The 144,179-nt window shown below is 38.6% G+C and overlaps 1 protein-coding gene and 1 long non-coding RNA gene across 3 annotated transcripts; one reads left to right on the plus strand and one right to left on the minus strand.

The window, feature by feature from the left end:
- Positions 1-7,211: 7,211 nt before the first annotated feature.
- trabd2a (TraB domain containing 2A) lies at positions 7,212-73,891 on the plus strand. The gene is made up of 7 exons (XM_044333920.1): positions 7,212-7,899; positions 9,165-9,725; positions 36,399-36,545; positions 37,309-37,483; positions 63,818-63,908; positions 67,556-67,828; positions 72,145-73,891. The coding sequence occupies exons 1-7, from the start codon at positions 7,795-7,797 to the stop codon at positions 72,344-72,346; spliced, it is 1,554 nt and encodes a 517-aa protein (XP_044189855.1). The 5' UTR covers positions 7,212-7,794; the 3' UTR covers positions 72,347-73,891.
- A 20,308-nt stretch (positions 73,892-94,199) lies between these two features.
- On the minus strand, positions 94,200-97,160 carry LOC122968837. 2 transcript variants are annotated; one of them, XR_006398900.1, is made up of 4 exons: positions 97,041-97,160; positions 96,660-96,815; positions 96,296-96,410; positions 94,200-94,245 (listed from the first exon to the last, which is right to left on the minus strand). It is a non-coding gene; the product is annotated as an uncharacterized LOC122968837 (long non-coding RNA). The 2 variants fall into 2 exon arrangements; XR_006398899.1 differs by lacking the exon at positions 94,200-94,245 and having other exon boundaries at positions 96,113-96,410.
- Positions 97,161-144,179: the final 47,019 nt, after the last annotated feature.

Below are 144,179 nucleotides of genomic sequence, written 5' to 3' on the forward strand. Positions count from 1 at the left end.
CAAAGCATTAAGACACTTTTGCTAATTATCAACTTTGCTTTATTGTAATCATTATGATGAAAGTATTAACCTAACATTTCAGAGGAATGTATAGTTTAAAATCTGCCTTGGTATTTTAAAAGATTAGCATTATCCCCATTATCTAATAATCATAAAAAGATCCTATTTTTATTCTGTATTTAGTCATTTTACTGTTTGACTCTTAATTTTTTTTTTTTTCTTGGGCGAAATGACAATTGTTACATAGAAAATGTCATATTCATTTAGAGCAACCAGATGACCCGCTGTGCTTATCATCACTAGTGCAAAGTTTGAAATTGCACACAACACCATCACAGCATACTCCTTACCAAAACTAAATTGCACATAATAGAAAACAGTTTATTATTATTATCTGGAATGTCCTTGGACACAAATCAATGAAATCCTAATAAAAAAGAGTAACAGGAAAGGGGTGCTGGGATGTTGGTAATTAAGGACGTGAGCTGGGATCAGTATACGTGGTATGTGTGTCTGACCACAGATCCGCCAGGACACCCTGGATTCCAGTAAATGCTTTTTACCACGGACACCATCTTTTGCTTTGATGCTGTGACTAACGGCGTAGTCACACAACCACTTCCATCACAACTAAACGTGCAGTCATGCCTTTTTCTGGTCTGTGTGTCATTTGCCGTTAATGTCATGTTTGTTTTTGAAATCGGAAACTTGAGATGTTTATAAGAACCATGATAATTGAATGTGTTGTGAATATCCAAAACAACAATCATGCGGTTTGTGTCGCCGCTAAAACTAGAGGGTCAGTGTTTCGAACATGTTGAAGTTGAGTTATCTAGAAGGCTTGTTTGCTTGTGTTGGGAAGTCATAGATTAGAATAGATGGAATTACTGTAAACGGCACAAAACACACCATTTAGAACATTAGTTTAGTCATGTCAAATTATAATTTTACACAAAGAAAATCAATGTGGTTTACATATTTCTCTGTAAAACCAGTAAAGCCATTGCAAAGTCAATAGAAGTCACATCTCCTTTCAATGAAGGCATGTGGGGTTTTTTTTCTAATAAATATAGAAATCTTCCAGAAACTTTTGTGAAATGTTAGTAAATGGCTCCAATGAATGCTGTTAAAATACCTTTTGAAATCCATATCAAGATTTTATAACCACCACAATGTCTGTAACTCCTCACCCCACTCACAAACAGGGAATTTAAGGACATAGTAATGTTTTTTTAGTTGTTTTCAGTGTTATGTTCTCCTCGCCTTTGCACCTTGACATTGTGGTATGATGATGATGATGGTTGATGACAGAATCAGAGGAAAACAAATCACTGTTTACTGAGATTACATGGAGAAGATTTGTCTGTATGACACATTCTTTACAATGTAGCTCAGTGTGGTTTCCATGAACATGTTTTGGTTGCGAGAGATGACGCAAACTTCCTTCAGTGCGAAGCTACTTGATAAATCACCTTCATCATGAGACATCAGACACAGATGTTTTGTTCTTGTTAGTTAGCATTTTCTTGTGCATATTTTAGTAATAATGTAAATTGTCAGCAAGCACTTTTTGTCTTTTTGTTAAGCCCTATGTTTACAGGAAATATACAATTTTAATTATTAATGTCTGTCCACGTATGACAATGGATAAGTCCACTGAGGTGAGAGATTCCAGGGAGATAGAAGAGTATCAGTGATCACCGGAAACCCACATACAGTCACTGTTTGGAGAATGGACTTACAGCAGTTCAGTCAGCTAATATTCAGTGAACAGAGCAGCTTCCACTTCTTGTTTTATGTCTCTTTTTCTGGTCCAGACTGCTCTTTTTTGAGTGGAATAAAATCAAGTAGGCCCTTACATTACATATGACCTGTACATTACATGTGACCATATGATCTCTGCTGATCAAACTCTGGCCAGACATCTTACTTAAAGCAATGCCTGATTTTGCATATCAGTGGAACCATTTCTGTGTGTCTGCCTCCATTTAAAAAAACTCTTTACAATGACACTTGTGACACTTGAGACTCTGACTCATTAAATGATGCCAAACTTACTTGAGTCTCAGGCTAAATATAGATACGTTTTCAAGTGACCATGCATGGTTTGTCTTGATGAGACAAAGTTAATGCATTTTGCTTTTTAGTTTGAGAGCTCAGATAGTCTTTGTGTGCTATGGACTTTCTTAATTTATCCTTTAAAATGAATGCTGTAGAAACATGACAAGGTCATTTTAGCAGACATGCCTGGTCGGTGGGAATGAAGACAGTTGCTTTGATGATATCAAAGTTGTGAGTGTATTCTAGGTGAAGGTGCATTCTGCTTGAACCAGGGAAGACGAGACTGAGCTCAGGACCTGCGTCCAAGGACATTAAAGTAGGGAAAAGATGTCTGAAGACATCTAAGAAATTCTCAGTCTCTCAGTCTGCTTTTTTAGTCTGCTTTGAACCAAGAGAAGCAGTGATCCTGCTCACTAAGGTTATTTAAGGGCAGCTAGGGCCTTTTATAATATATGCCGGAAACACAAGCGAAAAAAATGTTGAATTTCCCAAATGACACTTTGAATTAAAGCCACTATGTGTGACTCTGACTTTGGTTAGTCCTTCTTCACATACAGACTCGAAAAGAAGAGCTTGACATATTGGGAAATACGCCAGTTCCCTTCCCTTCCCTTTCTTGCTGAGAGTTAGATGAGAAGATTGATAACACTGTCATATTTGTTTGTTAAATATGAAGCTACAGCCAGCAGAAAGTTATCTTAGCATAACATAACGGAGCGGTGGTATGAATCCTCTCATCTAACAATAAAAAAAAAAATCCAAACAAAATAAACAACTCCTGCTCCTGTTACTACTGCACTGCTACTACTCCCACTGCTACTACTAACACTAATAATACTAAGCAAAATACCACTACTACTAACAATAATAATATAAGGATAACAAAGGCAACAGGAGCAATAAAAATAATAAGGATAAATGTGCACATATCATAGATGAGCATATTTTGTACAACTTTTGACAAACTTTTTGATCTCACAATTTTAGTTTTCTTGGCTTGGCCTCATGTGGAGGAAATATCTCACTTCCAAACCAACGTTGACCTCAACCTCCTCTACCAGCTCACACACACGCACAGGCTATACCAGTGCCAGGTCTTTTCAATCAGAGTTTAATGTGCTGTGAAGGAAGTAGACCATGGTTGATATGACTGACCATCTGTAAATGGACTGAGTCAAACGTTACTGGAAGGCTTACACAGTTGGCCGTATGCTTCTCTTCTCTTCTCTTCAATAAAAAAATCTGGATGTGCTTTTTAACCATCAAATATTTGTCACTATTTCCTTGCGTATTATCCCAAAACCAGACAGAGACAGACAGACAGACAGACAGAGAGTGCTGTATGGGTCACCTGACAGGATCAAATACATCCACCACCCAGTCTTTATAAAATGAAACATATGTGGGTCATTTCCATATTGTGAAATCCTTTTGAAGATTTCTCTACAGAGACAGAATCAGATGTTTGCTCGGGGTCTCTCAGAAGACAACAGTGCTGTTTGATCTTCACAAACAGAGCCACTTTAAAGTGGAAATGTAGAGTAGTATCAGTATTGACAGGGATCACTGAGGTCCATAACAGGCTTCAAACAGACTCCCTCTCATTAAATCAGAGAATTGCATTAAAATTGGGAGTATAGGTTACAGATCACTCTTGTTTTCAGTTGTTACATTTACAAAATAACTAATCCTATGAAAAATCTTTTGAATTTTTGCACGACAAGAATTACTGAGTTACCTTTGTACAAACTTTGTAACCACACATGCTGCTGTGCCATATGGTTTTAAGTTAAAGTGACATTGCGCCTCCTGCAGCATGAGCCAGCACTCTTGGGTGTTGTGGATTCTTGACTATCCAAGGATTCGTGACCCCCAGATTTCCTCCTGACCCCACGTTTAGTTTTAGTGAAGAGCTGAAATATGTGGTTTCAATTTGCTGCCATGAAGGACAATAAATGATGAAAAAAAACAGCAGTTAGCAGGTTTTTACCTCCGACATGTGACAGTGCACAGAGCTAGAGAAGATGATGTATGTTGGATAAGTATTTATATAGAACAGCCTCTGTGGGCTGAGTGGGGGGGAGGGGGGGGGGAGGGTGGGGGGATAATGGAAATAAAGAACAGGTGTGTGTGTGTGTGGCTGCGCACAGATGCCCCTCTACAAATCACACACTTATGAGCCTTTTTAGACATTAAAGAGGAAGCAGCTGCAGGTGTTCTACTTTTTTTTCACAGATGCACAACATGAACAAATACATGCACATCACAGTATTTTTTTCGCCTTTTTCATTGTGATCTGGCAGCAGTTTGGATGAATTACTTTCAGACAGCAGTGATTTCAAACAGGCTGTATATGGATGATTGACATTTTCTCCATTACTCAGACATGATTGGACAAATGCACCATTTTCTCCTGTCGCTGCTCTTTGCATCGGATTTTGGAAATGAAACATCTCTCCCGAACTATCCATCACAAGTTGAATTTGTTTAAAGTAAAAAGCCGGCTGTGCATTTTCTGCATCATTTCACATCTACATGCAAGCTTTTAATAGTTTTGAAGATTTGAGAGTTTGAAGAGGCAACAAGAAACATATAAACTGTTGCTGATTAGTACAGCACATGTCTGACTGAGCAAATTGAATTCTAAACTGGATTTTTCCAGATGTATAACTTGTAGTGAGATCTATTCAGTGGGAAGAGCTGATCACAGCAGCTGCTGTTGAAAAGAGTCTGATACTATATGATGGTATATTGCTTTAAAATGTTCTCCTGGCATCTCATTTAAAGAATAGCCTTGTTAAAACACATGATCGTATCTCATATTACCACATACTGTATACATTTGTTGTGTCCCCTGTAAGCAGATGTTCCTCGCCTTTCTTCCAACATAAGTATGAAATAGAGACCAGAGAAGAGGGTCAAGAAGTTGAATTTGAATGACAATATTTTAGGAAAGATTTTTTTTTTTTTTTTTATTCCTATGTGGCTGAACCAGGCGCCTATGCAGGCTCAGGCCTTAAAAGACATTCACTGAAGCAGATCAGCCAGTTCTGAAGTCTTTGGATCAGTGGATGTTGGAGAGAAATCACTGTATCTGCGGTCTGTATCTGCGTCTCCCCATCACTGCTTCTTTTCTGTCTTTTCTCTCCTTGTCTGTGTTTCGTCCTCGCAACCTCCATCCTCACCCTCATCGTTCTGCCTCCTCTCTTTGTATTATATAAAATGTGAAAAAAAGGGCTCTGAATATAGAAGTAGCAGGTTTAAAGTTTGGACAAAACAGAAAAGAGAGGTGAAGAGCAGCACAGGTGGCAAACATAAGTTTCTCCACTAGGAGGAGCTTTAAGAGGCCTCTGTAAAGCTGGGTTACACTACAATCATGTCTTTGTTACACTATATAGACAGAAACATAGATTGGTCCATAAACAGCGCATATATGTAAAGCCTATTTACCCACCTATATACTTCAATACGTACATTTAAGTGTGTATTTAGCTGCATTTAATTTTCCAGTTTCTGTTGTCATTTCCATTTTAAACTGGGTAAACGTCAGCAGAAAGATTGAAGTCCCAGCCGCGTCGAACCAAAACTGTCAATTATTGATCTCATTATCGCAATCGAGACTGCTGAAACCACTACATACGTGTCTGCAACAACAGCGACCAACAACATACAGCCCTAAAGCCGCACTTCACGTAAACAACACGTTTTGTATTTACTCAGACGTCTGACAACATCAACATGTGTCCTCTGCCCCCGTGTGAACCAGCAGTTTGACGGTTCGGAGCATAGAGTCAGAGCGCATAGATCGGCCTCCAGATGTCCAAAAGATCCCACCTGAACTGTGTGAGTACAATCCAAAACCTGCAACTATACGTTCACTTATTCACGTTTTTTTTTTTTTTTTTTATTTTTAAATCTGCTCTCACTGCTCGTGTAAGAGCAGGAATCACAGAATAGCACAATAATGCTGTAATCAGGATGAATTTCATAGGGATTCCCATTTTATGAGCTCTCTGATAAAGAAACGACCACAGTAGTGCAAGTTTCACAAGAAACGTTTTTGATTGATTATACTGGTGAAAATACAGAAAAATACAAAACAAGATGTATGATTAAAAACAAAGGATCATACGGTATATCATTAATATAAATAGGCTTCATTTTCCTCTTCTAAGATAAACACTTCCCCTTAAAAATACTACTAATGTCAGAACTCACTCAACAAAATCTTTCACTTAAGTATTAGTTTTTGGTCATTTTTAATAGTAAATTACCACCAAAACACCCTTTATATTTTCATTTGTAGGGAAGTTTTATCAGGCTATGGTCACCTGACTTTATAGCTTCCTTATAGATTTCTGGGGATCATCAGGTAATGGAGTCATTTATGGAGTAACAGGTGCTGTTTATCTGCGATTCTTCATGAAAGTTTGAGTGTTCTATGGTTTCCATGTCTGTGCTCTGATGTGGCGCAGAGTGAAGCGCTGTTATTGCGGGTTTTCTCATGTTAATGCCTTCAGTTTGTAAGGCATTAACTAGCAGGGCACGGTAATCTATCCACGGGATCTCCACTGGCACCCTCGATTGCCCGTATAGGCCTCCTGTAGGGTGACAACAAGGGAGCTCATCAGTCTGAAACAAAATAAATAAAGTTGAACTTAATATGAATTAAGCTACAGGGCTACAAATGTTTCTCTATCGGGATAAAATGTTGATCAAGTTATTATCATTTTATGTGTTTATCCTTCCAGTTACTGCAGGCTTTCTCACCTTCAGTTCATTGACATGAATGATGTGAATGGAGACTTTACGCGTCGCGGGCGGGGTGATGTTTAATCAGATTACTGCTGTGTGTGTGTGTGTGTGTGTGTGTGTGTGTGTGTGTGTGTGTGTGAGAGAGAGAGAGAGAGAGAGAGAGCTAGGGGGGGAGGGAGGGGTATGCAGGCAACCTAGGGGGTAGGTATGGAGTTGCACGAGAGATGCTCACGCGCACACGTCAAAGAGAGAGAGAGAGAGAGAGAGAGAGAGAGAGATAGAGAGAGAGAGAGAGAGAGAGAGAGAGAGAGAGAGAGAGAGAGAGAGAGAGAGAGAGAGAGAGAGCAGCAAATACAAACAGTGAAAACTTGGCAGACAGAGAGCGCAGTGTGCAGAGAAGTTCAGGTTTTAAGACTTGTCCCTGAAAAGTGCAACTGGTCGGTGCAGTTTGCTCATTCACAACATCTTCACCAACCGAACAACTTTCATGAACAGTCCTCATTTTTTTTTTTTACTCTATTTTGGCTTCAGGTGTGTGAACGCAGCGTGGACCTGTTGGTTCAATTCTGAAACCTTCTAACTTTTGGAATTAACTTCTCAATAAAACCATCGCGAAGGAGGCAATGCAGAGGAGGAGGAGGAGGAGGAGGAGTGGAGAAAGAAGTTTGACCAACAGTGAGATGACGATGTGACCCCGTGTAAACTCCAGTGACCACCTCTCTCTCTCTCCCTCTCTCTCAAACACACGTGAAGCAACAGCAGCAGCAGCAGCAGCAGCAGCACTGCGTCCATGTCCCGGCGCAAGCCAGCATGACTCTGTCCGACGGTCTGTCGGATACTTGTCAGCTCATTTTACGCGACCGCATGGAGCCGGAGCTGTGGAAGTAGGACTTGATCCATGCTTTTCTGGGGTATAGTTGGCTGCAACACGCTGTGAAGCAAACACAGGCTACCGCGCACACTTTGGAGAGAGCTACGATGCGGGGCACTTTGGGCGCATTCATTCAGTCCTGTCTGATCCTGCTGGTCCGAGCAGATCAGTGGAGGATGAGGGACTCCGCCAACTGCGATCTACACAAGAAAGTAAGTCATTATGAAACGAATAATAAGGAGAAATTCTACTGGCTGTTGATATATGTTTCAAATCACACTTATATCCACTTTAATGTCTTATCTGGACACTTCAAAGCTGCAACATGAGACCTTTTGCAGTTTTTCATGTAAAGTTCACTTTTTCTCAATGTGAAGTTATACTTAAATATCTTTTAACATGTTTCCAAATTGTGTTCACCTATAATGAAGTGTGAATATGGCAAAATCAACTCTTGCCTAAAGCAGAAAACCCTATTTCCTTAGATCAATTAACTTATTTGTGCAGGACTGCATGTATCATAGGTTTTTCTTAAATGTACTATTAATCTTCCAATGAATTTTTGATTGTATTATTAATTGATTGATGATCCGGACTGGAATGTGAAAGAAATTGTGAAAAATGTCCATCACAAGTCCTCAGAGCCCAAAGTGACATTTTCCTATTGGTTGTTTTTTTTTAGACCAATAGTATAAAACCCAAACATTTTCTGTCTACACTGATATAAAATGGAAATTGAGAGTATGCACATTAGAGAAGCCGGGACCAGGGATTTTCTGTCAGAAAACGTATTGATTAACCAAAGAGTCGTTTCAGCACTATTTTGTGTATTGACTTGTATTGACTGCAACATGCAAGTCCTTGCATATACATTTACTGTACATACAGCTGCGTGCACTGGGGAAAAAACAATAATTTAACATTTATTCAGTCTTTTTCAATTCTGTTTTTTTTAAATTAATGATATTTCTTAACCTCTCTTTTATTGATTACCTTTCGATCTCTCTTCGACATCAGTCATGTCCTTTGCCCTCCTGTTTGTGCTGGATCAGGTCCGATCCAGCACAAACAGGAGGGCAGAGCGTTCTGGGCAACAATCAACAGTCTGACAATCACTGACATGTGTATTGTTTGTTTGGCACTTGGGTCCTAAGTGGCCTGTTAATAAGTCATTATCAGTCTGTTAGCAGTCTTTCTAATAAACAGCCTCTTGCAGACAAGATAAGTGTCAGACAGGCCCAGTGTTGGTTTAATGTGATGGCATGAAACAGCTTCTAATTTTTTTGTAAATTCCAGATTCTCGAATGTGTGTTTCTATGTTTTATTTCTATGTTTTATCGTTACTATTATTGTAAATTAAATATCCTTGTTTGGTTGACATTTTTCACTATTTTCTGACATCTACAAAGCCGTCAGAAGAATGATTGACAAATAATCAATACTGAAAAACTAATCTTACCGCCTTTTTTCCCCCCAGCAAACTGACTTGAATTCTTTCCTGTGGACGATCAAAAGGGACCCTCCCTCATATTTCTATGGCACAATCCACGTTCCCTACACACGTGTTTGGGACTTTATCCCTGAAAACTCCAAGCAGGCATTCCAGGAGAGCAACATCGTCTACTTTGAGCTGGACCTGACGGACCCGTACACCATCTCAGCCCTGACCAGCTGCCAGCTGCTTCCTCAGGGCGAGAACCTGCAGGATGTCCTACCCAGAGACATCTATCGGAGGCTTAAAAGACACCTCGAGTATGTGAAACTCATGATGCCCTCTTGGATGACCCCAGATCAGAGGGGAAAGGGACTCTATGCGGACTATCTCTTCAATGCCATTGCCGGGAACTGGGAGAGGAAGCGGCCCGTTTGGGTGATGTTGATGGTTAATTCGTTAACTGAGGCAGATATTAAGACCCGAGGGGTGCCGGTGCTGGACCTGTACCTGGCCCAGGAGGCGGAAAGGATGAGGAAGAGGACGGGGGCTGTTGAGAAGGTGGAGGAGCAGTGCCATCCACTGAACGGGCTCAACTTCTCCCAGGTGAGTTTGAAACCACACTGGTGGGCACCCATCGCACCCTCTCAGCAATGTTTGCAATGGTCTCACCTTTCTAAAAGCAGCAAAATCATCAGTTTGCTCAATGTAACACACTTATTGTCAGGTATAATGAACAGTGTTCCTTCGAGGGCTGACCCGAATGCTTTGTAGCTTTGTTCGATGGTATTCGAACGGCAAAATCAGTTTTCAAATATTTGTATATATACAGTATATGTACAGTTGTAGGCAGCAACACATTGGTGAGAACAGAAAAGCAGGTGTGTGCCATGGAGACCTTGCGGAAGGAGCAGCGGCTTCAGTGCAAGCTGGACTCAGACCAACAAAACCCTGATAGCATAAGAGACACCGAGGCGGCCAGCGGGGTGGAGAGGAGGAGAAGGCACCTGCACCGTGACTCGATCTCCCCCCGCTGCCTCCGTCGTCTCTCTCCCTCTCTATCTTCGCTTTCCTCACCCCTTGTTCCTATTGGACCACCTCCGCCACTTAAGATGCACTCACACAAACGCGACCATGTGAGTGTAGTATATAGTGTAAGGCTGTATTCAGCACCCATGTTAACAGGTTAGAGCAGCCACACAGCAGCTTGCGTGAGCAGTGCGGCTTGAGCTCCCCGACCCCCCACCGCCTATCCAGCATGGCTTCGAATAAATTTGAATACTTGCTGTTGAAGCCATTAAGACCAAAAAAAGGTATTCGAAACAGCCCTAGTTCCCTCTAGGGTCAAGATGAGTTTGACTTTTTAGAGGAGTTTAGGGCAACATATAAAGGCAGTGAATACTGTGAGGCTGCAGTACCCTCATATATATTTGAATGAGACAACTGTTACTGCAGCAGGGATGCCAACGCAGAGGGCTCCAACAAAAAAAAAGCAGCGTAAAACAATTGAACCTGTCTCAACTTTTGGCACAGCGTAATAGGATGTCATCTGGCAAGACACTGTGTTGACCTATTAAATACGTGTTGCGCACATTCCTGGTATGCATTACCTTGTAACATGAATGACGTAATTTGACAGTTACATTAGATAAAATAATTGCAGCTGTGATAACTTTCCTTTCTCCTCAAAATACCTCAAAACTTCTGTGTAGTGTTTTAATGTCTGATAAGCGTTCATACTCACTAGACTTCCTGTGTAACACGCCCTCACCAACACAGCCCCTTCCATTGCTTCAATGCAGGCTTTTTCCAGTCTGAACTGCCACAAACACCACAGACAATGTCAAGATTCAAATCATTGCAGGTTAACTCGCAGCTTCGCATCAGAATATACTTCTGTTCTATTTCATATTGTTGATGCACATCAATGGCTCAGAAGCAATTTTATTGCATATCCAGTGTGTACTATTTGTATCAAATGTGTTGTGTAGCATACACAACGCAGCTGATGTATTTTCCCCCTTAGATATTTTAGTCTTTTTAGGTTTGTGTCAATACATTTGATGTGCTGTGCTGAAAAGCCCTGACATCTCATACCTCACATTGCACTTCAGCTCAAAAGAGAGATGGGTAACATAAATGACAAAGACCAGATGTTTAGATTCAGATTTATCAACCTTTTTTCAGAGGCCTCTAATTTTCTCTTTTCCTCTTTTTCTCATAACTTAGTTGAGTGGAGGAAGGTGTGGTGTTAATCAGCTGTGCAAACATTCAGCCGTGCTCCACCACGTCCTTTGTTATTAAAGAAAAATGGATCCTAATGACTCAAGTCTGAAATTACCAGAAAAAGGAACCTTGTTCCCCAAACCAGCACACACACACTTAAGTTTCCTTGTCTGTCTGTCTTTCTGTCTGTGCCCCTTGGTGACCTTTTCAGCATTATAAACATCTCTCAAAGGCAGCAGTCACTATGAAATCATGTTACGTATTATTGAGGAATTCCTGCTAATGCTGGTCGGGAGCTAAGGGGATTACACTTGACCATTTACTCTAACACCCAGAAGCTTAAAGTGTTGTTATTTTAAAGCGGGCCTTCAGACTATAATTCTTTGCCCAAACCACCCAGCAGCACTTTTATCAGCATTCTTCCTCCTAGGTTGTAGATATGAGATGTCAACAATCATGGTTTTTGTAACTTTTTTGCATAGTTAATCAAATAGAAATGAATTTCCCATGGAAATGTTTATTTCTTTGTAAACACATGGAGTATAAGTAAGACTTCAAAATCACTTAGAGTGAAGATTGTTCTTCTGACTGAGATGAGATGATGAAATTTAGCTTGTGTTACAAACACATCTAGTGAAGATGCATTTTCACAAGATAAGCAGTGAAGTCATTATTTCACATATCCTCTTGCACTTTTCTCATTTGTTGCAACTATTCCTTGTGTTATTTGAAATCAGTTTGAGTGTTTTGGATGAAACTGTTGTCACCAGAAAAAAATGACAGCATCAGCTATTTGTTGACCTTTTTCTGACAAGTGTCCTCTTGTGGATGTGCACGAAATGTCTGTTCACTCACAGAGGAAAAGGCAGATGTAGCGTGCTGTTGTTATACTGCACCAAAACCTCAGTTTCCTTTTAAAGCTGGATTTGTACCCAATGCAAGGGGTTAACGGGAGTCCGGACGTAGATACTTACAGTGTTGGTTTTGATTTTTAGTTCAGAGTCCATTGATTGCACCTCCAGCTGTATTGTACACGATTGGGCCATATTGTGGTTTAATTATATTCCTCTCAGTAATTGTTTCACTTCACTTTGTGATATAGAGTAACAATGGGCTACACATGTACTTAAATAACTGCTGGTAACTTGTATTTCACAATTAGACTACTTCTTTTTATTCACCGTGATACAGAGCCTTAGTCTTTCTTCCACTTCTTCAACTATGTCTTCACTATCAACAATCTCCACTGGTGTCAGAAACCTGTAAAAGAAGACACAAGCTATAATAATCATGAATGTCATCTTTCTCAAATGTTTTTTTATACAAACAAGTTATTTATTTTCTCATTAAGGCATGACGGTGTCTTGTTATGGATATAACAGAAAGAAACTGGGTGGCTGAAATTGGGGACTATAAACAGGACTATAAAGAGAGAAAACCTCCATCATCGCAGTTCATTGAATTAAGTCCACAAAGCCTTCAGAAGGCCCAACAATGAATTCTGGTGTCCCAGAAACAACCCCTACCCTGACACAGCACCAACACAGCACACAGTTTGGCACTCCATAATTTCCACACTCAGTTTCAATCTAATCAACAGCAGTTTGATGGACGCCTCAGCCCTGCTGGCAGCCCGCTTAATATTTCAGTAAACATTTTTTCTTTGCAGTTTTGCCGTGTAGTTGAAAAGGGCAATTCCATTTAAAGCCTTTTAGCTCAACTCAACTGTAAGATGTCCAGATAGGGTGTGATGAGTGAGATACACTCCTGGTGAAACAATACTTGACTGAAAGCACTGTTTTATCAGGCTACAACTAGAGAGCCATATTTACAGCCTGTAATAGTCTCTGTAATGTTTTCACTGGCCATTTACATCTAGCGTGAAACAGACCCCAAAGGAAACGACAGGCGAATGGAAAATAAAATGTGTATCGAGTAGAATTTGAAAGTGATCGCTAGTTAAATGTCATGCCTTTGTGGAAGGATTACACGGAAAGACATCCTACCTGCTCACCTACTTTCAATAGTTCAGATGTTGATGCACGGTTAAAATACAAATAGATTTTTAGCAGATGAAGTAATGTTAGGTTTTTAGCCAGAGTTCTGCTTCAGTGAAATTTCATCACCAACCCTTTTGTACAGCTGACTGATTGGATGCACCACTGCTCTTCGTTTCTGATTTTCACACTTGAAAATCACGGTGGCTGGGAATTGTACTGAAATCTTTAGTTCCAGTACTGTTGGGCTTCACTGATTTTCAGTGGAATCAAATGTAATTATGCTCAAAAACTGAGCTCCTGAATTGTCGGCAGGTTTCGAGAATTTGTTATCAGTGGTGTTGTGTCTAAGATGTTAGATTGTTAGAAATCGGTTACCAGAAGTGGTAAGCCACATTGCGACACGCTGCCCTTATCAATTGCTGCAAAGCAAATGTGACTGATCAGTCAATCACCTGCTGAACTGAATCAGACAGACCCTGGTTATCAATGTAGTTACTACATGACAGTTTAAACGACTCACTCATTAAATAAGTGGCCTTTGCTCTTCTGTTAAAAGCAGAGGTGCTGCTTATTGCAAGCTAAAATCCTGCTGGAAAACCTGCTGGTGTCTGTTAGAGTCTTTCTCTCTTCGTCTAGTCTTAGAGAGTAAATTAGCTTATTACATTTAAAAAGTTAGGAGCTTTTTTAAAATCTCATCATACATGTGATGTGTCTATTTTCGAGTCTGTCTGCCAATATAAATTAAGCCCATTGAGCTCATTATTTTTAAACCACAATGAATTATACGTTCTTTACTCAGATCTCTAATCTGGCTAAGCATGACTGCTCTTATTCTTGCACGGTGCCCCTCGTCTTTTGAAGAGCGGGCTCAGCCTAGCCCATTACACTAAGTGAGCTTGTTGAGGACAACAATAGCCGTATGAAGGCCGGCTTTCTCTGTCACTGTTGTTGGAAATCCACGGGACATTCCACACCTCAGTGGAGCAGACCTGCTAATGAAAGTGTTGTTTCTTTCCTCCCATCACTGGGAGTAATGGTGCATGGAGAGGTGATGAATGCAGGTCTCAGTCTACGTCTATGAGAACAGCGAAGGAATGTTTGAAACCCATTTGGTTCATTCATGACCAGGAGGGACTGGAACACGCAGAGTTGAGATGCAGACTGAGATCAGTGGAAGAGCCATTAAGGAGGGAAGGCGTGACTCGGTCTCCATTAAAGTTATCATGACGTTACCTCTGTCTGACAACCTTCTCACTTCAGCTCCGGTGCTTTCTTTTCACTTGAACTGATGAGCTACATCTCTGGATCTGCTCGGTTTCATGAGGCAAGGTCTGATGAAATCCAAACAAAACCAACTTTTATAAGCTGAGAGTAATGCAAGAAGTTGAGAGTCTGAGGTTTCATTCACACCTGCGGCGCACACATTTAATGGAGCTATTGAGTTCTCGTTACATTTTCAATTCACATTGCTTCTCATCTGAGAGTTATTTAACTAACCAAAACCAAACATAACTTCTGCCCAATGTGAAACTAATCGTAAACTGTTCTACAGCTGCAGCTAAAGATTAATTTCACTGTTGATTAATCTGCCAATAATTTTCTTGATTAATGGATTAATCATTATGTCTGTAAAATGTTAGAAAAATGTCCATTATAATTTCCCAGAGTGAGAAGTGACCTCTGTCATGTCTTGTTTTGTCTGATGAACAGTCCACAACCCAAAGATATTCAATTTACTGTCATATATGACAAAGAAAAGGATTAAATCATCACATTTGAGGAGGTGGAACCAGCAAATATTTGAGATTATTGCTTAAAAATGACCAAAACTTTATTTTATTTAGTTATTTTATTTGTAAGGGACCATGTACAGTATTAAACATAAATTTTTATTTGATGTACTGGACCAGAGTTAGCTTATAGCTAATATTCATCTGCAGGCACAATTACAAGTCACAATTAAAACATATGCACAATAACAGTTCAAAACAAAAAACAAACATGGATTATTTAATGATGAAATAGTTGGCGATTAATTTTCTCTCAATAGACTAATCAAAGTTGCAGCTCTAAACTGTTCTTACTAGCGTTGGCGCTTTTAACACACATATCTTTCTATCTGACTGTAATTTAGACATTTTTAGAAAAATGCGCATATCAGGCTCAAATCTTACTTTTACATCTGATATTGCCTGTGTCTTGCTTACATCACCTTACATAACACATTTCAGGGTTTGGGATTACAAGGGTTAGTCACGGTTTTTCCAACATTGTCTTGACCCCTGGGTCAAGAAATATTTTCTGCACGCAGGGAGCGAAGTCTGTTCTCAATTACGTCAAAAAAAGCAAAGCTCTCTTGGTTATTGGGTATGTACTTCAACACTGAAGTTTGTCCTTGAATCAGCAGATTTGTGGGAAAATGTCTTGCACCATCAGTCAGACCTTAGAGGTCACAAACGAACAGAAGGCTCACTCTGTACAGAAATCCATCAGACAGGACAGACGCTGTCACAAAGTGTAAGCATCTCAAAACTCCCACACGCTGTGTTGTCCCAAATGTAAAGACTGTGAAGTGTGTTGGTTATGTAAATTCTATGAAAAGTGCAGCTCGACTTTGCGGACAGTACAATGACTGTCCTTATTTCGCAGCACCCGGCATGGGCAGCGCTTTGGGCAAGCTGCCACTGATTTCCGCAGTTTGCCCTCAGAGGAAAATCTGTCTCTGTAATGAGATTAGATGGCAAAATGAGAACGATGATGATAGTGATGAAAAAGATGTGTGTGTGTGTGTGTGCATGTGCTTTCTTCTTAGGTTGATTAGGATAATTTTAAAAAAAAACCCTGAATGGGGAAGTAGTAGTTTGGTTAGTGTGTGTGTGTGTGTGTTTGTGTGTGTGTGGGAGAGAGAGATCATATGCTGGCATGATGACAGTATTACACAGCAATACACCGGCAGCAAATCTGATTAAATCTCATTTGTCTCACTGGAAAGAACCACAAACTATCCGTTCCATTGATTCTGTGATCATCAGAGCAGAATGGCCCGCAGTGATGAAATGTACACTCATATAGGTACACACAGCCAAAAAACTGACAAGAGCGGCAATAAATCTTAACCTGCCTTTAAATTTATTAAGCTCATTTAGGTATTTTTAAGTGGAACTTTAATGCTCTGCCAGATAATTGTGTCGGCATAAATAATATTAATTTGCTATTTAGACAAATGATGAATCATGTGGACATTTTCAAATAACCGATGAAACAGTTATTCAAAGTACATGTCATCATATGAGATATTAACAGGAAACATGTGGTGTAATTCGTTCAAAGCAAGAAAAATTAGATGTTTTTGCAGTAAGATAGATCAAAATATCTTGACATACACTTCTTCTTCTTCTTCTTGTAAGATAAACACACCTGCTAAGCTGCTGACTTTTTGTGCAGATGCATATTTATTCTCACTGAAGTGATTTGTATTATTGCGTTTCTGGCCAGCTGACATGCAGTTGCACTATTTACTAGTTTATAACGATCCATAACTTAAAAGGCATGTTTGTTTCATATGTGGTTTGATTTTTTTTTTTCATCCTCAAATCATTTGCAATTCATATTTTTACTTCACTCTACTTTGATCAAAGGAAGTAAACTTTCCATGTCTAATTACAACGTGCTGTGTATTTTTCCAGTGTGTATTTGTTCATATAATTGCTCATATCTGTTTATTATTGTTTATGTCTGGGTGTGCATGAATGTTTGTGTGCACATGTTTGCGAGAGTTCATGTTTGTGTATGAATGAGCGTTTGAATATGTGTATGTATATTTTTATGTGTGTATATAGTTTTACGGTTAAATTTCCAACATGTCTTCACAGCTTCCTTTTAGTCCCTCTGGTTTCATTTCACACTGAGGTGCTTGATTTCCTCTTCACTGTTGACCAAACAGTCGCATATTAGATGTCTGGCATTTCCTCAGACATTATCTGTCCATCTGTCTGGATACATGACACCGGAGACAGAGATGCAGAGCTCCTCTCACTTTCAAACCCCCTTTTTCCAAAAGCGTCATAGATAGAAATTCAAGCGTAAAGTCTGTCAACAAGTCATCATGAAGAAAAGCTACTGAACTAAGAAGCCCTGGAGTTCATCAGTCTGATTTGTTTGCTGCACTGAACACTGATAAATATAAACACAGATGTTAGACAAACAGATTTTATTCAAACTGCGTAATCACTGTATTTTTATGCTCATACTGAACCAAAAAACAACTCAGCCTGAGAGGCAGGAGACAGGAAGGAATTCAGTTCGACAAGCAGAGAACATTGATACTATCATGTCTTGTTTCGGTTATTAGTTTTTGCATCTGGCCACACTTGTGGCTGATCTGTAAGTGCTGTGTGACTTGTTTTAGGTGTGTAAAAACAGAGAAGGCGTTTGTAGGCATTTCAGTGTGTTCTCTGACATTCAGAAAAATGCATTCACAGTTTAAGGTTTCTGAATTAATCCAAAACCAAACAAGGACACAGAAATGAGAGAAACTATTTTAAGTGTGTTCAGTGTTTTTTTTTTTTTTAAATTCCTTAAACACTTGCCTTTTTGTGTTAAACTTTACTTACTACAGAGAGTGTTTTGCCTTTATAAAACACTACAAAGTTCCATCGAAAATGTCTACATAGAACTACTAAACACTTTTTGTGAGCAAATCCCCCTCTTTTGCTTTCACATCAAGGTAGAATAATTTTACAAATTTGATTTTCCATTCCTGCGTAAGCCCTTCCATTTGCATCGTTTTGTATTTCAGGTATATTTGATTGAAAGCTGATCAGATATCAGCTGGGTGGTGCCAATTCTGTGCCAAGAAAAAGATCCTAGATCCTTGAAAGAATATACAGTAATAGACTCCAGTAGAGAAGAGTCTGACTCCTGGAGACTGCTGCAGGCTCTTCCTGGTTGTGTAACGCCGGCTTCTGCAGCTCAAATAAGGATTTAATAGCTTGTTTCTCTGACTTAACACCGGGTCATGAAAGCTTGTGCTGGCTGAGGAGCCTCATATTACCATCATCGCTGTGCACCTTACAAATGTTTGATACTTCAAAATAAAATGCAGTATTTACTTTGAAAGCTTTAAAACTTACGGTCAGATCCTGATGAGATACACATTGGTCTGCTTTGTTGCCTATATACTTGATGAATAAATTCACAATAGTATTTCACCTGAAGACGGAGTGCCTTAGATTTTCTTCCATGGTTGTCTGCACTACTTAAGGACAACAATCAAGCAAGACTTCCTGGATCTTGTTTTTTTTTTTTTTTTGCTTTTATGTTTATTACTATAAATGCCCAGTGTGTTAAAACAAATTAGTTCTGATTACACAAAATACAAGTCACAGGAATGCTTCAGTTGGCAAAATGGTCCTAGTTAACACTACACTTGAACACAGTAAAATACAATTAATCAACAACTCCATCTCCATCAAGGATTAATGCATAATAACCCAAATGAGACAAGTAAAAAGCTTTCTGAATGTAATTACAGATAAGGTAACAGATATCTCTGCCACTGCTTATTTTAGCAGGCGATTTTCCATCCACTGTTCCAACATCTGATTGTGAAAAGGACAAACAGCTCATGGAGAAACGCTGAAACACATTTGTGATTCTGCTATCTTGCAGTGTGCCGCCACCTTAATTTAAGTAAGAAAAGCTCAGCATCTACAGATGTACTTAACACTCACTAACAGGGACCTTCCCATATTTAAAGCTAATGTAAGTTATACGTAACAGCCATTAGAGTCATTACAATGCTAATTTCAATTTGTTTGGCGCCTATAATTCCCTCTATTGTTGTGTAAGTTAAGATTTTTGCAGGCTGAATGTGGCCGAGACTGCAGGGTCATTGTTATTACAAAGCTACGACCAATCGGCTCCGAATTAGCATGTGACTGATAAAAATGAAGGAATGTCATACATGCTCTGTTTGGCTGATTATATTTATTCCAGCGTATTGAAAAAAAAATACTACTTGAATTTGCAGACGTAAGCTACAATATACAGTAGTAAAAAAACAAGAGTAGTTCATTATGAGGTCAAGCTACTGTTTCTATTTCAGGTTGGCAGATGTCTCCTGTTACATTAAAACACTGCAGATTTCAGTTAAACCTCCATTCAAACACCTTGAGTAAGCTTAACATTGTTTTAACATGTCTTAACCCAGAAGGCTCGCTTCAAAATGACATGATATGAAAGTGAGACTACGCTACTACAATCACATGACATATTTACTATTGAGGGGACCCCTGTGAGCAGGGGAAGCTGCATTAAATCTGTTATTGCGACCTGACTGCTCAACACATTACCACAAAGTTTCCGCACCAGCAATTTATTGTGATAATGTTCAAAAGGGAACTCTGTGGATACATGCTAGCAAAACAGGGTAGTAAGTCGACATAATAGCAAGCAAGAAGAGACTGATGATCCTCTTAACATGTGGATACATATCAGCAGTGAACAGCTTTATTCCATCGTTCACAGTCTGATGTTAAATCAATCAGATGACTGTGACCTCATTGTCTGAGGCACAGTGACCCCTGAGCAGGCATGCAGTAGAGGGTAAAATCACTCTAACATACTTGTCTCTGCATATCATCAACTTCTAATTCCTAAAATAGAAAATTACACACCTGGAGCAAAGCAGACAAAGCAGTTATAAGATTCACTTGTATATTCTAAATAGTATCAAACTAAAGGCAAGTTGGCTTTACTTATGTAGCACCTTTTAAAACTTTAAATGAGGCAAAGAAATGCGTTACAATGACATTCAAAGACAATAAGCAATGAACACCAAATTATCAATTAAATAGAATTTAAAAAATACATAAAATACAAATATACAAAAATGAAGTAAAAATTGAAAGTGAAAGAATCCTACAGTTTTAAACAGAAAGCTCAAAATGCCAAAAAAAATGGCAGATTAAGATGCTTTTTATGATCGAGGTTTCGTTTTCAAATGAACATTAGCCTCTCACAGTTTGACATGAAGTCTTATAAATTGCTCTTGGTATGCTTAGACTCTCTCTATACTGGCCAGGTTTGTTGCTGGTCTGGATGAAATCCAGCTTCTCCAGCACTTGTAGAAATGAGCCAAACCTGGCTGGACTTCAGCCGAGCAATACAAGGCCAAAGCTGTCCACAGGCTCCAGCACAGAGGATTAATAGTTCTGCTACCTAGTGTCACCTGGAACTTGTGGAAAGGTTTTGTGCAGCTTTGTAGTTTGGAAATTAATTTCTATTTGTGATTGCAAAAAGGAGAGATTATACAGTGTCTTTTCTCCTATTTTCTTTGGGGTAACCTTGCTTTTGCATAGAAATGTTGATTTAAAGTGTGCAGAATATAACCTGAAAGACTTTCTGGATTTAGTTTTAATTTAATTAAATTAATTACATTTGAATAAGTCAGAAGGACCAGTTTTTGAGCTAACCTGACTGTAAATCCACTTGTGTCTTTCTGGCTGCACTCCACATTTTTAGTGGCTTTAGTGGAATGTTACAGGTGAGCACCACACAGGAGGGTTGTGTGAGACTTTGCTGTTCTCCACAGATGTTTTGACCAGACTGACACTCAGACGGCCAAATATCTTGACGGTGTTACATATCTTCACATGTACTAGGAATATAATGAATAGTTGACTTAAACATCAACAGGAATTTCTTCCAGCTGGGTGATGTTTTTCAACCAACACTGCAAAGTTGCCCTCTAACATTCATGTCATTGCTTGTCTGTAACCTGTCAAGTTAGTGTTTACTGTCTTAATGACAACAGGTTGGTTGTCACACTGTATAGCAGCCTTTAGAAATTGGATAAAAAGTCAAATTTAATGTACTGCAGAGGCAGATGGAGATCATTTTGAGACATTGTAATGCCAACACTTAAAGGTACCTTTTCCAGTTTTCTTTTAAACAAAAAAGTTTACATTCAGTGTTTCTCACTAAAACTCATTGTGTGTATCCTTGAGATCTAACAAACATGGCGGATACATTTCATTTGACATAAAACATGTAAAGCCACTTTTTTGAATATTTTAACTCGTGTGATGTGTGATGCAGTTTGCTAGCTTGCAGTCCACCCTTGTTTGCACATTGTTACGCTTCTTTGTGCATTAAGAACTGCAGGATGGGAAGTTTAGGGGTTTTTTTGGTACCGTAACTGCCTGTCTGGTATTGTAGTTGTCTGTTTGTTTGTCTGATGATTGCTGTATGGCACATGATGAATTTCTGAAAGAACTAATAAGTACCTAATATAAATGATATTAATATACTAGTGGTCAAAAATTCCACATAATACCTTTACCTAAATGAACAACATGTCTTTCGACCATGTCTGAAGGCAAAAGTGTTTATAGCGCATCTGAATGGTCACACTAGAAAGCTTGCTGTCATTGAGGGGCGAGACGCTACAATTATTCAAAAGGGGATAACGTTGCACGCTTTCAGACAATCTGTCTTCGAAGGCATGTTTTGTTACGTTAAGTGTTGGATTGTCGGTTTTGGAAAGTTTCAAAAAATATTGCAACCCCCCCAATTCAGACTAAGAACTTTTCTCAAAGGGTCTTGTGAGGTGTCTTGTACGCAGAATTGGTTGTCTACCACTAAGATATATAATGATAATTTTTACTGAATTGGACATTTTCAGGCTGATGTTGTGTTGTCTCTTCCTATCATAAATGAAATAATCGATCCGTATTTATTTCTTAATGGACTAACAAATCACTGACATCAGCTGTTGCCTCCTTTTCTTCCCCAAAAGGAAAGTAGAGCTGAGTGAAAATGAAAATTGATCTTTTCTTGTACTTTAGTGAATGAGAACAGAGATACTTCCTATTGAGAGTAAACCGGTTTTTGCCATCTTTTATAACAGCATTAAATTGGTGGTTTTAGTGTTGCATGGTCTACACACTGTTTCCCTCCAGCGTGTGAGAAAACGGTGTTGCAGTTAGCCAGCCTTAACAGCCTGAACTAGCTTCTAGATAAGATCTTTTCACTGGAACACATTTCATTTTGATTAATAGTTGTTGCGTCTTGGATGACTGACAGATATTGGTCTCAACACAATTGGAAATGTGATGGTCCGCTGCTCTGACTTGTTTTGCATCCGTAAAGGAGAGAGACAAAGAGATGTTGCATAAAGCTGCGGTGTGCGGTTGTGTGTTCGTGTAGTTCTGTCTGCATGTCTGTCTATATCTGGAACTATACCTGCAAGTTCCCTATGAAGCAAATAATGTTTCTGACATGTATGGGAGACATTTTTATTTCTCTGCAGTCAAATGATCATGACTTTGGGCATATTTGTTGCAATATGTCACATTAGTATAATCCTTGTGGTACTTGAATCAGTATCAACAGTGATAAAAGTGATAATAGGGCGTCATTGCTGCATGGCCTGCATATATCTGTCTCTCGCATTCAAGCTGAAGCACACACACACACACATAGATAATCACAGAGGTGTATGTAAGCTATTATATGCATACGTGCTTTTAAGCATTTGTGCATACGTCCACATACGTTAGGCCAACATGCGCATAAACACGTGTATCGGATTCCTCCCACCCAGAGTGAGCTCCACACGGTGGATGAAAGTTTCGGGTTGTTTCTACCCAAAGACTGTTTGTGTTTTGGGGGTTTGTCTGCCTGCGGTAGCTGAGATCATAAAACCTGTTAGAGCTTAACAACAACACCACTGTTTGGTCAGCTCATTTCACTTCCCGTGGGTCTTTCTCCTCCATGTTTTGGCCATTTTATACAAGTTTTTACAACCTTGGTGTTATTTTTATAGTTTTGGCCATCATTATGGATATTATAACTATTTATTCAACAGATACAAGGTCACAGAGACTCTGAGTAATGCAGTTTTACCATGAGGCATTGCAAACATGAACCAAATGTGTCTTTAGTAAGTGCAATTCCAAATGTTGCAAAAAAAGTAGATCCTATCACGTTTAACGCTTATCAGCAAAAATGTGTTTTTCAAAAATACTTCAGATATGAAATCTGTTTAGGTTCTTAAAAATACTTTACAGCTGGATTCCTACATTGTGATCTTAAATGCAAACCACTCCCTGTCCCCATATCTTTCAGCGGGTCACTCGTTGCTTCTCTTCCCACGGCACATCTTCCCCCCCGATCTTGACTCAGTGGAAATCTTTTTTTAGTACAGTCTCTTATTGTTTATGTAGCTTTGACAGTTGTTATTTTGGTTGTAACCTCACATGACGGGAGTGGGTTTATACGTATACCACGCTCAGTGAATGGGGAGGGACAGAAATCTGGACCCTCAACACATCTAGCATGTTTGGATGTTTTTCATATTTCGTTGGTTGTTTATAAGTCTGTGGTTGTGATGCTGTGGGTCGTGGCAGACGTCAGCACAACAACAACAACCACCGCTCTCTTTCCTCTGTCTCGCTCTCTCTCTCTCTCTCTCTCTCTCTTTCCTCTTTCCGTCTATGCACCTATGCTTATTGATCACTTTTTTCCCTTCCTTACAAACATGCTTCTTTCTTTCCCTCTTTTTATCTCTTTCAGTGTCTCCTTCATTGATCAGTCTTTCACCACAAACTGAGACAGTTCTCAGATGGTTTGGACACCAGTTCCTAATTTTCCATTACAAAGACACACTCTGTCTGCATGTGTGAAGTTTAGCGTTTGTATTGGTGATGGCATTAAAGGTTGAGGTTGAGCATATTGTGCTTTGAGTCATTATTTTTGTCTACTACAAAGGCATTGATGCAAGGGTTTACATACATATTAATGTGAGCGTGCATGGCTGTGTGCATGGCGTGTGTGCGCGGCCTGTTCAGTTTAGTTTGCCAGCGGCGCTTTGGTTGGGAGTCGGGGCCAGTGGTTTAAGGGAATTGCAGATAGTCGTAAATAGCGCAGTGTGGGTTTTTCATTCCTGCTGTCTCTCCCTATCTGACTTCGGCAGAGACAAAAGTTGGAGATTTATTTCTGGCACTGCTGTCTGCTGTTTTTGTTGTCCTGTGTTGAGAACATGTTGTCTTAACAAAAATCATCTCGTGTAGCGGGAGATTTGGTGTCTTTCAGCCCGAAGGCTGTTTCCTTAAAAACTGATTGAAAACAGGTCTTCAAGAAACTGTATTTCTATTTTCAGAACACCTGTGTTTACTCATTAATTGTTTTTTCTTCTCATTTAAATTGATAAAATCTCAAATTGAAGCTATTTAGAGCATGGAATGTTAATCAAATGAATATCATGAATGATAAACCACCAATCAATATGCATTCGGTGTTTTAATTCATGAAATTCAAGCTTCCAAATAGACTTTCAATGTGTATCCATTTGCTGAGATCACAATTTGATCATTGGCATCATTGTAATGTAATTCAGAAAACCTTTGACAAGTCTTTTTTACATTTGTTTGGTGGGGCATTTACAAAGTTAGACAATATTAGAGTCAATCAGCAGATTATTTATTGGTAACTGTTTTGATAATCAATTTTAAAATACATTTTTAAGAGAGAAAGCCAAATATTGAATAGTTCAAGCTTCTAAATTGTGAGAATTTGCTGCTTTTCTTTGTCTTATGTGACGGTAAATTGAATATCTTTAGCTTTTGCAGTGTTGGTTGAACGTCTAAAGACACCACCTTGGGCTGTAGGTAATTGTGAAATTCTGACATTTCATGGATCAAACAATTAATTGATTAATAAAGAAAATAATCAGCAAATTATTTGATAATAAAAAGTTGTTAGTTGCAGCCCTAGACAGTATGCTAACATACAATACCATACCTTGACAAAACCTCAACTGTTTGCAGGACTTTGTGTCTTTTGTATTGCTGCTCTGGACAATTGTAGCAAATATTTTTCTCCAGCTAAATAAAATTAAAGCTACATAAAAGTAACAAACTGCTGATTTGGGAAAATAGAGACTGTCCTCTCAAGAAAAATGAGTGTATCAGTCATTTCAGTAAATACCCCAAAACAGCAAAACCCCCTCCAGTTCTAGTTCTGTTAATTTCTCATTTCTTACCGAAAGTCAATGTGGGATACTTTTGACCGAAACCACGGTTGCTCCCTAAGCTTAATCCTAACCATAACCTTAACAAAGAAGTAATTTTAACTCAAACCACAATATTTTCCCAACCATAACCAAGTCATAATTGTGCCTAAATATAACCAAATCTTAACAATAGCTGTTTAAAATCAGTAAACAGATTTATTTTTGGAACAGCTGTCAGATCAGAAGACACTTATATGCATGCACCAACAATGTTTCGTATTGTTTTGGAAAAAATGTTGGACAAAAAAAACCCCTAACAACTCATCAAGTAAAACAAAAAAAATATTATGCATTTACCTCATCCTGATCATTATCATAACAGGAAGAATCACAGCATTATACTACTGTAAGTTTTTTGTCCTTTACAATATTTAAAATGAGGGTAAGGGTTTTAGTAATGCTGTTTATGTGACCTTAGTAATGAAGCGGTCAGTGTAGGAAATCCATTAGTGACCTTTAAAATCTTGAAGAGGTGGAGAGGTCAAACTGTCTGACCTCACACCAGAAGTTACGTGTATACATGTGTGTGTCTCTGCTTTGCCCTCTCCTGAAATATGAAGCCTACTAAAAGAGTTCAAGAGATGAATACATGTTTTATTGCCTGATACTGGCAACTGAGGGACTGAAATACGGCCTCAAAATACTTTATTTTATTTTTATGTGTTTGGAAGCGTGTGTGAGAAAGAGAGTTATAATAGAAACTGATGTGTCAATAAACTGAGAGAAGAGGTAAACATACAGTAAGATGATACTGGTACAGAGATTTATCTGCTCCATTAACTAATAGTGACACTCGAAACCAGTTTTCAGGTGATCTTTTGGTGTCTTACAGTGAAGCGGTGTGAACACTTCGATCTCAGCATGGTGCACACTACTGAGATCGAAGCCGTTTGTTTTGGTTGCAACGTGGCTGCTTTTTTCCATGTGCAAATTTGGCAAATCTTGATACAATTTTCTCCCCTGTTTGCATGATAACACACACACACAATGCGAGTGCTCGCAGCTGTATCGGTTTGAGTACCGGCATGAAACAGCTGGGCGGTGTTGTTTTTGACTCGTGCTGTCCTGAAGATTAACAGCGTTCCTTCAGTCAACAGACAGTCGAAGAGATTGATGGCTGTTTTCCTGGTGGCTCGCTGTGTTTTCAAGACCCTCGTGTTGTTTCTGAGTGGACTGATGGGCTGGCTGGCTGGCTGCTGTGTGGGGTTTTGTATGAGCGTGTGTGTGTGTGTGTGTACAAGAGAGAGAAAGGAAGAATGATAGGTAGAAAAACAAAGGCAGGGAAAGTCTGTGAATGACAGGTGCCACCACTGTGTGTGTGTTCCCAATTGTTTGCATACTTATAAAGATCATTTAGCCTTTTTCTTAATTTAGCAAAAATGCAAAAAAAAAAAATGCTGTTTTCAGCTTCTCAAATGTGATAATTTCATGCTTTTTGGGTTTTGGACTGTTGTACAGACAAAACAAAACATCTGAAGCTGTCACTTTTGTCATTTTTTCATTCTTTTCTGACATTTTATAGACCGAACAATTAATCGATTAATGAAGAACGTCATTGGCAGATCAGTCAATAATGAAAATAATTGTTAGTTGCAGTCCTACACACTTATAAGGTCAAACTATAATATGAAGTTAAAAGTTGACTACATCATGATTAGTGCTGCAATTAATCTGTCAATTACTTTTCTTTAATCAATGAATTAGTCTATAAAATGTCAGAAAACAATCCCCGAGCCCAAGGTGGCATCTTCAAATTGCTTGTTTTGTCTGACCAACAATCTAAAACTACAGACATTCAATTTACAATTATATAAAGCCAAGAAAAACAACAAATCATCACATTAGAGAAGCTGGAAATTTGTCATTTTTGCTAGATTAATGATGATTAATCAATTATCAGAATTGTTGGCAGTTCATTTTTTTGTGAACTGACTATTCATAGACTATAACCGACCCTTTATTTTATGGATTAATTCTTTCAATTTTCATTCATTTGTCATCAGTAATGGTGTGAAAATTTGGTGTGTGTGTGTGCGTGTGTGTGTCTTTTTAACAAGGGTGTGTTGGTTGGGACTCATGTACAGCTTGTTCAGGGTGTAGTGAGGCAGGATAGAGTGGGGGGTTTGAGAAGTTGACATTTCAATCACCACAATCCCCAGTACGCACACACATTAATACACACACACACACACACACACCCACACACACACATACACACACTAACACAGACCTCCAGCCATTTGGTTTGAGGCTGATTCCCTTTGACAGCCTAAATATTTGGCTGCGTCCGGGCACCAAGGTAAATGCACCCCGCAAGAATGTTTTTACAGGGCAAGAGAGAGAGAGAGAGAGAGAGAGAGAGAGAGAGAGAGAGAGAGAGAGGGAGAGAGAGAGAGAGAGAGAGAGACGGGGTGGGAGAGGAGAGAGAGGTTTTGGACGGAGATGAAGAGAGAGAACACACAGAAACAAAGTAGCAGAACTGTATTCACGGCTTCATATAAATGTGGTTTGTGTGTTTGCCGCCGGGCTCAGAGCAGTCAGTGTGATCTACGTTGATCAAATGTTCACTTTCATTTAAGAGAAAGGGGGTCACACTCTACAGCGAGGACACTGAGCGTGATTTTTTACAAAGAAAACAAAATCAGTGTAGCGCTGACTATAAGCTGATTAATCCATTAGTTGATAACAAATCTGGTAATTAAATAATCTTTTAACTTTGACTTTATGGTCTCCAAAAGGGAAATTTGTCCTACAGCAGGTGAAATGTAAAATACCCATAGATTGACATCAGATAAGGGTTAAAAATAATGATTAATTTCATTATTGATTAATCTGTTGATATTTACTTAATTCATCGATTAATCGTTTCGTCTATAAAACATCAGAAAACAATAAAAAATGACAATCACAACATCCTAGAGCACAAAGTGACATCATCCAATGTCTTGTTTTGTCCAGAACAGTCCAAAACCTCAAAACATTTAATTTACAATAATGTAAGACCAAGAAAAGCAGAAAATTCTCAATTCTTAGAACCCAGAACCATCAAATGATGGTGTTTTTGCTTGAAATATTACTTAAGTGATAAATTGATTATTACAATTGTCACCGATTAATTTCCTGTTGAAAAAAAAGATAAGCTGATACATAATGATCAGTTTGATTGGATGACGAGGGATAACTTGGCCTTTTAAAAGTCATTTATCAAGTGAAAAATGCCAAACATTCACTGGTTTTAGCTTAAATGAGAAGATGTGTTACATTTCTCTTATTTATCATTGCAAGTTGATTATCTTTAGGTTTTTAAACGGTCCAAAAAGCAATTCTGGGACATTACTGTGAGCTCTGGGATGTGGTAATACTGTCCTCTGACATTTTATAGATGAAAAGACTAATTGAATAATCTGAATAATAAGAAAAGTAGTCGGCTGAGTAATCAATGGAAATAATAAAATTAGTTGCAGCTCTACATCAGTGCCATGTCTGTTTCAGAATAAACCCTAATTTAAATATTTCCTGTCTAATGAAAACCATTTTTTTCATGCTCATTTTGAAGAAAAAGAAAGTCTCTGTATGCACACAGACTTCAGCTGTCTGGCTCTGTGAGAGATTTGTTCATGTCAACATTCATTGATTGAACTGTTCTAGATCAAAAGGAATAGGATATACTGTATCAATTATATCAGAGGATGGATTTTCTTTTTCAAAAAGAGGAGGGAAAAACAATTTTTGGTCATCATTATATTCAATGATGTAGTCATGGGGATTTTTCTCTGTGTGACTTGGCGAGGAAATCACCCTCTTTCTTTATTTCTTTTTCTCTCTTTCTGTTTCTCTCCCGTGTATGAAATCTAGGCCCCGTATTTCCTTTTCTTTTGTCTCATATTGGAAAATTAATAAAGCTATCTTCAAAGGTCCACTTTGAGCTCTGCAGAGGCAGCAGTAATCCACGATGATGAAGCATTTAAACACACACACACACACACACATGCTAACGTATATATGGAAGGACGCATACATGTACATACAGACACACAGAGAAAAGGCCTAATCTTGTACAGGTGTATACACACTTACATGCACGAAAAACACACACACGCAGCGAGGAGGTCATTAGTGACCCGAGGAATGCAGGGGTCAAATCTTAAAAGACCTGGCTGATAGAGGGGATGTATAGGATCAAAGGAGAGAGGGAGAAAGGGAGGGAGAGATGGATGGAAGGAGGGATCGGAGGAGAGGGAGGGAGGGAATGTACAGGATCAAAGGGGAGAGGAAGGGAGGGATGAATGATAGGAGAGAGTGAGAGTGGAGGTTTAGGCAAAAGGGGGAGGAAAGTAAAAGAAAATCCGCTCAGGGAGTTGGAAGGAGGGAACGGAGGAGCGAAAAGGGGGAGACGGGGGAGGAAAAAAAAAAGAGTTAGATGAGGCAGGATAGAGGGACAAAGTGTAGAAACAATACAGATAACTCAAACTGACAGGTGTGTGTGTGTCTGTGTTTAAATGGTGGGTTTTCAGCCAGAAAGTGAAAGCTCACTTGTGCAGTGGTGAAAGATTTATGTGTGTGTGTCCATGTGAATGGGGAGTGTCAGTGAATACCTGCTGAATGAAACTACTTTTAGCATACTTTTTTGTACACCCATTAGATACTCAAGTCATTTCTTTACAAATGTATTTAGATTAAAGGAAAAATGTCCACAATTAGCAACATTTTTTATCACCAAAAGTAAAATTCCTGCATCGCAGTGTGGAAAAAAAATGTTCACTGAAGATAAACAACTAAGAGCTAAAAAAGCCAAGGTTCTTCTGCTTCAGTTATATTAAGAGAGTATTAAACCAGAAATGTTTTTTGAATTTCAAATACCCACCAGCTGCAGGTTTCAAAGGTGGCTCTTAAAATTTTGGAGCTTACTTCTTTGCGGGGATGGCTTCTGTTGGCAGCTTGGATTCATAGCAGTTCCAATGGATCCAATGTTAACTCAGAATTGGCCAAAAATAGTGTCCAAATCTTCAAATCTTATTAACAGAACAATGATTTCCAAAATGACAACTAGCGCACTTTCTAGAGGGCCTGAATTTAACGATTGAGACCATAATGATTGATAATGACTATAAAGAAAAGTGATTGAGTTAGTATTTCCAGAGGGAAGTTTATGCTTTTTGAATGGAGTCAATTGGCGCCAGGGATTTTTTGGAGCCACCGTCTAGTGGCCATCTGTGGCATTGCACTTTAAGGTACCTGCGCATTGGCTTCGGCCTCAAGCTGTGGTAGCTGCTGCTTAGAAATAGCATATATAGCACATAATGATTTACTGGCGAAGTGAAGATTATTTGGAACAAAGTGAATATACAGTTAAATGATGGAGAAGTGGATCATTCCGCTGGAAATGTTTGAGAAGGGCTGCTGTTTTAATTCATTTTAATGACTGCAAATCCAAGCTGATTACGGCGGCTGTCCTTCAGTTTTCAGTGAAATATTCAGTCAAGAAATAGAAGAACACAAATTCGATTGAGGGTCTCAATGCAGTAAACCAGAAATTACCATTAGCCTTCGCTAGCGGGTTTAGCATTAATGGTCTCAATAAAATTACCATCTTATACCTACTTGTCTGACCAACTGGAGCGTATGCTATTAACCACATCTGTCAAAAACATCTATCCATCCCACCACAATCCATACCAGATGGTGTCAGTAAAACATACAACTAAAAGAGAAGGAAAAGGATGAAGAAATTAAAGCATTTTGCAGTGGTTTATAATCTCAGGGTGAATGGCAAACTGTAGGAAAATGGTGCGTGAAATTCTGTTTTCAAATTTCTATGGGTATGTGTGGACACAGCCAAAGCTGCTGAATAGGAAACAAGTGAAAGTGATACCTTTTGAAGTCAAACATTGACGAGGAAGAGAGTTGACTTTTATTGGCCTCTGAGAAAAAGCTATGTAAAAGCCTCTTTTTGAATTCATTACATTTTTGTGCACTCATTCAATATTTACCGGATCCTGTGTTTGTTATAGTCAGCCTAAAGTCTTACACTAAATCAGGTGTGTATCTGTATCTGCTCCCTTTATGTGAAAACTTTGCCTCACCTTTCCTGGAAGATAAAACTAAGGACAGGTTACTGTTACTGTAAAAGAAAACAATGCAGTCAGATGACCAGGTGTCGGTGTGTAAACGTAGGATTACCTGAGGACGACACTTCTGATAAAGAAATCTCAGAGTCACTGCTCTGTAAAATCGGGGCTGTGCTTTTGCGCTCCTGATAGGACCGACTAACATTTCACTGATAACATCACTCAAAAGTAACTCAGAATCTCTATCTCTGTCTATTTCTGTCTGCCTTCATCTCTCTTCTCCTCCTCTTGAGATTCCACCGATAGCGTCGGCACTGACAGTCCATTTCTCTTCCGTGTTTCTATTGATTCGACTCTCTTGTTTCTTTCTCCACTCATTTCTGGTTAAAAATCATAGACTATTCTCCTCTCTGTCTCTTGCCTCTCTCTCTCTCTCTCTGTGTTTATGTGTGTGTGTGTGTGTATGAGAGAGAGTATTACTCTGATAACATCACAGAGTCAGGAGGAAACAGAGGAGCTGTTGGAAGTCTTTATTTGTACTTGGGAGATGGCCAAGGCTCATTCAGTTGGCTGCAAGTGCTGTGTGCGTGTGTGTATGTGTGTGTGTGTGTGTGTGTGTGTGTGTGTGTGTGTGTGGTGTGGGGGGGGGCAGTGTGTGTGTGTGTGTGTGGCTGTGTGTCTCTGAGCACATGGTTTGTCAACATTGTGGACAAGCTACTTTTGAAACACTTGTTTCAACCCAGAGACATGCTTTTCTGCTCACACACACAATCAGTCAGAAAAAAAAAAACAATGAAGAAAACACACATAAGCAGAATAGTCATTGCATGCAGGCACACACATGCTGCTCTTTAGCTTGTTATTAAAACTGAATTGGAGATTGAGTTATTGAACTATCCAGTGCCAGCATTTGAAATCAGAATAACTTCAATTAGCCAGAGGCTTTGCCATACAAGGAGTTTATCATGGTGTTTACATGCTGTTCACATTACACCAGATTCAGTGTGACAGGACCTCACATAGAGTTTAACAGCTGTAGTTCACACTATACATTTATATACAGAACAAATGTGTTAATGACACACTGTTGCTTAAATACCTCAGGTTATCTTATCTTTACTTGTTATGTTTATGATGATTATGGTGGCAGTGTTAAGGTTGAAATACACCGAATTGAAATTGAAGTATAGCACTGCAAGCTGCTAGCTGTTGTGCTGTCATCATGTCCTGCTGTTGAAAGTGCTCTTTCTCCTCACTGGAGCTGTCAGATTTAAAGCAAAGTAATTTGAATGAATTTGAACTCAAACATGAATAGCTAAAAAAAAATTCATCCCTGTTATGCCGGGATCAGACTACACAATAAAGGTCCGACCTGACAGACGAGGGGCGTCGGGAACGGAAAAGATTGTCAGATGTGACGGTTGCTTGTTTCATCCTGTGAAGTTTGTCATAGTGGGAGACAACAGATGCCTCACGATGTCCTGATCAAAAGACTAGCATGTTTGACAGCTCCTACAAAGTGTTCTGTGACACTGAAAGCACAAGAGAGCACAGAACACTTTCATGCACACAACTGTAAACATTGCAAAGTGAAAGAGGAATGACGTTATTAGTGCTGCCTTCTTCTCGATCACCTATGTATCTCCTGCAGGTTGTGAAAGACAGCAAGCAGTGATTGGGTAAACGTGTGTTCTCCTATATCTCTCAGCCAAGTCATGGCAAGAATTTATGCCTCAATTATCACCTAATCTGACACAGTGACCACCTTGAAAGACAAACATATTGCATAATTCAATCCTGACATTAGCCAGTTAATAAAGTCTTTAGTGGTGGCTCCCAAAATTATACTTTAACACATACTTCCCAGATGCTGTGGTGTTATGATTATCTGTTTCACACAGTTCACTATTTTTTTCTTTTGCATTACTGTGGTTGTTATGTAGGGTGTGTATATAGTGCTTTACTGGAACTGTGTGAAACAGGTTGAAATTTCTCACTTCTAATGATGCCACTGCTGGCAGGTTGACAGTTGGCTCCAGTGCTTGCAGTTTTTCCACTCAATTTGAAACAAAATTACTGCCATCTTTCCTTGTAATTACAGTTCTCAACAGACTAATGATTTTTATGACTGTTGGAAAGCGATCCACCATTTCATAAATGCAATTAATGTAACCACTCCTCAAAGATGCTCCGCTAAGCAAGCTTGCCACTTTTCTTGCAAATCCTAAGCCAAGCCAACACACTCCGGAGCGAGAGTTTTTTCAGCCGAGACCGCTGAACACTCCAAATCTCCACATGTGGGAATCTGAGTGTGATGATATTTGCTCTGGATGCACACACCCACCCCACTCCATCTCAACAAGAGGGAACATTTCCATGACAAAGGACAATTATTGACTTTCATTGGCTCAGCTTGCTTTGATATCAGCAAGGGGTGTGTCTGCGTGTCTGTGTGTGCATGCTGGAGGGGGCGGGATAGGGGGCAGCAGTGGAGGAGAAGAAGAAACAGGGGGACCTGATGAAAGGAGCCGAGTGGGAAAATGCACCCACTGACCCACAGTGCACTAACAGAAGAGGAGGATCACAGCAGAGAGAAAGAAATCATTCGTTAAGGTTTTCTTTCTTCCACTTCTTCCCTCTGCTTCTGTTTTCTGTATCTTTCCTCACTTTCTCGTTTGTGTTTTCCTCCTGTCTATCTCTTTCCTCCCCTAAACCTCCCCCCTTTTTTAAAAACTCTCTTTCTTTTTATCTGGCTATGACTGATCCTCCCCTCTACCCCCCCGCCCTCCTCCTCTCCCTCCTTCTCCCTTCACAGCCATAATTTAAGGGGCTGAAAGGCACGGCGAGCGGAGAAAGAGGAGAAGAGAGAGCTGAGAAAAAGGGGAGACCCTGCAGATGAGGGCCTTCCTTCACGGACGTGGCACAGATGTGAGGGTGTTTTTGTGAAATGAGTCGGGGAGGGGCGGCGATAGGCTAATTTGCGTGGCATAAAGACGGGGCCCTTTTCATATGCAGAGCGCCACTTTGATGCGCGGCCGATGAAAGCTGGAGAGAGCGCAAAGGAGAGGAGAAGAGAGGGTGACGGAGGGGTTCTTTGTCCCCTGACAAGAAGGCATCTGCTCCACGCTGCCCTCCTCTCCTCCTCTCCTCTGCTATACCGAGGCTCCCACAATGGGCCAGCCGAGAGGGAAAAGTGTCATCAGAGCACCTTAGAAAACAGAACATGAAAACAGCCGCTTGGGTTGGCCTGATTGGCGTACGGGTATGCATATCAATAAAGAATTAATTTGACACAAGACCTAGAAGGGAGTACGAGTGAACACACACACACATAGACAAATGCGCACACAGATGCACACTGAATTGTTAAAACATGCAGACATACTTTAGGCAGATTTACATAGTTCCACAGCTGACAAAACACATCTTCACTTCGATGGATTGGTCCTGCTGAGAAACAAATAAACCATACAAACTTTTTGCAGTGTGAGTGTGAGTTGTGCATGTGTTTGTGTCATGTGCTGAGAGGTGAGTGGCAGTGTTTCCATGTGTGCATGTCTTAGTCTCACTGTGCGCGCAGACCCTAGGACCCTCAGAGTGTGTGTGTTTATGTGTATTTCTGTGTGCATGTATGCATATGTGTGTCCTCGCGGTGCTGATCATAGGCGGCAGGCTCACCAGGGCCCTCTCACCAAACACTGGCCAATTTCACGCTCGCACAAAAGCTGAATCTCTGCAGCACAGCCGAGAGGCTTTGGCAGGAAAAACCTCAAACTGTCTCCTTTGCTTTAATAGTTAGCTCAGTAAATCTAAATCATTTTAACTACATTTTGGAGTTTTTATCCAAATCACATCTGTATTTCTCTCTCTCAAAAAGCTGTAATGAAAAGATATAATGAAATCAAAATGATCAAAGATGTATCTTTGTGTGAATTTTCCAGCAATTTAAATATTCTTGCTTAATCCTAATGTATCAGTTTTTGTGTGTTTACTGCTAGCAGCATGGCTCTAGGGATGGTGATGCCAATCTTTCAGGTTGTTGGCACTGAAATATCACAGCCCTGTCATGGATCCCCATGAAATTTTGTGCAGACATTCATGCTTCCTAGTGCATAAATCCTTATGACTGTGATCCTCAGACTTTTCATCTAGCGCCACCAGCAGGTCAAACATTTCACTTCACTTAAATATTTCCACATCTACTGGATGGATTGGCAAGATCTGGCGCTGATATTCATGGTTCCCAGACGATGTATCCCAATGACTTTGATTATCTCCAGACTTTTCATGCAGCGCCAACATGAGGCTCATAGTTGTGGTTTTGAGCGATATGTGTTGACTATTGAATGGATTACCATGAAATTTGTTGCAGACGTCCATGGTCCCCTCAGGGAAGCCAGTGAAACTAATGACATTCCCATCAGCCTCAGCTGTGGTTTGTGTTTAGTGTTGTTAGTACGCTAATATTTGTCAAGATGCTGAACTTGGTATACATTATACCCGCTAAACATCAGCATGCAAGCATTGTCATTGTGAGCAAGTTAGCATGCTGAGGTTAGCATTTAGCTGTGGCTTTAAGCTAATTGATGACTCAACTTTCCACTACTTCTGGTGCTGCAGCCTATTTTTATCCACCCACATTCTTGTTTGCTGTCACTTAATGTCACAGCCTTCATTTATAACTTCTCATCAGACCTGGAAATATGAGCAACATAACTTCCTTGAAATTGAGTGAACATGTTCATATTTTACAGTTTTAAGTAGTGACAAATGTAGATCTGAATGTGTAATCATGAGCAAACACTTGTTGAATCAGTATGAGTATGATGTTTAGGTGGCCAGAGAGCATATGGGTGTTCCATCAGGGTAAAAAACTGGTCAATAATGGGTCATCATTTTTTCATTCCAGGTGATCTTTGCCCTGAACCAGACGTTGTTACAGCAGGAGTCTTTAAGGGCAGGAAGCCTACAGGTCCCATACACGACTGAAGACCTCATCAGACACTACAACTGTGGAGATCTCAACTCCATCATCTTCAATCATGACACCTCACAGGTCAGTCCCTCCAAATGTCTGATGGTCTTGTCTTGTCTTGTCTTGTCTTGTCTTGTCTTGTCTTATCTTATCTTATCTTATCTTATCTTATCTTACGTAGCAGTAGACTTAAACTACTTTCCTACTAGTTAATAAGCCAAGAGTCATTTTGACCCCTTGACCTTTTGGAGTGTCCCAGTGACACGACCCTTGACCCTTTACGTTCACCCTTACCCCTCTGACGGACCTTCCATCCCCCACCTACCCCCCACCCCCCAAGTGCTTTATACTATTCCCAATTTGGCTCTTTTGTTTTCCCTCTGCTCATTTCTTCTTCATCATTTGCCTGTTTTTCCCAGTTTGGGGTTCTATTAATCTCAGTGCCCTAATACACCCTATACCTCCATTTTCTCTACCCAAGGTTCTCTCTTCCCTCTAAATTCTTCCTTCTATGTCCATCTCTCTTACTTGCATCTACCTTCTCAAGCTCTTTGCTTCCCATATCTGCCTCTTGATATTTTTCTGCCTAGCAATCCCTGGGAACCTGCATTAGTCCAAACATTTCGTCTTTTGACATTTTTAAAATGTGTTTCATTGTAATTTGCATAAAATTGCATAAAATTGCATTGCATTAAATTTGTGCAAATTTTGAGTAGTTAGAATTTATGTTTTTTTTTCTGTACAACCGAAATGAAAGCTTTTCAAAAGACAAATCAGATGAAATCTCCCCTACCTTTTCTCCTCAACACCTTTTGTGGCTCGACCGTCACCTTTTCAACTCTAGGTCCCAAACTTCAATAATGTGACATTGCCACCCAGTGAGCAGGTGACCGCCCAGGAAATAGATAGCTACTTCCGACAGGAACTGATCTACAAGAGGAATGAAAGGATGGGCAAGAGGGTCAAGGCCCTGCTAGAAGAACACCCTGATAAGAGCTTCTTCTTCGCCTTTGGAGCAGGTTGGTGTTCTATGATTGGTATAAACGATTAATCAATAAAGAAGGTATGGAATAAAAGGATATAATTTATCTGTCCATTTGCAAAGTTGGTGTTGGTTAACTTTGCTGGTGTCAATATGTTGTGTCTTCCCTTCTTTTTATAGTCTTTCAGCTACCCGTCATGTGCAAACTATAACATTTTTTGCCTACTGCTACACCAGGTCAAAATTCAGTCAAAAATATACTCGGATTTCCCAATTTTCAATTTAATGTGTCTGTGACACTTAAGCATCAACTCCACAGTTGCTAGTGTTTCGAGATAAAATGTCAGACAAAAAGATAACATTTAGGTCTTTACTAGTCTCTGCTCACTCAGATTACTCAAATTACTTTTATCCGTACAACAAAATGAATTAAATTCCTCTCTTTGTTAGCAGAGCACTTCAGCAAAGAAGTCTGTGCAGCTTAACAAACTCATGTAGAGAGAGTGAAAACAAAGACAACTTAAGAAAGTGGGGATAGAAATCCCAGCTGAACAGAGAAGTGCAACTCACTGATTAGCTTCCTCTTTCTAATCTGCAAGTCTGTACAGATCCTTTCAGATATATACATTTAGGAAATTTACATGTAGCTGTTATGAAGCTGCTGTTAGATCAGGACTGTAATATAGATTGCACTGAATCCAGGTAACCTGGTGTTGAAATCCAGGTCTGCAACTGATAAGTGGCCTAGCAGACTAAACCACTGATCTACAGCTGATGGTCTTTATCAGTTTAGGGCCCAAATAAAACAGAGTTGTGTTGGGTCTCTCTCTAAAGCGGATGCTCAATAAAACATCCCTTTATCAGTTCAGGACCGACCAGAAACTGGCACATGGCCTGTTTGAATTCCTTCACAGTTTTAGAAATGTCAGTTTAATACTTTGAATTCCTCTGTAACTATGCGGCAACCTCATAAGTGCACCCCCAGCCCCCACCCCCATTAAGAGACATGATTTAAAACAGGGAGGATAAGGAGAAAAGATCAGCAGAGCAGATCCGTCAACAAACACTTAACCATGGATGCCTCTGTGTATGTATTCATGTTTCTTGGCTGGGCGATGTATATCTAAGGTAGACAGCCTTTGTCCTGTTGGAGTTTGTTTGGCCTCTGGTTGTTCATTCAAAGCATTGTTCACACCTAATAAAGAAGAAGAGGCCGTATTGTAATCATTTACACAGGCAGGTTTTTGGTCTCGATAAAGTGAAATGCTCATTTTTTTTATATCACTGTCATGCCAAACAACTTTCCACCTGAGACACCATCATGCATACAAAACCAAAAGAAAATTATCAACCATAACACTACAAATTGACATTCCAGAAACGTGTTTATGTGCAAAAAAAAAAAATAATGGAAATGCTACAAGCATAATGTGTAAATGACATCTGCAAGTTAATTACAATTTCTCTGAATAAGTAGTTTTGGTAATTATTGCCAAATGTCTAAAACTTTATTTTATTTTGTTTCTAGCAGTTTCTAGTACCTGTATCAGGAAACAGGCATTCAATAAGAAATTATTTTACAAAAGAACATGTACAGAAATCCAGTATTTTTCATTCATTCATTTATTTGTATTAATGTGTTGTAAATATTTTTATTGACTTACTCTCATACTCATACTCTCATACTTAAACACTTTACACTACAAAATTACAAAGTGGAGTGCTTCATTTGATGCAATATATAAAAGATACAAAATAGTAAAATTTGTAGTTCATCACAAAAATTCAGAACCTCAGACTGAAATATGTTAACTTTTAAATTTACTAAGTGGATTTATATTCACTGAAACCATAAAAGCCTTGACAAAGTGTATATTTTTACAGAGAAGGGAATTTAAAGGTATACTATGCAGGATTTCTCGGTTGGTGTTTGTAAACACAATATTCAAAGTTGGCCCCTCCTCCCTGACTCGACCAGAAGGGGGGAGAGAGAGAGAGAGCAGCAGCGGTCAAGCGAACTAGAGAGTGAATGAAGAGAGTGAGCAGCACTGGCGAGAAGAAGCCATGAATCAGATAAATAAGATGTTATTTTCTGATTGTTTCACAGCAGTTATGTTCTTAAGTACAAATAAACACACCTACACATCCGCACAACCATGCAGAAAGTCGCCACATTGCCGGATTTTGTGTGAATACAGAGCTTCATCCTGTCCGCTGTGGCCTCTCTGCTCTGTGTGTGTGTAGCTCAGCCGCACCCTCAGTCAAGCAGACACACAAACCCGCAGCTCTTTATACATCCATGACACAGAGACAGAGAGCAGAGTGGAGCAGAGGAGAGAGACAGAGACAGCAATGTAACCTGGTTGGTACGCTACGAGTCCCGACCATACCTGTGTGCTGTTATTGGCTGGGGGCTACACACCTACTACCCAAAGGTTGACACCCAGAAACTTCCCGAACACAGGAAAATAAAAAAGAAAATAAGAGAGTACAGGCAGAGGGCAGAGTGTCTGTAGATAAATACACTGCCACACACTTCTAGTGAGTCATAAGTGATGGTTGAGAGGGATTATTTTTGTATAGTCTATACATTGTTTTTTTTAGGAAAATCCTGCATAGTATGCCTTTCACACTTCGGAAAGATTTTGTTCATAATGGTGCATATATGGAGGAGAGAGGATCAAATTTTAGTGACATCAATTTCATAGTCAGATTTTCCTTAGGATGACATTATCAGAAATGGCTGCAGCCAAAGTATCTTTGGTCCTTTTGCAGCAGAAAAGCAGCAAGCTTTGAAACAAGAAAGGGGGAGAGAGGCCTTCACAGTCTGTTGGTTTCTAAGCTGGCAGGAAACAGCTGAGGAAAAGCAGACACACACACACACATGCACACACTCACACACTGAAGCCCTAACAAGGCGTACATTTCACGACAAGTCCCTAAGGAGGTGCCTTTACAAGGGCTTGGTCTAAAAAGGTGTGTGCGTGTGTGTGTGTGTGTGTGTGTGTGTGTGAGAGCTGGTGAGTGAAAGTGATATGTCCAATCAGCCCAGAAGCACTACTCTTAGACATACGGAGGGCAGGTTGGGTCGGCGTGTACAAGGAACGGGATGGGGCACATTAGGGTGCATGCACATGTGCACGAACACACACACACACACACACATATGCACACATGTAAACACACACATGCCCCAGCCCCCAAGCCATACCCAAGACAGACTGGGGTGAAATGTGTCCTTAATTATCCCTGGAGGGGTCAGAGGACACACACACACATACACACACACACACACACACAGATACACACATATACACACCACAATGGAGGCCATTATGTTGGCATACTCAACTTTCCTGTTACAATCAGCTGTGAGACCAGTCTTATCGCTGACCATCTGATGTCTCAGGACATGAATCAGTACACATTCAGGATATGATTATTGTCTAGTCAGCATTTTGTGTTCGTGTAGGTCTTGTATTTTCTAGCTAATAATGTGCTGAACTGTCAGTGAAGAAAGAATCAGATTTTTTTAACCTTATAATATAATGCTGCAAGCTTAAAATGAATTCTGATTACTTGAAAGTCATCCAGACGTAACTTCAAACTAAATCAGATGGAGAAGAATTAGCTCTGTGTTTTTTGAAAGAGCAACCACATATTTAGCATATTTCTCCTCCCGAGTAATGATCCCATTAGCCTGCAGGGGTTGGCCTGCAGATTCCTGACTGACCTATGTGGAAAATTGTTGAGGGTTTTTCATTTTTTGCCTTCAATAAGTTTTATTGCCACAACAAGTTAACAAAACATGATAATTTATTCCCTGTCAAATTGCCTGGTTGGATGTCGACGCTGCTTTGCCAAAGGAAAGATATCACAAGAGTCGAGCATGAAAGTGTTTGGGTGTTCGGGTGATTCTGGAAGCTTCGCATCTCAGCCTTCATGTTTGTAAGTCAAGAGTGATGATAGAAGGCTTTTAAAAGAGTACTGATAAGGTAAACTCTGTAAACTCTATGCCAAAAAGAACATGATATGATGATGATCCTGAATTATTAGTCTTTTTTTTCAATGAAACACATGTGGCTATTACAGTATTTGGTGCTGCGGTAAAACAAAATGCTCCTGGAAGACAATCCATCAATCTGTATTTTAATAACTTCTTAATGTGATATGAAGCAGAAGTGTTATGAAATCATAATTGAAAGAAGCTGAACTACACGCATAGGCTACAACAAAAAGATGAAACAGTAGTAAGAAAACTGGATAAATGTGCTGTTTCTCATTGTTATCTCTGTCTATTGGAAAGAAATATTTTGTGATTTTTGGGGGTTTTGGAAATTGTTGATGGAGAAAGCATTAATGGTCGACAGTCACACACTGCCAAACCAGAGCTAACGTTGTCTAACCCTAAATGATTTCTCATGTGCTTACAGCACAGACACACACACACACACACACACACACACACACACACACACACACACGCACACACGCTCACAAACACATGCACTAACACGCGTGCACACAGGCATGGCCAAGGATTCATTCTCTCTCTCCTCTCTTATCTTTGCTTTTACATCTATCTGTTTTAACAGTCCATATAGAAAGTAAGAAAAAAACACACAGGAAGAGGAATAGTACACAAGATGTAGTTTATTTGTTAGTTTACATGCTGCTTATTAAAAATGTGTATGTTTTGGTCAGATGTGATCTCTCTCTCTCTTTTGGTAGCTGAAACAAGGCATCAGACAAGGTAAAAACAGCATTAAAAAGTCATGGGTGAAAGAATGAGTAAGCGATGACAAAGCAAAACTAAAAAGAAACTTCATATGGTCCTGTCCTTACTTTATTTTTTGTTACAAAAGAGTGTAAAATAGTGAGACTGACACTGCTGAAACTTCATTCATCTAACCAGAGTGGTGACGAGGCTGTGCCGAATGTGTATTCTGACAATTTGAACTGAGACACTCAGGGCGACCTTATTATTTGCCCTAATGGCATATATCACAGTAATAGTGACAAATATAGTTCAATCTTTAATAAGGATGCAACTAACAATTATTTTTATTATTGATTAATCTATAATTTTTTTTCATGATTAATTGATTAATCATTTGGTCAATAAAACATCAGAAAATGGTGAAAAACAGCCATCACAATATCTTGGATTCCAAGATGACATCTTCAAATGTCTTATTTTGTTCAACCAACAGTCCAAAACCCCCAAATATAAAGTTTACAGTAATGCCAGACCAAGAGAAGCAACAAATTCTCAAATTTAAGAGCATTGTAATTGTAATCAATTAGCTACCAAATTATATACCTCATATAGAAAACTCTTTTCACTCCAAGATTTGAAGATATTGATTCTTTGGTTGTTTGCAGACTCAGCGCAATTGGGCCTGTGACCACTTTTGCATCCTGACTCTTGCTGTCAGAGAAGCTTTGTTTTTCCAGTGATCTGGTCACAGTAGTGGTCAGGAAGTCAACAGTCAAGCAAACAGTAGTGGTCACTGGCCAGCACACAAACGTACACACACACACACACACACACACACACACACGCACACACACACACACACACACACACACACACACACACACACACACACACACACACATCTTTCTCTGTCTGTCTTGCCCCTTCTCTGGACACTTGCTCTAATTCCTGACCCCTCTTTTCACTGTGTATGTCTTCATCTCACCATGTTGTCTTGTCCTGAGACTTTTGAAGACTGCTTTTTTTAGTTTCATTACAGAATGGATCCAGACATGTATAAAGAGAAAAAGAGGGACTGGGAGTTGATAACAACTGCTTACAACAATGTGACATTTATGTAGCACACACCCACGACCACCCAGTAGGTGACATTATGGAGATATTGCAAGATGATTTATGGAATAAGAAAAATGCAACACAAGTTCCTTATCATGCCCGTTCCTTCTTGATTTTATTTAGGATTGTTGCCAAATGCAGAATAGCTTTCAGCTTCTCGGCTCTAAATTAAACAAAAAAAAAGGTCAGTAAGTTAACAGAACCGTTGCCTCAACCTTTTTTGACATCCACATCCAAAATGTTTTGAATAAAAGGACTCTGATAGCAGTTTTGGAATTTGGCAAGCTTTCAGTGATCTGCTTATTTTTGTTCAGCAACATAACTCCAAACTGCTTACACACCAGAGGATATTTCTGACAGATAAAATTTGCCAGTTCTTACACTTTGTCAGGAATCGTTTGAATCTCAGCAAGCCTGCAGTGATTTCAGAGGAGCAACTTAGAGAACGTAACATGAGGGTAGAAATATGAAGGTTTTTCTGGTTTTCCAGTGTATAACTAAACCCCTCCTTTGAGTATTAGGGTATTGTCATGCCTTGCTATACTTTACTGTGCTGTAAGTAAATACCTCCTAGAAATTTGTCTTTTCCCCCCATCTGTTTGTCTGAAATACCACGGCCATCACTCACCATAAATGATGATGTTGAAAAAGCGCCATGTGCTCGGACAGGCATATGGAAGCGGTTATTGCTCCGCTCTATAGGTACAGTAACCCAATCCATGTACACAATCTGAACCCATGTTCCTTTTATAATCTCTGCCATACCATGGCACTCCTGACTTTAATAAAATGATGTGTTTACATATCGCTGAAGGCTGAGGGCTCCGTTTCTGCCGGCTCTTACAAATTCTTGTCTTTTTTTTTTTTTCCATCCACGCATCCATGTTTCAGTCTCGGCCCCAAGCTGCTTAGCACATCATGATTCCCCTCAAACTCCGCTCCAAAACCACAAATTTAAATATTTGCGGCGGTGTAATTGCCAGAGTGGTTGACAAGCTCTAACGGTTACTGTACTTTGAAATGTCTGACTCTTTTCACAGACAATTAAGGTTTGCCTTTGGATCTTTTGCTATTTAGGTTGGTAGGGCCACGCTAAAGTGAATACCCCTTGGTTAGTGAGCTGTTTAATGCGGTGGGTAGACTTTAATGAATGGATGGTTTGGCCTGTGAGCTGTGGCTCATGACAGAGGTTGACATGAACTCATAACTCACACGGAGCACCTTTACTTGTCAGTGTGTGGGTAGCTCTCTGTATTGGAGCGGGGAAATAGTCACTTAATGCACTGTACTTAGTGAATCCAGCGTGTAGTAACAGAGTCAAAGTCATAATAGTAAATACTTAATTCATGTTAAAGGGGGTATTTTGCTAACTGCCTTCTGGTGCAGAGTTATCGTTTGAATCTGATCCTAGTGGCTAGTTGTGGCCCTGAACATATTATGCAAGAGATTAGTATTGTCTGCCATAAAAACCCCCATGAACAAGACAAAAGAACAAAACAAAGAGACAAAAGATCTGTCTTTGATATTGAAATTTATTGCATCAAACAGCAAGTCATTGGCAACCCTTTTAACCAATTTAGTGCAATACTGAAACTGTATTGTGCATTGTCCCTACTGAATGAGCAAAAGAGAAACAAAAATAACCAAAATAAATGTGTTTTTAGTGGACATGGTAAACAGTATTTTAAGTAAAACCACTGAAAAAGTTTAGCTTGTTGTCACAAAATACCCATTTTCGACTGTTTTGTACACATTAAGGGATTATTTTGCAAGCTGTTTTAAGAGATTTCATAACATATATGTCTCTCTAATACATACATACAAACTATATAAACTATGTTTTAACTACTCTTGTGTTTAAACTATGCTTTAACTACTCCTGGGTGCGTAATATTTCAGGCTCAAAGTTATAGCCAATCGACTGGACATTCCTATTCAAACTCCGTCCTAAATCCCCAGGCCAAACCTCATGGTCCAAATCCCTCCAGTGTGTTCTCGCACTGAGCAATACATCACTGTGGTTGCTGCCCTCTTTCACTTTTTTTTTCTTCCCCAGATGGTGTGAAAGTCGAAAATGTGGAGCTTTTTCACAGCACCTCACCCTCATAAACAGCCAGTTTACAACTGTTTGGGGCAGTCGCTGACATGAGTACACACATGTCATACGGCACCAATCCAGACCAGACCTACCACACACTTGGTAGGGAAGCGGGCAGGCAGGGGCGAGACGTCTGCCAAACCTGGATTAAGTCCCGGCTTTAAGTTTGAATGACACCTTTATACTCAAACTACATTTTTATTCTTTTGGTTTACAGTTTTTAAAATTACTTTATGTAGGATTCAATTCTGCCAGAAAAGAATGTTTTACTGTTCTTTTCATATGATTTGCTATTTTTTATGTTTGTTCGGTAGAGCTTCCCCACAAATTTGAGATGAAATTGCCATTCAGATATTGGACTAGTGAACTGTTATTCTATTTTACAAAGAGAGAAAATAATAAAATGTTATAACTCATGTTTTTCATTTTCCATAACATTAACCAAATAGTTTCTCTGTCTAAATCTAACCAAACCTTAAAAGAAGTGGCTTTTAAAGTCACAATCCTTGAGATTTCAGTCCTGTTTGATCATTACTCTCCTCAATGTTTAAAACTGATCCACCACAAATGTGACGTCACGCTAATAATAACAGGCACTTCCAGGTAGATAACTGGTAGTTGATTTGGAGATACGTGAAATCGGCCAACTTGTGTTTTTCTATTCAGTCATTTACCTTTGATAAACCAAATCTACCCAACATCCGCATCTCACCGCTGGTTGGACAAATTGGTGGCTGCCTTTATCACAGTGGGAAGCCACTTCAGTACTGCTTTACTCATTTATACTTATTCATGCTTAATTTAATGACCTTTACTACTTACTACTTATTTACATACGCATCTTTTTATTTTTGCTCTGTGCCATTAAATTGTACGTACGTGATGCAGGGATTGTCTACCCAGAAGTCAAACATTGTGATTGGTTTATAGCCTCCGCAGACGTCTCAGTAGTCTTCATTTTGTCCCTTACCCTGCGCCAAATAATACAGCGTTTGGGCAGTGAACAGCAAACAGTGAAGCAAATATCAATGAGATAAAATTACAAGCAGAAATGTTGGATTACATACACTTTTTCTGTGAATCCCTTGTCAGTGTGAAGGCTATTTGAATCCAGTGTGGTGGAATAGTGGACTCCGTCACTTATGATGAAAACTACTGTATAGAGAGTTAACGGCAGAATGTAATTACATTTAATGGCTTTTGTTGAAAAAATGCAGACTATAAATACTATAAATGACAGGGTTTCAGAAAATCATAGGTATTATAAGTTTAAGACATTTCTGTGGAATTGTGGATCGTTCAACAAAATCATGTTCTGCAAATTGTACTTAAAAACTAACTATTTTTTCTTATAAAGAGTTTCATATGATTTAACACAGTCACAGTGGAACACATTTCATTGTCCTGAACATTAATTTGATCAGTACTGTCTGTGTGGGGCTTCCTCTTGATCCTCCTCCTCTGTAATCATAGTTTACATATTTGCAATCCTGCAAAATGACTCTGATATACATGAAAAATGTTAAACCAGTGTGTGATGTTAAGATGTCAGGGGCTTCTGCAATGCATCATCTGATACATCTCTGTCTCTTCTTAAATGGGAGGATAAACCTGTCAGCCACTCTGGATAACCAACTGGCTGTTAAGCCGCGGATTGAATACCAGCTAAACATATACATTTTGTTGCACTCATCGGGTCAAAGGCCTCGGTCTTTGTACTTGAAAGACATATTTCATATAACCCACACTTCTCTCCCAGTCATAGCAGTGAGCGCTTGTCACAACAGCTTGTTGTGATTTATTGAAAGAGTTGAACTCCTAACCCCTGACCCCATTCAAACCCAGCCGTACTTCCTTATGCACCTGGAACGAGCTCTTTACATGCTTGCCCAGGGGCCAAACTTTCATTTGGACTAGAAATACCTCACTCCTATATGAAAGGGAAAAGGGAGTGGAAAATTATATATCTAGCCGGTGAGCAGCCGTGCAGCTATTGATGATTCTGAGTGGGAATTGTTATGAAGGAACTGTCCTTTTTCATTTTGGGGCTAAAACATAAAGGAGCACTGCCCAGAGGCGATGAAGATATGAGGAGACAGAGGAAAACATGACTTGTGTGATTTGTGGCTTCCCTCTCTCTCTCTCTCTGCGGAGTTATTGAATACTTTTTTGTTTCGCTAGAGCGGGGAGTTTTTTGGTTCACAGTATAAATGAGTCTATGTTGTTAGCCATTCACAACATGTATATCAGCATTCTGGGACAACAGTTTGACTTTTTATTCTCAAATTAGCTTTATTATATTTAAATGTCCAGACCTCATGTTTGGCATCTTAGTGAGATTGCATGTTCAAGAATGATTTCTTTAGAGTTAAGGTTTCTATGTCCATGTTGGCACAGATGTGGATATTTTTGAAACAATGCAATTACAATTTTCTTTCACGGTTTAAAAACATTCTGTGCACACAGGAGCTTTTTTAAGATTTCACAGTGTGTCTTGTGAATGGAAAAATATCTTGGCTATGAGCATTTGCAAACAACCGAATGTTACTGCTGTGATGAAACATTCCAATCAAAAAGTTTCCTTGTCAGTGACAGAAAAAGTTTTTATTTCAATATGAGGCAAAAACAAAAAGAAAAATCAAAAATTTGATATGGTTTGACTGTTTTATAAGAATCCTGAAATGAATTACTTAACTGTAAGAATCTGTCACTCGGCCAGTGTCTTTATCCATATATCTTTGCCAGTGTGGTTTTTAAAGAGTTTCATCTGTCCTAAGAAATAAAACATATTCAAATTGTGTGATGCTGTTCTCAGACTACTGATGCAGCAATAACAAAGTAATCTTCTGGATTCGACACAAACAGGCTCAGTTTTAATTAGCTCGTGTTGAAATTACTGTAGTAGAGTTTGTAACTTCTGTTTTGCGTCACTAAAGGTCTGGAGTGAATGAGTGATTGTAATCAGAAAAACATGAATTTCTGTTCTTGTTGAGGCTGTTTCAGATGCTTTCGCTGGTGCAGATGCAAAAGTTGGCCTGTTTTTTTGTGACACTGAAGTATTTTGCAGGGAGGCAGGAGACTTTTTTGGAAAACTATAAGCGCACGGTTCTATCCGCAATACATCCTGGTGAACTAGTTAAGAGGGAGATAGGAAAGAACAATAATGATTAAGGATAAAATGGGATGAACAGATGGTGGGTAATTGACAGAGAGGGACAAAATGAGTGTTATAGTTAAAAAAAAAAAAAAAAACTGGAATAAAAATGAGATAAATTGGAAAAAAAGATGTTGACAGTGATGTAAGGAGAGATAGCACGGGGTAAGCAAACCAAAAACTGAGCCTGTAAGAATTTACAGGGCTTTACGTTGTGGATCTGCTCTCAGTTATAATCTAGACTTAAATCACAGATGATATGCAGGCCTCATTGGACATCCACAAGACCTCTTGCAGATTACTCAAACTAAATAGCCACAAAATTGCACTGTAAGCCATATGTTCTAGATGGAAGCTCTGTGAGAGAACATCTGAGAAAAACTATGATGAGAAATGCTTTTTCAACAAGTGAGCAGCCATCCAACTCCCCTTGGTATCCTTTTTCTGGACTGACACAGTTGAAAGGCTGAACAGAGACTCGCAGCGGGACGTGAGGCTTTCAGGGGTAGGTGTGTTTTCAGAGGAAGTGGTCTTGAGGCCACAGTATGCAAACTGCAAGAATACATTTTTTGCAGGTTCAGACCAGCAAAGGCATATATTTTTGTGGGGAAAACAAAAAGAAACTCTGTTGTAGCTTCAGGACTCCTACTGACAGAATGAACTGAATGATTATGATCAAACCTGCAGTACATGGCTGAAAGAAAGGATGCGGGCCTTACCTGGACCCTGGTGAACTCGACTTGCTTTCATCTGCGTGTTAGGAACGAGGCTCGGCATCCTCTTACATCACCAACCTATCACTGAGCTCAGCGTTGGTTTCAGTTCATTTAAGTTAACAAATAGATGCAGACAGACACTAAACCAAAATAGTTTAGAGATGAGGGTAATCATTCATTGTCAATCACAGTCTCAACAAAAGTACCTTGCTATCAGCAGCACACCACTCGCATGCTTGTGTCTGTCTCCTCTCTCTGACGTCTATCCTCTGACAGGCTTATATTAGATAAGACCCACCTACTTGACGGTTTCCGACCAATCAAAACTTATTTAACTATGTACTTATTATTACAACCAAAGTATCAATTTACAGTATTGATAATTCAGACAATTATTTTCTAAATTGGTCTATAAAATGTCCCCAGTGTTCCCAGAGCCCATGGTGACATCTTCATCTTTTTTTAGCTAACCAAAAGTCAACAAGACTAAGAGACTCCTGTAATGCTGTAATTAGGCATAGTGGTGCTTAGAGCTAAACGCTAATGCCATTATGCTAACATTCTCACAATGATGATGCTAAAATGGTGATGTTTAGCAAATGTTTACCATTTTCATCATCTTTAGCATGTTAGCACGCTATTACTTAGCATTAAACTCAAAGTACAGATGAGGCTAATGGGAATGTTATTCATTTTGCAAGTATTGATTCATAAGCATCATTTGTCATAAGTGAAAATGCTACTAGAATGGCTAAAAAAATGCTAAAAATCCTCACATTTGACAAGCTGAAACCTGAAAATATTTGGCATTTTTTACTTGAAAAATTACTGAAACAATTAATGGATTATCAAAATAGTTGCTGATTGATTTTTGACTCATTTCAACTCTAATAACAGCAAACTACAGATGGAAAAGTTCACTCTTTTGCTTATACGCAGTATTTAGTTCATTGTGCATAAACAATACATTTATGTAACTTTTACATGTCAAAAAACTTAACTGGCACAAGCAGAAAAAAGTCTACATGAACATTAACATTCAAAAACTCAGTAAAGTGACTCATCTACAGTACCGATCAAAAGTTTGGACAAACCATCCCGTTCACTTGAATGACAAAGTGTGTCCAAACTTTTGACTGGTACTATAAATTGGATCTGATTTACATCAGTGGTAATTCTGGTACTTTTATGGCTAATGTAAAAACCATTTTCAGCCAACCTGAGTGAGGTCAGATGTTCAGGTATCCCCCCACCCCTCTTAAACTGCTTATAAAATCTCCTTTCAGTTGCTTTTGTAGTACGAATATTCCATGAGACAGTATTTATAAGTAAAATGAGACATTCAGTGGCAGAGACATTGAGAGCTGGCAGTGCCCCAGTTTACTTTGTCAAAACTGCTCACTTTTACAGAATTTTCTATCTTTGATCACTTTCATACAACCACAGTGAGTGAGCTGGTGTGTGTTCAAGCTTCATAATTTCTTGGCAGAAAGAGCAAAACTGAGGACTGTACTGAGAGTCAGTGTAGAGACTATTTCAGCCTGACAGATGTAATCCCTAACACGGCTCCAAAGTGCTGTGTGCCACCACAAATTTTGAGTGAGCGTTTATTTAAAAAACAACCTCACACCACAGGCCTCTTATGTGCTCTGTTTCTCATTTATTCTCAGCATAAATTCAAAGCTGAACTTGCCCAGTGTGATCTCAAGGAACCTCTTGCAGACAATTTAGCCATTTTCAAACTAATGATAAACACGGCACAACACAATTCTTTTTTTTTTAAATTCCTAAAGCAACGCAATTAAAATGTGGAGGTGTTTGATGATCCATCTTTTTAATTTTCACAACTGAACATAAAGCCGCTCCATATTATACATTTTACCAGCAATTTTACTCATCAAGCGTTCTTTGTAAGATAAACAAGCCACCTCTTACATCAATCCTGTCACCTTCCCCCAAATACCATCCAACAAAACACAAGTACTATAATAATAAATTTCAATCAGGTGCTTTTTAAGAGAACATCGGTCTTAAACATTTGTCTGGGGCAGTGACTTTGGTCTTGGAAATAAATGATATGTCTACTTTGTGATTATAAATAAGCAACATACCATAACCAAAATTATAGATGAGATGTGATTAAAGGACACACCGACTCATTTCACATTTATTCTGCTTAGAACTACTGTATGTTTAAAGTTTTCTTATATAGGATTTTAAGATCCGAACAGTTCACATCATTTAGCTTACATCTCATCAGGGATTTAGATTTGCATTTCCCAGACTCAGTTTCCTTGGTTTAACTTTGGATAAAGAGATTCAAAAACTAAAAAATGGCATGCCAAACTGAGATACCACTTCAAGCTCCACTCCTGTGTTGTATAGTAGACTTTACATAGGCACCATGTCAAAATACAGTCTACATAGTCTCAAAAGAGAAGTGTTTCAGTTCTAAACTGAAGGCCTTACAGGATGCTCTTATCCTCAGCTATCACAGTCTGGCATCTGACGACTTAACATTCCTGTGTTGTTTTGCATGCCTTTTCCCTTTTGTCTCTACTCCTGCTTTTCTTTCCATGTTAAATTCAGCAACTGACATTAGCGCTCATTCAGCTCTTTCGTCTCTGCTCCTGTCTGTCTTGAATTGGCTTGTTTTCTGTCTGCATCTTCCTCTTGTCTTTTGTTTTTTGCATCTGCTCGTTTGTCTCATTTCTGCTTCTCTCGTCTTCCCTCTGTCTCAGCCTGCGTCTGTTTTTGAAATGGTGATTGGTATCAGTTTTACAGTAAAGAACTACCTATTGAATTGAGCCTGTTTTTGAACTTTGCCTCTTACTATGCCTGAGAGAAATGGAAAGAGACATGTTTTGGTGTTGGTCGAGATGTTAGCATTCTTTGGCATGGTTAAAAGAGCGCCTTATTTCATGGAACAGAGGTGTATTTGTGCCTTTGGCTTTGGCTGTTTTTGTGATTCGGCTTTGGTTGTCTTTCACATTCAGACAGACATATCACAGCTGCCTTTTATCAGAGCTTTATCTTATCTCTGCTACCTTACATTCAAAACGATATCCTGGATGAATTTGAATGGAGGTCAAAATGAAAAAGTTGCCCAATTATAAGGATGAGTTGTAAAATATATCTTCAATATTGTGATGTATTTCAAGAGGTGCCAATTAAAATAACAGCACCTACCCTGGCAAGTCAACATTTTAAAACTGTGTGGCCTTGGTGAAGTCTTAAGGGGTTAAATACATTTGACTGTTTGAAAACACATCAAACCTGATTATTCAGCACAAGTGACTTAGAGTACATAAACAATATTAATATCTTAACATGTTTCTGTTGGCAATCTATGACAAGCGAAGTAGCATTTGGTACATTTTTGTCCAAGTCTGCAATACACAGAAGATGGAAAAAATGTAAACCATCACTTGTACTGAATCACAATTTCTTGAACACAGCATCAATAAAACTCCCTGTATCTCAAATAAGAATAGATATACCTGAACAAATGTTAAGAAACTGCACAAAATATTACTTATAAAATATCCTTTTTTTTTATATTATTTAATATATGACATAATGTAAATGCTTCTCATCCAGGATTTAGTGTATCATCATAGGGTGTGCTTAAAAATGTCTTAAAATGATTTGAAATTTTCACAGATTTCGTCATGTTTTGGAGGAAATTCTGACATCATCTTAAGACAGAAGGCTCATACAGTAGGTCATTAATGACTGAGCAGTAGAAGCACTAAAACAACAAATGTTTAGTTTGGCTCAGTCTAGTTGTTTCACCCTTAAACTGGACTTCTCTGGTTCTACATCAATCTGCATGTTTTCATATCCTCATACTGTAAGTGGGTTAAATCATACATAGTTTTGTTTTTAAAGTGTATCATTTCTTTTTATTAGTATAGCACAGAGGAGTGAGAATTGAAAGATGCAACAGATTGGAGCTAAAATTTAATATGCTGTAGGTCTTGGATTGGTTTGATCCAATGACAGTTTTTTTCTTGGGACCCAAGCTGAATTTGTGGGCTTGTATGCAGACTTATTTAACCAAATATTTCTTGGTTTTGGCTGCTGACTTTCTCTCCTATGCTATTATATTAAGAGTATCCTTATCCTGCAGGCATTTGGGATCAAAATGACAACATATAGTTGAAAGTAACATCAGACTAAATTGATTCCAGGCAAAAACATTCATTTATGAAAGTATTTTTCCATGGCTCATCCAGTGGCAAAGAATCTTGGTGCCTGTAAGGATGAATATTATATTAACATTAAGTGATTCTTAGGTCTCAACACCACAAGTTGGCTACATTACATAAATTATGAAAGTTTCACTTAAAAAAAGTTTGCTGCCACTTTCTAGTAATTGAATTGTGGTTAAGACCTCTTTACATAAAACACTCAGTTCTTCACTGCTGCATTCCCCTCTTGTCGCCTTGTAACATTTTTGGCCATGCCAGCAGCATGGCTCTAGGCCTGTCGGTCAGTCCACCACTTTGATCCAGACTGAAATATTACAACTTTTGGATGGATTGCCATGAAAACTGGTGCAGACATCCATGGTCTCCAGAGGATAAATCCTAATGACATTGATAATCCCCTCACTTTTCTTCTAGCGCCACAAGCAGGTCAAAGTTTTCACTTATCCAGTCAAATATCTAAACATCCACTTGATGGTTTGCCAAAACATTTTGTACAGACATTCATGGTTCCCAGATGATGTATCCTAATGACTTTGATGATCCCCTCATGTTTCATCTACAGCCATCATGGAGTTGACATTTGCCGTTATGGATTCCCATGAAATTTTGTACACACATTCATGTTCCCCTCATGATGAATTGAAATAACTTAAGTCTTGCGCCATTATCTTGTCAAAATTTCAATTTGTCCAATACTTTGGTTTACATCCAAATATTTGCAAAAGTAATGATTGTCTCATCAGCCTTAGCCATACTTTGTGTGTAGCGAAAATTAGCAGATGTTAGCATGCTAACAAGCTAAACTAAAATGGTGGGCATGGTAAACATTATACCTGTGAAACATCAGCATGTCAGCATGTTGACATTAACATTTAATTTAGTGGGAATTCAGAACTAAAAAGGTCATGATGTGCATTGATGAGGCTTTTGTTTAAGGTACCAGTGAGACAATGAAATGCAGCCCAAGAAATTAAGTTGGAGTAACAGATTAGTGCGTTTAAAGGCTTTTCAAACACCAAAACACAGCAAAATGGGGTTTAATACTAACAGACAGGATTTTACGGCTCTCATAGCTGCAACTATTTTATCTTATATTGCGATGATCGCACAGCTCACACCAGGCTCAGGTTGGTCTGAACGTGGCCTTAAAGCACAAGTGTGCCTAAATACAGCCTCACAGAGCTGCTAACATCGCTGAAGACTCTAAGTCTTGTTTGTCTCCATAAAAGAAAAACTACTTGTCAGCAAGCCTTTTTTTCTTAAAATGAATGAAACAAACCATAAATAAAATGTCCACATTATGGTACATTCAACTGTATGCTATGGAAACTTTAATTTATCTAACCACACATTGATAAAGAATGATAGACTCTATCACTATGATACCGCATGTAATTATTCTTAACTAGCTCTTTTAATTTTCTCTCTTTTAAGACCAGCTTGTTTCAAATAGTGTCCTTTTTTTCAAACAAATTGCAACTGACTGAAAATAGATGAGGTTTAAACTTGATATAGGGCGGAATTGACTGTCCATCAAGACATAAAACAGTATGATTTAACCAGGGATAAGAAGTAGTGCTATAAGCATAGCCTGCGTTTCCAGACACTTAATGTGTGTTAATATAGGGCTGGCATTGTTTGAAAAACACCAGGATGGATGTGTGATATTTATTCCCGTGGATACCCAATAATTTTCTTGTTATTTGTCCTTGACGTGACTGTCACTTGTATGGATGGCTGTGTCTCCTTGACAGTTGAAGACACAGAGGTTTTGCCTGACTGACTGAGCTTGTTGAGCCAAAACAGTGATTTTCCAGTGGGATTGTTGTCTGGTTAGTTCCGCTGTCCTAGAAATGTCAAGTCCTAAAATTAAGTCTATTGGTTAGTTTTGACAATAGTTTGAACATATTTACCCTCTCTTCCCCCCATCTCTGTTTCTGCCTGTTTATACTGTAATCAATGCATGATTGATGTTTTTAAAACACTGTAATGTCCAATATCTTCAGAAGAATTGGCCAGGGGAAGTGTATATTCAAGCCAAAAGTTTGTGGCTTTATGTCATTGGCAACAAAAGTTACCTCAGGGAAGTAGCAAACTAAATCACTGCACATGAAGACTTAAGAAAGCCCCAGACACCTCATTGTCATCTTCTTCAATAAAAGGTTTCATTCAGTGCTTAGTGGTGGTGATCATGGGCTGCCAGCGCCAGCTGACTAGCAAGGAACATGTACATAAACAGCTAGAGGAGGCTATATGGGGCGGAATGGCCTCAGTGCTGCCCGTAGCGTTTGTTTATCCAACATGCTGTAATGTTATGAGAACTGCTGCTTGGGCCCTGGTTACAAGCTGTAATGTAAATATTGATGTGTATGGAAAAGGAACACTATTTAAGGCTTACCATATGTTCTAATAATTTGAGCTGCTGATTGTAGAGACCGTTTTTTTAAGGATGGATACTACTGAGGTTCTCATCTGGTGTTACAGGTGTGCAAAAATGTATTTTTTGTTCAGGTTTAAGACAAATCAGTTTAATTTCAAATTGTTTGTCAACTTATAACATTTCTTCCAACCTATCTTTACATTTACTACCTGTCAAACTTAACAACAATATCCAAATTGGTGCTTCTCATGATGATCACAGGTAAGACAGTTGTGATACGTTAGGTATGAAGAAAATTATCTCACTGTAATAAAATTGATAAAAACCCAGGAATGCATCATTCATTACGTGATTAGATACAGAAGTAGCATTTTATCCCTTATATGAATGATCTAAGCCTATCTCCTAAAAATTACTTTTATATACAACAGCTTTGCATTACAAAATAGGTTTTGTGGGATACACAATGCCTCCAGATTATGTTTTTTTATAAGCATAACAAGGACACATTTGTATTAAATATATCTGCAAAATGTTCACCGTCAACATATTCCCTTTGTTTCCCTCGCAATATATATGTTATGTTAACTTTAAGGGGATCTATGATGCTCATGTCCAGCTCTATATTTTTATTTTTAATTTAAGACCCCCCTCCCAATGAGCTTACTCTGTTCTGATTGGCCAGCTTTCCGGAGACTGCTGAAAGGCAGCACACATAAAAGTCATGTTAAGTTGCTTCCGATGTAAACCCAACATTTCCTGCTTTAGTGCTTCAAACTAAAAGCTTTTAAATGACTAATTATTTTGAAGAATTTACAGGAAGTGAAACGTGTTCCTCACTGAATTAGTGGAGCTTCATTAGCGGTGCTAAAAACCAATCAAAATGACAAGATATGGGCATATTTGGAGCTATTTGTTCAGTGGATCAGTTAGAAATAATGCAGCGAGGAATAGTACAAGCAGAAACAGCCACAGTGATGATGATGTTTGATGAAGAGCTGCAGATAATCAGCACACCTCCAACAGGTAAACAACTTATTTTACTTTGCCATGCTGTGTAATGGAGTCATGGCTCGTCGTGACTACCCCCAAAACAATGTTAAAATGCCATGTTAGCGGAGTGGAGCAATGAACTCATGCACTGTGCGTGGAGCAGATGACCATATAAAGAAATCCATCACGAGCCGATGTAGCTCAGGCTGAAAGTAGAAAAAAATGTTGGAAAGTGAGCATTTAGAGCAGTCTGAAGCCAGTGCTTTCTGCTCACAGTGATTACTTCTACATATGTTTACCTTATTATCTGACATGTAGGTCACTTTTAATGTGAACATCCAGCACTGTAACATTATATATATGACTGAAAATAAGGAAAAGCATAATAGGTCTCCTTTAAAGGACATGGTCAAGATTTGGGAAAGACTGTGGTCATTGACTTCAAGCAAGATTTGAACTTTTTCAATATTAAACTAAAACTATCTTTCCCTAACCCTAACATTTTTGAAGCCTTAATTTAAAAGCACATGGGTTGGATGACGTGAACCCCGGTTTCTGGTGTAAAAGTCTTGCACTTTGTAGCAGTATACCTCTACCTCCCTACAACATCTGTGCAGACAGACCTGGTTTAGAAAAATTGTTGCCAGTGAACATAATTCAGCAGAAATTATGTTTCCTCCAAATTGTATTTGGCAGAGCAAATTAGTTGTTTTATTACACAACATATCGTACCTACACAAATGTCTTATTCATTTAGCATTAGCAGATATTTTTTGTATTAAACACTATGCCACCTAGACACTGCATAACTGTAAGAAAAGCATGTCATATCACAGAACAAACAGTCCAGTAAACATATAAAACTTTCTAAGTTTCTATGACCATGGCATGAGCTAGTCTGTGACCCTCTAAATCAGTGGTTCCATGTATGAATGTCGCTCCATGTAGAGAGCTAGCTGTGAATGAGAGCTTTCAGGTTTGTTCCTGGCCTTTATCTCTACCATCTCCCCTCTCACAGTGCTGGAAAGACATACAGTGAACATATTGTGCATTGGTGTACATATTTTTGGCCCATTTCATAGATTTAAAATGTATGAAATTGGCCTAAATAAATAATCTGTGGAAATATATGTCAGATGTCACAGATGTCACTCCAGAAGTGTGTTTCTTAAACTGTGTTTGGGCCCTAACATGGTGTCCAGGCCTGTTTGTAGTGGGAACCTAAATGAGTATGACTATTTCTAATGTAGGGAACCTTAAAGAAACACTGAAGTGATACATTTTGGGTCTTAAGGTGTGGAAAACTATAATGACCTTGGCATTGGAATTAATTTATTGGAGTGACACAGTAGAAATGATCAAACAGAAATTTGCATTTGCATTTGCATTTGCAACTGTTTAGAGCTAGGATACAAAGAAATATTTGTATTTGCCGTGAGAGAACCAATAACCAGAAGAACTGATTGTGATTCTGAGTCAACTTGTTTAACAAAGCCATGCAATGAAAACATCTGTGAAACCAGTGTGGCAAAATCAAATTTAATACAGCGCAGAACAATACTCTTAAATTCATGTTAGCCCCACAACATCTGCAATTTTACAACTATCGTATGTGTTTTGTTTTAAAGCAAATATGGAAGTATTTCTGCTGTGTGCAGTGAGTCACTGAGTATTTACCAATTCTGTAAAAATGTCTTCTTTGACCCCAAAGTTGACATCGATGCCACCGTGATGCTTGTTGTGTCACAGTGGAAGGTTCCTTTGACAAAGGGTGCATAGATGTTTTCCTACCACAAAATCTTTGTGTCTCAAGCTCAGAATTTGACAACAATAATACAATTTAGAAAGATGTTGAAATATGGAAGTTGTTATATATCTGGCTACAAGGGTTTTAAAGACATAGTTTGGCCTGTTTGAAGTCAAATATCTCACAAAATCAAGGTTGCTGTAGAGTCACTAAGAAAATTCATTCAACAAAGTGACAGTAGAAAAGAGTACAAGTGTTCTGAGTGCCTAAACATAACCATAAAAAAAAATTTAATTGTGCTGTGTTGTTCCTGGATATTATATTGCAAGATCGGATATTTTGGTGGAAAACAAATTAAATGTGTTGTCAGCCAGTGATTTGCAGATATGTTTAGAATAGGATATGTTAATTATTTCTTCATTATGTGAATAGAAAGGGTAATCCAGACAATAATATGTTTCCTTCAAAATATATTTGCTATTGCAAATTAGAATGTAATTTCCAGGAGACATGGTTTTTAGCAGAAAGTGAAAGAAACAAAGAGAAGCAGTTGTCACAACTCACCTGGCATATTTAAACCTCAAAGTTCATGTCAGTTGCCAAAGGCTACATCATACTTGGGGCCTAATTTCAAGAAAAAAGGCAGACATACTGAAACATGATTTTATGTTCCTACTTTCTGCCTCTTTCCGGGGCATCAATCATTTTTAATCAAAGATGTCTGAATTTTGTTTTTGTTTGTAATTCCATGACTTCAGCACACCAGCAGGCTGCAGGTTTAGCCTTTTTAGTATGAAATATGTTCTTGTTAAGGTGGACTGGTGCCCATAAAAATTATCTTCATGGGAAATGCATACTCGCTTTAAATAATCCTTCATCTCTTTTCAAGCATCAAACTTCAATTAAATGTTTCAAGATATGGGCCCTCTCAAAAAAGTGTGTGAAATTGTACAGTTATTGCATACTGTGAGACTAGTAAAATAGCTCCCATCTATGATTTTCTATGATATTGCTTAAGGAAACTCAGCCTTAATAGTACTACACTATTAAAAAAATGTGTGTGATTATGTCATAGTTTACTCTCACAAGAAAGGTTCTCCTCATTTTGGGGATTTAGAGTTTTTCTATTGACAGTTTTTTGACAGAGCACAGAAATGTCACTTTTTTATATTTTTCTTAAACATTTCATTCATGTCAAGCTTTACATCACTAGTTTATGGTTTATGAGGGTTTTTTGTGGTGTGTCACAAGATGTTTTTTAAATATATTCGTAGTCACAAGAATATGAGCACTGCTTTTATTCAACCCTTTAAACACACACATTGAAGCCTTTTGGGCTTAATTGATGGTTTACAATCTATGAGAATTTGCATCTATATACGTGTTTGTGTGTGTGTGTGTGTGTGTGTGTGTGCGTGTGGCTGTGTGTCCCTTTGAAGTTTTAAAGTCCGCCCACCCCTCTGTAGCCCTACATTGTGCTGAACAGCTCCATTTGTCCCACCTTAATCCCCTGACGTAAACTCACATAAATCACACTGAGTTGTTTTTAAACGTGGGCAGGCTGGAGAACTCTGCCTCTGTCTCTCTGTCTCACTCTGGTTTCCAACTCCCATGGAGCATTAATGGACTGCTGGCTATTCATTTAGTTGACCACCTGTATTGATAATCATTGCTGCTTAAAGTAACTGTTGGTCACTCTCCCACGAGAATATTAAAAGAAGGACCCATACTAGGAAAATGCAAGCTCATCCCTAGAAACTGTAAAACAAAAGCTAATATTTTTTCTATTAAATCACACCAAAAACAAACCGCTAGTTCAGAATTCAGTCAAAAATGTTATTTTATAGTCACACATATAGCCATAAAGTGAAATTTCCCAAAACCAGTGCAGAAACATTATTTGGTCCCTCCCCTACACACACACAAAAACCAAACCAAGCCTTGAAATCAACTCACCAAAGCTTGTAAGGTTGATCAAGCTTGATTATTTGTCGGACATTGTTTCCTTCAGTGTGGCTGAGCAGACAAAATGCTCACTCCCATTCACCAAGGAGATTAGTTTAGAAAAGGTTATGAAATTCTGTATCACTAGACCAAATCAAATGTTCACATTGCACTTTTTAATCATACCTCTTCAGTCCTTTTCTATGGCTATTATGTACTGCATGGGACATAATTTAAGCCAACACTTCTTAGTTCTAGAGATGGGGGAAAGCATCATGGCACCTATAGTGCATCTAGGCCAACCTCTCTCTATCGATGGCTCTGGGCCAGATTAAAGTGCTGGGTCTCATTGTTTACACAGCTCTGTGGTGCCACGGCTGAGCAGGCCCAAACAATGGGCCCCTGCTCTTCTTTGTCAGAGTGAGGGGAAGAATGGAGACCTCTTGACATGGCAACCTGAAGCCTCAATGCCCCCACTTCACCTAGCTGAGAGGGTCACAGAGAGACAGAAAAGGGGGAAGTCAGAGATAAGGAAGAGGGAAAAATGGAGAGAGGTAGAACATGGAAAGGAGAAAACAGGATGCAGATATGAAAAAATGACATGAGGAAGCAGATAAGACAGAGAGGAAAGGACTAACTTTCAACAAAAGAAGAGAAGAGGAGGAGAGGCACTGATGAATGCGGTTTAAAAGTTGGAAATGGGATGCATAGAAACCTTTTAAGAGGCAACAAGTATGAAAGGATGTGAGGAGAAGAGCATCTGATGACGAGAATAGGAGCATATACACTTTCACAGTGATCCCAACCTCCAATACATTATCTGACACTACTGATTCATTTTTGGTTTTCACCTCAGGGGTAATATGAATACTTTTAGAAAAGGTGTCACAAATGAATGTCTTTGTATGTCCTGTCTCCTTGAAGTTATAATATTTAAGATCTTAAGAGGTGTGGTTACTGTTGGTAAAGGGAAGTATGATTTAATCAACCCTGTCTCCTAGAAATTACATTTATATACTTGTGGTATCAAAAGTAATTGCTGGGTGGATTATGCGTACAGGCAATGTTTTTTAATTTTTTTTCTTCAATTGAATAAAGCATTATATTTATGTACTGCAAATAAGTTATAGGGAGGTGGTCGGGATGGGCGTATAAAGCGCTGGAAGTTTGGGGTTTGTATTCTTAGTTCCATGTGTGGTTAGGTTTAGGCAGTAAAAGTGCTTTGGTTAAGGTTTGGGAAAGATTGTGGTTTTGGTTAAATGTTTATTAATACCTTGAGCCTCATGGGCTATTGACTTTTTCTTTACTCTACCAAGACTGAGACCTATCCTTATCTTAACAAAGTCATGTGAGTGCCTAAACATAGCCATAAAAAAAGTTTAATACAAGCGAATAATTTATTACAAGATTGGATTTTTTTTTTTTCAGAAAACAGCTGCGTTGTTAGTTAACATTTTACTAATATGTTTAGAATCAACATTTTGTGACTTACCAGATACATTAACAAAATTTTCATTATGTTACTAGAAAACATAATCCAGCCAGCATTACATTTCTCCAAAAATTGATTTGTTGTTGCGAATTAGCACAACAAACAGGATTAGGTTTTATTCAACAGGTCCCAGAGGTCTGCTGGCAGCAGACACTCCTTAAGTGTCAACCTGTAACAATTGCACGAAAAGCAATTGGTGTATCTGTTGCAGCCAAACAAACGTACATTGTTTGAATAAAGTCCATTAACTGGCCTTTTTCCATCATGCCATGAGCAACCATGATCAGATTTCATGCTGCACATGTTGCAAGTAGTTTTCCATGCAATGACTTTTTCAATGATATCCACTTAAACACAGACAGTGGCAGAATTTCAGTCTTAGTATTACTGAATCTCAGTTCTGCATTTGACACGTTTGACCACAACATATTACTAGACCTACTGGAAAACTGGGTGGGACTTTCTGGGGCAGTATTGAATCGGTTTGAATCCTACTTAAAGGACTTAAATGGCTACTTTGTGTCTATAGGTAACTACACATCTGAGTGGACAAAAATGACAACAGGGAGTTCCCCAAGGCTCCATTCTGGGGCCTCTTTTGTTCAACATCTATATCCTCCCACTGCCTCAGATTATGGAAAACGACAAAATATGTTACCATAATTAAGCAGACAACACACAAATACTACATATACCATATCACCAGGGGCTATGGTCCAATACAAGCACTCAGAAAGTGCACTGAACAAATCAATGATTGGATGTGCCAGAATTTTCTTCAATTAAGCAAAGACAAAACTGAAGTAATTGTTTTTGGAGCCAAGGAAGAATGATTAAAAGTCAGCACTCAGCTGCAATAGGTAATGTTAAAAACCACTAACCAAGCCAGAAATCTTGCAGTAATGCAGTAATGGACTTTTAGATCTTTACAGTGGCTTCCTGTCTGTCAAATAATTGATTTCAAAATACTACAGTTGGTTTATAAAGCACTGAATGGTTTGAAGCCAAAATACATTTCTGATCTTCTGCTACGTTATAAACCATCCAGACCTCTCAGGTCCTCTGGGACAGGTCTACTCAGAATTAAAACTAAACATGGAGAACAGGTGGAACAAACTCCCAGAAAACTGCAGGTCTGCTCAACTCTCAGTTCTTTTAAATCAAAGCTGAAGACTTTTCTGTTCGCCACTGATTCAAGTTTCAAGAAGTTTATTATTATATGCACAGTAAACACAGGCGGTTACACCATACAATGAAAAAAAGTTACATTAAAATTTAAAAATTTAAAAATTTAAAATCACAAAGTATATGTTACATATAAGTTCAAGTAAACACAATACACAGTACACAGTGTGTAAAGTACAGTATTGCACAGCACAGTATTGTGCAAAAAAGCAGCAATCCTGACTTCACAGAGCACAGGTCATAATTAAATCAAATCCTTTTATAATGTGTTTCTTTTGCACTTTGTCTTAATGCTTTTTATGTTTTAAAGCACTTTGAATTGCCTTGTTCAAATATGCTATACAAATAGACTTGCCTTGCCTTGCAACAGCAGGGCAGTAAAAGGAGTTGGTTACCTTGCTGAGAAATCGGAGGTGTGCAGCCTGTCGCCTTCAACTCTTCATCTAATAGCTTACTGTGCTGGTCCTTCTTATTCCGTTTCTCCCTTCATCTCTGCATCCTCTGACACAGTGCCGTTAGAGGGATTTTAAATGTCTTGTTTCCATCTGCTTGTAATAGCTCATCATTAGATTTCAGAGGTAGAGGTAATTACTTTTCTTTTTTTGGTTGCAGGTCACTTTCTTGGCAACAATACAGTTATTGATGTGCTTCGTCGCCAGGGATATGAGGTGGAGCACACCCCTGCTGGGCAGCCCATAAACAGGTAAATTCACTGCAGAAATGCCCTTAAACACACACACACATACACACACATGTATCATCTAATAACACATTTAATGCACTAGAGTTTGTGATTTATTGTGGCAGTGCTCTGTGCATATTTAACTAATCCCTTAATATTATATAAGCTTCTAATTTTGCAAAATTGCTGCAATTTATCGTTCTGAAATCAAAAGTATGTTTTTATTACAAGTTTACTTTTATGCAACACTGAGCTTGTTTTATATTCTGTTCTTTAAATTAATAAAAGGCTAAGATTTACAACCAGAGGTACAGACAGTCTTGCCAAATTTCTTCTTTGATTCATTTAGACAAATTCTTGACGTAAACTGCCAAAAATCCTTTAAATACTTAATTCCTTGTTTGAAGAACAGTGAATTGCTGGTGAGGCTGATTTAAACCCAGACATGACACAAAGCATGTTTTATGCACAAAGTTCAAAATCTGAAAATCAACCTAAAAATGATTCATAATGAGAGACATATTGGTTTAGGTAAAGTAATTCAAGGAAACAAAGAAAAATAGTTTGCTCAGGATCTTTGCCAGTGTGCTTTGTGAACTAATGTTTTCTGTGTTAGAGACTGGTTCAGGACTATTTCAGTTTTTAGGTATTAATTCTCCAAAAAAGCGGATGAATATCTCAGAGACGAGAAGACAGAAGAGCCTAAGAGTGAACGAAGCAAAGGAAGTGAGAAATACAGAGATGATGGATAGAGAACCATGCAGAAAATATTATGTTTCGCCATAGTTGTTGCACATTACGATTTCTTCTGAAAACATGAGTCTGTAAAACTCAAAGGCCCATATTTTATCATTTAAATGGGTGTAAGGTTTCATGTCCCGGCCACATTTTACAGTGCAACCGCTGCCTCGCAGCCCTGACAGGAATATATATTTCTCTCAACTTTTTCACTGACTGGATTTCAAATGGGAAATCACTTTCCAAGTAAGCACAACTTCAGAGTTGGTCTGTGTTCATCTGCAGACCCGAAACAGATGTGCTAATGCTGCTTCAGCCCTTGTGAGAAGTGTGTTGTCTGCAAATAATCAAAAACTGCACTCAGTAGTTATTCATCGAGTGATTCTCTCTTTTCTGAGTACTCACTCTCTCCATATGTCCCTAAACATAAGTTTTTGTTTCATCGCCTCATTTTGAAGTTTGGCATACTTTTATTAATTCATCTGCACTATCGACACTGGGGAGTTTTTTTCTTTACCAGCAATGACTCACTAATCCACTTATCACGTAAGAGGCTCGTTTTGATGTGGAAGTTAGTGATTAAAGAAAAGACAATAAATACCCAGATTTAGACCACCACTGTTAACTTTATTCATTAGCTTTAGCTATTAGCTTCAAGTGCAATGAATATGGTTTTAAACGGATAGGTTCACAAATTTTCAAGTCTGTCTTAAAACTACTCTCAGACTCCCAAATGAACATTGACATATGTTTTTGTTATAATCATTCTTCCTGTTCATACTGGCCATTAAAAGATCGCTTCATAATGCAATTTCAATGTAAGTGATGGGGCACAAAATCCTCTGGCCTCCTTTTGCACAAAAATGTATTTAAAAGTTCATTTGAAGCTAATGTGAGGCTTCAGCTGTTCAGATTAGTCAAATAAAGTCAATATCTTTCAATGTCTTTTTAGTGCCAAATTCCCTCTTTTTGTCACTATACGTCCACTGCAGCTAAACAAGAAAACACAAGGGATTTTTTTTACTAAAAACTGAGACTGTGGAAGATATCCACTTTATTGGACTAACTCATATGGTTGAAACCTCATGTCATCTTAAGATACACTTTTAAATACATTTTTCTCCATACAAGGACTATGGATTTTGTCCCTGATCTCTTAAGCACTTTTGGAGGGGATTTTCTAATGGTCAGTATGAACAGGAGGAATGATTACAGAGAGCAAAACCTGTTTCAATGTTCATTTGGGCAACTGACTGTTGATTTAAGAATGACTTGAAAAATTGTGAACCTATCCTTTAAGTCTGAAATCTGCCCAAAAGCATAAATGAGGTGCAAAGCAAATACATGTTCCATGAACATAAAATTCTTTTGATGCATTTTCAGAACGCAGAAATTAGTAAAAAAAATAAAATAAAATAAATAAATAAATATATATATATATATAATCTTTTCCATTGTCTAAAATGTTGGATGAATAACTGCAAAAATATTTGATGTTTAAAGATATTCTCAAAACTTTTAGAAATGTGATTAGTGCTCAGGCTGTGGAGCTCAAACATTTATTAAGAACCAAGCTTTGTGCAGTCATTTACTGTTTGTGTGGCTAAGTATGTGGAGTTAAGGGGTGTGTTGTGGTAGTAGAATAGTTATAAAGATCTCGTGTCTTGATTTTTCAGTCTTTTTGAAAAACAAGTGATGTCTCTTAGTCGCTGGGGTTTTCCGCTTTTAGATTGTACCGCAGATAAATCAGACAAAATCCCCACTGGCTACCAATGAAGTGTTGTTGAAAAGGCCAACTTAGCAGGGCTCATACCTCCTGCTGTGAAGCATGTAGTGCAGTCTACCATAGCACACTGTGCGGGTGGCTATCTCAGTGTAGATCTGTGCTTGTGTGCGTGTGAGTGGATGAATGAGTGAATCTACTTTCACACACAAACCCTGTGTTTGATGCAGGATTATGAGCTTGAGATGAACCCATTCATACAGGACTGCTATCATGGCTTAATCCCTGGATTTCACCTTTCACACAGGACCTAAGTCTGCAATCTCTTTAAGAACATGTATTAAAGCAACACATATAAGACCTGTAAATCACTGTCAGTACCTACTAGAGGGTTACTGCTGTACAACCCTGTAACAGCTCAATAGGAATTTCATACCAAAGCTAAGTGTTCAATTTACTGACCTTATTAGAGATGGCCAGCAGCACATTGGAAGAAAGAGTGTTTTTAATCAAAAAGATGAGTTTCGGTTTTGCCCTCATATTTCCCATTCCATTAATTTGTTTTCCCAAAAAATCTTGAATATGTTCTCTATTATGCCCTCCTCTCCTCTTCTCTCCTCCCCTCTCCTCTCATCTCCTCTCCTCTCCTCTCCTCTCCTCTCCTCTCCTCTCCTCTCCTCTCCTCTCCTCTCCTCACCTCTCCTCTCCTCTCCTCTCCTCTCCTCTCCTCTCCTCTCCTCTCCTCTCCTCTCCTCTCCTCTCCTCTCCTCTCCTCTCCTCGTGGAAGATTCTTTTAACAGGTGTGTGCCCTCAGGTGGGATACAGTCCTAAAATCCTCATCCTGAGTTGGCCTGGCTCATCTTTCAAACCAAACTCGATTATGTATGGGCATAAATTTGGCCCATAGTCAGATTCTGCAAATGTTCACTTACCATGTCCCCCAGTGACAGCAGCACACAGTGCAGAAACTGTGTGTAAAATATTCCTGACTCACATTTGTTGGGCATAACAGTTTAGGAGTCTAACACTAGCGTATCACAACAGTATTTCAGATAGTTCCCAATCAAAAATATAACATTAAAGATCAGATAAGTCGGATCGGATAAAGATAAAGTGATTGGTGTAAACAGTCCATGCTATGACAAAAAGCATCCTCTCCCTCTTTCTTTCAAAAGTATCTTATTTTCCTGTATTGTGTATTCTCCAGGAGATCATCATCCAAACTTGCCTCTCCAGACTCAGAGGACCACCATGATGAGTCTCCTCTCCTAGAGCCTTTCCTCCATGAGCTTCCACACAAGGAGGAGGATCAGGGGCGTCCCCTGGAGGAAGACTCATTTCCCCACATGTTTCTGCCATCGGACAGCCTGGAGCTGCTGGAGAAAGCAGAGAGGAAAATGCTGAAGAAAAAGAGGAGGAACAAGCAGAAGAAACAGCGGCACCGGCATTTCAACGACCTCTGGGTTCGCATCGAGGAGAGGTAAGACCGCGGAGGGAGGGATAAAAGGTTGGAAAGGAGGAGGAGAGAACATACAGACGCACGTTAGTCTCGTTATGTTGGTACATGGGGTCTCGTTTTTCTTTATATTTGTCATCAATGACTTGTCTGGCTCTTTTGCTGTGAAAAAGGGATGAGGGGGAAATATAGAAAAGGTGAGACGAAAGGCCAGAGGTGAGGACAAAAGGAAAGAAAAGAGTGAAGAGAGAAGAAAGACTGAGAGGATGTGAGGAGAGAGGGCGAATTAGAAATGTGTAATGCAGTCTTTCCGCTTGTCTATAGAATAAAACTGACACTTCTTGGTATGGTGCCGCAGGCTTAAACAGACACCATATCACATCACCATAGTCTTCATGCACTCTGCACAACACACACACACACACACACACCCTGCAGTGTGGTATGAGTCCAGACTGGTTCCTATCTCATATAAGTGTCTTGTATGTGAAAATATCAGCCTGGGAATTCCTACTGAGTATCTAGTTTTGGTCTCACAGTAGCTCCAGGCAGGGACTAACCGGACAACAAAACAAGCTCACCTTTCAGGCAAAAAGGAGACCTCTGCACAGGTGTCGTCTGCTGTGTTGAAACAGTTTGTCATGTTGGCAAAATGTTATGTTTTCATGCAGGTTAATTTGACCCCTTCCGACCTCTTCTTGCAATGCCACCCCCTGATTTGAACAACTTTCACTCAGTTAAATTGATGCCTCACTGTCTGATTGTATCATGAGGAAACTGAATTTGTAGACGGCATGACCTAAATCCTCAGATGTCTTTTTTTAAAGGGCACGGTCATCAGTGTGAAAGTCGAGGTGACTATCTTAACTCTTTAAGAATTATTCAGGCCTGCTCAAATGAAGAAGGTGGAAAATTATTTTAGTCAAGGACAAATCAAATCAAATCTGTCTGCTTTTTTAATGTGTGTATCATTTTTTGTTTCTCTTTCTTTTGTTTCGGTTCTAAATGAGCATGTGTTTGCATGCTGGAGTCTGTCAAACCTCAGAGACTCCATGCATTTACTTAATTTGTGTGGAACATAGAGCTTGTTTACTATGGCTAGTATTAACATTGTACAGATGGAAACTTGGACTGTTTACACAGGAACATAAACTCTGGTCCTGTCGTAGCCATAGGCTACTGTTAGACATGTAATTTCAGCACAGTATTTGAGATCTGAGGTTCACATTTCCAAGATGCCTGCACATGGCCTGAAATTACCAACTATGCATCCCCATGTGATGTGGATGTTTTTTCCTTCTGTGCTGACGCTACTTTTTCTGACTCTTAATCTCCCTCTGTTAATGTAGCTTTAAATTATCCTTACACTGGCTTGAATCTGCCAACATTAAAGTTTGCACTGCATGTTTGCATGTTCTCCTCATGTTCTAATGGGGTTTCTTTGGGTGCTATGGTTTAATCCCACAGTCCAAAAACATGCAGGTTAAGTGAATTAGATAATCTAAACTGTCTAGGGGTGTGAATATGTTTTTCTGTAGCCTTATAGACTGGCTACCTGTCCAAGATGTCTCCCAGTGTTGCATGCAGGGACAAACTCAACAGTTCCACTTTAATCAACTGTGAGCAAATCTGAAAGGCAAAAGTCCAGATGAATCACTTACATCATGCATCCCGTGTTAGCTAATGACAAGTTGCACTGGAACAGTGGAGTGCATAAGCTCAAGCATCTCTAGCAGAAAACCATTTTTGAATTGTTCTATGGTTTAAGAGTCCTGCACTGAGCGTGGGTGGGCAGCAGGCAAAATAAAAAGGAGAAATGAGGACGAAAAACAGAAACAGAAGAGAGAAAATGAAAATAAAGTCTGGTATTGCAGTCTTCATTTTCTTTTTTTACCTGGTTACTCTACACTTAAAAAAAGTGTTTAAAGCCAATTGAATTACTTTACATGTTTTTTGGATTTCAGCCATATGTTATCAAACATTAGTCAGGCTAGTTTAAGGCTACTTTGCTTGTTGGCTGAGCTCAAGAAACAAATAAAGCACTAAGTATTTAGTGAGCTGATGTATTTGATTAGTGGTAAGCTACAGGTATGTGTCAGGAGCTGGTACTGGGCTTTGCAGGTGTGGTTTGCAAAACTGAACCTGTGCAGGACTCTGTGCTTAAGCATGTATTCAGTTTTGCCCATGTATGAACATGTATTTTTCCATATGCACTATTCCAAATCAGTGACGGAAAGAAAAATCTAACCATGTAGCATCTGTTCTTCACGGGAACAGAGGAGGTTTGTGAACGTTTGTGTACATTATGTCTGCAGAAATGTTTTCTCTCTCTCTGAGAGACCCTGTATTTTTTAGTGGAAAGGAAACAGACTGTTTGTGTACACATGTTACAAAGTGTACACGGTGTACGTTTTTGTATATTTTAATGTCTGAAAAAGTGACCGAGGGAGAACGGGAGAAGGCAGTCCATAACACAGAAGCGACCGCAGTGCCACAGTTCTCTGTTGTGTTTGATGCGTGGCCACACAGTCATGTGTCACACATGGTTTCCTTACACCTCTTCAAAATAAACTTGCTTCATAACTTTGAAAAAGGAAAACACAACTTAATGCATTCTCTGAATATTTAAAAACTTACTTCAAATTTTTACTGAAAATCTAATAACTACAGTATAAAGCTACAGACTGTGCAGCCTTGAGAAAATACCAATCAATGCAATACAAATATTATCATCTCCAAATATGTGCCAGTAATGGAAACATAATCAATCAATTGAGGTTAATTCAGGAATTATGAAGGAAATGTCCTAACATACCTGCATCAGTACCGAGTAGACTTTTGCTTAACAAGCTTCTGTGTGATTCTGGAGAGGACTGTGTTTTGGCATTTTTGAAAATCGAAAAATTATGGTCTTTGAACATTCTTCTAATTTATTTGGAAACTACTGTGTAGAGCTTGTCTGGTGGTGCTCGCATCCATCACAGTGTATTTTGGCCATCCTGTTTTGACTGGCACTTACCTCCGCAAGCTTTTCCAACTATGTCCCTTCTTCAGCCAAGGATATCGGAGAGTTCAAGATCATTTGTCAACAATAATCCCTCTAAGCATACTCTCATTTGTCTGCAGACAGAGAAAGTCAGGAGACTGATGATGGAAAATTTAGGGCTGGAACATGATTTAATTACCATTTTAAATTTATGATAGACTTGTTTTCATTTTTCCTCTCTTTTGATGCTTGTCAAAATATCTTTCCCAACAAACATAATCCAGTTAAATGGAAATAATATCTCTGAATCACTTTTTTTAATATCGTTATAATGATGTGTCAAGTTGCTGTTGCAGCCCGCTGGTATCTGGAGACCCTGACTTCAGGAACTTGTGTGTTTTGCCTGGCCTCATCCCAGTCATAGCCACCCAAGCACCACAGGCTCGGTATCAAACAGGAGAGCAGAAATGATTTGATTGCCAGACCTGTTTAGAAAAGAAGGACAGATAAAGAAAGAAATAGTTGCATAGAGTTGCAGACAGAGTATATAATATGGGAAGAGGGGGGACAGAAGAGAGTAATAGCAGAAAGGCGGAGTGGCAGTTGGTTTATAGCCATTAGTTGATCAATGTTGTTGCATGCCCAGGAGTTCTGAGACAGTGCTGTAGCAGTTGATTCCTTTGTGGGGAAATTTTCCTTTGTAGCCTTCAATGTCTTTATATTTCCATTGTTTTCAGACAATTGTGGATGGAATGTGGATGTAGGAAGAACCCTGTTCCTCTGCAGAATATCCCTCATTTTCCTTTCAATCCACAAGAACAGTATAATTCAAGGAAATTAGTCTGGAATTAGGAAAGTCTTACCCTAACTGCTGTAACTCCAGAGTATGGGGAGGTTTTTGAATTGAGCTCAGAAAATGAGCTTATTTGAATTGTCTAAATCAATTTTTGAAATGTATACTTGCAAAAGAGGGCACCAGAGTTTATAATAATAAATACAGTTAAAGTCAGCAAAATAATTCTTAGGTATCATACAGTAAGAACTGTGTAACTCAGCTGATCTGCCTCGTTAGGACTGTGTGGGTGTAGTTTGATCACATTTGATTGACAGCGGCCTAACAGCATGAGCACAGAACCCCACAACTGTCATCACATTTAGATCCAAATGTTGCTAAATCCTGATTGGTACATGAAAGTATGGGACATCACATTTTTCCTACTGAGCGTCAAACCAGCCAGAAAAACACAAATAAAATCAGAAATACAGAATTCTCTCAATTGCAAAGATAAATGTGAATAAATATACATTTTTAAATCTAATGTGTTGTTTCTTCTTTCTTTTCTTCTCTCCTCAGTCCTATGGCCCAGTCCCCTCCTCCCCCGTTGGTTCGCATCATTAATGGTTACATCACAGTGCAGCCGCCTGACAGAGTCTACAACCACTACAACTATCACATACCTTCAACATCATCCATCTCCTCGTCCATCTCCTCTTCAATTATCTTCCTCTGTACATTGCTTGCAGTGATCCAACAGATGTGGACTGTGTTCCTCTAGTAGAACATTTGTTGGGACTCACAGCCTTCTCTAATATGATCTCTCACACACATTATGATGGTTTCTTGTCTCAGCTCATGAAATCATAAGATATCGAGGAGGCTATAAGACTCTCAGAGACTATTTGCAAAAAAGGCACGGAGAAAGGATGTGAAATCAACTCGAGCTGTCAGGTAACAGTGCCCTCCATGGATGTTAGGTTAGATAAAGTTTGTGTTGTTGGGACTGAACAGTAAATCACGTCAATGGAGCGTGTCTCTTACAAATTGAGACCTTGATGAGCATGTAAGTTCATGTAACGAGAGGTTTCTTGGAAGCATACATGTTTCATAAGGTTTCGATTATTTGACACACACACACAGCAGGAATGTGTATGCAAGCATGCAAACAGGAGGTATTATCGGATGTCTCACAGACGTTACACAACATGTCAGTTCCCTTCTTGATTACAGTGTTACAATAGACACTAATCGTTCAACATTCAGTGCCTCTGAGAATGTGAGATCTCACTGACGCGACTGTTCGGTGAAGGAACATCACTGAAACCGTTGCTGAAGATCAAATACCTTCAATAAGTACAACTGGAATCATATGTCTGTGTATGTGTATGTGTGTGTGTGCGTGTGTTTGAGTGTGTGTGTGAGACAAAGTCTATCAGCTCTTAAACCCCCTGGCCTTGCAAACAGAGGTGTATCTTTACAGACCTTAATTTATTCTTCCATTTTAGAAGAATCTGTTTAATGTTGCATTATAGCCTACTGTGGGGGAAAAAATTGTACATATTGTTTTTAAATATTATAGATGTATTTTAGAATTATAAAAAATAAATGAAAAGTATCAAAAGTTTTGTTGTTGTTTATATAAATATATAAATAGATATGCAGTATATTTTTGAAAGAAAATCAGGAACTAACCACCATAGCCCGTGTCATGTGTCTCACTGAAAGGGACAGATGATTGTATTGTACTTCATGTATCAGTGTTATCACTTGGCTTGGCTGTATGTGTCTGCTGAAAGGATTCATAGTGATGTGTGTGTGTGTGTGTGTGGGGGGGGGACCTTTTCAGGACCTTGTCCCGACCTTGTTTGGACCAGTAGTCCTCATGGGGACCGAAGGTCTTAGTGAGGCAAAATGTAATTTCTAAGGTCCTGGTTGAATTGATGTTAGGTTAAGGTTAGGGTTTAGGCTGTCCACAATGAATGGAAATTAATGCGGTGTCCTAACAAGGATAGCTGCGCAAACTGTGTGTGTGTGTGTGTGTTTCTACATAGAGATCATTTGTTTAATTTATTTAACTACTATAGTTTTGTTGTAGGCCATATGAAACATTCCCAATGTTGTTGTTTTTTGTTTTGTTTTGTTTTGGTTTTTTTTACATTTTTTGTCACTATGATGTCCAAATGTCAAATGTTTTTAAGTATAATTTTAAATGCATATGATGGAAATAATAATAATAATAATAATTCAGTTTTAAATACCACATACAGCGTAGTGTATTAGGTCTTTCACATTTCACTTATGGCATGAGGTGATTGTAATAGTATTACCATGGCAACAATAAAATATTTATCTAGATTAAAATCTGATTTTACCATTCATCCTTTGCTACCCTTTTCTTTTTTGTTTGTCTGTAGGAAAATGCACTGTATATACCCACTGTGTCTTTTTTTCTACTACTAGCAGTCTCCAAAGTCACACACACACACACACACACACACACACAAACACACACACACTCGCTGCCCTCCTGTCCTGACCCAGGGTTCATAGCATGTTTATGTGAGGTTAATGTGCTGTGATAAGGGCGCTATTAGAAGCTGTTTGATGAGTGCATGTGGTCTGTCACAAATAAGGCGGCTGCCCTGCCAGCAAACAGGAAACCAGAGCTAACGGCTTCTTAAGATGTACAGGAAATGAGAGTTAATTGATTTGTTATATCAACAGGAAAGAAAGCTAGTTGACTTGTTAGTTTGTACTTTGATTTAGGAGTGGCTTTGTACTAGAGGAGGCTATGGGGGTCTGTGTGTGACTGATATGCACATGCAAGACAACATAACAAAACAACATAAGATTCAGAGGTATTAAGGGACATGAGAGGTAGGTGAAAGCACTTTCTAAGATGTTTATTTTTTTCATTATATTTTTTCTGTTTTTCCCACCACTAACACATGCAGCAGTTGCAATTTAAAACCAATAGCTGGATGCAGAGTTAAGTCAATTCCTTTGGGGAAAGGCATCCTGGGAAAGTAGTAAATCTGCTAATTGAGTGTGAGGGGGAAATTTGAGGTGAAACAAAGGTAAATTACTGGAATGTGGCCATCACAGACTGATCATATTTAACTCTAACAACATCTGGATTTGAATTATTTAGGCAAACTGCTGACATTTTGATTTATCAGGTAACATTTGTCTTCTGTCTTTCTAACAAATTATCCCTCTGGCTTTTTCCATTAACCTTATGTGTAAATGTACAATTGAACATATGGCATATCTGAAACTTTGAACAGAATCTGTGGAAGGAAAAAGCAAACTGACTTCATAACTAAAGTCATAACTGCAGCCAATGCAAACTCCACACAAACATTAAACTCGCATCATGTTAAAAAACAGTATGAGTCCAAACGAGATCTTTCCTCTGGTCCGTGTAACACAACACTTTAAATAACAACAGACCTTGTAAGTCACTCAGTCATTCCATAAAAGAATAAACAAACAAAGGTGCTGGTCACTCCTCTAATTGCCTCCTGTTGAGTGCTTTTGCTGACAGATGTTACAGCTCATTTACTATCAGAAACATTGCATAAAGAATAAGTCCAGAGGAATAGCATTAGTCAAGACTAAATGGTTTCAAGACTTGAAACCAAAATTAGGACCACAGGGTTGCAGGATCAGGACACAAAGATCAATCCTGATCAATAGACAATTACTTTGACTCCAATTTTAAAGGATTTTTTTAAACGACTTAACATTGTTCCACATGTAGTTTAAGCTTGTAGAGCCTGTGTATTGATAACAAGTGAGCCCAATTCCAGACTCAAACCCAGGGGTTCAGTGCCTCCAAACATGATAGACATGAATTAGCTGGAGGATAGTATTTCAGCCAGAGGCACTTGAAATGAGCAACTCTATGTCACATGCTGGGCTGTAAAGCATGCCCCCGCAGCTCCCACAGTCCCACACGGCCCCCGCCTTTGAATGATGCATAATATAATATAATAATACAAAATAACCCTGTGTAACATATTAAAATTAAACAGGACTCACATTGTGATGTTATGTGTAATTTTGGATTTTGGAGATTTTGCTTCTTATAGATTTAAAACTGATGAAGTTTTGGAGAGCATCTGTGCCAGGGGCTTGCGGTACGATACCACAAGCACGCAAAGACACACAAAACTGCAAATTAAGGAATTATCTAAATAGGTGAACATCAAAGTGGGAACTGAAATCCGTTCCATCTCATAAGACCGAACTTTTGCAGGATATGCCACTAAACTAGCTTGTGGGAATTTTTGCTCTCATTATACCCTCATTCATCACCAATATGAAAAAAAAAAATGCTCTTGACTGCCATCTACTCCTTAAAACACAATCAAATAAGAAAATGGGTCTGATAAAAACACACTGCAGTGGACTGGAGGTGGGGTTGGCAGATTGGACAAAGTAAACCTGAAGGAATTGGAAGCAGATGTCTGGGCAGACGTCTGTTTCCTGTGAGGTAAAAATAAAGACATGGCATTGAATATTATAGATATTACCTAGCTGCACTTAAAGAAAGATGGAATTGGTGGCACGTACATACACTGTTGAGTGACTTGAATGAAATGAAATTGTAAGAATGACTTTTTTGTTTTCATCTAAAAAGATGAATGCACATTTTTAGGTATTTCTAATATTAGAAATACTCTATGAATTTGTTTTCACAGCTTTGACTTCTTCCTGCCATTTATCCAATCTAGAATAATCAGTAATTCTATTTTTTTTGTAACAAGGACATGGATATTAATTCTACTAATTATACTTCAATTTTAACATTCATCCAGCCATGCATTACAGAGTCAGTCCCACTGTACATTTTCCACCACAAGGTTGAATCATTTTCCCATTGTTAAAACAAGCCCTGTGTGTTATTATTTATCTGATGTAGCTCTGTCGATCCCTCACAGCCTTGCACAAATAAGCCTATGTGTGTAGTGTAGTTCTCACTGTGGCTGTTATCACTGCATCATAGCAGTGTGTTAACTGAGACCCATGTAATAAGTGCTCTGTTGACTGAGTCCGAGTATATTTACATAGTAAATCTTCTTGGGGTTATATACAGTGTAATGTTGTCAGTGCAGGTTAGAGTTTTAAACAACTCATAGTGTAACAGGATTAGAGAACACTCTTTTCTTGGATTGTCTATCAACATTTTAATACAGAGGAGAACAAATGTTGTGAATGAAATTTATTTATTATTTGTTTTGTTACTACCCCTGTTCTTTCTTTTTCCTCCTTTTTCTTTCTTTCTTTCTTTCTTTTTTTCTTTCTTTCTTCTTCTTCCCTCTCTGCCATCTTTAATGTTCTGTCTTTGTTCAGTTTCTACCTTCCTTCTTCACTTCTTTCTTCTGCTCCGTCTCCCATCTTGTGTGTACATTAATTAGTATGACTGTTTTTTGTTTTTTTTTTAAACTTTTTTGTAGGGCTCCATCAAATGATTATTTACCTGTATACATATCATCAGTTACCTTTTCCAGTGCATCATTGTTTAAACAGTAAAATGTCAAAAATAGTGACAAATTCAATCACAAATTCCCAGAGTCATATTCAAATTGCATTGTTTAATCTGATTGATAGTCTAAAGCCCCAAAATATTCAATTTACCATTAAAGCAGAAAATCCTTACATTTGTGAAACTGGAATTAACTATTTTTTGCTTTATGAATGTCTTTAATAATTAATTGATGATTAAAGTTGTTTTTAATCTATCAATTGGCTGTTTCAGCACTGTTTCTTAATGTATCTTGACCGATATACATTAATGCCACATATATTCAAAGAGAAATCAAAGTAAGAGTCGGTATTTAAAACTTATTCACTTGAATCTAAATTGACTTAATTTAAATAAAGATACAATTGGATACATTTATCAAAAGTGTGCATGCCCCTATATGGTTCCTCCACCATAAACTCAGTATTTTTCTGCAGCAGTTAGTGTTGAATTACAAAGTGTCCGAGTGTGGCTCATCAACTTTAATGGGGGACAAAAACTTGCATGACAGTGGCCCTTGACTATTGGAGCTGGACGTGCTAGTAAAGCTGAATTGCTGAATTGAAGATTTCTCTATTTCTGCAGGGAACACCAAAGGTTTGGTGGATGAGAAGCTTTTATCATGCCTACCTCCTTTGTGTGAAACAGGAACACGCAAAACTTAAGGAACCTATTACTGAGTTCAAAGCATTTGTACGGACAATAGAAGATGCATACATTGGAAATACTCAGGGCTTTGATTATGTTGATTGCAGAGATCTGTGCATCTGTTTCTCCTCCCTTGTCTCCCTCTGTGCTCTGCACTTTTCCATTAAATCTCTTCTTCTGAATGATTATTAAGTTATTACCAGTGAGAGAGAATGTACAACTACCTATTCTAAGGACTGGGATTAGGAGGCACACGGGGTAATATTCATTTTTATTTTCATTTTAAATTGTAATCTGATTTTTACTGGGGAAAAGCAGTAATATGAGATGACAAAGAATAAACAGGAGCTCAAACAAAACTTTATTGTCCTGCATTATTTTATTTTCACATGTTATAATTTAGTTTCTCACACAATTACTGTTACTACAAGGAAGTTCCAAGGACCTGTCCCTGAATCTTTTGCCAAGAAAAGGGTTGGGTTGGGTACTTACACAAACATTTTAATATTTGTTAATATTTATTCATTTTCACCTTGTTTTAAATTCTGATGACACTAAGGCAAACTGGGTGCCAAGTCTGAACCATGAGAAAATACTTACAGTATGTTTAGTAACCATCTTAAATACATACCATGTATGTTGAGTCTTCAAGTATGAACAGTGTCGGTCCATCATGGTGTGGTCAAGTTATATCTTGTCTAGTCGAAGATGTAGTATTGATGGAACAAGGTGCAATGGAGGGCAGGATTTTGTTCTTTAAAGAGCAACCAAACCTAAACCTCAAACTGTGTGAGGCATTTATGTTTTGGGGTTTGGTTACTATTTCACTTTTTAAGAAGATAGTTTTTTTTTTTTTCTTCCATTCCTTCTGAGCCATATGTGTATTTCCACTCAGCTACTCCCAGCCCAACACCCCAGTATGGATTAGCTAATTGAATTTTACTTTGAACTGGGCATTAAGTATGCTGATATAGTACTACTGCTCAATAGGCATGGTTATGTAATTAGTGAAAGTAAACTTAAACAAATTCTTAGGTTAAGAGTTCTCCCCAGAAGAAAGCAGTACGATAATCTGCAGGATGCTGTTGGCTTCATTCATGACCAGTTACTGTACTCAGGACAACTGCACGGATACAGATGGATGTATTCTAAATGTAGAGAGTAGCACCTATGAGTAAGAAAAAAGGATGTCCGCTTGATTATGAAAGAGTTGGATCCCAGAGGGGTTTCACTGAGAAAAAGGAGACCAAATTTGGTCCCAAAGGGATCAAATTTTATCTGACGTATTGACTTGTATAATAAACTCAAGCCTTTCAATCTTTGGAGACATACTTAGAATTCGCTGAAATTTACTTTCACTAATTAGATAGCCATACCTATTGAGCAGTAGTACTATATCAGCATAGTTAATGCCCAGTTCAAAGTAAAATTCAGTGGGCTGATCCATAGTGGGGCGTTGAGCTGGGAGCAGCTCATGCCTCAGAAGGAATGGAAGAAGAAAGGTATTGTGAGGTAAAAGTATTTACAAGAGGATGCAAAATTTATTGTGAGAGAATGCAAAAAAAAAAATCTTGCCGTGACCCTTGGGGGGCTCCATACAGGACTAATTGGAATGTTTTTGTAAGTATAAATTAACCATAAAAGAGTAAGCTATAAAATGAGTTGAAATGTTGTTTTTTTTTCTTAAAAAAAATCTCAGGAACAGGTCCCCTCTTACACCTACACTTAAAAATCAATATTTCAGTTGCTTAGGAGTTTAAGAGCAAAATAATATTTATTTCTCTCAGTGCCTCTCAGAGTTGGTCTGCCTGTGATTGTCAGCTTATAAACAAATGAACCATTTCTGTGCTGGCGCTACACCACAGGGTGTCACTCAGTTACAGCCCGGGTCAATGGATCCCATTCATGGGAATGATTTTTTGGAGAGTGTTATTGATAGAAGGAAGCCCACACTGGGAGCTCGAACTTGGAGTCATGACACACACACACACACACACACACACACACACGTACACAAACATCATACCACCATTGTACAGATGCAAGGGTGTAGCTCGTGCACAAACACACAGACACACAGTCCAACTGGACCACATACAGGTTCTGGGTGGGTTTGGTTAATATCCATTTTCACCAAGCTCAAAGTCGAAGTTACCCCCCTTAGAGATTCTCATATTCATCTTCAAGAATGTGTGCTCAGGGTCAACCTGTTGCTGGGAGGGAGAAATCTGAAGGTAAAAAGGTCATGATGACTAAAAGGTGTGGAGTTTACCACTTTCCTCTCTCACTATTCACTCATGTCAGGATATATATCAGTTATAAGTATAAGATTTGATGCTTTGTTTTATATTGCATTCTTCTAAAGTCAACCTTGCAGATATTGCATCTAAGTTAGGCAGTAACATGTGCAGGTAGTTTTTACTTAGCTTAGAAGAGTTTCTGAGTTCCACTGCTAACAGCCAGTGGTGGAAAATAACTAAGTACATTTACTCAAGTAACTGTACACAAGTACAATTTTGAGGTACTTGTACTTACATTATTTCCATTTGGTGCTACGTTACACTTCTGCTCCACTACATTTATTTGACAGCTTTAGTTACTTTTCAGATGAAGATTTGACACAATGGATAATATAACAAGCTTTTAAAATACATCAAATTGCTAAAAATGAAACCAGTGGTTTCCAACCTTTTTGACGTCTTACATAAAGCAGTGTGTAGTCGGGATCACATTTCAGATGTGTATGAGTTGTTAACAGCTTCACCAAATAGTCCTTTTTCCTTCTAAACTTCTCACATGGTTTCATTTCAAAAAATGTTCCAATAATCCAATATTTCACCAAAAATCAAATGTTAGAGAAAAAGCCCCAAAACTGAGAGCAGATTTGTTTATCAGAACTTTGTTATTTTCTTCTTTCCTGTCCCATTAATCATCTCACGACGAAACACTGGACTAAACTAGCTAATTGTATATGAAGTAGTTAAAACTAGCTACTTCTCTAGTATATCCATTTATCAACAATTACTTTATCTTTACATTTTTATTTAGTCACATTGTCTTTCAAATATTTACTGTCACAGCATGAACAGTTCAACACTCCAGGTTGGGCATAAAGTTGCCAGTTATATTAAATTGGTGTTTTGGGTGAAAATATGAAGTTAAGTAAATGTTTCACTGATGAATGGTATGAATACTACTCATCAGTGAACAGATACACATTCATATCTAATATGAGCGTGTGTCTGTTGGGCTGAGGAAAGAAGATTAAGTATGTGATTAGCTTCAGTATTGGTGAGAAAAATCAAGAAAATATGCTAAATGAAAAATATGGTAATGATAGTGGGCCTATAAGTGTTTGGGGGGAAGTTTGCATCTCATAATGTTAACCATTAAAATATGTAAGAGTCAGTATAATCATAAGAATTCATATTTTATTCCACTTTATGACAGTAAACTACAAATTAAACCGATGTATGATATTATGTCAGGTAAAATATATATGGACTGATAATAGCTGGTTATAGCATCACTTGGGAGTTGTATGCTTTTATGTTAATCACTCTGCAGAAAATGTGTGCAATGCCGCCCTCTGCCTGTGAGCTGAGGTACTGTTACACTCGACAGACACGTCTCCATCAGCCGTCAAAGCCAAAAAACGCCTCTGCTGCCATTACATCCTGAGCCAGGTAACAGGTGATACTAGGCTCATGATTCAGACCATCAGGCAGGCGTCACTTCTGAGCTTGTGTTGTATTTTTTTGTACAGATTTTGACAGCTGTGAAACTGCAGAAAACTTCTGGGCAACAGATTTCACCGCCCCTGAAACACAGCCAGAGCTCAGGCCACGAGTACATCATGAGCAGAGGAGAGAGGGAGGAAGAGAATATAACAAATTTTCACATTCAATATTCATAAAATACTAATTTAATGGTAATGGTAACAGAATAATAAAGTACATCATTTAATAAATGTGGCTACCTGCAAGCTTGTCATTATCTAATACTGCTGTAGGGTTATTTTTGCATTTCTGTACTCCTGGGTCCATTATGTTGTTAATTGTATGGCTTCATCTTGGTTGTCCCCATGAGTGGCAATTAATTTTATAGAAAATGTTACATAAAAAAAACAAAAAAACAAACAAAAAACATGACATGAAACAACAAATAATAATTACTTTAAAAATAAACTTGAAAGGAGAGAGTGGGGACCTAGAAGTTAAAACTTGGAGCTCATCTACACAGTACTGTATCACAGTGACAAAAAATAGATCAGACCACCAACCAGAGGATAACATCTGAAATTTTGTGTTGACAGGATGGACATACAATATAGGTAAGACTAGATTTAGCTTTCTTCTCAATCCTGCCTGCTGTTAAACCAACTGCTCTGCTGAACTTAATCTGTAATCTCATACTATTTTTTGGACTTAATTTAGTTTGCAACACCACCTGTATGACTTTTTATAAAAAGTGTTAGTATATAATTTATTCAGAGACAATGCTGACCCTTTTGTGATGGGACTTTGTGTTACTGTCAAAACTTGACTTATCATTGATGATTGTACACAACTTGTACACAGTGTTTGTAGAAAGGTGCTATATTAATGAACTGTGCTTAGTCACAAATAGGTTTTCTTCATTCTGCTCAAAGGGAGTGGATGGGAAGGCTTGAAGTGAATGCCCATATCTGTGGTTTTTCTAACATATAAAACTTGAAAGGTTGCATCAATCTTTAAAAATGTTCCTTTCTCATTTAATCTTAACACATGACATTTTATAAACATATTTATATCACAGCTAAATTGAAGTTAAGTAACATCTTTCAACTATCTACACATTTAAAAAGAGTGTGTCTGCCCCACATAATATTGTGATTTTTGTACCATGTTATGCATATACACAAAGTCTGCAGTTTGCATGTAACAAAATTAAAAATGATTAATCCTATCTATAGTCCTGCATATTTTTGATTTTTTTTTCAGGCCATAAAAATGCTGATCCTTCATGGTAAAGACAGCAGACATTGCCTAGCAGGTTTACTTTAGTTAAGAAGCACTCTCTCCTAATAGTATTTTAGTGGATTTAAGTATGATGCCAGTGGAAAAATCTGCACTCATTACCAAGATAAAGAACTGCATATGCTGTGTAACATCCAACAGATGATGCAGCGTTTTGAGGTCTATAAAGCTAGAAAATTGCATGCAAATAGTTTTAGATCAAGATAAATCGCCCAAACTCTTTGAACACAGGCTGGAGACAAATCTCAAACCCCACTGCATCTGTGGGCGAATGTGTAAAGACACTTTAAAGAGTAAAAATGTTTTACATTATGCATAATGTTATGTTCTACAGTATGCTGTAGTTCTGCATCATTTAAATGCAAAGGATGGATGCAACTGGTGACAGCCAGATAGCCACTTGAATCTGAGAGCTGTCATGTTAAACATTTTGTTCCACCTGCATTCACTGAAAAATAGAAGCTACTCTAAGCTTCTGAATTCATGACCACAGATTATGATATAACAAGAAAGTATTTCACATACAGTTATAGGCATTTATTAAAGCTGAATAATTGTAGTAATCATTTTTTAAAAATAGTATTCACTCATTACTTCAACAATTATCTCCCCCCTCAAACAACTTGTCATACAAACTAGTTCTTTTCCAGCACAACCCAGCCCAAAGCCACCATGAACCATACTAGAGCCCTGCAACACCTAAATGGAGTAAAGGTTATAAAAGAAATTATATTTCTGAGAATGTTCGCCAAAGAAAAATGACAGCAAATATGTTGTTTCAGCAAATACCAAGTAACGACATACGTGTATGTTCAAATGACAAATGAAAAATAATGAATTTAGCTTTGAATGGTACAGCACAGATACAATACAGATGTGTTGTATAGTTATTTGGATTTTAAGTGCTTCTATTTGTCTTACCATCGATTTTCTTTTATATATTTCATATATTTTGCAGCTGCAGTGGATTTATCCACGAGAATCATTACATTTTTATCTTTTCTTTAAAGAGGGCATTGAAGACATAAATTCTAGTATCCAATAAATCCAGTCCTTTAGAGGGTGAAAATTAGGTACAAATTTCAAAGAAATGACTGTAACCTTGGGGGTGTAAAATTATTATAACAAATAGAAGCCTCCAGTAGATAGGCCTATTATTGTTCCTTCACAGGAATCATTAGAACCGCCCTGCGTGGGACTGATGAGAAGGAGAAACGTTAACATGGCTGCAGCTTAAAGACTTCCATATTGTCTCTAGCGTTCTCAGATGGATTCAGCTGTAAATGCTGCTTTCCAGAGGTACAGACAAGTAATTTATCCATAATCCAGATATTCTGAAGTTACATCAAGTAGAGTGTGTGATCTGCAGAGTTTTGTCTACACCAAACTCTCACATTTAAGTGGTGAGTTGTATGGAACTGCAGCTTTCTGTTGTTATTTCACTTTCCCTACTGCAATTTACTATTTGTATTCAGCTGCCTAACCTGTATTCATTTGTCTGATGCACGACTGGAAAATAAACCACACAGGTAGTGATGTAAACAAAGCAGCATTTCAATCACTTGCAGCCCTCAAGATGAAGACAGCCAGCTCATATAAATTTGTGCCTAAGGTTTAAAGGTATATGCTTTACCTTGATCCTGAATTCTTGCTCAGTGTAAAATGTAGCAACAGCAAGGGAGTGAAACTGAAGGTTTGGATATTGTAAACATATCAGCCAATATATTGTACATGCTCTGTCTTTGACTTATTTTCTGATTTTAAAATGTTTCTGATCTCTCTCGTTTTGTAATTGTTCCTCCCCGTTGTTCCCTCTTACCTTGGCTGGCATACAAATACACAGAATCACACATGCAAACACACAAACCCATCTGCTTTTTTTATCACACCTACAATAACTGCCACCATCCCTGGCACCGCTGTGGCAGTGGTGTTTTTTAAACGAGCATCTATTAAAATGCCATTATAAGAAATGGGGAGTGATGTTGTCCCTGACAGGACTTTATTGGAAAGTAAATGTAAGCTCCCACACATGGAACACCTCATTAACCCGGTGGATATTTACTGCCCTGCAGCACAGAAGCACAGGCAAGGATTGAGGCCTTGCTCATCTTAATAGTGTCTAGGCTGATTAGACTAACTCAGCCCCTATCCATACCTGCGCTTTTAATGGGACTTACTCCACCACTAATGACCTTTACTGTTCCCTGCAGGGTGGCTGCTTTTTGCTCAAAACCCCCCACAAACAGAACAAAAACAGCCATAAAGAAGCATCACTTTCACTGCCTTGCTCAACGGCATTTCAGACTCTTTTACCAACTGGCACAGGCTTCTAGTCACACCTGGGACAGGCTACAGTCATCACTTTGCTGACTAAAGTACAAACTAATTAAACATTTTCACTGTCAAACTACAGTGGGATGATGATCAGCTCTTTTTAGACATATAAGACAAACACCTGCTCCTTACACGTGCAGTACTGTGGGTGGGTTTAACAACGACAGAGATGGGAAGTGTCCTCTTCCGTTTTCCTGGTTGATCTTTAGTCCAATAATGCCGCCATGTAAAAAGATAAAAATGTCTTATGCCTCCTCCTTTGTGTGTGGGGGAGGAGTAGATCATAATTTTCTCATTAGAAAAACATTCTGCTCTGCGCCACGTTTCATCTTTGATACACTTTAACGTCAAATACAATCTGTCTCGTACAAGAATTGCAACAAATGAATATGAAAAAAAACCCAGCATGAATAATGGAGAAGAGACGCTGAAACATTAAGTGACATAAAGGCAAAAAATGATGAAGTGCCACAAACTTATTCATCAATTTGCTCACACTGAAACCAACATGACTGTAACATCATTGTGCAGCAGCCTATTGTCAGAGTTACAAATTGAGTGTACACTATTATAAACATGGGAGTAAATGCGGTATGAAAGGGAAAACATTTCTGTGATCTCCAAGTTTCTTAGCAGGCAGCATAAAAAATTTCATTTTCACTTATTGTATTTTCAGTCATTTCCCCATATCCAAATATTCTGTCTATCCTGTACATGGATATAAGTGATATTAACTTTAGATAAACAATGAATTTTCACTTGGATAAGGTGCATTATTTCAAACTCCAGTCACACTTTTGACATATTGGACAAATCATCATTAAGCATGATACATTTCATCAAGTGCCCATTATGATTTGATGGCATACATTAAACAAGACACTGTGTCTGAAGTTAATGTTTTCTAAGTTAACTCTTTGTAGTCCTTCAGCTGAACACAAAACTGTTCATTAAATCGTCTGTCACTCCAGTTAACTGCACATTTTGTGACTTAGATTGTGGAGTAGGAAGCACAACATGGCAGAGAATACAGCCTGTCGCACAAGGCTCCACCATTACAGCCTCTGCAACGTAGGCTTCGAAAGACATTTCAGCTCTTTCCTTCAGGCTGAATCCATCACCTTTTGAAAAATGGATGGCAGCGCTACCAAGCCCCACTGAAATTCCTAACCATTCTTTCTACCTCTCAGATGTTAGTGTGAAATCTCTCCAAGTTCCCTGTCTCCTCACCTCCGGTTCTTTCCGAGCAATTGGAGATAACATTATTGAATATAAAGCACCTGGGACCGGCTCCTCACCCTGCCAAGATCAATTTCAAGTCAGAAGCTGTGGAAAAGTAGTGAAAAACTCTCTAAAAATGAAACTGTGAAATATTACTCGGTACCAAAATCACCTAAAAATATAGGGGCTCATCCTTTAGAATCTTATAGAATAGGATTCATTTTACTAAATAGATGAGTTTTCTGTGTTGAAAATTGTGGGGTGAAGGTGTAATCATTACTTACTCTAAACAGATAAGGTGTATGAACATAAGACCATCTCCTTTGACCTTTAAATTCCCAATTTTAGGATGTGAAAATAAGTTTGACTAATTTTATGATCAACCATGCCCTGAGATGCAAACAAAAACAAATCAGTGAAAGTCATGTTGGCCGGAGACTCAAAAACAGTGCTAGAAGGCAAATTAATAGGCTCGATGTTTACCTGCCTGTCAGACACTGGTCTGTTGAGACAGCAATTAAAATGAAACCTGCTATTGACTGTGCGTTTCCTTTAAATTCTGTCTCCATCTCTCTCCTTGGTCTTTCAGTGTAACATTACTGAGACAGACAGACATGCTCCACAAAATGAAAAATTTCAATCTTTTATCATAGCATTTTGAATGAGGTGAATGCATGCAGCTAATTGTCATTCTGAAGCAGTGGCCCATTCAGGTTGTCTGCAGGGGCAGGGGCGAACAAATATAAAGGACACCTGATACATTCAGTGGGCCCCCATAAGTAAAGAACAACAATGCATGTTTGGTAAAAATTCTACATCCCTAATTAAGATTAACATTTTATAGGGTGATACAACTATTCCTCAAACACTTGTAGTTCAGTCAGCCAACTCATGTGGAGTAGATTATTATTTAAATGTAGAATATGTACAGCATTTGTGTTTGGTGTCTAGGCTGTGACCTCGTCACTCCGCACAAGGAAACATTGATCTCATTCAGCAGGGAGTGGAGAGTGACGATACTAACTTCGCCCTGAGGGGAAGATAGACTCAGAGCCTACAGGTGGATGCTGGGGTGAAGGTGGGGCTTTTGAAACTCTGTATGAATGGTAGCGGTGGAAGCAGCCACAGCCACAAACAAGTATGTGAGCAGTGGGGCAGCAGGCATGCAGCAAAGTCTGAGCAGAGCACCGACGACTTAAACACACCTCCATGATTATGAGGGTGCATTGGACCTATGTTACAGTAAGGGGAGTATGGCATGTAAGTGGAACAGCAGCTTGATTTGGGCTGCCTGAACTAGCTTGCAGGCATCGCTTCATTAAAAACATGGAACTATTAACATTTTGCGAATTAGCTGTTTTGAGCAGTCTGTCAGGGAAGTGAGAAGTAAGACTGGGGAAATAAAAGGACAATTATTTTTGCTATGACTCTGTAAATGTTAATGACCTTGTTAGGGATGTACCTCTCAATGGACAAAAGCAGAATATCTGTGAGCGTCTGTTTCTAAACTGTGTCTTGATCAGCTTCATTTGGAGAATGATCGCTTGACTGATGCAGTTGTCACTGGCAATCTAGCATTTATTTTTAGGAGTTTTGTCAGCTTTGGGAGGACTATGTCCACATCATTTTCTTTAAGGCACATAAGCATAGCTTGGAAGAGTGGAACACTTTAAGTGCAGTGACAATCCTGTCTTCCTCCTTGTCATAGAACTGGCAAACATCCTTGAAAGATTGGGCAGCTCTATCATTTGTCATGCCTTTCCAGTTCCTTGGGTTGGTAAGACACTGACATACAGCACTCTCTTTTTGTTTGTCTGTTGGCAGGGTTACACAAAAGGTTCTTTTCCAGATTTCATAAGTTTCATGACAGGAAAAAAACTTTTAACATGCCCAGGCAAAGGATTAAGTTCTACTGGGTATCCCATCTAATTGCTAATGGCTAATGCAAACATTCCTCTATCTCTCTCATCTCCTCCCCTGCTGCCTCACATTATTCCATTCAATTGATTTTGGTACAGTACTATTCACTCAAACCACATGGTTTTGTTACCTCTCTTAATAAGCTGCCTTCACTGCTCTGTGTAAATAGCTCATGATTGCATCTGGCAGCGTTGTGTTGTGCATTCAGTCGGCAACAAAAGGACATTGTTTTTCTTGCACTTTCTACTCAGTTTCAGAAGGACAGGAAAGGGACACACTCCAAGTACAGTTCTTTTGTCCAATCCGAGCTCGCCGTGAACAGATCTCATTCATGGAAATCCAAATACCATGTTGAAGCAAATTTTCATCTGAATGCAGTATGGCAATCTAAAAGTCCCAAATGACAGATAGCTGCCAAAACAAACCCTGAGGAGGATCGCAAACATAATAGAGAGATGTTATACAAAAGCAAAGAAACAACAACAAAAAAAGATATTTTTCCTGGCAACTCCTGACGAACGGCGCATTGTCTACTTTTTTTCTATAATGGCAAGACTGACAAGGCCAATCAATTCAATATGAGAGGCTAATTTTATTAGCAGCATACCAATGAGAGCATTAAGAAAGCTTTACATGCACATGAGTGACTCATATAATGGATTTATCTACTTTTTGTATTAAGCCTAATTTTCTTACTTGACAAAGGAAGGAGGATTTGTGCTCTTGCCCTCACCTTGACAGATGGAAGACTTAACATGCTTGGTGATAATTTTAAGAGAATGGGGAACAAAACCTCTGAGGTTGTTCTGACCTGAAAATCTCATTAAAAAGCAACTCTGCATTAACTATGAAATATTCCGCTCATGTTGGACAGCTTACAGCCTCAAAAAAGAGCCAAGCATAATCCAATCAATCAAAAGGAATCATTTTTAATAGCTTAATCATTTGCCCGCATATCCACATTGGCTTAACCACATGGCTGGATTGATCCTTTATTAGAGGTGATGTCGGCGCTAGCTTCCTTGCCTTCCAGGTTGAGGCAAATGATTGAACCTTCTGCTGCAGCTCAAGGCTCCTCTGGTATTCAAGAGTGAGGCCGAGATAACTGACACTGACAAGGCAAAGCTGGAGCAGATGAACCTCATCGACTCCTGGAAGCTTCACTGATCGTGCCGTGACAGCGCTGGGGAGGGAGGAAGAACACCAGAACGGGAGATATGGAGGTGCATGTCAGAGCTGATACATATACACGTATGGCTTCCTCTGTCAAGAATTGATGATAACTAAGATGATTGTATGGAAGCCTACAGTGATCCATGACATAAAAGTGGAGGACTTTTGCTTTTGCCAACAAAGGAAAAAAAAAAAGCTTTCAACATTATACGATCAGCTTTGGAGGCTGTCTACTTGGTGAAATATTTTAACACTAGATGGCAGTTTGACACAAAGAGGTATTATTTTCTGCAGGTCTTGTAGCAAAGCTGTAATATAACCAACAACAATCACAGTAATTGCTGTTGTTTGGTGACGCTGATTGAGACTGTGTTTACCTCCCCCTAGATTCTTATCAGGTTTCAATTATCCTGAGCCTCATTTGATTTCCAGATCTCTGTTTGGAATATTAAACTTGTTTGAGTTTGTGTGTGCGTTTGTGTATGCGGGATACAAAGCAGATGTGTGTTCAAAGATTATGATGAGGCTTCAGGTTTCGTATCAGCACTAATCAGTCAGAAATGCTATCCACCAGTCCTGTGATAGTCTCTAATTGCTTTTCTTAGAAACAGGAGAAAATGCTTGAAGTCAAATTTGCAGATGAACAGCTCTCATAGTCACACACTCTGACTTTGTACTACAGCTGAAGGTGTCAGGACCCAACAGCTAATAAGTGCCAGGTGAGCCAGCTGATTGCTCAGTGGTCAATTAGGCTGATGATGCCATGTGTTGATGTTCCTTCATACAGGCAGCATAGGTCTGTGACACCATCAGTCAAATTGACAACTGAGCAATCAGCTGGTATACCACTCTTTATTATTTTTTTATTTACTTATTTATTTACCTCATTCCTCTCAACATATGATTATATTTTTTCACAGTGCTGTGCCTCTATGCTGTTGTTGTTTTATGTCTTTATTTGGACTTGTTCCACTGTTTTTGTGATTGTTTTCCTGTATTTGTGTAATACATTGTTCTTGTTGCCTGTGTTCAGTTTTTATTTTACCAATATTGGTGTTGTTTCCTGATGCCTCTTCTCCTGATGATGTTTTTAAAGTAAAACCAAAAGCTTAAAACTGCAACAATGCCTCTGTCCTTTTGGACTAACTTGATATTTATCTGATGCTCCATTTCAGTGTCACATACAGTACGTGAGCTATTCGCAAGGACCATGGCCAGATAATTCTGTTAGGGAGCCCATGGTATAAATTTACTGCTCCTGTTTACCCCCCACTGCCTGCCCCATGTTGCTTCTAAGTTTCCATTAAGAACAGTACAGTGCACACTAACAAGTGGCAGCTTTATTATATTTTTCTTAGATTCCCAGAAACAAACCAGTACTCTGCTGGAATATTCTCTCAGGCAGTTAGTATATCACTGTAAACAGAATTTATACTGTAATATACTGTATATAATTTATACTGTAACTTTAAGGGTGCAAATTCCATCAATTCAAAATTGTAATTAATCAAATACCACAAATAATTTGACAGGCAGTGAACCTGGTGCTTCTGGGGCCTCCAGAGCAGTTAGCTGCTCTTCTTAGTTGGTAATCCAGCCTTGGCAGAGAGATGCTTTCACAGGACACAGTGTGATTCAAACACATGTTTGGTGCAAAGGGGAACAAACCTGTAATTTGCTTTCAACCTGTACACATAATGAAAATTTGCCACAGTAATCGCATGCTTTTGGGCAGTAACCAGCACTGAATTCAACACATTTTCAGCAGTCCCTGGTCTACTCTGAACCGCTGTCACAATTATCAAAGAGACCCTTTAGAATAATGGTAACAACAAGGTCTTTGGGCTGAGCTGAAACCTGGAAATTAAAAACACTTTGAGAATAGCGTAGCTTTTCATATAACCTCATTGTAAACTCTGAGAGGTTTGATAATGGAAACTGTAATGGCATATCAGGATGGAAACCCTGGAGGGACGGCGGTGCCTGAAGAACATAACAAAGAAGTGATTTGCCTTTTCTATCAGCACTCATGTGGATATATTTCATTAGACGGGAAATTGCTTACAATTCAAAATATTATGAGTTTTTAGGCTTGCACAGAAATGGCAACATTCACACAGAATTTGCCCTTGTTCCAGTCAACAAGTCCAGATATGATTTTCATTTGTCAGCATCAGCACAGAAGTAAATGAAAATTAAAAAAAAAAAAAAAAGTGTGTCTGCAAAAACAGATTATTGTGAAGAGATACCATTATTATGTAGATCATGATGCGGATAATGTGGAATTCCTACACAGAATATTAAAGAATATTATCATCTCTCCCTCTCATCTCTGAAGAATGCCTTCTAGAAAAATGTCCTTTACCGACTGCTTTTACTTTCCTTACTTCCTCCTATTCTCTTTTTTTAATTGGCTCACTATCTTTTGCATATACTGTAGGGTCAGTGTCCTTTTTTAAAATTTTTCCAATGTTATTTTGTTAACTGATTCTTCTTTGTCTTCTGCATGTCCTTGGCATTCCCTTTGAGCATTGCAGAAATTAAGATGCAATTTTCTGAAAAATGGAAACTGCGTTATGTAATTGTTACACCTTCAATCCTTGAGTCTAATTCAGCAGCTCTTTATTATAAAAAGTAAGTAAATTTAAAGTAAATTTTAGTAAAAGTCAAAGTGCCAGGCGACAACCTTATGTAACTTCTTTACAAAGTCCTGCAAGCCAATCTCAATATTATACTTTAAGACTGAGTTAATATATGATGCAGAATGAGTAACAAGCAGACACATAAATTCTCATTATACAAGGACTTTCACTCTGTGACTGGCCTATGTCTTTACCTTCCATCCATGCAGTCTCTCTCCCTCAGGTCTCAGAGAGATTGTAGCCCAGATAATGTTAATTTTATGCTGCTATATCTCATTTCTGCAACTATTATCATCTCTTTCTTTGATTGCTTCTAATTTCTGTGGTTTATCATCTCACATTTATTTTGCTCTCAGCTGTTTTCTGCTACTCAGTGTACACATCAAGACGAACAGATCTTCAGTTTCTCTTCATTTTGCCTTTTTTTCTTGAGATAGGGACAAAGAGACTGCTTGACAGAGGTAAAAAAAGAGTATATGTGAACGTAAAACAGATCATTTGCAGAAGAGATACTTCTGTGTCAAGACCTGTTGGTGGCAGTATTGATGCTTCCAAGTGTGTGAGGAGTTGTACTTTGTTGAACCTTTACCACACGTGTGTTCTCTCTGATAAAAGATAAGGACAACAGCGCAGCCCAAGGCTGAATAGGGGTTTTAAACAGAATTTGATTTGGGGGTCCCTGGAACCTTTTTATTTCATGGTGGTGAATGTACATCTCACAAGAAAATGATTTGCCACTGTAATACACAATAAAGTATACAATAAGTAATGTTTTGTTTTAGGGGAAGAATAAATATCTTTTTCAAGTAAATTACTATACTGTTGATCAAATCTGGATTCAAAGACATTATTTGTATTCAATCTATGATATATTTCACTTGTCTTCATAGTCATCATTATTCAATTTTCAAATATTCAAAACAGGGTCAAAACATTCCTACCAAAGTTATCACTACCTTCCAGTCACTCCCTACACAATCCTACAATATCTACAATTTTCACACTGTGTGGCACACTGACCATCTGGACTGACAGGAATTTTCCCGATGGGCAAGTCACCCTGTGGGTCAGCAACAAGCAACACTGATAAGAACAGATTAATTTAAAAAAAAGTCCCGTGCTGTTCAATCCTGCCATAGTCTGTCTGGTTGGCTCCATCCAGGTGTGTGTGTGTGTGTGTGTGTGTGTGTGTGTGTGTGTGTGTGTGTGTGTGAGAAGAGCTATAAAAATGTCATCTCATGGGTCTTTCTCTGTCTGCCAGCTTCACTAAATTTACATTGTAAATTCTGCCTTTCATACACCAAGTTGATGATAGAGTGCAGTGTAGAAACTGTGAAAGAGTCAACCGTACAAATTAACATTATGCTGGCTTTCCACACTCTTCCAAAATCTTTGGAATAACTGAAGTACACACTAAGAGTACATGAGGAGCATATAAAAAGGTAAATATAAGGACAGTCAGGATATTATTGACTTATCCAAACCTTTGGAGCTGGCCTATTGCAATTGTTCACTTCATTTATGTCCATCAACTGAATAGGCAGAAACTTTTATTTTAAAATAAACACAGTAATAGCAGTAACAGGTGCTTTTATTTCTTCCTCTCAACTTTTGCTTTCAATGATTACGTTAACATGCACACTAATATTCCACTTTTCCAACTATGACAATGTTCTGAATTTTCTGATTAAGACACAGGATATGCCGATGTTATACAGGTTTTCGGAGCATTATTTGGACTTGTATACAGTGCATTCGGAATATGCGTCTCAAGTGGGGTTTTTACTGCAGTTTGCAACACATGGCCCTCTTGCCTGTTTACCCCTATGCAGGCAAAATGACATTTGCTGGAGCAGGAAGGCAGACAGAGAAGAGAGGTGAGTGGAAAGCTGGAAAAACAGAGCGTGCCTTCTCCACGAGGGGATTGGTTATTATCCTGACATGCAGCCATAGACTGACGGTGACGACTCGGTGTGATGCACCATGAACACTCAGCAGTGTAGTAAAATAATCTCACCTGGTGAATAGATAAAGGAAAAGGATGAACAGCTGCAAGCTGTTATGTTAATGTTATGTTATTGCAACATTTAAAGTCCAACTGAGATTCAACTGTATTCATCTGCTACAACATACATACAGTATCTGCTCTGTAAATCACATCCTGTGTTCACCTTTGAGAAAAAACAACCTGAAACCAAAAAGGAGAAATTAATTATTATTTTTTTATTTCATGATATGCTCTCTACTTTTGCATTAATGTGTAGCAATACGGTCCATATAGTTGATCAAATCTTTGTATGAAGCGATAATGTGGCGGGCAGATGGTCACACTGAGCCTGATAGCAGTTGGCTACTGAACATGAGCCACAGATTCTGAATAACAACCCACATCGGCTTTCCTGCTAAAGTCTCCTTCTTATCTAACTTTCTAACATGTACACGTCTTGTCCTGCTCCTTAAGTTGTTGATCGAACCACCAAACAAAAATTTGCTAGGGAAAAGTGCACCTGTAACGTCAGTTAGCAGCCTAGATAGTCATTAGCTATTAGTTGATTAGCTGCAGTGCTTTAAAAAGTATATAAACTTACATATATTACATTACATATTATATAGAGAAGAGACTGTACTTTGGCACAACAGTGCTTAGAGCTAAATGCTAACCCTGTATGAATGCGTTTGCTGTTTTGGGGAACTTGCCAAAACGTCTTGTTGGTGTTAGAGGAAATGTCAGGGGATCTCCACAATCAGTAAGAGTCATTCTGTCAGAACCATGGTTGAATGTACAAAATTGTACAGCAATCAATTAAATGGTTGTTGAGATATTTTAGTCTGGACCAAAATAGTGGGCTGACCAACAGACCGAAATTGCCCTCCCAAGGGCCATGCTGATAGCATGGTTAAAAACAATGGTCCTCCACACCTTTGTTGTTGGTCTTTATATGTGGTATATCTATCACCTGTCATATGTCGGGTGTACAAGTAATAAGTGGTCATAAGCCACCCCACACCAAATCTAACTCCTAAAAAAGGAGAACTGGGATAAAGCATAACTAAGCAGGGGTCTGTTGGCATTAATTTATTATACACATCCTTGAATTCATTTTTGACACCTATAACCATTAAATTTGTTTCAAACATATCAAACATTTTACAGGACTCCAACATTATTTCCAAAACAATAAATGACAAACGCCTAAGGAACTCATCTTTGGAAAACACAGAGGATATCACAAGGTTTTTACTTTGATGATAGACAGAATTTATATTAAAAGTCATTAGAAGAAGCAACAGTTGAGGACAACATAAAACAAACTGCCATTACCGTCCTGTTTAATGCCCTGGAGCTGTTTACCAGCCGAAAAGCAAAATAGAATTAATAAAGCATCTTGTACTTCTTCCAAGACTAAACCGGTAAGTAAACACAATTTGAATGCAAATTCCTTGGCTGGTGACCACTCACTAATCAACAATAATTCCACCATCCTATAGCTTTGGTATACAGATGAAAAAAGGCTCTACTTTGCATTTATTGGTGTTCTGATTTATTATGTATGCTGTAAGACACTTACTGTGATTTTTACAGTAACTAACTGGCAGCAATTGACAAGTAACTAACGAACAGAATAATAGAATAGAACGAATAGAACAGAATAAGTAACTTGTCAATTGCTGCCAGTCAAGTTACTGTTAAGTATAAACTGTAAACTTTCTGTAATTTATTTTACAGCAAGATTACTGTATTTATATTTACAGTAACAATATTGTAACTGTAAAATGAAATATAGTAATTTTATGTTACTGTATATTGGATTACGGCAACCACATCTTCAAATTGCAATAAATGAGTACAGAACCAACTCTTTGACTGTTTACCTTGTTGATCAACAGTTGAAGAGTTGATCAACAAGGTAAACAAAGTTTTCAGATGTATATATTACAAACATTAGCAAATGTTACAAAAACAACATTAAAAATTCAATATGTAAGAAGTTTGTTTACATCTGTAGCAACAATTAAACAAATCTCCCCCGCCCCCACCAAAAAAAAAAAACCTGTGATCATTTCTTAAGTAAGAAAAAAAAATCAAATGACTGAACTTGACAATACACTAGACACTGTAATTTCCTTAAAACAAAACACTCTTGGGTAATCTAAACATGGATATTCAACTGTGGGAGATGTCAAGTCACCAGGCAGGTGTCCATAGAGTCTTCAAAATGGTGTTTGTGCATGCCTACTTGTCTGTAAAGAGTCCAAAAGCCCACTTCAGTGATTTCACTTTGATCCTCCCCTAGTTTTTACTTTGATCCTCCACTGCTTCTTCATGTATTTCAGCAAACTGAATGACAGCTCCTGTACAGTAGATGACAGAAAAATAAAAATGTTTTACTATTACTGTTAGTGTAATAGCCAAGGTATGATCAAAACATATGTTTTTAAGACTGTCAAACATAGAAGCAAGTTTTTGAAGATTTTAATTACCCATTATAACAAACTTATATAAAAGACATCTTAATAGCAATTTTAGCAATCATAGGGAAAATGCAAGTAAAAGTATGTAAAGGCAATGGGATGTGATGTAAAAATATTGATGAGCAATACCTTTTGAACAGGCTCCTGCAATGTTGTTGTTTCATCCTGATATTCAATGGTGGACATATAGTAAAATGTGAAGAGGACAGCCAAGGTGGTGGTGAAGTCAGGTCTCCATCAACAGCATCCATTTCATCGCTCACAGGATCTCAGGTTCGGGTTCTCCTGATGAGTAATAATCAAACACTAAATTGACAACAATTCTATTACCTAAGTATTGTTTTCTCTTTGAAAACTAAGAAACTTATACAACAGAGGAACATTGTTTGTGTGAAATATTACATAAGAACATGCACATAGTATAACAAGCACAACTGCCAAAAGAGCTGACTAAACTTGCTTTGTCTGTAGATTTTCAAAGAACTACTTATAAATAAATAAAAATCTTACCTTGTGCAGTGAGACCTGGGATGATGGGAGAGACTGGACTCATCAGCAGGAGTGGTTGTTACCTGTGAGGAGTAGAAGTAAGATGAAGAAAGGAATCCGGATTAAGATATATGCACTACTTTGAAGAACATTTTACTGAGAGTGATTACTTTTTAATTAACCGTCCTTTCATCACAGTCTGTCAGTATTATGTATATATATATATATATATGTGTGTGTGTGTGTGTGTGTGTGTGTGTGTGCAACACATTAAATTACTTCATACATCAATAGGCATGTAGCAACTGATTACATCAGCCTCTACATTCAGCTGGTTAGAGGTGGATAAAGATGATTCAATACAAAAATAAAATCTTGGAACACAGTAATTTCACTTAGTTTGGTGGTAAATTATGAGACCTTCTTCTTTGCCTCATTTTGCCATCTCTATCAGACCTTATGTTAGATTAATTAATTATTAAGTTACATAAATGAAAAAAAGGGTGACGTTTTCACAATGACCTGTTATAACAGTGCTCTCACATACCATTTGAACCCAGAAGATACAATGCTAACATCTGTAATGTTAAGGCATGTTGAAGTTAGATTTGTAACATGAAGCTGTCAGGTTAATTATGGATTTCTTATAGCTAACAAACCACTAGCTAACGGAATAATGTTAGCACAACACACTTTTGAGCAGCCAGAGATTGATGTAAATAATTTAACTACAAAAACTAGCTTGGTGTAATGTCTGGTGTCAGTCAGGACGAAGTATTTTAATGTTGATTAGGCCACACTGCATACCTAAACAGTGCGTGTGTGTCGTGGAACCTCTTGCTTTACTTTTCTTTCTTTGCTGTTCTCAGCAAAAATAGAGGGTTATATTGACATCATACCAGCATTACACCTTTAACTAGTCGCACACAGAGCTTCTTTTATTGACTCCTGCTTGTTTTCTGTGATATTACAACCCAGTATCATGTCAGTTTGTGAAATAGTCACGAAATTTAATCTACTCGTCCACATAGACACGAATTTTCCATTTTTTCGTGACACTCAGCACGATTTTCAAACTAATGTCTTTCAATTGGAATATCTTTCATGCTTGAGCACAGTCGGCACTCAGGAGTACAGAAGCTTCATTGTTTTTTCCCCATTTGTTTTTTACTACATTACTCAACATTAATCACAAGATTTTATCATTGTTGGTGGTAGAGCAGCTTCTGTCAGAGCGCTTTTTGTCAATGGCTCTAGCTCATGTATAGGATGGTCAACAAGCAGTAAACAGTAACAGTAAACTGCTTCCCCACCTTTTAAACTAAAACAACCCAATCTCCAGAATAAAATGTTGGCACACACACACAACATTGGACGATGTGGATAACGTTGTGGGCGGTTGGTGTGTTTTGGCTAAAATATCTGAAATAAACCAACATCTTCATTTTTTCTTAACATAGATCATCTAGATTTAGTGCGATTACTGGTTCAGCTGTACTAGATATTTGATATATTCAGTAGATGTATCATTTTACGACCCTTTACATCTCTACTTTACAAATGGGAAGAACTACAACTGTGGTGTATATTTGTAGCAAAGCTGCATGACGCAGGTCAAAGGAATTGCAGTTTTTTGTTTTTTTTCAAATGTTTTTCCTAGAAAATGAAGTTGTAAATATTGAATTGAGAGTGCACTGAGGAGTTAGAGCTCAGGAGGTCTGGTCTGTATGGTCTGCTGGAAGAGAAGATGCCCTCCAAACAAAAAGAATTTTTCCAACTGATTATCAGCATAGTGTGCGTTAGACTGTGGAAAACCAGATGTGCCATAGTCATCATTCAGACTGTGATTGACAGCAACATGGTCATTAAACAGGTGCTTGCTGACCTCAGGAGGAGGAGAACTTTGGACAGAAACCAAATCTTTCCTTGGCAGAAGCTGGATTTTTGATCTGAGGGACCAACATGAACTCAAAAGAGATGCTTCAGACTGACCTGAATATCCACTGAACCCTCTGCACTTTATCACACAGCACTTTTGCTTTGTTTTGTTTTGTTTTTGTTGTGTGTGTATGTTTTTTTTTTACGTATGTGTATTCGTTTTGTATATTGTGAACTTACTTAAAAAAATAGCAAAGAGGAAGACAAATGTTTGCACTTTGGCGCTGGTTGATATATTGCATGTATAAATATATTATTGTGAAATTCAACAAAGATCTTTAAACTAAAAAAAAAAAAAAGTAGATACATTTGTGTAATCAGATTTAAAATTTCTAATTGTTAATATTTGGCAGCATCCTCAGTTGTTGACTATGCTCACATGATAAGTGAAGTCAAGATCTATAATAGTTGGTCTCATGTCTGTACCCCCTTTTGTTGCTGAATTATAAGCCTTCAAACATGCACCAAGGTCAAGGGTCAAAGGTCAGTATTTCAAAGCAGGAGCCATGTAGAATCTTTATACTTACATATGTTACTCTCCAGGTTGAGACCTTTCCAACAATGTATTTGGTTTATCTCTATAACAAAGTTTTAATTTTCTCATTTCATGGACACAAGTCATCCCAGGCCTAGTTTCAGAGAGCAGCTTGACGGCCCAGTATATAAAATGAAGCTTTTTATTTGCTGGTTTTTCTTTTTTTTGCAGCAATAGTGACCAAAAATGAGTCACCTTTGATGAAATATATGAAAGTGACAAGTGCAGGGAGTAAAATCAGGGATGTGAAATGTAAAATCCAGTTTGATAACCCCGTCTCCATCCATCCATCCATCCGTTTATTTGGCAATGGTACAAGCTTTGATGAACACGCACACACACAAACACATTGTGATGACCCCTGTCATCTTGGGGTTTATTGCTTATTCACCTGTCTGTTCTGCTCTATAGGTAGCTCATTACCCCAACTGAGAGCACCTGGCTCGGGTGTTCCCAAGGGATAAAGCCTGGCTGCAGCTAGCAGGCTTGGTCACTCTCCTCTGTCTACTTGCAGCAGCTGCTGCTGTGTGCAGCTCTCGGTTCCTCTCTGTTCTTCCCTCCAGTTACCTGCTTTGGTTTGGGTTAGTTATGTTGCTGCAGTTTGTTATGTTTTACTGTCTTGCACCGTACAACACTCACACACACACATCTTACATCCATGCACACCATACCTCACTGTTGCTACTGATAGCCACACCCCACGCTTCATTATAGTTCAGTATAGTTGGCTTAATTAGGATTCATTTGTTTAAATAAACATCTTTTGTTAAACTTTTACATGCTGTGTCTTCCTTTGGCCACTTCAGCCGGGTCATAACAAAACACAAACAAATGCACATGCAATGTTGGAGTGCTTTATAGGATGATGTGGCTTAATATTAATTCAGGAAGACTCTATGTTTTAATAAAGATGATTTCATATTAAATATCCTCAGCCACATATTCTCCGAAATATAAAATTAAATGAGCAATTTCACATTTTACAATCACAGGCTATAAAACACCTTTTCTTAAAAGAGATATGGCATTTAGATTATTTATTTTATGACTAAATGTTGAGTAATGTAGCAGTTAGAGCTAAAAAAATGAACAACAAATGAGATAAAACAATAAAGCTTCTGTGCTCCTGAGTCGCGACTGACCAAAAAGAAAACGTGTTGCAGGCATGAAAGATACTTCCAATTGAAATACATTAGTTTGAAAGCTGTGCTGAGCGTCACAAAGAAATTGAAAATTCATGTCCATGTACACAAATCTATAGATTAAATTTCGTGACTAATTCACAAACTGCCATGATGCTGGGTTGGATATTAATTCAAATCGAGACTCCTGCCTTTTTGTTTTACCTGCTTCCAGCCAGAGATTTGGTGTTGTTATTTCCCTTATTTGTTTCTCTCCTGACAGTTAGTTTGAAGGTTTGTTTGTCGGAGTGTGTTTGGCTTGTTTGGGGAACTTGGTGTTGTCGTGGAGGGATTTTCTTCACTTGGAGTGGTGACAGCAGGGGTTTAATTAGCGGAATAATCAATATAATCAATAAAAAAAAGTCCTGTGTGAGGAGTGTATGTGGATGACACAGAAATAGCCCCCACTAGACCCCACCATGCCTGTCTAAAAAAAAGCCGCTTTCACCTCACATATTATTTATTTTTCACAATTGAGCACACGCTTCTTAACCTTTTTCTGTGTAAACTAAATATAAATGAAATTTATAATGAAATGACATTAAACATTCTATTACTGATGGCCATTATCAAAGTCAACCTCTACGTAGAAAGATAGAGCTGGAAGTAGCAGCCGTACAGCAGCATCACTGTCTGTGAGGTACCACACATGTAGTAGCAGCAGTTCAGCGATGCACGTGCTGCTCAGGTAGAGGTAGGCTGTGTGGCCAAGGCATCAGGACTGATGGCCAACATTATGGTGCAGATACAGACTCAAGCGAGGACACATCTGGACGCACCGGATCACTGAACACTCCAGCTGGTGGTGACAAGGTGAGTGATCGTACTGCAAGTAGGGGGGTGCTTAGTTTTGCCTTGTCTGTTTTCAACATGGCAGCCAAGTCACAAACTTACTCAAATTACAGCCAAACAGTACACTAAAGTATGTTTCTGAAAATATTTGAGGTAAGAAATAGGCAATGTTGTAACAGAATCTTGATTCATATTTGATCAGCACTGCCTAGTTTGATAGTTTGACCTGAGTTTCGTGAGCTGGGTGCGTTGTGTTGGATGGACTCATTTGCATAAAATTGAGGTCAAATTGTGATTATGCAAATTCAGATATGGCAATTGGTCTCACCATGCCGTATCCATCAACCGTCAACTTCACACGTCAACGGATCCATTGTATCTGTACCTGCACTCCTCACCACGCTGCAAGAAGTGCACTGTGCGCTATCTGTTGAACAAATGTCTTTCAGGTTCTTGGGTAGTTGTGATCTTCCATATCTTCCAGTGCAGATTTATGAATATTTCGAGTTTGTTGCGTCCTTAATTTCAGAGTAGTCTGCAGTCAAATGTTGGTTAGCAAGCTGTTGGTAACCACCGGAGGCTAAGGCCGTTAGGGATGATGATGTTCTCCCAACTGGGCCCAAATCTGTGCATACAGCAATCCAGACCTAACTGCTGACAGGGCGAAAAGAGGCTAAGTGATCCAGCCATTAAGCACCACCCGACTAGGAATCCCACAGCCAATAGCCACATGCTCCAAGGATAGGAGCTGAAAATTACCAAACGAGGCACCAAACTGACCTGGTGCCCCCTGCAGACACTGCACCAAACACAGAGTGAGACACAGAGGCAGATGTCATATCCCTGAGATATGGCTGCACGAAGAAGGATGTGACTCAGCCAGGCAGATGTCTACACTGACACACCCCTGCACAGGATGACCATCAACGCTCCTGGTGGGCACAATCTGATATCGCCATGTTGGTATTGTTCCTCATAATTAATGTTGCTGCAGAACCACCATTGCAACTGACCAATCATGTTGTTGTGATGTCACAGCTTTGCGACTTGGGGAAAAAGACCAGAAAATACAAAACATGGCTCCTTGCCCACTCACACGCATACTGTATGCATATATATAATTTACCGCAATGCTGCTCCCACTGCGGTCCGCTTGAATGTCTCAGGAGGTGGGCCTGAGGGACCTTCTGCAACTGTCTGGAGATTCCACTGTAGAATGAGGCAACAGGTTGGATCTCAGCCTGTGGACGTCTAAGAGAAACTCCTTTTATGAGCAAATGGCTCTTGGCTGTGAAGCAGTTGAGGCTATAATGACCAGCCACAATCACTGCCTCAATGTGGACGTGGTGTCATCTCCAACCTGGTCCCAAGCAGCTGTCTCCACTTTCTGTAGCAGGTGCAGAAAAGACATTCTGCATTCATCTGATACGCTGGCATACGTAATGCATGAATCCAGGTGGAGAACGAGACTGAATTGGCTGGAAAAAAATGTTACCAGTGTGGTGGGAGTGAGACCCAGACATGTGACATCAAATCACCAGAGACGTGTGGGCTTCAGCTTCATGAAGTGATGGGTAGATAAATAGTCAATCATCAGTGTAAGGCAGAACTCTTGACCCCTGACTCTGAGAGGGTTAGGTGCATTTTCCACACACTTAGAAAAAACATGTGCATAGCGGAAAAGGGAGGTGGAAACACTGAGAAACCTCGGAGGAGGCAAAATGGCATTTCCTGTGGTGAGGCAGTAGAGACAGACACTTGCCTGTCACAAGGTGAATGCATAAACATATGTCACAGCATACAATAAGCTATCTTGTGACATAGCAGTCTGCTGGTCCCCATGTGAGGAAAACTATAGTGATGTCTCAGTTTCCTCAAGTCCTCCTCCACTCCCAGTGGAGCTGGAAGGAGGAATGATGCCCCAAAATGGAGGAGTTGGCAGTAAATAGAGGAATGTGTCCCCTCCCCAGCATCCTGCAGGGAGAGGACAAACCCCTGATTCATATCCATGAAGAATAGTTGTGCGAATCATGCACATGGAGATAGAAGTTGCAAAAAAAAAAAAAGCTGATGGAAGTCTCCCCTTGGGAACGTCTCTCCATTGCACTGTCAGTGGGCGGGCCGCCTGAGGGAGTGGGGGGAGTCAGAGGGTGGCATTGTTCAATTCCCACAGCCAGCAGCATATTCATCCCACGAGAAACATGAAACACCCGCCAAAAATATACAGAGTGTAAAATGGGTCTTCACTCTATTCCCAGCATCATTGTAAATAATTGCCATCATAGATGGGAAACAGAACAGTGAAAAGTGTGGCAGATATCCCCCCCAGGGGGTTAAGGCACATACCAAACTCATTTTGATGTCACAGCCACCAAGTGCATGGTGGTTACCGTCAACTGATTGCAGAGGCAAGAAAGCGGAGATAACCTGCTAGTGTAGCTATTGACACAGCCTGAGCGGCAGTAGCCTAACAAGCGTTCTCCAATGTAGGTCCTCTGCTTTGGAAGCAATATTACGCCGAAGCCAGACATATTTCACAGCCAGCGTGACGGTGTTGACTGGGGTTGAAGCTGGTGCTGCTAGCTTGTGCTAAACCAGATAGCAGGTGCTAGCAGGACATGATGCAGCCAGAGCTAGCCAGCCTGATGCTTGTTGATGCATTCTTGGTTTTCATAGCACAATCAATCTAACTAATCTAGACAAATGCAGGTGGCTGTTTCTTGCAGGAAATTTGTTTTAAATTACTTTTTCTTTTTTTTTTTCATGGGGGAGACCCAACAGCCCGAAGAAGAATTAAGAAACAAGGCCATCTTGAAGTATTTGAATTTGTATGTAAAAATAATTATTTCAAACTAATGTTTAAATTCTCTGATTTGCACCATGAATTTGACGAATGAATCACCATGAATTTCTTTACAAAAGGGAAAAACACAGCTGCTACTTTAACTACAGTAGCATAATGTTTACTGTGGCTTTCTACAGTAGTGTGCTGTGTACTGTGCTTTCTACAGTATCATGTTGATTTGTAGGCCTAATACACAGTGCTATACTGTAAAAAATATTCACAGTAATTAACTGTGCAGGAACACAGTAAATTACTGTGGATTTTACAGCCATTTTTACAGTGTAATATTGCTTTCTTTTTGTGTGTGTGTGTTTGTGTTTCTTGTGTTCTTGTACTTTATGTATTGAGCAGGTGCCTAAAGGCACAGCTTTAACAGCAGTACAACAGGAAATCAGACTTCAAAGCATGCTGGCTCAGGCTTTTGCCTTTCAATACCATGTCTGGATCCAAGTACTCAACTCAGACATTTAAATGAAGTGGCAGGATAAACACACACAAACACACACACACACACTATTGCGCTTACTGTATTTAGGGATTGGTTCATAAACACAGATGCAGACACACACATAACACCCCAGCAAACGGCCACACGCATCTTGTTTATTGTACTTTCTGTGGTGACTGTCATTAGTGACCAAAGCAAGAGCTGATTTGCAATAGCAAAACTATGCTAACACAGTAGTCAAGCCAATTAACTAACTGTTTCGATTACATTCTTCTAATTAACATTCAAAATGATGTTGTCAAGCTCTGTCTGGCTGAGCTGTTTATGTAACTATTATATTAGTTTTAATGAGTTATGAATAGACACTGTGCTTTGGTATTTATTTTGCTCGAGAGTCTCTCGGGCTGAATGGGGGAAAATACATTTATACGAAACCAAAGAGGATTATCTGGCGGAGAGATTCAAAACAATGCCGTACAATCCACAAACATATAGATGGAGCATCTAACTGTGGCAGGAAATGGCAAAATAATCACACTGCAGAGTCAACCAGGGGATTCGTCTCAACTACTGATTGGGCAAATGCTACTAATGCAATGTTAGGCAATTGTAACGATTAAACAAGTTTAATTGATCCACAGACAGGCACTGTTCCACCTGTTGCACCCAGGGAGTCTTTTAGACTTAATGACATGAAACATTATTACAGAGTTGGTGTGTGCTGCATCAGAGATAACAAAGCAATCATCCAGCTCAGGCTTGCATATCATGTGACTATAACATCCAAGGAGAAAGCAGACAGGTGGTTCATATACAAGTATTTTGTGGTTATATTTGAATATATTTCTGCTTTCAAGATGTATTAAAGTGAGCTTAAAGACAAAACGGGCCCTGATTCAGAGGTAGTTGTTATGTGACAGATGGCTCAATCTTTGCTAAAATGGCAGAATAGAGAATAAAACCTACTTAATGTGAGCTATTTCTGTAAAACTTTATATTTGAATCTGATTTCTTATTTCTTTTTTTTCTTATTGCTTCTTATTTTTTTGCCTTTATGTTATTAATAGCTACCACTACTTATTTTATTCATTATATGTATTTTCTATAGGTAGATACTATGGCGCTGTGTAGTGTGAAAGTCCATCGCAGGGCTCTGGCTGAAAGATCTTTAAGGGGTTTTAGTGTGGTTCATTCTTGCATCACTGCTCCTGTCACCATGGCGATGGGAGTGGTTGGAGATCTGGGCCTTGTTCAAATGTCACGCTTCGACTATGGCATCATCATCGCGTTCCCTCTGGAAGTGTTTTCTCTCTGTACGTATGTCAAGTAGAGATGACAAGATTTTCTTCTCTTCTCTTCTCTTCTCTTCTCTTCTCTTCTCTTCTCTTCTCTTCTCTTCTCTTCTCTTCTCTTCTCTTCTCTTCTCTTCTCTTCTCTTCTCTTCTCTTCTCTTCTCTTCTCTTCTCTTGTGCTTCAGGGTTTCAGTGACACAAGTTCCACCTCAACACAAAGTGGCCAAAGTTGAGACCCTAAGAAAACTTTACTGATAACAGATCTTCAACACCTAATACATATATTTGTTTTTCAAGAAGCAAATCAACAACAGTCAAACAGGATCAGCTTGAGGGGGGTGTTTCATAGTGACAGACAGGAAAATTACAAGTCTACTTATTTCTTATTTTAAGATTGAAACAAAGAGGAATAGCAAAAAACCCAAAACAAAACAAAAACATCTGTCCCACAGTTTCTCTATGAACTCAAACACTCCTGACAAAATGATATCAGTTCAAAATTGTGACTGACCAAACTTATTCACATCTGATGAGCCTCACTTTGTGACAGGCAAAGCAGAGGTTGAGTCATTTAGGACCCATGCTTCCAATTCGAGGTGCACTACTCTACTGAGTTATTTAAGGACGGCATTGCAAAGGAGTGAATCAGCCCCAATTGTCTGTTTAAGGGCCCTACAGCTCTTTAAAAATCTTATTTTCCAATTTACAGCACAGTAATACTGGTTCCATTGGGGTTTTCATTGAAATAGTAGAGTGCAAAGGATTTGCAGATCCTGGCAGGAAATTATGTGAATAGCAAAATAAGGGAAACTTTCTTTGTCCTTTGGGTGGTAAAATATATGTAGAACGTTAATATAGAGAGCTTTGCGATTTGAATTTGAACAAACTGTCTGAATTACAGTAATACCGCATTAACCAGAGATTTCATCCGGCAAATAGAAGGTAACAGGTTCAAAGATTCCTCGGAGCATATATTGACTGACATTATATAACAGCCTACATAAATTGCTAAATATGCTGCATGTGAAGTCACAACCGAGGTGGCCTGAAATCAATTTACATATTTGAAAGATTGATTGCAAGCTAAACAAGCTTTTTGCATTTCTTTGATATTCTTGGCTGGCTCTCTGCTTGGTGCTGACTACCCACCTTCATCAGCTCGGCATGAAACAATAGGCTATAAGCAAAGACAGCAATGATCCAATCCACACTGCTGTTATTCAAGGGGAGCATAATCACAGAGTGTGAACTCCATTTCATGAGAGTCGCTTTCTCACTGACTTTTTTCATTCTCTATCTTTCTGTCTGTTAGTTTTTCTCTCACACGCACCCACTGGCATGTTAGTGTTTCCGTTTCTCTACACTGATACTTCTGTTGTTTGCTCTATGTGAAATCCAATAAATCGATGAATACCAAAGAGGGTCAAGGCAATATGAGAGATATATGTTAGGAGGGAAAGAGGGAGAAGAAATGAGGGGACAGGAAAACAAAAATCAAAAGCAAGATTTTCCATCTATTTTCTAAATGCTCACTGAGTGGGTCTATTTTCTTCAAACTATCTGCTTCTGTACAGTATAATTAAGGTGTATTGTATGAGTCAGGGAGCATTTAAAGTTCACCAGGGCAGACAGATAAGATAAAGCATGCCTGACTGTGCTTCAAATTAAGTTGCAATTTAATTCCTGTGTCGCTAGAAAAAGACCGCTAAGCTTTTTCTGAGGGCAAAAAGAAAAGATATAATAAAAATGGAGATTTGATTATTAAAAGTCTTAAATAATTTACACTCACTGGAAGCCAAATTTTTAAATAACTGTATACTGTAGGTTTTTTATGCAACATAGCATGTGTAATAAAAGCAAGTATGGGACATCAGTTACAAATAACAGATGAAAGAAAAAAGAAACAGCTTTAAGACTATTGATGATGAAAAGCACTGGTAAACACTGGTGTGGCCTTAATTTCTCAAGAGTGTAAGCTCATGTGAGTTATTACTTTTTGAGATGAGTGAAAGAATTAGACTAGATGACACTAATCAAGCTTTAGCAAATTATGTGCTGCACCCATGATTATTTTATGGTAGTGTTTCATGCTCTGGCTCCCAAATTTTGACAGTTCTTTCTAACATGTTAATTTCACCAAACCAAATTGGACAACAGGATACTGTGATAAGCTAGAGGCACAAGACTTGTTTAATTACCTACAGTGTTAGTATGGTCTATGAAGCCTAATTTGCTTTTTTCTGAAATTGCTGATGGGGAGCAGTTGTAGCTAGAGATGAAAATATGATTGTCATGTGTAGTCAAGTGAATTATGCATACAGGAACATCATCTTGTTTTTTGTGGGAGGCAAAGAACTTTCAGGGAAAATAACACACTAGTGTTCATTTTATTATGATGCATTTTTACTGCTCTTAAGATTTAGCGCTATCAAACCAGCGGTGCCCCACCCTCACCACATGTTAAATTTAAATGCAAAATTTTTTTTGTAGTTTTTTTTTTGTAGTTTTTGTACACACTGGGGCAAATCAAATTAGTGTTTTGAGTTATGACGGGTGAGGAAAATTCAAACAAGCTTATTTCTGCACTGATATCATTTCCAAAACAGCAGATGTCGGATGACTATGCACTTTCCTCCTCACTTTGGGAAAAAAAAAATCTGAGCAGAAGAGTAACTAGCAGGGAGCAGAGACCAGGCAGACTGCATCGCTCCTCACAGATGGCTGTCTGATTCCGCTACGTTGATGGAGTACAGGCAGTCATTTTGTGTTTTGTGTTTATCATCATTAGGTGAATTGACAAGGCCCAAGCATTGTTTTTGTTTCTCTGCTCTCTCTCAAACACAAACAGAATTCACTGACTTTTGGCAGATATGCTTCATTGCCGTCCCCGCAATCTGCTTGTCATGTGAGTTGATACAGTAGAGATTCATGAGTAGCTGCACTTTTGAAATGTCACCAGAGTTCTAGAGGACATATTGTGTCAATTGCAAATTGCCTTATGAGTAACTGATTGAAAAAAAAAGAAGTACTCTTCTATTGTTCTCCTGACAAGAATGCAAAAGAGAAAAGAGGGAACTTTGACACACATTTCTTAGTTAAACTCTTCGACTGTAAAACAGCAGCCTTCCCTATCCGCACTTCTCCTGAGGATTCTTTATCTCTGCTACTGAGGGGAGCTCTCTAATGTCAGCAGCTGAGATAAATACCATTATTATCAAAGACTCTCGTTTCCCTGCTGCTCAAAAGTCTGCTTTCCATGCCACTGTCAAGATATGTTCTTTTGATGAATTTGATGTTTTGACTACCAGACCTTGGTCAGACCGCATTTACAATTAGTTTATCTCCATCTTCATACTTAGGTGATGCAGATTCACACATGGCACATTGGAATATATATACAATATACAGTATATACTATATGCATGACAGATGCAAAGTTTAGAAAAAGTTAAGTCACATGAAAACTATTCGAAAAGCATCTTAAATGTTTTTTTTCTTAGACTGAATCCTACAGTGTGTGAGGCCTTTTGAATATGCCCTGATGTGAGAAAACAAAAACAAAACAAAGAAACAAAAAATACATATTATGAACTCAATGCTAAAATTTCCAGATCACATTCGGAATCATGCATTGCCTGAATGTATGATACACATTTTGAACCTTGTCTAAGGTAAAATAGTAAAATAATCAGATGCAGTAATTCCATTGCAATTTATATTTCATTGATTTGTTACATTTCATGTGTATTTCATTCATATAACAAGCTACACAAACTGCAGTAACGAATAAGCATCATTTCACAGCATCAGATCAAACTATGAAACTCACACTTACTGTCTGTGCAGTAAGTTGCTGGGTTGTCTGCCACTGCAAATTACAGTATATTTCTGTACTGTGCATCTAAAGTAATTTTAGCTATAAATACTCCTTAAGTGCACATTTGTTAACAATGAATGTGCTGATCGGGGGACAGAAGACAATTTGCATGTTAAAACTAGAGTTGCTAAAATGGTGAGTAGCAGAGACAGAGAGAACTTTTAAAAAATGTCTGCGCTGTTCTGTAATCTCTCCTCTGAGAGGCAGCTGAGTTATTCTGCTATATTTAGTCTGTTTCGTTTCATCTTCTTTATCCCTTCCTCTGCTCTGCTACTTCACTTGGTGTATTTCCTGTATTTTTTTTTTGTTGTTGTCTTGTTTTGTTTAACTTTGTTGTCTCTTTATTTTTGCACATCTTTTACTTGGATGTATTTCACTTTTATCTATAGTTACATCATTTCTGGATATAGTTTGGTTGTACATTTTTTCTTTTCTTTTCTTTTCTTTTCTTTTCTTTTCTTTTCTTTTCTTTTCTTTTCTTTTCTTTTCTTTTCTTTTCTTTTCTTTTCTTTTCTTTTCTTCATCTCTTTCTGTCTGAAAGATGAGAGAGTAATTAGTTTGTTCTTTGTACACTTTGTACTCAGACTTTTACCAGACTGGGGATTATGTTAATTACCATGCTACATTTGACACTAATGACCCCAAGCAACAAAAGCGCACATGTTTGCACATATGCGCATGCAAAAAGATTTACTAGAAAATGCCACCACACCACTAACAGATATACAGACATGATACTGAAACAATTTGTGTATGAAATCCTTGCAGCAAGACAGAGTGAGTTTAGGTTTAGGATGTATGTATCTTTACAGAAAAAAAAAATCTCTATAGTGGAGTGGATAGGTGACCTAGCAGAGGTTGGTGTGTTTGTTTGCTGGAAGTTGTGTTTACAACTGGCCGTGTGTGTCTCTAATGCCAACAGTCACACTCTCATGGGGTCACTAATGCAGCTGCTCTATGCTTTCCATTTCACAGAAGGCAAGTGTTAACATCTCTTTCTCACCTTCACTCTCTTTCTCTTGGTCTCACTCATATTTTTCTTTTTTCTCTCCGTCACCCTGTCATTTATTTCTCCAATAATGGAGTGGTTGTCATTCCTGGTTCACCATGTGTGACAGGTGTGTGAGGTGAGTGTTTAGTGTCCCCCTATCAGTGTTCCTGTCATTGCTGTCACCTCTGCACTCGCAGTGCTCCATATCCAGGCGGGGAAATTTATATCAACACTCTTAGATCTGTTTCTGATTGGCTGCCTGTACCCCCACTGCTCAGCAAAACTCACAGATGCGCCGGGAAGGAAATGATAAAGGATTTAGATAAATAAAAAGGACTTATATACTGAATTATCCCATGGCTTTCTACTTCATAAACCTATCAACCAGAAGATTGAAGAGGTCTCCCGGGGACATCCACAGAAATATATTTTACAAAATCTGCAGCAGTCCTCTGATGTTTTGGAACAGTGGCCACTGACAACTATTGAGAGTTTGTGATGAATCAAAGTATAATACGAATCTACCAAAGACATAATCACGGCTTAACAATTTACCTCCAGCTCTGGGTAACAGACAAATCACGCTGCTTTCATCTTCGCAACCACTCTCCCTCAAATAGTGTTTTGTTTCTACTCACATGATTGCAACCACTAAGTGCTGAATGCTGCTCTTCCTTCTTGAGCTATGTTTTTACTTCATGTTTTTGTGTTCATGAGAGAGCACGGTATGTTGGAATCTGCTAAATCCAGATGAAACATTGTATGATTGCTGCACCTGTTTAAAAGAAACAATAACAAACAATGCAAATTGTTGGGTTGAGGTAGCCGAGGCAATGGAATGATATAAAAAGGAATGTTGGTGGTTCACTCTTTCAGCAAGTAATTTTTTAGAAGTGTTTTCTGGATAAAGGTGAACATGTGAATGAGTTTCTTAGGATAGTCTAAATGCAATGCATACATTAAGCTGAACAACAGTACGAATGCATCAGCCAACCTGGGGAGACCACTCACAACAATTTCATCTTTGACTACACCATTCAATCTTCAACATTCTCAGGGCTGAAGTGGACCGCACCAGTTAATGTTGTCAGTGACTGCAGTGAGGAGAACAAAATGATTGTCATCCATATCTGGCTCACCTTCCCACTGCAATGTACAAACAATCCAATTATGAGTATAGTTCGAGAAGCAAGATTGGTAACTACACATGCTTATCTGTGCTCCCCACACACTTAGAAGACCAGTGTGTAAGATTCAGGGAATGTCTTCCACAGAGTCCGCCATGTTGCACCGCCATGTTTCTACAGTGGCCCAGAATGAACTAACCAAACACTGGCTCTAGAGAGAGCCTTTGGTGTTTTTTCACGAGTTTCGCAGCCACTGTAGGTTCTCCTACACGCTTGGAAGGGGAGGGTGAGGGTAGGCATATTCAGTTGGTTGCAATCTGCAACCTCACTGCTAGATGCCACTAAATCTTACACTGGTCCTTTAAAGGATAGGCTTGTATTTTTTCATGTCTGTCTTGTTACAACACTTGCATGCCAATATGTATGTTGAGAGTTACTAGTGGCCATAATCATTCTTCCTGTCCATACTGGCTGTGAAACCCAAAATATCCACAGCATCCAGTGTTGCGTTCTAACTACGTTGTGGCTGCTGGAGGTCATCTGCTGCCATTCTAGCCGGTGTGTTTGTGTCCAACGGCAATGTGAGATATTTATGTGTGGGGTTTCCCCAGACAAACTTCACAGTCCTTGTTCTGTGTAAAACATATATTCTATAGTTGAGGATAAGTGCTAAATGGTTACTTTAGCAGAGCTCTCTGCTTAGTGACACAATTTTACCATTCTGTTTCCCTCAGGTCCCTTCCATATATTTTCCTGACTTTTAATGGCTCAGCAGCTCTAGTCTAGTGCAATATGATTAAAGTAGCCAGTCACAGATGAGCTATTTAGGCTATAAAAACAATCTTGTGAAAAAAAATTTAAAGTTTCATTAAAAATCTTCCCCTGATTTTTCATTACACACTCAATCACTGATAGTTTTGTTGAGCTGACAACATCAGGATATTTAATTCGCATTTTCTCACATAAGCGCCTGCAGATCCACAAGTGTCTTCTTCTCCAACAGCAGAAAACTATTTTCAGTCCTTCATAAACATGTGCAACGTGCATCAAAACAGCCTTTATTAGCAGCACTCCATGCAAATCAGATGAACTGCAGTTGGGCTCATTTACATGTCAATTCTTAGTAAATATCCCGCTAAACTGAAAAGTTGTGCTGATGCAAAAGTTTATGACAGGCTTAGCAAACATGCAGTGTTTCCTTGCTGAGCTGCGGTGGAGGAATACTTCACTGTAATCGCATGTAGGTTTATTGCCAAGACAAAACACCAACAGTAAACCTATACACAGGACTTCCAGGGCAAAGATACCTGCTTGATTTGGGTAAGAAACTGCTGAAGGCACACATTAGCTTCAACTGAACTTAAGAATACATTATTACATGGAATGAAGACAATGGATTTGTCCCTATTTTTTTACAGATTGCTTTATGGTTATTATGAAGAGGAGGAATAATTTCCACCCACTAACTAACTTTGTCATCATACATTTGACATTTGAATATTGTATTGAGATAGACTTGGAAAAAGTCAAAACCAATCCTTGAATCTATCTGAATTTTAAAAATGCTGCAGGAGGCATTCAAGTTGGATATGTTAACACTGCACTGATTGATTTTGACATTTCTGTGAGTGTACCCAAGGGTTCCCCCAGTGCTACTACTCCAGTAAATGGTTGCCTCATCTGAAGTGGCTACTGGCCTTTAACTTGAAACGTTTTCATAGGTGAGAGATTTTAGTTCTACAGTTGTTGCAGGCAACAATTTCCAGTTTCACATCTATTAAGAGCAAATAAATTAAATTGCTCACAACTTCAAACTAGGGCTGTAACTAAGTTATTTTCTTGATTAATCAAATTCATTGTTTAGTCTATAAAATGTTAAAGAGTAGGAGAGACATCCAAGGTAACCTCTTCAAATGTTTTGTCCGACCAAAAGTCCCAAACCCCAAGATATTCAATTCACAATGATATAAAATAGAGAAAAGCAGCAAATCTGCATATTTGTGAAGCTGGAACCAACATATTTTTGGCATTTTTTTCTTTAAAAAAACAGTGAAAGTGAAACAATTATCAATTATCAAAATATAATTTCTGATTAATTTTCTTAAGATCAACTTAAAGATTAATTGATTAAACATTGTAGCTCTACTTCAAACCCTACCCATATTGCATTTTTGACTTTTTTACTTGGCTGTTATTTTGCAAACTAATCAAAAGTTCATATTTATGTGTTTTGTGCACATCTAAGAAGATGACTAAATCACCTGACTCACCTGACTTACATTTCGTATTTAAAAAGTCACTTAAGCATTTCATTATCAAGTTCTTATTAACTGGAATAATTAGAAATTAGGACAGCATAACAAATTAGTTCATATTTTTTGTTAAAAATGTTCCCGCAGGATCAAATTGACTACTGAGTAGCACTGCCCTTTCTAAAGCAATCAGAGGTATGTTTTAAATTTGATTTTCTCTTTATCAGTTATATGTTTGTACTGAATTATTCAAGAGACTCAGTGCTTTTTATACTGTGCTATTACCAGACCGAAATTCTGTCTGAACCCTGTTCAGACCAAAAATGGTCTGTATTAGTGTGGGCACGTTGCTCCAGGTAGCGGTGAAATGATGAAATATGAAACAAGAAGTCCAGTTTGAGGGATAGATCCATGCGTTTTGAGACTAATCAGGTGCAAAAACACTGCCTAGCACTTTATAATACTGCAAGTCAATATTTTACAACCCTGGCAAGTCTGGAAACATGACAGAAAACATTTTTATATATAATTTTGCCAACCATATTTTGTAATATGGTTGGCAATCCCAAACACTGGCTGTTATTTTATTTTTTAAATATTGCAATGGTAGAACATGGCTAGTAACATTCAACATAACATTCAGACACCAACACTATTTCAGCATACATCATACTGAGACTTCTTTGAAGTTCAAGGAACCTCAGCACTCACGTTCCGGTCAAGCCTAAGAGGAAAGATGAATGACAACAGATATAAGTTAACTTAAAATATATGAAGGACTTACTATGCAAACATACAGTATGTTCAGTTGTAACACAGTTCAAGATTTACTGGTTCAGTCAAGCTTTTTATATCCAAAACCAAACTGTTTAGCAGAATTTTTCCTGGTTAAAACAAAAAAAACTGTATTGACTATTTTAGTATGAAATATGTAAAGGTCAGAGGAGGGAAGTAGTAGTAACTCTTGTTTTATTTTAGTAGTTTTTAGGGGCTGTGAAAAAGTAGCTGAGACCACACCATTTTGTCCCCATTACATTTTGTATTTCTTTCCATTTTTATGATCTGTTTGTTTATCCAGTTTAATCTAGATAATCTAGCAGTGCCATCACATACTATCCTGTGTTTTGTTTGTGTTTAGCACGGTTTTGTTACATTTACATCTATCTGCATTTATGGTTTAATCAAGACACAGAAGCATTTAAGTTTATTTATTGTTTATTGATTTATAGATTGAGTTATAGATTAATTTAGGTTGTAATTTACCATATACCCACAGTGCTCTCAGGAGACAAAAGTAAGTAAGTAAGTAAGGCTTTATTTATATAACACTTTTTAAAACACACAATTACAATTTGCATCACACACAAAAAAATATAAACAAATAAATAAATAAGCACAGCATAATGAGAATCAGAACAAAATAGAACAAAGAAAAACATACGGCACAGCACAAACAGAAACAGACCAAATTAAAACAAACAAAAACATACGACAAGAGTGGAGATCTATAAAAAGGCTTGCCTATAAAGAAAGGTTTTTATAAGCCACTTAAAACAGTCCAAGGATTCAGTAAATCTGACGGATTGGGGAAGAAGATTCCAGAGGATTAGGGCTAAAACTGCAAAAGTGTGGTCAACTTTTGTCTTGCAGTTGGATCGGGGGATGGATAAAAGGCCAAGATTTGAGGAACAAAGTGGTTGAGAAGTGGAACGAGGAGATCAGAGATGTAACCAGGGGCAAGGTCATACAGGGCCTCATATGTTGTCAACAGGATATGCAGGGGAGCTGCAGGGGAGTTGAGGAGGACACATGATTATTGATGCAAACATTAAAATATCTATTAATCAAATAAGACTGAAACCAGTTTAAAGCGTTACCAGAAATGCCAACCAAGTTACGCAACCTATCAAGTAAAATGATGGTATCAATGGATCAATCAGTGGCATCAAAGGCAGTAGTTAAATCGAGTAAAATAAGGATGGAAAATTCACTTTTATCTGCATGCATAAGAATGTCATTGGTCACTCTTAGTAATGAAGTCTCAGTACTATGCTTGTGGCGAAAGCCAGATTGAAATTTGTCAAAGATCTTATTACCCTCAACCAACTTCAGGAGTTGGTCTGTAATGACTTTTTCTAGGATTTTGGATAAAAAAGGTAACTTGGAGATTGGTCTATAATTCTCTAACTGGGATGGGTCAAGTGAGGGTTTCTTAAGGAATGGCTGAACACTGGCAATTTTGAAATAGGTATGGACCCGGATGTGAGAGAATAATCGATAATAGAGAGAGCAGTCTGGGACCTAAGACAGGAAGGACGGATTTTAGAAATTTTATGAGAACTGTATCACGGGGACTGGGGTTGGAGGTTTGGCACATATGAGTTACAGTGTTTAAAAGGAACTGCAGGGAAATAGGAGCAAATTCAAACAGTAAAATAGGGCGGCTCAGCGGGGCGAGGGGTAAAACAGTCGGGGGAAATTTGACCTCAGACTATCGAAAAAAGATAAAAAAGTATTCATAGTCATTAGAAGATGAAGGGATTTACAAGCTGGTAGATAGTATTAAACAGAAACCTTGGATTATGTTTATTACTATTAATCAAGCCAGAAAAGTAGACAACTCATGCATCTTTAATGGTTTGGCTCAGTTTACTCAATAACTCCTTCATATAGAGGTGGTGAACTTGAAGTTTATATTTTTTCCAACTGCATTTGGCTTTCCTATATTGCCTTCTTTGCTGTCTGATGTTGTCATTGATCCAAAGGGTTGTATTAATAACTGGGGCAGCCCTGGAAGTGTATGGAGCAGATGAGTCAAGGGCTGATATACACAATTCATCGAACCAGCTAACTATGTCATTAATATTGGCGGAATGAGGAGAGCAGTAGGCCAGACTAGAAAAGTAGTGGAGAATGTGGCTGCAGTCTGCTCATTAAATATGTGTGAGTGGATTATACATTGCTGAGTTATGGTAGTAGGTACTAAGGATGCATCAAAGATAATACATTTGTGGTCAGAGACTCAAACTCATTCACAGAATTAAGAGACATGTTCAAAAGCAAGACTAAACCAAGACTGTGCCTGGGTTAAGTGTGGGGCCAGAGACATGCCACACAGGGTTAAAAGTTTTTAAACTTGTGGCAAATGAGTTAAAAAATTTTCAACATTACCAACTACAATAGCCCGATCAAATTTAAGCACCAGAGAGGACAGTAACTCAAAGAATTCAGTGAGAAAACCTGTATTTGAAGTGGCTTAGTTGAACTGGATTTAATACAGTGGACTGTGATCAAATTATCTGACCTAGCAATTGAATACACATAATGCATAGGATAGTGGGTATTAAATCTAAGTATAATCCTAACAGGAATATTGTATGAGCCCAGGGAGGAACACTCAGATGGGCTCACTGCAGGTCAGGAGGTAAAAGCCTTACAGGAGTGCAAAGTCAGTTCGATGTTGGTTGATAGGGGGTATGAGCTTTCCTGGGAGGGATGGAGGCCATCTTATTTAAAAAGCTAAGGCCTATTTAAAAAGGAAGCAAAATTGTCTACAAAGGGGATATCTCTGTTCCTGCAGTAAGCCTTTAGCCAGATGTAGAGCTGGCGTAGGCAACTGAACTTCACATCACCAAAATGTGTGGGGTGGAAATAATTACCTGCTTACCAGTGTCCAGCAGGCTGTCCACGAGGCGCACAAACTCCTCTTTGAAAGTCTCTGATTGTTGATTTTTTGTGTCATTGATGCCGGCCTGAAGAACGACCACAGAGGCAGAGTTGTGTTGCTGAATCAGCTGCAGAGCAGTGGGTGTAATGTCTTTTATGCAGGCACCTGGATAGCAGAAAGTGACTGAGGCAAAATGCCTGAAAACTACTCATAATGGCGAGAAATGTGACAGCCTGTCAGTAATGATTTTCAATGAGGAAAGACCACCGTCCAAAGTATATATTGAGTATATGAGCTATGAGGTCAGGCCCTGTATCCCCCCACCATTGAGATTATTTAAATGTCAAAAGTATGGACATGTAGCAGCAGTGTGCAAAAGCAAACAAAGATGTGGTAGATGTGCTAGTGAACATGAATATGAAAAGTGTGAAAGAGGAGCTAAACTTAAGTGCTGCAACTGTGGAGGGGAACACAGCTCTGCTTACTGGGGTTGTGAAACCAGTAAAAGAGCAGCAGAAGTACAGAAACTGAAAATTCCTCAAGGGATTACATATGCCAAAGCAGCTAAGAAAGTTGTCATGCAGCCAGATATATCTAACATTAAGCTAATTAGTACAGAGAGCAACAAAATGAGACCGTATGAGGGATGTAGCAGAGTAAAGGAAGACAGACAGTTTGTTAAATCAGCAGAAAAATATCTAGAAGTCAAGGAGCCAAATCTACAAGATAAATCTAATATAATATGCATAGAAGAAACATGGCTGAAACTGCAGTGGGATTTTGTAATACAGGATCATACAGCAATAAGGAATTATAGGAAGATTGGGAAAGGCAGTGATGTGGCAACATTTGTGTGGAATGGGACAAGGTTTAATCTTTTAAACACGAATCAATAGTGGTCGAGATCTGGACAGGAAAGGATGAATTAACAATAATCAATCACTATAACCCATGTAATAGTTTGTGCCACAACACACTGGACACTGTGGGTGGGCAGATACAGGGCAAAGTGGTATGGTGCAGTGACTTCAACACACATAGCACACTGTGGGGGAGTACGAGAACAGATGCAAATGGTTTAATCATAGAGGATAAGGGACCAGTATGTGTGAATGATGGGAGAGGTACTAGGTATAACAGTACTCAAAATGAGGAAAGTGGAATTGATCTAATACTGGCATCAAATGGAATAACGGTAAAAGATTTTAATTACATTTTAAAATAGTTTTGTAATAAAGGAACATTTTTACTACTTCATCTCGTCCATATGCATATACCCTCAGGCCGCACTTCATCGCTCATTACTCAGTGTAGCCTTCTCGGTGCCCGACCTCCTCCTCAGTCTCACTCAATAAGGGATGCCACTCAGCTTTCTATTTCAGCTCCATCTCCTCAATGATTGGGTTGGTGTCTTCTTCTATGACCATGTCCTACACGGATATAGCGTGTCTTTTGGGAGGTAGGCCTACTATCAGGGCAGATGGTTTGCAGGCAGTTAGCCATTGCAGTTGTCTGCCCTGTCCTTCTGTGGGTGGCGGGGGAGGACGGAGTATTTCAGTAAATTTTTCCACTACTGCCATTGAACATAATCCTGGCAGCATTTAAATTTCTGGCAAAATGTATTAAATTGAGAAGTAATTATGGAAATTAAAATGTGTCCAGTTGTTTCCAAGATAAGTTGATCAAGGGAAAAATTTGACCTGATGGTTGGTGCAAAAAAGCTAAATATCGATCAATCAAATCAATACACAAAATATTCCAGGGCCCATGGATTGCCACCGCAGTTTTAGTGTCGACTTGCCCAGCAGTTTAAAAATATCTTGCTTTGGACCATCTGTAAGACAGATGGAATGACTGATATCACCATCCTCAGGTGCTTCTAGTAGCAGGTAAAAATAAAATGCAAAACTTTGAGAGAACAGGTTGAGCAAGAAAAAGATAATAAATAACGACAGAAAGATAAAGTTTTGAGGTGGAAGTTCTTAATGTGGCATCTTGCAGTTTATGTCCACATAGATGTAGTCACTGGCATTGTGATGCATACAATTATAACCTAACATACTGTTTGCAGACATTCTTTATCCAACATGACTGATGACAAAACATTATTATTACATCATTTGACTTTCAATACATTTGCAAACATTTCTAAAACCATGTCATCAAGTTGTATAGAATATATTTTGCGTGGATTCTAGGAAAAATACATGATCAGTTTTGAAAATAGCCCGCAAATCCACAGAATGCGGGAATAACACACTCTCTCTAGCAGGGTTTGAAACGCAGAGGTACTGAGGTATAAAATTGGCAGGTATGTGGGAGTTTTGATCAAATGGGATCTCCTGTAAGATGAAGCATTCAGGCTTGCCACTCCACTTAATATAAAATGACAGCATCGCTTTTCATCAATTCGTCACCCATGTACACTCATCTTCACAGGATACACACACCCAAAACACTTGCACACAAAAATAGCCGTATATACCCCCCTGTACAAGGTTATTGCAGTTGCCATGTCAAATTATGTTTAATTAGAAAAACTTTATCTGTCACCTTCACCTGAAAAATGCCAAAGCAAAAATACCAATGCAATTTTTTTCCCTCCTCTTTTATTATTTTACTTATGTAACATACACAGCCTGATACAGAACAGAATTAATCCTTTGGCAGCTGATGTTTAATAAACAAAGCATGATATATTTAGACTTAAGCCATTTTAATCTCTTCAGCTAAACCAGAGCTGGACCTGGTAATGAACATTCACCCCAGTCCCAGTCAGAATTTACCCAGAGTCCATTGCGCTGCGTTGTGCTGGTAAACAGTTAACCGCAAGCTGGGAGACAAAGTTCAGTAGCCTGCTCAACTGTGAAATAGACTTCAAATTGTACGTAATTACTGCATAATGAGCTCAATGTGTTTTATACAAGACCCCTACAATCATATTGAATTAATTAAAGTTTTAATTACCAAATCACCATAGGGTATTTGTATGCTAAAAAGGATTGAGAAGTTTTGATCATATACTGTTTTAGGCCCCATCTAAAACTTTTTCATTTACATATTTTATTAGTATATTCAAACAAATAAAATAACAGAAGCACAATCATTCTGTAATAATCTTTGGATTCTTAGCCAATTTTAATGAATTTGTACTGGAAGATTCCATTTCAGGTACTTAATCAAGATCATTACTACTGTTAGTAATGTACTGTGACTTGTAGACATCACACACAGGTCTGAAACAGTAATCTGTGGTATACAGCAGTAATCAAGAGATAAACCTGTGCTCTGTAAGGTAAAAGATACAACAGTATGCACAGGTGGTGGTGAAATATACTAGCCATCCACTGGAGATTAGCATTTTTTCAATCTACTTACATGTTGATAAATTTGAATCTGCTTCCATACGCTGCTCTAAAGAATCACTTCATCACTGTCATCGAGTGACAGGTCTGTTTTACATTGAGGTTGTCACTGGAGATACAAATCAGCCTCCCTAGACTATGACCCTTCAGCACATGCAGCCCACCTCATCACACAACTCCCCTGAAAATACACAGAGAGAGAGTGAGATCTCAATTATTCAGCACATTCAAACAATGACATTCCTCCCATGTTGTGTGGGTAATGAAATCCATTACTTAAAAGCATCCTATGTTGTTGTTCTGGTCCTCCCTTGTTTTCCCTTTCCTTTTTTATTGTGCCGCTTGTCTCAGCTCGCTTCTTTCAGTAACCTTGTATTAGGACACTGTGTCTGCTAAGGTTGTGAAATTGCCTTTCTTGTTTCAGGTTATTCACCACGCCCTCAGTCCCTGGTAGACTTTTGATTTACTAATGTTGTTGCCATGGAGGTGTAATTTGCAGCATGAAGCACTAAGCAATAAAAAGGAGGAAAGTAAAAGCGAACTTATGAATGCTCCCTCATATGTAATTAAATTGTTTCTTGTTTATTGTTGCTTTCTATGGTATGCTCACAGAGTTTTCAAAAAGTGAAGCAGTGCTGTTGCAATCATATTTAATATCAGGAGCAGGAACTTTATCAGGTTACAGGAATGTGTTGTGGCCAGTTGGCCTTTCGACATGATATTCACTAAGAACGTAATCTGTTTCTTTTGGCACTGAGCAAGGAAAATTCATTGTTGACGTTGGAAACAGTAGTTTGTGAAAAAAACCCGCAAATAACCCCAAAAAACCACCATGTCCATTTACTAACTTTTTGGAGCACTTTCAACCACATCATGTCTTCTTTAGCAGAAAGACTCAGTTGTCATCACATGACCTACAGTAAATATAAGACAGGGAGGTCCTGCTTAGGGTGAACCAACAGAGAGCTGGTTATTTGTAAGTGCTGACTGCTGAGTGACTCCTTGTCAGCACATCACAACAAACCATTTAACACTTTTACCTCTCTGCCGATAGCTAAAGTTGAATTGTGTCTGATGGCACGTGCCACGAATGTATGGAACACATTGGTGAAACTGCAAGGACAAGAGCGGCTGATCAGCAGCCTGTGAACACCAGACTAAAACCAGTCATAGCATTGACTGGGTAGGGGTCACTGATGATGGCACTAGAAAACCTTAAGGGATCACTAAAGTTATTGGAATCCATCCAGAGGGGGACATGATGGGAACATCAATTTCTATGGAAATCCATCCAATACTTGAAAAGATCCACACAAAAAAATCCAAAATGTCAACCCCATGGTAGTGCGAGAGGAAAAGTCAGGGGATCACCAAAGTCATCAGGATACATTATCTGGGAACTATGAATGTTTGTACAAAATTTAATGGCAATCCATCAAATAGTTTCAGTCTGGACCGACTGAAAAGTAAATTGATAGACAGACATTGCCACTCCTACAGCTAGCGTTGCTAGAAAAACAGTCAGAAAATTTGACATCTCTGAAGAAAACTGCTGCTGGCATTTACCTGTCCCTTACACTCAGATAAGTACATCTTTCTTTTGCTGTGCTGTTACATGGTGCATGGATCACAACTCTCTTTTATAGATTGTGCCAGACACTAATAGATGAGATAATTAAAACAGGCTCATGAGTGGGCCTTGGCTTCAGATTATAACAGCAGAACTTTGCCAGGAAGAAATTCTTAAATGTGTGTATTTATTTATCATCATATCAAGTTGCTGTCTGAAAAAGTTGTTGTGGTAGAGGTTTTAATAAACTTGCTGTTTGGCTACCTCTGCGTCTGCTGACTAATGAGGCCCCCGATGAACAATTGCAGCAATAGAAGAGGAGACACAATGGTCTATCTTTTCTCAAAAATTGTCCTGCTCATAGCTCAAAATTCAGACTTAAAAAAGGTGTCATTCCAAAAATAATTGGAGTGTAATAATTAATGGAATGGTTGTCAGTCAGAGGTTCAAATTCAATTCTTGCTATTATTCCTAATGGGGAGAAGCCTTCATAAGTATATAAAGTAGAAAAGGTGCATCTCTGACATAGTTAGTGGCTATTTGTTCTCTTTTAGCTGTATTCACCACTTTGTTTTGTACATGTTTGACATGAAAATGTTTTCATGAAAAGCAAGAACTTCTTCACTGACATGCATAGTCATGAGAGTGTCTAAAAATTAATGAAATCACAAAATATATGATAGTACGCCACTTGTTAAGAGTCAGTGGTTGACATGATGGAAATGAAGTCCTCAGGTTCATATTCTTTGTTGTGCTCCGTAGTCTGAAGAAATGATAAATTTGGCTTTGAGTTGTATCACTGCTGTGCATTAGCAATATGAAAGGTACTACTGTGATAATTTGTCTCTCTGTGTGTACTTAAAAAGCCCCCTGTGAACACTGAAGATGGAGTTTTAGTCAGAACATCCATAAGAGAGAGTTATGCCTTCCCTGCAAGAAATCAATTACTTATGCTCCAGTCAAATTTTAATGTATCACTGGGAGGTGTTGTAAGTCTTTCAGCTCATACGCTGTGGTGATTAATTAAAGCAGTCCAGCTGCTGGGGGCTGATTGGTGAGTGGTTTAACTGTCAACAAACCTGAACGTGGATTTGATATATGCAAGGATGTTTACGTATGAAATCATCTCCCACCAACTGAACTGACAGTCAGAATCGAGGGTACACATTTTTTCTTGTTTTCGAACAACCACCTTTTTACCCTCTTGGGTGTACTGTAAAGTTGGTAAATCTGTTCTCCATGACTGCTTTCCTTGAGGTATCTTTCGGGAGGTACATGAGATGCAATTGCTGCTGCAGCAAGCCATATGGTCCCTTTACACTCATAATGAGTACAGTTCACATTCTTGGCATTCAGTCGAAGTGAGTGCTGGATTCCAAAAAGGACCTCCAATATCTGTGGAGTGTGTTACATTAGGGTGGCATTTTGTCTTTCTGCAGATGACAATGATACTTCAGGCTTGATTGAACCGTGACCTTGATAGTGTTGCTGAGTGTGACACAGTTGGGATAAGATGAGTACCTTGACATAATGAGTGGTTCCAAAAAAAATGTACATTTTCCACCTTACCCTTCAGATGAGGTGGAAAATGCTCCTAAAGTTGATGAGTTTAAGTATTTTATGGACTTGCTTAAGTGTGGAGTGAATGTATCATCATATAAACTGCCATTTAGGTGCATCTGTTGTAAAACTGAGAATCCAGTAGTGATTTAGGCCATTGAGTCTGATGACAAAACATAGGTCTTGATTTAATGATTGTTCTTTGTTCAGCCATTTACAATAACAAGCTTTGGAGGGTGATCAATAGAACAAGACTTCTAATTTGAATAACCAAGAAAAGTAGATTTGGGCTATTCTGCTTGCCATTTACTATGATGTAAAACCCATTATAGCAAAAACTGGATGGACGTCAACAGTGAATTTTTTAGATGTCCTCTTGCTTAATATAGATTCTCTTTGCTAAATGTACAGAGAGTGAAAATATCCAATGTATGTGCCCCTTTGGAGGTCTTCTGTCAGTCATAGCATATACATTGAATTCTAATCACATGATTTAACCTTTTTATTGTTGTATCATCACCATCACCATGACACTATGGATGTGTCACGTACAGTATTGTCAGGCCATGTCGTGCAATAATTATATACCTGAAGTTTTTTAAATTTGTCCAGAATCCATGGAGAGAAGAAGATAACTGAGCTTTCTTCAACTTCATGTTAGAAACATGTAGGAGGCTGAGTAATCCCAGGTTTTGGGTTTCCACGTGGTATTAAATTAGCTCTCATAGCTCCAGAATATAGATTTCAAGGGGGTATGCGATACATTTAGTACAGCAATAGAGCCTTTGCACACACTGTAGGCTCTGTAACCTTAGTTACTGTACCCATTACAGTTGCTTGGATTTACATACTAATTTATATTGCTTATTGAGCTGTACAATATACTGCTGTAAAATGCATTTCAGTCGGAATAATTCCACAATATTATTTATTAGAATTAAGCTTATTATTGTATACAATTGTTTCATTAGTTACAACACTTTAATTATTATTTTTACATATATATTATCTGTGTAACATGTAAGTTGCTTCATGTCCCTTTGTCTAGGTGCATTTTTGGTTCCCACCCGGCAGTTGTTTTACAGGGACACTTGCAAGTGTAACAGTTTACTTGTGCGATAGAGGGAGAAGTCTGGTGTGAACCTCAAGAGAGTGAAGTTGAGCATAGACTGTCCTGCCATGTTGGTGCCAATTAAAGAAGCAGATTCAAAGAGAAACTGAAGCTTGCTCATTACCCACAGCCCAGAGTTACTGGAGAACGCTACCCAACAAGAAATCAGGATTACAGCTCTATAAATCCACTTTAAATCATATCAGCAATCATACAATCCAAGTGCTTTTACTGTGATAGCTGTATTAAATACAGCTGTTACCCAGAGTCTGTCATTAAATAGTCTGCCATCTGCAGAATAAAATAACAAACAGCTTAACTTAAGTTTTGGGGACACTTATTAAAGCTGACTTTGATATTCAGAAAAGTTTAAAGAGAGCTTTGCCCTCCAGCAGGGAAAGCTATTCTCTGCTTTCTCTTAAATTAGATTGCACTGCTGCCAACTGCCCACTTGTTTATTTGTGTTTACCATAGCCTTTGGTGCAGTGGTCGATGCCAGCAACCATAAACAGAACAGTTGTTGAGAAGGATGTCTGTTAATGAGCAGGCTACTTACCTAGAGTCTCTTTCCGTCATCAGCTGTTTGTGCTGTGCTTTTCAACAAAGAAGAGGATTTATGTTCAAAGTATTCATATTTTTCTGGGTTTCAGAATAGATGGTGCCCTCTCTGTTTGCAGGAGTTAAAAACCTTTGTGGGTAAACAGGGAGTGTAAAAAAGGTAAAACAGGTGTGCATGCACATTTTGCATCCATCTGTCATCTGTCCTAAGGGCGGACTTATTACTGTTTATGTCCCAGGACAGATGCAGTATCTCACCTCCATTTCCAGAAACAACATAATGTCTCTCAGACAAAGCTATTTGATGTGCTCGTCTGTGCTGTTGCCTGCAAAAACAACACAACAGAGAAGCATACTGCATAGCAAAAAAAAAAAAAATCAAAAGAACCAGATTGATGCTTGATGTAATTATATACAGGTTGAACAAGGCAGAACTGGAATTATATTCTGTGATATACAAGTGATGCGCACTCTCAAGATATACAGCCAGTCTGGTCTTTTTTTTTCTTGTGATCACAAGATCATGCAAGAATCCTCATAGGATGCTGATTGGTCTGAACCACTGGTGGTTCGGACACAAGCACATAACATGAAGGCTGACGAGATGGATTCTCACGTGATCTCATGATGTCATGATCTTATGAATCCAGCTGTGCAGTTGTCAAGTCTGCTTATTATAAGTGACTTTGGGCTTGTTTTCCTGATCCTTACAAATATTGGAAGTTGCGGGTTGGGTTTTTTTGGGCTTGTTTGTGTAGTTGCTTATTTGGGCTTGCTCCCCGTATGTCTTATGTTAAATAAAGTTAGACCAAGCTCCATCTAACTTGTCAAATATCGCTGCCTGGTGTCAGAGCCATGCACTAGCCAACATTAAAATCCTTAGCTGCATTCACCTGTGTGTTTACCACATAACGTTAGGCTGAGTCACTGCCACAGCGGCTCGATTTCAACCCAAGCTCTTTTCTGCATGTCATCTCCTCTCTCTATATCCCATCCTTCCTGTCTTTCTCCACTATACCTGTCAAATAAAATAAAAATGCCTTGAAAAATCTTTTAAAAAAATCATTTACAGATGTTTTCGATATGTTATATGAATGCATGTTTTGTTTTGGGTTTCTTGTTGTTGTTGTTATTCTTTATTAAACAAACAGGAAAAGAACTAGACTAAAAGTTATTAAGGTGTGTGTGTGTGCGTGTGTGTGTGTGTGTGTGTGTGTGTGATTTGTGTGTTACAGAGGAACAGAGCTGATGACAAGACAAGGAGGACAAAGATAAGGGACAAGTTTTTTTTTGGTTTTTTTTCCATACATTAAAGGTACAGTCAGCCATTCTGGAGAAGGATTGTTGATATGTGAACACAAAAACAAATACACCCCTACCTTCGTGTTCTGCCCCCCAAGTTCATGGATGCACATTGCCAGGGCAACAACCAAAAGAGAAATATGGAGGAATCCAGAGCAATGCATCGGCTGCAGAGTCACTTCTGTTCCGTATCATGAGCAGAAAAAAAAGAAACTTTTGTCTCATGTGAGCACAACAGTCCATCCACACTCTCCTCCTGTCTGCGGCCTCCCCACTTCTCGCTCGCCCTGCACTCAGTGTCTCTGTCCACAGAAGCAGCCGTCTATCAGCTGCAGCTCCGGGGGAGCTGAGAGGACAGCGGCCGGACAAACTGCCTTCACCAGACTGACTGACAGCAGAAATTTACTGAACCAACATAGTTAGTAGGTTCTTTCGCTCCAGTTTGCCAGCCCTCCCCCACCATTAAATGTATGCTGGAGACAGGACACTGTCATATCCTCAGACAGACAGCTGCTCTGATGACTTTCCCTCTCCTGTGCAACAAGATATCTTTGTTCTGCCTTCACTGATATAATTATTTGGCCAGTTCATTATATGCAACTTCTTAACTTTCATTTTAGTTATTCATTCCTCATTTTTCATTGACCAGTTGGTTTTGTTCAACTTATTTAGAATTAAAAAGAAAAATCTGGTATCACAAGTTGCAGTATTTTTGACATGGTTGCTTATGAAATGCAAAATAAATTAATACATAGGCTATATATATGTATATGTATATGATGTCAAGGACCCCCAAATTGATACACATCGGGCTGCAGCCATATTTGATAAGATGTAGTCTCAGGGATCCCCATCTGATAAGATTTAGTTATTCCATGACTGTCTATACTGCAGCTTGGCAGATACAGATAACAGTGAGTTGAACCATGAACAGAATAGTCATTCTTATACATTCATACATCATTGGACTAACTTGTAGTCAATGAAATAATAGTGAAATTAAAATATTCCCCATTTTTCTGGGGACCCCCTGGAACCCCCTCAAGGACCCCTGGATCCCAGGTTGAGGGTAGAAATCGATTGGCCTTTCTCTCTGGTAGGTAAGGTCTTGCGAGATCTGGCAACATTGTCCAGCTGCCCCGCAAGGTAATTCATTATCTTCCGTCCATTTAAGCTGCTATTACATGACAACTGCAAACACTATGACCCAGAGAGAATTCCTGCTGCATAATACAAGACTTTGGTTGGTAAAGCCAGAAATCCCAACAAAATCCAAGCAAGAATGAGAGTTGGCATGTGGCTGGCTGAAGAGTTGCTTAATTTTACTGCTATTGTTTCTCCTGTGCTGGCAGGCATACTTCATTTTACTGCAGTGTTTGGAAGATCAGTTTTAAATATCACAAACAAAAAATAATCAGAGAACGTGGCTGCATATAAACACACATGCATTTTTTCATCTATCACTACATATTTTTTGTCTTTTGTGACATCTCATGGCCATAAAATGAAAATCTCAGGGACTGCAACTGTCAAACAAAAAAAACATACAAAATCCGAAATATAAAGTAATATTTGATTTCCCTCTAAGGAAGTGGTAAATTCGCAATTCATTGCAGCTTATCCTGCGTGGCATCAGTTATTCTGCTCCTGACCGTGCTGTGGCCAGCAGTAGAGAATGTAATAGTGGGATCTTTTCCATTGTTCGGTACAGAGTTGTTTGGCTGACCTCATTTGGAGCTGAGTGTGGTAAAGTGGCACAAAGTGGTGTGAAAAGACTGCTAAAGAGTGAATAGTCAAAAAGCTAAGTTAAAACATCAACATGGTGAGCCTTTTCTTAAGTTGACAAAGCTGAAATCTGAAATCTGATTTTGAACCAACAGTGAGATGGTGTGATTTTCACTGTGCTAGTGAGTCATTTGCACCTGATCTGTAGCACAGATAGCCATAAAAGCTTATTTGAATATTCTTTTAGTATACTGTAGGGAGTTCAACTAACTAACTAACAAATATGAACACAGCATGTAAACTAGTGATTTAAATGTTTAAAATGAGGCTAAATATTTTGCGATTGTTTAATGATGTAGCAATTGCATTCAATATATTTGTTAGACTTTGACACGCTGCATTTGGTGAGAGCTACTGAATCATGTTTGTTTACAATTACAAGGTCTGAGGTCTGAATACCAAGATGCACGCATTATAATAAAGGTTACAAAATTGTAACCCTAGTTCTATGAGCACAAGCAGAGCCCTCTACTAGGCGCTATGGGTAATACTCTCCTCCAATCACATGCATAGAAGCGCCCACTCTGCAACAGGTTCTCTGCCATCTTCAACAGGGCAGCGGACTGGACTCCACCCTGCCTGCTGATGTAGGCGACCGTGGTGTGGCTGTCATGTGTTTGAACCAGAGTCAAGAAGTGTTGGGGAACCAAGAGCACCACTTGAAGTTTGAGGAAGTTGACGTGTCAGTTTTCCCCTGAAGACCACACACCACTTATTGCTCTCCCCAGGCAGGTGCCCCTCCCCCATCAGGGACACATCTGTGAACGCCACTATGTAGGAGGTCTCTTGACCCAGCGGTGTCCCCATCAGCAGATGCTGTGAGGACCCCCAGTAATGCAGATCCTCCTGCACTGATGGGCAAACATTCACCAACCACCTTTCCTGGCGGCGCATGTGCAGGATCCCCAGTGGATCCACTGGATGGCCAGCCGTCACTGTTGCCCCCCACCGCAGTCTGAGAACTGCCTGCTGCAGGGGCATCAGTCGGGAAAATGGCCCATTCCTGTGATTGGAGGAGAGTATTACCCATAGAGTCCAGTAGAGGGCGGAGCCTGTGTGAGATAGAACTCAGTATTACCTGCACTTACAGTACTTAACTCAACTCTGAACATGAGCCAGTTGAATTTTGTGAGCCTCTCTTCCTTTCATGGATGAAGATCCTAGATCCTTTGAGTCTAATGTACAATAAATCAGCCAAAACCAGCAGGATCCCTGCAGAGGCTCAGCTTTTCTTAATGATGCTTGCAGCGTCAAGATGGTACACATTGCAGGTGGCAGGGTGGCTCAGTGGTTCACACTGCACATTTGTCTCACAGTAAGAGGTTCTTGAAGTTCAACCCAGTGACCGTCTGGGTCTTTATCCTGTTTGTAATTTGCACATTCTCCTTGTGTTAATTTCAGAATGGAATTAGAGCAAAATAGTATGACTTCTCTCATTAAAGACAACAGCCAAAAAAGCAGAAAGGTATTTATTTTGTATGTCAGCATAGCTGCTTTGCACAATACAGGTGTAAAACTATACTAAACTGTACTACACTAAAACTATTATTTTAATTAAATGTTTCAACTCTAATATTACTCAACTCAAGAGTTTCAATTATAATAGGCCAGGAATGAAAGGTAGCATTTATGACACTCAATCAAACCACTGTTCTAGACACCCAGTGCGGACTGAAAGCTTTGGCATATAAAAGGCATTTTCAAATGGACACAGCCTTAGTCACTGCTTGAGAAGAATACATCTTTAAAACACTGGGCTGAGAGGATGAAAAGACAGGCTTTTGCTGTTGTCTCAGGGGACTGCGATAATACATTCTTTAAAAATGGGTTGCAATTTAATATGAAAAATAATAAGTTACCTCATCAAACAAAACTTTGTGATTAAAAGAATATAGGGTAGGGGTAGCTGCTGGCTTAATTGCCCAGTAAGTGCTGCTGTAATTGAATTAAGACCTCCATAATTCATGGTATTAGTAGGAGCATTGTTAAATGTTGTTGATGTACAGTATATAAAACCACATGTAATTACTTTATGTTGCACTAATTTGATAAAGCAATCTTAAATATTTCAAATGTGCAATACACGAGGGGATGATTTTTCTATGTGCTCACATGTTCAGGTAACGCCTATCTTAATTTAGTTATTTAGTTTCATCTCTTTCAATTTTTACTGAGCCAAGGTAAATCATTATGAGGTAAGGTTAACTGATTTATTGATGCTATTTTATTTTTGTAAAATCATGACACTAAATTCAAAACTTAGGACGTACAGATAAAAAATTTTGGAATTGTTTTGGAGAAACTTTATTCTGTCATTTCTCTTATGGTATATACATATTTTGTATTGGTAGTTCAGCACATTAGGCAAAATTTACTGTTATTTAACATTATTTAAATGATGAGAAAGAAACATAACTGCCTAGAAAAACTCAAATAAAAGTGAAGAAAATAAGAACAGCTGGGGGAAGTTTAAATTTGTTATAAATTGTACAGTAATTCTGAATAAAAACCTGTTTCGGCCGCTACTTCTCATTACTTGGCTATTTCTTTTTTCTCATGTTTTTTCTCATGTTTCTTGTCATATATCCATCTTCTGTGACTGTGAATTACGGTCACATGTGGTAATATTGTTTAGATGTAATCCAGCATGCATGTTTTTTCATTTTCATGTAATTTCAAATGCCTTTGTTAATATTAATGGAGAACTGCAGCATGCTTATGACATTGGTTGTTCAATATATTGCAGGATGTCAAATTAGCTGGCATGTACAGTAAAGCACAAAAGCGTAACAATATAGTGCCTGTAGCATCTTGGCAAAATAATGCCCAGCACCCTCTGCAGAGGTTTTAACTAGTTCAGAGACCTCTGCAAAGGAGATGTATGAATCCTTTGCTAGGCAAATTGCATGCATGTAGCTCTGATATTAGTAGGCCGGAAAGAAATTAATATACTTGCCCTCACTTACCTCCCACCTTCCAGTTTATATGCAGAACATATTATATACAAGGTTGGGGGTCACAGCAGAGACAGCTAAACATGATCTCACATACAAAAACATGCACACGTTTCCATTTTCTGACTCACACACATATTTTTTGAAAAGGCATACAAACATAAATCATGTGAACACAAACACAGAGATACTTTTTGACAAACTGGAGATGCTGAGAAGATGAAATAAAAAAACATAAGAATCTAAAGAGATGTGAAGAAACATTTAAAGATGAGAAATTAATGACAGAGATAAAATTAAAAAAACAAACAAACAAACAAACAAAAAAACGGTGTGTTGTTGTTTTGATGGGACTCTGAGATTACTTCCGTCTACTCCCAGAGCTCCGTTAATCAGGTGATTAGAAAACTGGCTCAGCCTCTATTAGCAGCTTAATGGGTTGACTGATCCTAGCCATGATATTATAGGTACACTGAGAGGGCATTACAGAGACAAACACTATGTTGTTACAGTGTGCATTTCAAACACAATGGCACACCATACCATAATATACATAAATAAAATGAAATATATTGTAGTTGGGCATGATGCTTTGCTTTAACTGAGGCAGCATGCAGATTTAGAAATGTGTTGTTAATTTTACTGCACTTCTTGATTTGCTTTTGTTTCACTATCAGTGAAGTTTGGCATACATGTCGTTGATCTTACTGAAAAGCTGAAATATAACAGTAGGGTTTTCTTTCCATATTATGAGGTAAACCATCGTGTCCTATTATTGTGGGTGAAATTTGAATGACTTCTCGTTTTATCAAAATTAAAACTAATTATATTTTGTTGGCATTCAAAAACTACAGATCCCAATGAGTCTTTGAAATAGGCACCCTGTCAAAACTCTACCTTGATCTTGCATCCAAGTATTGTCTAGGATGTGAAGCACAAGTTTTTTGATATTCTAGCCTCAACAATCCAACTGACATTCTCGCTGAACACAGATTGTAAAGTTTGAACTAAATATTTTAGTCAGGATAACCTGACTGCACACTGGGTGTTCAGACAAGTTGAAACTTCAGGATAGATTTAAGGATTTGCTGCCAACACAGCCATAATGTGTATGAAATTTAATGTCTGGGAAAAGCAGATCTGTGGCACTGTTTACACACACAGAAAGGGAGAGTGAGTTAGAGATACGGATAAAGAAAAAAAATAGAGAAGGAGCGGGAGAAAGAGAGGGAGCCCTAAATTAAAAGACCCATTATAAATTTGTTTTAGTGGAGCTCTCAGTTCAGCAACACAACACAAGACAAAAGAGGAGCAATCGACTATTTTTCACACAGAAAGGATTTTTTTGTTTCCTGCAGGTCCGTCCTACCTATGTTTCCTGACTTTTAATGGCTCATAACAGGTCCAGTCCAGTGCAATATCACTGAAGCAGCCAATAGTAGGCCGTGATATTTTCTGTTTACAGAAATAATCATGTCAAAGGAGTTAAAAGTTTTACCCTCAACTCATGCAATCACTGATCTTTTTTGGATTTGACAACATCAGGATATACTATTCTTCATATATATAGCGTTCCTTGCTATGTGGATGAATACACGTTTGCAGATCCAAAAGTATCTTTTGTATCCCATCATTTTCCAGACGTGTAAAGAGCATCAAGACAGCTTGGCATCAGATCTTATTTAGCTGCACTTTATGCAAATCAGATGGACTGCCACTGGGCTCATTTACATCTCCAGTGTTATTAAATACCCTGCTAAATAAAACAAATTGCAGTGATTACCTGATGGTAATTTGTGACAGAATTGTAAATGTTCCCTATTGTGTCAAATTGTTAATCTCTGCAAATGTTTAGAATTAGGATTACTTAATGTAAAAGTTCTACAATAGTTATCGTCATTGCTCTTCATCTCCAGTACCTATGATATAAAGTAACCTATTCTAAAATGCTAATGATATTCTCTTTGTCACAAACAGGCAGAGGGCCACACTCTAAAGTGAGCAGTTCTCCTCCCATTTCTCTCTAACCAGCATCATTTAAAAGCCAATGCACACTTTGGCAGTACAGGCCAGTTTGCACATTGGCCTACAATTATGTGAATTATAGAAGAGAATATCTGTAATGGTCTCCTGCTTGGCTTCCATTTTAGAGCTGTACTATAGGAACATGTGCTGTGGTGGACTTGTCCCTGAATAGCAATCATCCTTCAGGCCATGATCAATTACAAAGGAATGGCTCCTAAGAATACTGTTAATGGGTGAGTGTATGTGTCCTACTTCTTCATTCGTTGTGGTTTTTATTCTAATTACCAACGAATAAGTAATTCTCTATATGTTGCATATTTAATGAGGTGTTACTGTGTCCTTGCTTGAGGAGTTATTAGTCTCTTGAAACACTACTATACTGTGTTCACCCAACAATATACTGTTAAGTGAAGCAAATAATAGTCATATCTTTGATGTTCCTGTAGTATTACAAATTTAGCATAAAAAGGTGGCACTCAAATTATAATAATAAAGTAAGAGTCACCTCGTGTCCTGATCATTTTTAGTAATTTTACTTACAGCTAATGGACTGGACAATTCTGCTGATGTATTTCCACAGAAAGCCTCCATCAGAGTACACCGTGTATGACGACAGAGAGTTTTCTTTTTAAAAGACAGATCATGCAATCATCAATCAGCAGTATAACAATTGCACTTTTACACATAGAAGAAGTTCTTCAAGGCCAACAACTAATAAAACTATAGTGCTTCTATAAGGAGAATAATTGATTGTTTGCAACTGTAGTTAAAATAAGCTTGCTTGGTCTAACAGTTTCAAAAGCATTCATCACTCTTCGGGTCTTCTTATTTAAATTGTATTAGTATGAAATGGTGACACTGAAAAAGGCCTGTTATTTCTTATGTATTAGATACAGAAAAAGTCATCAGTACTGCTGATAATCAGTTTACCACCTGCTGTCACAAAATAAGTATTTTTAACATTAAAATAAATTAGCTATGCTAAATTGCACTCAGCTGTTGGTTATGATGTCAATTGAATGATGCCATTTAATTGACCTAAAATAAGTGACAATTTATCAATCCTCCAAGTGCCCTCAAATCTTCTTTATCTATCCACTGTCCCTAATGATTCTCTTGTTGCGTTTAATCTCTTATTTCTGGGATGTTGTTTGTACATATACACTGGTTTCTCTTTAGCATCTCCTGCTATGGAAATTTTATTCATCTCTGCCCATATCTTCTTTTGATCTCATTATAGTAAATGATGCATATTTATTGTACACATTCTTATTATCCTCGCTAGTCTTTGAATTTAGCAGATGCTTGTTAGCATCAACTCTGATTTGTCTGTTCGTCTGTTACTTCAAGCTAAAATATGTGGATTATTATTCTAGAAATATTGAAGTGTTTGCCTGCACTTTTCTAAAGATTTGGTAGTGTCTTAGGTCGACCTCGTGTTCAGACTACAGCCTGCCAATGTTGCCAGACCCAGTGGTCTCCCTGGCTGCTAAAACTCAAAACACTTAGTAGACTCCTGAGTAGGGGTGTGCTATAAGAAATTAGATCGTGAACACTTTAGATGTCTCCACAATCTGCCTTCACATAGAGATCGTGAGTATCATGCTACAGCGCACATTGTATCAATTCAGCTCCGTGACGGAGCGCAGTCTGTTAGCAGGAGGCTAATGGGTAACAGCACAGACATGGCGAGTGCCTCTTACCACATCTCGAATCTGCTGGTGAAATCTACAGCAGTTTTAATCTCCTGCCAGGAGGCTCACCTGCTGCACATCATGATAAACTGACAACTGGGCTGCAGGTAAACGCCAACGTCTAGCAGTTAGCTTGCCTGCTAACTAACTAGCACTAACTTCTGGCATCCCACAAGCTAGCATGATGTCAGCTCCATGGATTTATAAAGAGAACTGGATACAGCGTCGGAGGTGGGGCCCCTTCATTCCTATGAAAGATGCTCAGTGGCGCATGAAGTCAAAAAAGTTCAACTTCTTCTGCATTGTCTGCATCTGAGGGGCCCATAGAGCCGACTGAAAGGGCTTCTCCTGGTTTAGCCCTCTGGCTAACTTGAATGGGGATAAAACAATTCAATCATGCGGCTGTTCTGGACTGTCAAAATGTGAGACGAGTCATTTCGCAGTGGTTGTGATGCTCAAAAAAAAAAAATCCACTGATTTACAGACATCTCTTTCACAATGTATGTCTATGGGAAAAGTCTTTTTGGGTCCAATAGCATCACATAACATTGTAATTACACAGTTTGGCCGCTATGTCAAATTGGCTTCACAGCCTGGCGCTGTTCCTGGCAGCTTGGTCAGCTCTGGAGTACTGTGTCGGTGCCTTTTTTTAATGGTGCACATCCTGCTAGTTATCCGAAATGACACACTAATGCTTCTACACAACATCAACTGTTTGCTTTTAAGTTATGGAATTAGTTTTGTTGTACTGTTAGTTTGGTGTCCCAAATAGACTGTCACTACTTTTAGTGCAGCTTTGCACACCTGCTTTTATTTTTTTATGGAACTGTTTGTGCTTTAATGTAATTTTATGTGAGTCTTTCATGGGTTTTTATGTTTGTTTTTATGTTATTTGTGAGCCCCTGACCTAAGACAATTTTCTATCATTATGTGATAGAAAATAAAGTTTTCAGAATCCTGAATCTTGAGTACTGTTCAGTAACTTGCAAAACAGTCTTAAAAACCAACATGAAAAAGAATTGCGCTAAGATTGTGGATTGTGATCCTGCCTAAAAAATATCGTGATTTGATATTTTTGCCCACCCCTGCTCCAGAGTGATGATGAGTTATGGACTGACTTGTTGGTCTCCCCAGCCAACTACAACTGGGGTGGAAATCAATCTATTATGCTATACTGTAGAGCTGGTATTAGCGATCATCAAATTTTAAAGACTGTAATAATGTGGGCATGTCTTTGTTTGGTTTAGGGAAAATAAATGTTTGGTTTACCTTGAGTGCACAAGCCTAGGTTCTGTATGCTTTAAGGGAAGTGAATATGCTCTGAAGCTTGAAGGAAAGTGATGGGACTGACAGTGCTAGGGCATGTGTTGGAATAGCATGAGAGATTGTTGTTACCCTCAGTAATTCTGGCTCAGCTTTAATAGCAAGTTTTGAGGGAATTGAAAACAGCATGAGCCAGTTGGCAAAAAAAACAGTCTCCCCAGATTTGGATCTTGCTGCATTTTTGCCCTTTAAAGAGTGTTGGGAATAAAAAGCTACAGTATTGAATTATAATCAGAAAGTAAGTGCACAAAGAGCAAAACAGTCTATTAAGGAAAAAAAAAAAAAACGTTCTCACTCAATTTAAATCTTTTTTTCATTGAATGTAATTTACTGCCCAAGAGGTTAGAATATGCGGTGAGAATACTGAGGCCATTTGTGCAACTGTTCCATCCACTGCTTTTTGGGCCACAGGGGGATTTTTTGCTGCAATACCATGAGTGACCATTGGGAAAAATTGGCTGAAAGGCTGTCCAACTGTTATAATACATCCATGGTTCCATTATCCAACTTGGACAATGAAAATTGAAAAAGTAAGTCAAGAGCTGGAAACAGAGCCGGAGATCTGGAGACACCTCACCTTCAAAGTAAAAGTTGCACATTTTGAAGCGTGTTGGCTGCAGCTCAATTTAAGGAGAGCTAAACTAAATAAATACACAAATAGCTTAAATAATGAACATAATTCATAATCTCTCTTACACAATTTGGAGATGAGACTATGTAAAAGGAAGCAGGGGCAGCGGGACCAACCCTGGGGATTTTCAGAGTAAAGACATTGTGTGTTTCTGAGATGCACTGAGACATTTAAGTAAGTCCAAATTTTATGTGTTTGTGGTCTTGTTGTGTGCATGACTTTATGGAATTAATAATTGAGTAGGCATTTATTATTTATTCCCAGAAATGTTTATGGGACTTGAGGTGGGAAATTGGCAGTACAGATTTCCCTGAATATCGATCCTTGCTCCCATTCACACATGACCCCATGCAGGAAATGTTCCTGAACATAGATAGACTGCATGTGTGAATGGGGCTTATGTCTTCCAGCACCCACAGCTGGGTGGTGGATGTAGGCCAGAGTGGTGCCTTTAAGGTTGGGGTCTGCTACGCCAGCCTGGAGCGCAAAAGCTCAAGGCTGAGGGGTACTACTCCTTCTGTCATGCAGGGAATAAGGTGCCCCTGCAGGTTGTGAGGAGACCCCAGAGGATTGGCCTGTTGCTGGACTGGCAGAGTCAGATGCTGCTGTTTTATGACTTCAGTGGCGTGCTGCGCTCTCTCATGCGTCACTTCAGCGCCCCTCTGCTGCCAGCATGTGCTGTGACAGACCGCAGTATCACCATACTGCACTGACAGACCACCCACACTGCAAAAACCATAAATAACCATAAATGACATGTTAAAAAAATACCAGAGAGAGACGACTTTCACTAATGATCAGCAGTTAACGATCCTCCATCCGTGCAACAATAAAAACTCCAGCTTTGACAGGTATCAATTTTTATTCATTCTACTACTACTACTGTGATTCTTCTTTACTGTTTTAAATGACAAATTTCTTTAGCTGTTGATCATATTATACAGTAGTTCCATAACGACAACTATTGTGACTGATGATGACTGTTTCTATGGGGTTTTACTATTTGTTTTTAATACAATTGTTTTTATCACCACTTTGATCTGTGTAAGGAAGCTTCCTCAAGACTCTATATAGAAAATATGAATCATACTGGATGATCCAGGACTGTTTTAAATGTCAGGTGGCAAAGAAACTCACTATGGAAACTCACTGAGATCATTTTGTTTTTTATGTCATTTGCTCAGTACACTGATAATTACAATTTGACTGCTTTATTTTCTGACTCTGCAGTAGACATTTCAATGAATACATAAGGTTTTATTCTGTTAATAATTTCCTTTACTACAACATTTTTCCAGAGATGAAAAGCCTTGAGTTTGTGCTTTTCTAACACATGGAAGATATGTTGACAGAATGAGTTCTTTTTAAGAGTTTTGTTAAAGGGGACATATCATGCTTTTTGTGATTAAACAACAGGTCATAAAATGTCAAGGTGAACACAAACAAACTGCAGGCAGCTGTAAAGACAGTAAAAGTCAGATCCCCACAAGCTGCCATTTGGGTCCCAGAGATAAACTACTCTAGGTCTCACCTACTCAAAAACCAGAGTAATCTGCTACATCTCAACACCTACATCACCAAAAACTGCAGATACATACCTGAACTACCTATGAAAATGTTTAAAACAGAGAAGGACAACATACACTGGATCAGATCCACAGACAGACACTCTGGTTTGACAATGTAAAATAGATGATAACTTAAGATCTAGACATTCAGGAGGTTTTTTACTGGGAGCTGAATTATCTGCAGAGGTCTCCTCCTCTCCAAATGGACCTAGTGATTAAAACACGGGATAAAGCAGTTTCATGTTAAAAATCAGTGTTTCTCCCATGCTGCTCGGGGGACGCAGGATGTCCGGAGGGGCTGCAAGCTGAGCTGCCGCTAATGTTTCTGCAGCTTTTTTCTCTGATAACTTAAGATCCAGACGTCCTATGACTAAAATCCTTCATCCAGTTAAAAGATATAGTTAAAAATGACCAAGATTTAAGAAGCATAGAGTAAAAACGTGACTCAAAAGTGGATTAACCCTTAGTGTGTGTGTGTTTGTGTGTGTGTGTGTGTGTGTGTGTGTGTGTGTGTGTAACTGTCCAGTCATTGACAGTTACTCTCTCTTTTCCCTGTTTTGCCTTCTTGTCTCATCACTGTATGCAGTTCAGACAAACTACCTGTTTATGGCTGTGATCATTGCACACAGGTACATTGCATTTCCCACACCCATTGTTGACTTTGCGATCTTTGTTACTTGGGCAGATCTGACACCTCTTTCTCTTTGGTTGGCCCTGTCTGCTAAGACTCGGAGTCCAGCATCTGTAGGACCATTTCAGCTGTGTATCTAGCAGCCATGACACCTTGGATGAGGAAACATGAGTAATGTTTTCAATAGATCAATATGTAGCTATATAAATAAATACACTCACTCACACACACACACACACACACACACACACACACACACACACACACACACCATATAGTAATGTTAGCTAACTCAGTTAGCTAGCTAGTGTTAGCTAGTTATAAAGTAGGCTAATTTGTTCATAAATAATAATAACATACTCTTTCACACAACAATCATGAGTGACATGCACACACACACACACACACACACACACACACACACGCACACACAAAATACATATAGTAATGTTAGCTATCTTAGTTGGCTAGCTAGCATTAGCTAGTTATAAAGTAGGCTAATTTGTTGATAAATAATAATAACAACAGTCATGAAAGACACACACACAATATTACATGAAGATAATAGTTACACGTATCAGCTCTTGCTGTGTAAAATAATCTTCCTGAGGGGTGACACTTCTGATATAGTCTGTATGTCCACAGTTAATTTATTCCTGACAGCCACAGTTGATAAGAATCAAAGGTTCCCATTGGATTCCATAGAAAATGCATGCGGGTCATTTTTGACCCACTTATGGAAGCTTGGGTTAGTAATACAAAAACTACAATTTCTTAAAATGTATAAAAGGTAAGTTAAAAGTGCAAATGGCATTATATCAAAAACATGTTTTTTGAGGAAAACCTGGAATATGAAATGATAACAATTTTTCATTATGAAGATATTTCAAGAAAACAACCTCACCGGGTCATTTTTGACCGACTTGTGCATCTAAGGGTTAAAAGTCAATATTTGACAACTTCTGGCAGACAACCACAATACTGACGCGTGTGCAAAAGGGATATGACAGCATTGATAGGTGACCAAATGAAATGGACCGTTAGCCTTGATTCACAGCTCAACAAATATATAACATAGGTCTAGTTGTTTTTAGACATTTTAATATGGAAAAGCCATACTTTACCTTTGAATTGAGCTGCAGTCAACACACTTGAAAAATGTGCAACTTTTACTTTGAAGGTGAGCTCTCGCCTTCCTTTTTCAATGTTCATTGCACAAATTGCATAATGGAACAAATTGATGCTCTGGTGTGCTGAATTGCATTGCAATTACCCAGAAAAATGGGATTTTTCATTATACAAAGTGAAGAGATGAATTATACTTCATGCAGGAGACTAGGAGATTATGTGCTGCTGTGGTGTAAGTTGTGGTAATGATGTGTTCAACTCCCTGCCCTTGTATGTTTTGCCTTACAGAATTCAACATTAGTTAGATGTACCAATTTCACACTCAACATATTGTTTAGGTTTATAGGGGGTATTTTTAGCACAGGTGTATCATTGGGCCAATGTCTGATATGACCATCCCGTATGTTAGGTTTTAAGGTTTTCTTTAGATGGTGGAACATGAGAAGAGGCCAAGAGTCTACAATGACATTGGCAGCTCTGTGATGCTGGACTTATGTCCAGTGTTGCTTTGAGCTACATGCTAACATCAGCATGCTAACATGCACAAAATGACAATGCTAACATGCTGATGTTGAGTTTGCTAATTAGCACAGCTGACACTGATGGGAATATTATTAGTTAAGCAGGTATTTAGTTTTAAACCAAAGTATTGGGCACACTCAATTGTTGACCTGATGATGATGTTATAGATGAAAGGTCAGGAGATCAATGAAGTCATTACAATTCATCCTGAGTGGTACATGAATGTCTGTTCCAGATTTTCACTGCAATTGTTTGTCATTTCACACCAAACCACAAATGTCAACCTCATGGTGAAGCTAGAGGAAAAGTCAGAGATTCACCAAGGTCATTGGGATACAGCAAACCATTCATGTCCACACAAACTCTTGTGTCAATCCATCCAACAAATGTTGAGATATTTCACAGGATTAAGTAAAAAACATTGACCTGCTGGTGGTACTAGATGTAAATTTAGTAGACCTCCAAAGTACAGAATTTCATGAATTTCAATTTCAAATCCAACCAATAGTTGCTGAGATATTTAGTCTGGACTGAAGAGGTGGATTGACCAACTGACTTGACAGATTGACAGTGCCATCCATACAGCCATGTCATTACTACAGTTAAAATAAACCTCAGTGATGAGTGATGTAAATAAGTCAAAGAGAGCAGATAAAATCTAATTTACACACAAGCATTAAAATTATTTTTAAGACCTAACTTGACCTTTACGTCTCCTTTTGTATCACATTAGATAATCCACCCACTGTGGCATGCAGCATCTCCTCCCCAGCCTTCACACACAGAGGAAGTGATGTCATATCAATTAAAACCACTTCTATCACCAATATTAATCTTTCAGCGCTACTACACAAGCTGCTGTATTATTGATGTGGCCTGACTCTGGCGCTGCACAGGATTTAATTCTCTCTGACTGGCAAAATGGAAACTGCTTAGAGTTTCTTACACCTGCAGATCACACAGACTCAGGTCAAATTTAATCACACTTTTCAATTCTAACTCAAATCAGGTCCACCAAGCTAAGTCCCTGCTGGACCACAGCATTTAATTACACTCAATTACTGTGTAGTCAAGCGTGTAAGAATATGCCTTTGCCTATCCATCACTGACCTTGACTCACTCACTCTCACTGCTGACCTCTCTGTCTGTCTCTATCAAAGAGCTGCACCTCAGGTTGTAAGAAAAACTGTATTTACACTAAAAATGGTATTTCAAAAATTCACATTTAAAAAAAAGTGATTTTTCACCTGTTTTTTTATATCTTAGAGGGATACTGATAAATTATTTGATTTGCAGCACTGAAAATGTCAATGCTTCAAATCAGATGTACCAACTTTATGAAAAGCTTTAAAAATGACCATGGACTTAAGAATCAGATCTTTTTTCTAGCCTAACCTTCATGCCACAGCGGGAGTGTGTTCTATTACCATAATCTCGATCAGTTTATTCTTTATCTCAGTCACTGCAAAGTAAAACACGCAGGCTTTGTACCATTTTGTGTAACCATGTATGTTTGCTGTACACTTACTGTTTCTGCTATTTTTGTTTTTTAAAATTTAAATGTTTTTGCTGCAAGCAAAAAGACAGCAGGAGATGGTTGTTTTCCTGGCCAAAGCACCAGCACAGGATCTGACCACTATTGGCTGCAGGGCAAAACTGAACAAGCAGGATGAATGCAGATGGGTAACAAATTAAAAGAAAAAACAATATAAAGTATCTTAGTAAGGTGTTTGGCCACCGCAACCAGAACAGCTTGAATGCTCTTTGGTTCCAAGTTTCTGGGATTGTACTGGAGGGATGAAAACAGTTCTTCCAAAAAAATATACATCCCCATTTGGAGTTTTGATAATGGAGGTGGAGCATACTGTTTACCACATTGGTACACAATTTTTGCATCATTTTGATATTCATCAAACCATCTTTGTGTCATGTATGGAAGCTTCTGTATTTGTTGCATTTCTCAACTTATTTATTGGCTTTTGCCACCAGTCTGCAGGGTAAATGCCAAATTGAAAGAAAAGTTGCAAGCATAATCTTTATAGAATACAATAAATGGAACATTTCCTCTCAGTTTATAAGAAATATACTGTATTTAAAACTTCAGCGTACAGTCAGTTTTGTCTGGCCTGTGGATGTGGTGTGTGCGTGTTTGTCTTGTACATGTGCTTTCCCATATGACATACTGTATTTCCCATGGGGCATCCACAGCAACATTCTCCAGGGCTTTGTCACTTTTACTTTGGTGTTTAACCTACCAGTCTACAAAGTGCCCCACACACTGAATTATTCACAGAGCCTATGGATTCACAGCTGGCCTGCACTTCTTGAATTGTTTTAACTGTTTCCAAAGACAGAAAGACAGTTCATCTGTCACTTACCAGATCTGACCTGCACTGAAGTAAGTCAAGACTCTCTCTGGCTGTATTTCCAGCCTGCTCTTCCTTGTACCCTGAATATCTCAGGTTTGATGTTTAGAAATTATACCAAA

Source organism: Thunnus albacares, chromosome 18, assembly GCF_914725855.1.
Source record: "Thunnus albacares chromosome 18, fThuAlb1.1, whole genome shotgun sequence".
NCBI lineage: Eukaryota > Metazoa > Chordata > Actinopteri > Scombriformes > Scombridae > Thunnus > Thunnus albacares.

Excerpts from the sequence above, each read along its gene's own strand:
- trabd2a (XM_044333920.1), top strand. The coding sequence starts at position 7,795 with ATGCGGGGCACTTTGGGCGCATTCATTCAGTCCTGTCTGATCCTGCTG. Across the intron at positions 36,546-37,308 it reads TCAATCATGACACCTCACAG|GTCCCAAACTTCAATAATGT; the intron begins GTCAGTCCCTCC and ends TTTCAACTCTAG. Across the intron at positions 37,484-63,817 it reads CTTCTTCGCCTTTGGAGCAG|GTCACTTTCTTGGCAACAAT; the intron begins GTTGGTGTTCTA and ends TTTTGGTTGCAG.